Source organism: Puccinia triticina, chromosome 10A (genome assembly GCF_026914185.1).
Source record: "Puccinia triticina chromosome 10A, complete sequence".
NCBI lineage: Eukaryota > Fungi > Basidiomycota > Pucciniomycetes > Pucciniales > Pucciniaceae > Puccinia > Puccinia triticina.
Window position 1 is genome coordinate 1,009,062 of NC_070567.1, and position 139,399 is coordinate 1,148,460.

A 139,399-nucleotide genomic window follows, 5' to 3' on the forward strand; every position below is an offset into this window, starting at 1 on the left:
AGGGGTGCTTAGGTGCCTGTACTTCTGGGGCCTGCGAAGCAGGGGTGTTTGAACTATACAGTTCCCAGGAGTATTGGAGATTGCTCCAATAAAGAATAAAGGAAACAAATGACTCACTCGATGGAGGGAATCCTTGGGAAAAAACAGGGAATCGGGTCAGGTTTTCAGCGGAGAACTAGCGGGCGAACAAGTCTTGAGTAGACGGGGTCGAGGCTGGCAGTGCGATGAAGTGGTTGACGATTCTGGGGGGCCTTCACTCGCTCGAAGGCCCACCTTTTATATTGTTCTCTGTCTCCTAGGAGTCGAAGAGTCTACGACGAACTTCTTCGCTAGTCCCCAAGTCCCTCAGCCTATTGGCCGGGGCTACGCTGATGATCTCGTCTGGTTCTGCGCACGAGATCAAAGCATAGTTCTATTTCTTTTTATTTGTAAGGCACGGTTGTTAGTCAGGGGCCAAGGCTAGATTCTCCGGATCATGTTGGCCCTTGACTTGGGTGCGGCCTCATCGCTATCTTCAGGGTAGGTCTTGGGCTTTTTTATTCACAGGATGGATCAAATGTTGCACACGTTTTCTGGGATACTCGTGATCTATTGATCACGAGTCCATTATAGGAGTCTCAAATAGCCTTATCGGTCTTAATGCGTCTGCGATAACAATTGTGTGAGCTCACCATTTTCGCGAGTCCACACCGATCCTTGGTCACGCTTATAGGCTTGGTTCCCCAAGGTCATAACCCAGAGGGTTCTTAAACTATTCGGCTCTAGATCTCCTGGTATTTACCAGGAATCTAGGGCAAAGATTATTTATCCATTTCTTCTTGCGAAGTCGCAGAGCATGGTATCTTCCAAGCTTCCCGACCTCAATTCTAAGTACTAGATCAAGCACGCGCACAATTTATTATCAGAACCACGCGTGCACAATCTTGGTCCTATTTGTGGCTACCTCGTGGTTTAGCCCACTATTTTTGTAAGTTACATATCTTTTGGGGGGCTAAAGATAGATAGTCTGGTCTCTATTCTTCTTTTCTAAGGCGCCGCGCTCCTGCACCGGTGCTCTTATGTAATATTAAAATTTTTATACAATATTTATTTTTGTTTTATCTTTTACCTATGTGGTGCTACCTTGCCGCAGCTTATTTTTATTTACATTAATTTACATAAAAAGGTTAGCGGGGCTCTACTTAATATAGTAGCCTGGCTGACAACTGGCATGCCCACGCAACAAAAAAGAGTTCCTTGACCGGGATGATGTTCTTCTTGAGATAACAAAGGACATCTGGTCGAGTTGCCAGGAATTCCGCAATTATTCTGAAGTTTTCTTCATAGCGCTAGAGGGATTTTGAGTAGGCAAGTGTCTGCCAGAGAAGGGTAAATTTCTTCCAGGGATTTTCTTGCGGATTTTGGTTGAGGCAAAGAAATTCTTGCAATTTGTGGTTATATTCATGTTGATGTGCCAGGTGCACAGGTTAGCTTTAGAGTCAGGGAATACTTCATCAAGAGCCTTGCGTAGTGCAGCGTCTTGATTGGTGATGAAAACCTGAGGAATTTGCTTGGGTTTCCAAACAATTTTCCTGAGATTATTGACAGCCCATAAGTAATTTTCATCATCCTTGTAAGTCAAAAATCAGAAACCAATCAAAAATGATTGATTGGATGCTGCCTGGCCAATGACGTGCAACAAAAGTATTTTGTAGTGATTTGTCTTGTATTTTGCGTCTAAGGGTGCCATGTGATGGTTAATTTGTGCTAGGTAAATCAATCCAGGGTGAGCAAAGATGAGGTTCTGAATGGCGCCAGTTGAGTTTACTTTCACTTGCCATGCCCAGTTGTATTCCCTAAGAACACACACAAGGGCTTCAACAGGGGTCCTACCAGCCAAGTCTTCAAGTTGGATCTTCTGTAGCACATTTGTGACCGTCTTATTGGTCTCCAAAGTCTGATTGTCTAAGGTTTTTAGCTGTAGCAGTATCTGAGCTTGGTTCAGGTTTGATCTTGAGAGACGCCAAACATCCTCAACTTGCTCTGGTAGGAGTCTTCTGTGAGACGCATGGGAAAAAGGCCCCGGAGATGGATCATGGTTGTGCCTTCCTTCGCGAACTTGCAACGTCCAAGTTTTATTTTTGATCTTCTTGCTGGTTGGTATTGATCCTTTAAGCTCAAAGGGGCAGCCAACCTTTGAACTGGCAGTTTTCCGACCTGATTTATGGGCTCCCTTGCCTTGATACTTTCCAGACCAATCACAGCAAATATAGACATTCTTCCCAGTGACTGAGTGTGATTTAAAGACAGCGTACCCATGTGTCTTTGCCCAAATTTGACAGAATTGAACAAGATCTTCCATGTTCAAGAAGCAAGTTATGGGTGGCATGTCCATTGGTTCTACAGAGAGACATTTAGAATTTTAGTCAGTTTACCATTAACCACAACAATGATAAAATAAAAAATTGAAAAGAAAAATACCTCTGGTAGTATAGTCAAAGCTCTTTGGATCAGTAATCAACATTGGAAGGTCTACTTGTCCATCAACCTGGGAGGAAATATTGGCTTCAGCATGAGTGATTCAATCCTTTTGGCCAGAAGGACAAGTGGCTTCAACATGATCAATCATATCCTTTTGGCCAGAAGGACAAGTAGCTTCAACATGATTGATTGGATCCTCTTTGTTGTTGCCAAGTTTGTCAGGAATCAATGCTGGGAAGCTGGGATTCTTCTTCAGGAATTGATGCCGGGAGCTGGTCTTCTTTTTCAGGAATTAATACCAGGAGCTGGTCTTCTGAATTGATGGGAGTAGATGGGGGTGGTTGTGGGGGGAACATGGCAAGAACGTGTTGCAACTGCTTTCATACTGCAGGAGAGACCATGACACCATTGTTTGAGTCTGAGCTGATAGAATTTGGAGCTTGCTGGTCATTGTTTGTGGGGGTTGAGGTGCTTGAAGGTTGAGACATTTGGTTTGTGTTGGTTGAGCAGCTTGTGCCGTAGTCGCGGATTCAAGGAGTTGAGGATGAAAGTAGTTGAGGACTTGAGGAGGAAACTGGACTTAGATGCGTTCTGGATTGTGTAGAATTGGTGTGAAAAATGTGTACACTCCAGTATCTATTGGAGTGTGCAGGTACTGCACTCCATCTGCAAGAATGAAAATTATGGTAAATTGGAGTGAACCAGGGAAACACTCCAATAATTTTGGAGTGTATTGTGGTTTCATTCCAAAAAGTGCCAATTTTTGGAGTGGATGGGTGGACACTCCAATGAAAGCTGGAGTGAACTGGTGTTCACTCCAAAATTGGAGTGGATTTAGTAATTCTTTGGTGTGGATTAAGCCTTCCCCCAAAAAAAATAAGTAAAACTTTTGACGAGTTGTATTGCCTTTCATTCCTGTTTGATATGCTTCTACTTTATAACCAGGGAGGGCTGATGAAAAAACAACAGAAAATTCATAGAAATTGAAAAATATCTAACTACAAGGCCGCCTGCTTGGCCGCCTTGATCCAGTCTTGAGTGCATATCAAGGCCTTCACTGAGTCTTCATTGAGGCACATTCAATAGCTGTCAAGGACACATCCACCAGTAGAGAAAGCCGACTTGGAGGCTACTGATTTTGCTGGGACCATGAGTACCGCTCTGGCAATCTCTGAGAGTGATGGGAATTGTGCAGCGTTCAATTCCCACCAGTCAAGGAGATCAAACTCAGAATTGGAATTGTTGGAGAGGATGAGGTTTTGTTCCTCAAGGTAGAGATCTAACTTGGCCGCCGGTGCATTAGGTGATGTGTCAATAGCGCCAGCCATATACTGATGGAAGGCAGACAAATCCTGGTTGATGGGCTTCTTTTTTGAGGAAGGTTGGCCCTGACTGTTGGTCATGTCCGTGACAGATGATGGTGCTGGAACGTATAGGTTCCAAAGTGCAAAGACAGCCGGCCTTACTTTTCCAAAAAACTCATCAACATCTTCATATGCTGCTGCGTGTTGCTCAAGGTTGAACTGGAGAAATCACATCTTATAATGGGGTTCAAGGATGATTGCAACTGAAAGCATTTCCTTTGCTGGCTGCCAGTATTTTTTGAACTTAGCCTTCATTGGACTAATCATTTTGTTGTCATTAGCTAGATTGCTTGGATTGGCCGCTATTTCCTTGAGTTGCCTCTCAATTGCTGTCATTGCACAGTAGGCATAATTGATGGTTGGGTACTGTGTGCCACTAAAAAAAACAGTAGCTAAAACAGAAACAAGTCAGTCAAAGCCCAATAAGCAAGAAAAGAAAAGAAAGAAAAAATTGTTAAATGGTTCTAGGAAATTTTCCATGGATGCTACACCACGTGTGCAAAAAAATATTTTGAAAACCAATTTCAATGGTTTTCAAAATATTTCCAATACACTACGTGTTGGATGTCCTGAGGAACGAGTTTGACTAACCGGTTTCAGATATTTTTGAAATATTCTTGGAACTGCCTCAGGCGGTCCTGAAAATATCTCAAAAAACCTCTTGGTTGGAGAAATATTCTGCCAACCACTTCTAATGGTTTTCCAAACCAATTTGGTCCGGCCATTAGTGTCAAAAATCGTTTTGGTTGCCAAATCTGTTTGGATATCCACAATTGGTTGGCCAAATGGTTTTGATAACAATTTTGGCGGGCCAATTGGTTTGGATAACCAGAAATCGTTGGCCAAATGGTTCTAAGAACCAGTTTGGTCAGCCAATCAATTTGGACAACCAGAATGGGTTGGCCAAATGGTTTCAAGAACCATTTTGGTAGCTAGAAATATTCCTCCAACCCTCATTGGTTAGAGAGAATATTTCTGTAATCAACTATGGTTTGGGTGTTTACTGAAACCTTTTTTGTTGGCAGAATGGGTTGAAAACAGGTAGATTGTTGGATTGCCTATTTTACTAGGTGCAATGGTTTATAATGAGTACAAGGTAATAATGCAGTCCTGACGTTGTGGAAGCCGCAGATGGAACACTTAAGAGCATGGTAAACAGCAGACAGTATTGAGACGGTATCACATAAAAAAACTAGCTCTATTTCATCCATAGTGGTACCTTTTCCACCAGCTTGCGTTTGTTTGCTCATTTTTAATTGGCAAGGTCTTCAGCCAACACAAGCAACTGATTGTTGTTCCATCAATCCGAAATCCCCAGAGGTTGTCGGGGTCTCTTGCAAACAGATGACCGCTCAGCAGCCCACCCAGGAACCGGATGATGGTCCCAAAGATCTGCACCTTTGAGTCCCAGTTGAGGCTTGCAATCTGCTTGACAATCCACATCACCGCTAGTCGGAATTTCTCTTGACCACCAAGTGTTACAAATGTATCTAGGAAATCAATCAGGGTCATTGAGATTTGTTTTTTTTGGGGGGGGATGAGGGGGGGGGGGGGGGGGGGGGTGTCAGCTTTGGGTGCTGGGAGTGTTCTCTCATCTGGTCAATGTGTGCTTGCGTGCAACAGTCACTTACCGACCAGGAGAACCGGTTCTTGCTTGCTTGCAACAGTACCAACCACAAGAACCAGCAAATATCACAGAATATCCCATTCCTGTGCAACATAATGGCCACAACTATAGACAAGATCCACAGCCTGGTCAGATCTTTGTGATGCAAAAGATAGAGAGAGAGAGAGACAGGCCTACTTTGTTGTCTGATAGGCACGCAAGCCCTGTTACAATGTCTTCTGGAGCAAATCCTGAGACACAGAAGATTACCCAATCTAAAGACGACGGAAGCCTAGAGAGAAGGGGTCTTACAACAAAGAGAGACAAAGGTCTTTGAGTTTTTGAGATGGAGGCAACTGGGGAAATATTTTCAAGCCTCCGGTTGGAGAAAGCAACTGGGGGGATATTTCAAATATATATCAAATGGTATAAATGGCTGCGCAACCTGCAGTCCTTGGCCTACCACGATTGAGTTTTCAGAACTGCCTGCCCATGTCAGGACAGTTCTAAGAAATATTCCTGGGAACCGCTCTGCCTATGTTTTTGGTTTTGATGTCCTTTACACCAACCATTTTGGTTTTCAGAACCAATCCCACAACATTTGGGAAAAATTTGTGAGATTGGTTCTGAAAACCAAATCTCTTAGGACCTGTACCATAGGGCATGAAAATTGAAATTTTTCATTTTGATTTCTCCCAAAACTTTTTAGAAATAAAACTGACCTTGGCCAAAATTTAGTCCTGAGCCCAAATGTGAAAAATTTCAACAATTGGACCCTCCCCTAGTTTTCACTTTTTCTGTAGAGGGTAACAAAAGTAAGAATTTTTCCAAATTGAAGCCCATGGTACAGGCCCTTAGAGGACGGTGGTCATTCTCTCACAAAATGGTTTTGGGAACCAAATTGGTAACCAAATGGGTTCCCAAACCAAATTCAGACCAATTTGGTCCCAAAATCCACTATCCAACCAATTTGGTTCTCAAGACTACCTTGGAAACATCTAGTGCACCCGTGGTGTAATTCCTCCGATTGAAACTTGATTGGGAAGTATCCATACTTCTTGTCCAGAATTGCTAGTTCCTCAAAGGCTAACTTGCAGGGCAAGGATGCCTCAATCATCAGGTAAGCCAAGTTCCAACAAGTCAGGACATCTTTGCAGGGATGTTTCTTCTTGATTTCAATACCGACTGCAGTGAGGGCCTTTTCAAAGGCATCCATGCGGCTTGAAGATCCATGGATGTAATGAACACTACTACATAGTTGATCAACATTGGTACCAGTGAATTTGATCCCATACTTGACAACCAAATTGAAGACGTGAGCTAGGCAGCGGAAGTGGAAATACTCTGAGGTTGCAGCACCAGGAGTAGTACTGCGCTTTTCCACTTATTTCTGAAGTCTAACCATTGCTGCATTGTGGACCGCGACAAATACAAGTTTGTTGACTAGTTTCCAGTCACAAAGAATTTGGCTGAGTCAGTTGCAAATAGCGGGGCCTGAGTGTGGAGGTGGAAGCGGTTAGAAACTGACAATTAAATTCTGCAGGTCCCAATTTTTGCTGATAGTGTGCTGTCGGAACCATGTAGCCAGACAGGTCAGAGGCTGTCCATAGATTGGTTGTTAGTGCAACATGTTTGGTGTCCTTTCCAATCTTCTCAATAAGGGCTGTCTTTTGGTTGTTGAACAATTTCACACAATCATTTCACACGGTAAGACATCCTGGAATCTTGAATTGAGGTTGAATTTCTTTCAGGAAATTGATGTGGTAAACAGAAAGGTTCCTCTAGATCAAAAATAAATAAAAATAAAAACTCTTTGTTTTCTTTTCTTTACATGATATTGATCAAGAATCACAGACTATGGGGCAAGGACAGGACTCTACAGGACTAGAAGTTACACTTACAAGCTACATATACATCTAATCTCCTACTTGCAACCTCACTTTTACATACACAATCCAGCTGCAAGACAGCTACACATACCCACTTACACTGAATAGTATATACATCCAAGTTTATTAAAGACACAGATTTGCCAGAACCCTAAAAAAAAAATTCAAGGGTTCCCCCTGCAATTACACAAAATGAGAGAAAAAAAAACATGGGTTTCCCCATTGGACAAAAAAAAACCAATGCAAAATCCGCAACAATCAATATAAGAATCAAAAACTAAAAAAATGTAGCTCTCTAAATTCTCAACCTAGCCTTCCAACATCAGCAGTGCTGTGCCCACAGGCTAAACCTCCAGCCCGCGTCAAGCGCGCGGGTCAAAAAGGTTGGACGTGAAGGCCCCCGGCCTGCAGCAAAGGCTGCTGACCAGTGGGGGGCCCACTCTTTGCCCCTCAGGCTGCGCACGCGCAACAGCAGAGGGGTTGAGGACAACGGATAGCTGGAAGTGCAGCATCTCCAATTGCCTGGGGAAACAGCTACACTGCCGAGCTACCGCCTTTTAAGCTCTCCGCTCCTCACTCAGGCCAGAATTTTTGCTCCCCTCACGCAAACGCCACGCCACGGCGCAGCCCCGTAACCGCAATTAATTCCACGGCAACCGCGCCAGCTTATATTGAGAACACTATTCGGCCTCACCTGGACCCAACCCACCCCGCGGCTCTCGCAACCGTCCACATGATAACTTTGATCCCCTCACGATTGGTAGGAAGTCTCAGAAGTAGTCATTGTTTGTCCCCCTTGTTCCTGTTTAACATTGGAAACAAATCCTCCTCGACGAAAGTCTCAAGCGCAAGACTACCGGTCCTCACAGCTCCCGGTCCCAATTCAAACTATCTCGACTGGGAGTTAAGTGAATTCTGGAGGACCATCTAGCACGGCAAGTTCCCAAAGCTGGGTGCCGGGAGAGGTGACAAGAGTTGTGTAGGATATGAGTGTTTCCACACCTTCAAGCACTTCAAGCTTTTTTTGAACTGGTGTGTTTTACTGAGTTGTACATGTGTTTGTATCCCGATCCTTTCCCCATCTCAGCCATCTGTCCCGCAGACCTGTGATGGCGGGGATCCAGTACACCATCGAGGAGATCAAGGCATACATGAACAAGCATTGACATCAATTAAACTTGATTCAAGAGCCATCTTGCTACCTTTGAACCTGTATGGGGACCTTTCTCTGGAGACGACAAACATATGTTTGCGGGTGGCAGTCACCCTCAGAATTTTTTTGGTTCTTGCTTTAGCTTCACCGCTTAGAGCATCCACCACCGTCTCTGTAAACCCGCTCGGTAAGGCAGATTTACAGAGTATGTAAGGGATTTTACACCCCCGTGCCCTCTTTAGGGCTCTTTAGCTAAATGGTTGTTCGGTAAATCTTTAAGGCTCGCTAGATTTACCCACCGCTAAAGAGCCTCCGTAAGGAAGATTTTGCAGAGCCTACATAATCCTACATAGCTGCATGTGTATAACCCTTACCCCCCCCCCCCCCCCTCCGGGCCTCCACCAACAAAAAAAAACTTGGATGACCTGTCATCGATAGACCGGCATGTACATAACAACTATCAACAGGAGGACCGGCCATTGAAAGACCGGGCATCAATAGGATGCCAGGGCGTCAATACAATGACCAGTCATTGATAGACCGCTCATAACATAACGGTCATTGATACAACGACCGGTCATCAATATATTGGTCAGACCGACTGGTAATCGATAGACCGGGTATTAATAGGATGCCCGGTCATTGATAGACCGGGCATCAACACGATGACCAGTCATAACAAAACTAGGATGACCGGTCATCAATGTGACCGGTGATCAATAGGATGACCGGGCATCCGATCGGATGACCGTCATATTGTTCAATACAGGATGACCGGTCATTGATGTGACCGATACAATGACCGGTCATTGATGTGACCAATACAATGACCGGTCATTGATGTGACCAATACAATGACCGGTCATTGATGTGACCAATACGATGACCGGTCATTGCTGTGACCGATACAATGACCGGTCATCAATGCGACCGATAGGATGACCGGTCATCAATGTGACCGATAGGATGACTGGTCATCAATGTGACCGTCGATACAATGACCGGTCATTGATGCGACTGATAGGATGACTGGTCACCGATGTGACCAGTAGGATGACAGGTCATGATCAATAGGATGACCATTGTGTGTGTTGCTTAAAGAGGGGTGTACATATTTATGTATGTAGACACCAGGGTGGCGGTGGTGTCTTTATCTAAATTGGTGTTGTCTACCGAGCCGCTACCTAGCGATGAGGGTGAGTTTTTTCTTTAGCTAAGCAACCGAGCCTCGCGGGACTCGCTGGCTACCTAAAGATTTACCTAGACGGTGGTGGATGCTCTTAGCCAAACATCTTGAACAGCGACGCAGCCACCAACATAGGATCTAAACCCTGGTTACATGCCATGTAAATTTATAAGCCTATCCGCATATATCCTTCTTTGTACGCCGCACATGTCCCTTGTTGATATTAGCTTATCATCCATTCGTCCTACCCTCAGCTTTTCCTCGATGATGAACGTGATGAAATCTTTCATAGTCATTGTATTTGATTACTTCCTCATTCACATTCTCGTCATTACTGTTGGATCAACCTCGGCAGATTCCCCATCGAACCGCTCAACAAAATCCCTGAGTAGTGGCCTGCCCAGCTGTCAAACCTACGCCTTGACTAAGAGATCGATTACGGGGGTTCTGGATGCTTGCGATTCATCCCAGGCAGCCCCGCGGGCTGCTTTGCATACCACCGATGCCCGCGTGGCTAAACTGCCGGATATCCCGAAGCCTGCCAAATCGGCTGCACCCAAGGGACGGTTTGAATTCGATGGTGATTGCAAAAGTGAAGAGCTTTCGGATGAGGAAGTGATCTTCGGTTTGTCCAACAGTTTCCGTTCTCATTGGATTTCATTCATAGACAGCCTCTCAACTATCCAGAAAACTCACATTGCCATCTTCACCATTTAATCCTGCCTTGGTACATATACCTATATATAGCCAACAACCTACCCTCACCGACTCCAGTGTCCACTATCCACAAAAGCAAACCATCAGCTGATCCCACAACCTCAAGGCCGGACGGGGGAGGGTCAGTCAAAGAAACCCCGCCATTGCTTTTTCTGCAAGGTTGACGGTCACAACCTCAACAATTGCAAGAACTGTTGCCGTCTCCTGACGGAGATCGGGGAAAACTCCAAACCGTGCTCCGACAAGAAACTGCAAGGGAATGGTCCCAAACCCCCGGCCAAGGCTGGTAGGACCTCGGCAGCCACGCTAGGAGGTTCCTCTCACAAATACAATGAAGACGAGCAATCCGACTTCTGTGGGTCAGACCTCGAGGTCACGGCAGGTAACGCGGTAGCGTCTCTCTTGGTCTTGCAAGATCCTCAGTCAGGAGGAGACGCCAACATCGACTCCGGGTGTTCACTGTCTATGACCCCGGATGGCTCCTCTTTACGCAAGCTCAAGACCGATCGCACTCCCGTTTGGCTGGCAGACCACTCGGTCGTCAAAGCCACTCACAGAGGCCTTGCTCAGCTCTCTATTGAAGGGGGCAAATCAATCAAAACACTTGTGGTACCAGCACTCCACAAACCGCTTCTCTCAGTGGCCGGTCTTTGCTGCGAGGGCATGACTATTGTATTCACCAAGTCCTCCTGTGACTTCTACAACACCAAGGGAACAGTCATCGATCAGATGAATGGTTATCAACTTGATCCTCTCAGAATGGCAGATTTTTTGTAGTATGATCATTATTAGCTTTTTTCTGTATTTTAGTATTGCAAAAGGACTATTTGCTTCAACTTATTATTTTACTCTCTCATCTACCCTCAACATAATATTTGACTTTGATAAGACTTCATTCAATTGTTAATAAAATCCACAGAATTTTATACCTGATTGAATCTATTTATCCAAGTTTATTAAAGACATGAACTCACAGGATCCAAGATCAAAGTTTCAACCTACGATTTCCAATGGACCACAAAATTGCACATGCATACAAAACTGATACAGTAAAGGAAAACATAACCAAGAGGAATGCTTATTCTTCCACTGCACTAGGAATACAATCATTTCTGGTTTCTAGAAATCTCATTGCCAGGAATCAGTCTTTCCCATGTCTTTCCTTGAGCCCAAATCTTCAAAGGTCTTCATCTTCAATATTAAGTGAAGAGTCTTGTCAGACTCTCCCATTTTCCTGCCCCAGACCCTGGCAACCTGGCACATACTTTGTTTTTAATGGGCAGGGGGTGGGAGGGGGAGCTGGCCAGTGCATCCAGATTGAATTTGAACAGAGCAAGAGGGGAGGGGGGGGGGGGGGGTTGGCAATGGCCTAACTCCCCCTTATTTAAACTAAGACTGTTTCATTTCAAAGAAACCATAAAAAACAGAACTGAAAGAAAGGACAAATAATAATCAAAGTAGAACAGTAAATAAAATAATGAGAAACAAACCCAATAGCTGAGAAGTATGTCAAATCAGTACAAATGAGATTTGTGAGGACAGGGAAGTGATGTGAGGAACTGAGAGTGGATCAGATGGTTATTTATCTTGGTCAAGATAGATGACAAGTACAGAAGAAAACAGACCCTAAATATATCAGTGATCAGCAACTGATCAAAGATAGATATAAAGGAAAAAAGATCTAAGAAAGAGGACAGATTAGTTATAAAGATATTGGAAGACAAAAGAAAGGGAGATGACTAAGAAATGCTTGATGAAGAATGTTATAGCTTTTCTGTTACTTGATGAAGCCAGTGTGAGTTTTGATGAGCATGTTTCAAGTGCTGAGATGATATTGATATTATATTGTTAGCAGGTGTGTGTAAGTGAATGGACAGAAGCAGTTTGATTTGTCAGGATGAAAATCAGGGGAATTACGGACAGTGTGAGCAATACACAATCAAAGTTGAATGAGGATTGATGAGGCTAATCAGTTTTTTGTCTCACACAGCTTGATTAGAAACAAAGCAGAGATGTGCAGCTTGCGACAGTATTGAGCACAAACAGCCACAAGTTGAGCGTGAGTTTCAACCCCCCCCCCCCTGCAGCGGCGAAGTCGCCTTAGCCTCTAGTACATTCTAAAATAGTGGATTTTCACAACTGACAGGTGCAGGTGACATCATAGAAGTACTACATTAAATCCCTCATGTTCTGACCAATCATAGTTGCTCATTCAGATGTTTGTACCTTCTACACGTCATGTACATCTCCAACCAACCACATTCACTCATTCAACTTCTCCTGCAGCTAAAATACCTCATTCAGGGACTTCCTTGTAGCAAAATCCCCTCACATTTGTCTATATAAGGAGCTCTTTCCCCCTCAGTTCTCTTTTCACGGAGTTCATTACCCACCAATTACAGTCACCCCAACATTTACATTTTACAATCTTACATATACTTAACAACCTACATACATAACAAACCCTTACATTAACAATAGCAACAATTTATTCAGTGTCATAAACAATCTTATCTTAAACCAACCAATCCTATCACTTCATTAAAACTTGCCAAGCTTACCTTGGTGGGTCTTGTTATCAACGGTGGGCAGTTACTTTACTCTACAATATCTGGCAGATATTAGTAAAGTAAAGACCCCGCGTTACCCTCTGGTGTTGTTACCGCTAACAGTAACGGGCATATCTTGTGCTCTGAAGTAGCGTCACAAGCCTGGTTGTTTTTTTTTTTGCACGGCAAAGGATATCGTAGCTTGATTTTCACCCTGGATAACGCAAAATAGCTTTATCCAGGGGTGAAAAAGCCCAAAGTGGGCCCAACGGTTGGGCCCACTTTGGTATGGGGCTGCTACAACCACAATTCTGATACAAATGTTCTTTGATGTCTGTACATCAGAATTTTCACCATGAGACAGGAACTGAGCAAGCGGTTTCACTGAACGCCACCCTCTTTGTTCCACAAAGTAAACATACACCAGCTTTATTGATCCTTTTTGAGACCCTCAAACCTTCAAGTCTGATTAATCTAAATAGAATACTCACCTAAAAATGTCGCCAGCATTGCAAAACCAAGTACTTGAAGAAGAGGGATACAACACAGATCACTCTCAACAGTCCCAGCTTCGCCGTTCCAGCCGTGCCTCATCAATTGTTGCTCCACCTAACATGGTGAAACCATTTTTGTATTCTTGCATTAGAATGAACAGGCCTCCCACTCAAAAGCACCGGGCTGTTTCTTCTTTGGATTCTGGTCAATTCAATTTGCCGCAAACCAAAGGAAAGCTGAAGGGGACAAAGAAACCAATTAAGGCCGCAATATCTACCTTTGGGAAGCCATCAGGGAAGAAGAACGGATCCGGGAGTAAGCCCATCAAGAAAAAGAAGAAGTCCGGTGCCCCTGACGCCGCACCATCCCAAGTATATACTCTATTTAAATAGGCTCAATTTCAATTGGAATTGTTTTGTTTTCATGCTTCTTTCCATAACTTGTCTCTGTTACTTCTAACAGATAACGCTTGACATGTGGGATATCATAACCACAGAAATAAATAACCCGTTACCAGATATCGTAGCTTCCAGCTAAAAAAGAAGTACATCATGTGAGGATACCGTAACCACAATCCGTTACTGCTAACAACAGTGGTAACGGTCCCAAAATCGCTACTTTAACGCTACTTTAAGCGTTACTGTAGCGTTAGCTGCCCACCGTTGTTGCTATCTGATAGTATAGAAGGGAAGAGTTTGCACCTCCATTCAGCAAAAGTTTCTCAGGAACACTTTTGAGTCTTACATTGATAAAACCTTTGTGCTTGGCCATGGGAAAGGGATATTCATGTTGTATGATCATTTCAGCCATGCGCAAGCAAGATCGTTCTTGATTTTAAATCCAGACGGAGCGGCCGGGGGCAACATTTGACAATCTGAAGTTCAACCGTCCTTGTTTGGCTACAAGCAGACCTCCTTTGTCCGATATACATTTCTTTGAGTGTCAATGGAGATGGCTGGTTCCAGCGGATGAGGCACCTGTGAGCTTCAAATAACAGTAGTTGCACTTGGCGTTTTCTTTGCCATTGGAATCTACAAATTCCAATTTCAAAGAAAAGGATGTTAGTTGAATTTCACTTTTGGAAGTGAGGGGAGATTAGAGATGGTCATTGGCACCCGCTGGCGGGTACCCACCACTCTTCAGCAGGTCCTTTATGCCCTGGGAAGTGCCAGCCATCAGGCTTGGGGTGTTCAATTTTGGTAAAAAGTCAAGCATGTAGCTTTGCACCCACCATGGTTACCTGTTGGGGCAGATAGCTGTCAGAATTCTGACTTCATCTTCTGCTCACATTATCTGTCTGGCCAAGTGGCCCCTGTTTCCTGTCCGACCAAGTGGTCAAATCCTGTCATGTCCTGTTGTCAGCTGTCCAGTTAACTGTTCAGTACCCTGTTCCTGTCCCCTGTTACTGTCTCCTGTTCCTGTCCCCTGTTCCTGTCACCTGTTCTGATTTGTATGGCCAAGTGGCCATGACTTGTCTCCTATTCCCTGTCACCAGCTCATGTCACTTTTCCTGTCCCCTGTTATTGGTGTTAGGCCCCCCTTTGGATATTGCTGGGGGGCTCTCTAGTTGTTTAGTTAAAGTCTGCTCCTTGGACATGAAATAAAAATTATTGAGTCTGAGCCAGTCAACCTCATTTCCTGCTCCTTGTTCCTATCAGTTACCCCAAATAGTCCCTCCCCTGCAGTGCCTCTTCTTGTTGAGCTGAAATCTTAACAATAGCTACCTGCTAAAGAGTGGCTGGTACCCGCCAGCGGGTGCCAATGACCATCTCTAGGGGAGATTCAGGAAAGCGCAAAGAAACTGACCAATCATCTTGGAGAAGTGCACCCAAACCTCACTGGTGAGTTTTTGCTTCTTTGATTGGCTCCTGCGGGAGGGGTGGCTTTGCCGCCAGCCACAGCGCTCCCACCAGGGGGGACTTGTGTCAAGTTAGAATATTTATGGTATTCAAAATTGCATATGTCACTGTTTACATAAAATCATAAAGCCAATTTTGGCTGGGAGATGACAGCTTGCATAAAACTTAAAGTGACATCTCCCAGCAGGACCCCGGAAGGGGTCTTTCAAGCCGCCTTATGTAGGCTCCAGCCAAACTTTAAAAAAAGATACGTGTACACAAGGAGTTATTTGGATTTACCTATTCTGCCATCCCCACTTTGCTTTTAAAACCCCTGTACAGAATTAATATGGGTTTAAAGGTGTCACTACACATATTTTTGTTGATGCATTGAGCCAGGGTAGCTGTAGGTAGGGGCTGTAACGTTTGGATACATACACAAGGCGGCTTGAAAGACCCCTTCCGGGGTCCTCTCCCAGCCAAAATTGCAGTTTATGATTTTATGTAAAAAAAACCTTATGTAATTTTGAATACCACAATTATGGTGTTCAAAGTTGGTTTGCATAATTTTATGCATGCATAAATCATAAAATCATAAATATATTTTGGTGAGGAAATTTTGTATTACATAATCAGACAGTCATATCCCCTGCAAAAACAATTTTATGATTTTATGATTTATGCATGCATAAAATTATGCAAACCAACTTTGAACACCATAAATTTAGGCCCTGTTTGGAGCCAATATAATTGCGCGATATAATCTGGAATTTTGTGACATCTGATCAAGTTTTGGCGGACCTGATCAGATGTCACATAGGATGTCACGCAAAAAAACTCATATATCGCCCGGATTATATCGGCTCCAAACGGGGCCTTATTTACCAGAGCTGACACGTCACACAATTTTCTGCAAAAACAGGGTGCAATCCTTCCCCAGCCCACCCTCAGGCTCAATAATCATCAGATGTATGTCAGTGCAAGCCCCCACCCAAGACGATCTCTTGGCCAGTCATGTATCCAGTTTTGGCCAACATGACCACTACGTTGGCCACCTCACTGGGATGGCCGAGCCGGCCCAATGGGATGGTCGAAGCCAACTGTGTTCCAATATCCGCCAGCTGCAGGGTCCCGGACTCTCCTGTTCTGTTGCGTGGAGGATCACAAAATCTTGAGCAAGCTGATGATCAGAACAAACCAAGCAGAAAATGTTTCCACTCACGATGTCGGGTCTCCATGTGGGCGTGGTGGCTGGACCGCCGGGACCATCCCGGTATCCCCAATGAGCGCAGGACTGATCTACGCCCGCGCGTGGTTTATCAAGCACTGTGGTCATCAAAAAGACGATCGGGTGATGTGATGGGATTTTAGGGAGACACTGACACAGTTGACAGTGATGTTGTCGGGAGCCAGGACGCGGGCAAGATTCAAGCCCATTGAACTGTTTGTTTGTGTTAGCTCATCCTATCCAAGAAAATCATGGAAAGCTCTACCAACCACAACGCCCCTTTGCTCGCAGCATAATGGCATCCTAGAAACGACGGACTACATAGTGTCAGAGTGCTATGCATAAATGTTTGAAACGGAGGAGTGTTTACCATTGATTCCTCCACCTTTACTTGAGATGCTGCCGATCAGAACGACCCTTCCCCAGCGAGCAGTGCGCATCTTTCCGCCTGCATCATCCAGACAGCTCTTCAAGAGGATAAACGGACTAGTACAATTGACCTGGATGACGTCTTCCCAATCCTGCAGACTGATGTCCGCTACATCTCGGATCCGTCGCGCCAGGCCAGCGTTGAGCACGATGATGGAGATCGACCTGTGGCGCTCCGCGTGCGCTTGGAGAACGGAGCTGATCAGGCTCTGGGTCTCTTCTCTGTTGCTTAAGTTGGCCCGGTGGAGTGTGAACGTTTGCGCCGGATGCTTTGCACGCAGTTCCGATGCAAGCTTGGCAGCAGAATCCTATGCAGAAACCAGGATATCAGTGGTGTGAACGAAAAGCCACTGATTGCTTGTGTCGACTGAGATGTTGGATAGTCGAAGAGGAGGCTGCAGACTGACTGGGTTGGAGTGGTAGTGTAGGCCCAGATCGCATCCTTCTTGGGCCAATGCTCTTGCACATGCAGACCCGATTCCGCCACTTGATGGTAAGACATGAGTTTATAAGAGAACATCACCTTCTTGAGAGCACACATCCCACGCACCTTGCCCCCGTCACCACTCCCAGCCGACCCGAAACATCGTTATCCAAGGGGCGCACCCAAGACGCACCCGTGCCACCATCGAGCTTGGCCATCGATTCGAGCTTTCAGGAGAACCAGACACCAGGGAAAAATTGAGGTCACCTGAGGGCAGGTGATGTGAAGAAGACTCTTGTTCAGTCTCCAATCATACTCCAAAACCCATTGAGTGGGACTCCCCAATGACCACAAAGGGGCCATTGTTTTGATAGTGGAGTCTTGCCACAGTAGCTCAGGTGTCTGAACATGTTTTACTCAATGTTACCTGCCACCAGCTGTCATCACATTTTCCCTGGTGCAGAGACGGTGCAGATCACGATGAACATGTGCATATGTCACAGGATTCAGCCCAGCATGTCACACATGTACACCGTCGATCACCTGGTTTTCAAACTGTCGTATCCTTTTCTGTATTATCGTTCCTGTATTTCTTGGGTGTTTGCCTTCCAAGTTTCAGACAGGATGGGATCCATGCCCGTCTTGAGCCACACCATCGCCCCAGGACGGTCACTCAAGGTCTCAGCCACCCCCGGGATCACCAGCATCCTCAACAGCTTCCCCACTGCCGCCAACCTGACGAGCCCCCAGTTTGCCGCCAGCCGGCCGGTTCTCGCGCATGATGCCCAGTTCAACATCGTCATCCGGGGGCAGGTCTTCAAGCTGAGCTACGAGCAGATCATGTACGACGAGCCCAACCTGTTCACCACCGCCTTCCTCGACGGCTTCTCCGAGGCCGACACACGCACACTCTCCATCCCCGGCCGCTCGCCCGCCCTGTTCGCCCTCATCTACGAATACCTCTCCGGCTATGCCATCCTGCCCAACCCCGACATCGACCTCAGGAACCTCGTCTCCGACTGCGAATACTACGGCCTCCAGCGACTCAAAGACCAGCTCACCCTGCCCAAGCTCGCCGACGCCCTCTGCTCCAGACACACCCTCAGCCGGGTCGTCCGCTTCGAGGACGTCGTCACTCGCCAGGCACACGCCGCCGGATGGACGGAGAACGGCCTGGTGGATACCTCCGAAACTACCCCCAACCACATCCTCGTCTTCCTCACCAAAGTCAATTTCAGGTTCGTAAACACATCGCTCGCTTCTCGGGTTCAAGTATATGCTGATCCCTGGAAACCATCTTGGTATCTCGTCGGATCAGAGTCGATCTTACGGTCAAAGCGAATGGTGAATGGTGAGCGGATTGGTCGATCAGGTTCGGCGTTGGATCCAAGCCAACTTGAAACACAGTTTCTGAACAGTTAATGCTGATTTCAGGATATTTTTTTTTTGTCTGCGCCTTGCACCAGTGCCCAAGCCTCTTTCGGGATAGAACTGCCTTCCTATGCGTAAGCACCTAACCACAGACTGCCGGCGGCTACGCCCAGCTCCAGCATATAATGGCTGCGTTTCTCATACAATGGTTGGGGGAAAGCAGAACGAGCCTGCGATCGAAGCCGCTCAGTTTCCGGGACGAGAGTCTTTCGGACTGGACGGCTGTGATGGCGGAGGCCCTATCAGCCACGCCACTCACCCTGAACAGCGGCGAATTCGAGGGAAACTTCGGCGACTTGGTCCAGTGGGTCGGCTCCTTCATGATCCGATTCTCGGCTGGAACCGCTGCATGTATGTCTACATTCTGTGAAATTTATATATACGGCTTCTTCCCGTACTGATCTTCGGCGGTGGGTTCGCGTTGGGTAGCTGGCTCATCACTCAGCTCGGGGGCCAGCAGGTCGGCCCTTGGAGTGTACGTCCCTGTGTGTCCTCCAATCTGATTAACAAAAAAAAACACTCACAAGAATTTCCGCCTCCATTTTTCGGCTTGGAGAAACAGACAAGACCCAGAGACGACAGAAAAGCTCTCCAAAATCATGCCCGGCTTGTCGGAGAACTTGAGACTACGAGCTCTGCAAGGCCAAAACACTCTGAAATTGGTCCGTCCCAAGTTTCCCAAAAAAACGCCCGCCCCCCCCCCCCCCCCCCAAAAAAAAAAGACTTAACCTCTTTTTTCCCGCTTGTGCAAACTGACGAAGGTTTTTTTTTTGTTGGGGTGGATGGCGGTACCAAACCAGTCGACATCGTTTTGGGCGAGCGATATGTCGCTGATCATCGCGCCCCCGGACGGCTCATCTACGACCACCGACGAAAACACTCGCAACAACAACCTGGTGGCTAAAGTCCTGAACTGCAGTCTATCGACGGGCTTGTACCGCAGAAAATGTACCCGACCTCTTGTGAACATCTGATAACCTGCCCGCCGATCCATTCACGACCGTCAATGCACATTATATCATCCATCTGCCCCTATATCCGGCCCTCCGATGGCCCGCTTCTTCCTTTTCCTGTTTTTGACTTAGGCTTGGTGTTTTGTCCCTTTGGGTCTTTGTTCATTGCACTCGATTGTATACACACACGCAGAGACGGTAATGATAGCTCACGATCGGATTGCTTGAACAGGATCGTCTTGCATAACACGTATGTAGTACACATGGAACCAACAGGTTTAAATTTCTGCAATAAAAACAGGAAACATTTTTCATGTAAGACGGGTCGAGTCCCGGTTGGAAAACAGCGCCCGAACCCCGCCCGAGGCAATTGCCGGGTCGGGTCAAAATTTCAGATAAGCAACCCGAACAATTGGGAATAGGAATAGATCTGGGCATGGGTGGATGTACACACCCGGGCGAATCGGGACACGCCCCTGCGCCCACCTGACGCAGGTGTCATACATGCGCCAGGTGGGCGTTACAGGACGCCAGCGTGACCATGAGTCACGCTGGCGCCACCGTCATACACGGCTGGCCGCCCCGGGTGGCCAGCCATGCGTCACGGTTGAGCTGGCGTCAGGCTGTGCCGCGAACTGGGGTCGGCAGCCGATCGCACAGCTCATCCTGACGCCGGCTGGGACCCGCAGCGAGCGGGCGTCCGCATGTTGCCCGCCGGCCTGGTTCGCCGCTTGGGCGCCTCGAGGGGGCGTCAGGCCGGGTGGCTCGTTGGGTTGCGACCTCTGGCCGGTCAAGGGGCGGCATGATCTCCTCATAATTGCCCCTATCCGCCTGCCAACGACCACCCGTCATCGTTTCAGACGACGGCGACCTCAAATGTGCAACATGCACATACACAACACAGGGTCGTGTCACACCCCTGCCCCGCCGCCAAGAGGGCACTTGGGTCGGTTACCTCGGTTCCCCGCCTCAAGACGACACTTCAGCACATCCGCCGGTCAAACGATCACGCAAAGCCCGCTTTCAAACACGATGGTTCCCCACGACGGAGCAGGTTTGCATGATGCACTGGCCCCCGCTCTGCGTGAACTTGAGAGTTATTCAACTGATGATTGCATTGTGCCCCCCTCCTTTAGAGTTCACCTACACGGAAGGGGTTTATTACTGCAAGCTATGCAGTTTGGCGAGGGGGACAAAGAATTGGCGCCAGCATACCCGCACTCAGGCACATAAACTGAATGTGCAGCGACACGAGGCCATGACCAGGCCACAATCACCCAACCCCATCACAACCACGCCGCCCCCGCGGGCGCAGGAAGATAACTCTTGGGGGCTCGTCCTGGGGATTGGTGCCTTGAGGCTGATAATCGATCGGAGACCGCGCGGCCCTCATAGCGTCCTACACACCCGGGCGAATCGGGACAAGCCCCTGCGCCCACCTGACGCAGGAGTCATACATGCGTCAGGTGGGTGTTACAGGACGCCAGCGTGACCATGAGTCACGCTGGCGCCACCGTCATACACGGCGGGCCGCCCAAGCCTAGATGTGAAGGCCAACCTACTCGGCTTATCTCAATTGGCAAGGTAGCCTAGCATAAGCGAGAGGAGGAAGGATTATTCTCGTAGAAACTCTAATGAGAATAACCTTTAACACGATGGGATAAAGGATGTTACTTCTATGTTGATAAAATGTAAAGAACAAGAATATCGAGATAAAGAAAAGAGGAAAGAGGAACAAAGACGAAGAGAGAAACGAGAATATAACAAAACTCTCGGAACAATATTTCTAAAACAACTGAGTATTAATTCGTAAATAAAAAACTCACAATTGTTAAGCGCATGATTCATCAATCAGATGACATCATTTCTCTTGATTATCTAAACATTAGTTAATATAATTTAAAATAATAACAACCGATAAGCCAGTCGTTACACTAGAGGGCGCCAGGTCGACCGTGATATTGACAGGTGCCGCTGAGGGCGTGGGCCAGGCGCCTCCCCGGGTGGCCAGCCATGCGTCACGGTTGAGCTGGCGTCAGGCTGTGACGCGAACTGGGGTCGGCAGCGGATCGCACCGGTCATTCTGACGCCGGCTGGGACCCGCGGCGGGCGGGCGTCCGCATGTTGCCCGCCGGCCTGGTTCGCCGCTTGGGCGCCTCGAGGGGGCGTCAGGCCGGGTGGCTCTTGGGTTGCGACCTCTGGCCGGTCAAGGGGCGGCATGATGGGGGATCGGCATGATCTCCTCATATGCCCTTATGCACCTGCCACCGACCACCCGTCATCGTTTCAGATGAAGGCGACCTCAAACGTGCAACATGCACATACAACACTGGGTCGGGTCACCTGACCCGCCCCCAAGAGAGCACTTGTGTCGGTTACCTCGGTTCCCCGCCTCAAGACGACAATTCAGCACATCTGCCGTTCAAACGATCACGCAAACCCCGCTTTCGACCAAGCAAACACGATGGTTCCCCCCGACGGATCAGGTTTGCATGATGCACCGGCCCCCGCTCTGCGTGAACTTGAGAGCTACTCAAATGATGATTGCATTGTGCCCCCCTCCTTTAGAGTTCACCTACACGGAAGGTGTTTATTACTGCAAGCTATGCAGTTTGGCGAGGGGGACAAAGAATTGGCGCCAGCATACCCGCACTCAGGCACATAAACTGAATGTGCAGCGACACAAGGCCATGACCAGGCCACAATCACCAAACCCCATCGCAACCGCGCCGCCCCCGCGGGCGCAGGAAGATAACTCGGCCGCACACTTTGATCAACTTGGTGCAGTCGAGTTATTGGATCTCAACCAGCACCCCCCCGTCACAGCCCCTGGGGTCCAGGGTTTGATCGCCAGCCTCACGGCGAGCCACGCCCAAACGCGCTTGGAGGCGAACACAAATCAGACACCACTCGGCCAGGACCCGCGCGGCCGTCTTGAGGCGGACCTCTTGCTGATTGCGGCTCACAAGGGCAATCACACCCCAGATGAAGAGCCGCCAATAGTGCACACCGATAAGAGGTCCAACAAGGTTGACGCCAGCGCCTGGTTTCCGTTCAAGAGCAAGCTGGTCAGTCTCTCTCCCCCAAGGTGTATCATGGGATCACTTCTTATCATACAAACTCCGTCTCTTATCATACTAACTACCTCACAATGGGATTCAGGACCTGGTGGCTTCCCTCTTAATTGGCCATACGCGCTCAATGCTGTCAAGATCACTCTACAAACGTATCAGTGCGCTCTTAGAGGTGTGTGGACTCAAACTGCTGCAATGGGCTGCGGTCCGGGAGTCACGCAAGAGGATTCGGGATTTACTAGGGAACAAGGTTCAAACAGATGTTTTGGTTTTTGATACTCCATGCTACGCACTGAGTAGCCAAAAAATCATCAGCCAGGTATGTGATAAATCAACCTAAATTCATGATAGATTTGGTACAAATTTTTGTCTGATACAAAGTTGGCTCTTCTCAGGAATTGGCCAGGCATATGCGGAGTCAACAGATGGATTGATGATAACCAAGTTCTCCCAATCTGGCAAGTGGCTGACAGGCATGTCCCAAGATCACAGGCCTCAAATGTGCCGAGTCAAAGATAAGGATTTCTACATATTTGAGCCAGTGGAGCTGCAATCAAAACAGCTGGTAATCCCAATATTTTTCTTTACTCAAGCTGGGGTCTTACATGCTAGGTGCTGGGACGTTGCAAGGGATGGTGTGGGATTCCTCACAGTTGATAAGATTCAGACTGATACCCTCAAGATTGAGCTGCCTTTTGGCCTCCAATTTCATGACAATCGGCTGCAATCAATATCTGCTGAACAGTTTTGCCTCAACTACAAGGAGATTCAATGGACCAATGGCCGGATGTTGGTTGATGCCTGTGCTGGGGCACTGTATGGCAAGTCCTGATTGTAATTGCACCTCTTGCCCTCCCGTTTGGCGTAATCTGATCCTGCTGATTTGTACTTTACCTAGCAATCAAGTCCATCTCAAGTCAACAAGTGATACATTTACCAAACCCTTGGAGGAAGAAATCTCATAATATGATACTTCACACCGTTCCAATTGTTTTGTACTCTGATGACACATCTGGCAACGTATCCAAGCAATTCAACAAGCACTTCGTTCTACTTCACTCTTGCAGGCCTCCCCCCAAAAATCTCAAACCAGGAGTACAACTGCCATTTTTTGGCCACTTCAAACTTGGCTTCAGCTGGTGAACTCTCTGAACAACTCGTAGAGGAGATCATGTATGGTTTCAGTTTCATCTTTCTCTCTTGATGTCATTTCTGTCATGAGCTGATGTTTGGCGGGTTTCTCTCAGTCTCATGTCCACTGTGGGTTTTGAAGCTTACAATCATAGCATTTCTCAAGCTGTCTGGGTCACTTCAACAGTCTTGTGTTTTCTTGGGGACTCCCCAATGCATGCTGAAGTTACATGTACCCCAAACCCTGGGGCGGCCCTCCACCCATGCAGGATGTGTAAGTTATCAGTTAGAATGAAGAAATTCAAGCAGACCTCAACATTTGTACGGGAATTTCTGCACCGGGACAGTTTAGGCGAAGAGGTATTTATCCTACTTGGCTTGGCTTCAACATCCGCACATTGGACTGATCCTCTCTCATGTAGACCGCTGTGAGGCCACGTGTTTGGGCCCAAACTTGTAGCAGATGCCATAAATTAGTCAAGACTGCCCTTTCCAAAAGCTTCAATCAGTTCACCATAAAAGGCAAGAAGTGGGGTTTAAAGGACCCAATATCTAACCGGTTCATTTGTGACGCAAAGCGGGACCCAGCGGTCAAAGAGAAGATGAAGCAATTGGAAGCAGAAAAGTCTACGAGAATGTGTAGTCCTATCTTAAGGCTGAAAGGTAATTCTGTTTGCCTCATGTCTAATCATGCCTTTGGTTTCACTGATGCAGTGGGATCCCAATTTAGATTTTGATGGGGTACACGACACTCCAGTGGAGGTCTTACATGTGGTTTTACTGGGTGCAGTAAAATATTTAGCTCGTGATTTGGTTGCAGGCGTCTCCGACTCGGACAAGCATCAGATGATTGCTTGGCTGGAATCTTTCAACTGCACAAGTCTAAATATTTCATCATTGAAGCCCACTTATCTGATCAAGCACATCAATAGTCTGGTTGGAAGAGACTTCAAAATCATACTACAAGCCGCACCTTTTGTTTTTGCCAATTGGATGACACCAGAACAGAGGCCTATCTGGTTGGCTTTGAGTAAATTGGCAACTTTCATCTTCCAAACAAGAATCAATGACATGAAGGCCTTCCTGATTGACCTCAAGTCTCACATTCACACGTTTCTATACCACTTGACCAAATCAACTGCGCAATGGGTCAACAAACCAAAATTCCATATGCTCCTGCATCTCCCTGAGTGCATTGAACGGTTTGGCCCAGCACCCAATTTTTCGACAGAGAAATTTGAATCATTCAACGGGGTCTTACGCAAGGCATCAGTGCACTCCAATAAACTGGCGCCAGGCAGGGACATAGCCACCACTTTTGATAACCTATCATGCCTCAGGTTGGTCCTCTCAGATGGTGTAATATATAACGAAGTCACAGGAGCAACTCGAACAATTGGGCGCCTTGTGACCTCAATGTTCACATTGTATCCTTCAATTCAGAGATCTATGGGTTACGACTACAAGGCCTCACGTATACAACCTGCAAATGAATTCCCACGGCCGACCAATGCAAAGCTCAAGAAAAAAAATCTCTCCTCAATCCCCAAGTCCCTCAGGAATGCACATCCATTGGTGCCAATTGCTCAGGTTGCCCAACTCCAAGTTAACAAACACGTCCGCCTTGGGAAAGGCACTTTTGTGGTGGTGAGTGGTATTCCTGTGTCAGGTGTGTGTTGATCAGGAAAACACATCTCTCTGACATTCTGGATGATTTTTAGATAGGCGAGTCACTCAATGGCAATCTGATCTTGGGTTTGGTTGAGTCTCTGTGGTCTGTCACTCCACACCGGGACGGCCCAACATATTTTGTATCTGTGGTTGAGTTCCAGCTGGGGGGGGGTGGATGAGTATTATGAGATGAGGCAGGTACGTCGAAGTCACAGGGAGCTGTCAGTCAATGCAAATGTGGGCACCCTTCTTGCTTCTTTCTGGTATCTGTTTCCCAAGCGGCAGTTAACTGATTTGGATGATTGGTTAACTGTGTGATGCGGAGTGTAGTATATCCTTGGTTGCGTGAATGTGCAACATGATTGCCACCGAGGTGAATGTACCTTGGAAAGGACAAAGTCAATACGTATGGAACACCAAGATACCAATTGGAAGACTTGGGTTGTGAAACACTCTGATGAAGAACATTACATCTTGAATGCCGGGTCCTTACACGATCCACATCTCCATCACACCCTTTCTAATCTGCCTTTGGACCCTCCAACCCCGGCCGATTGGGTTGAAGCAATTGCAAAGGGGCTGGACATCTGGAATGATGGGGGTGACGGGGTGGAATCTGACCAAGAAGACCGGAGTGAAAGCAGCTGCTCTGAGGATGATGACGCCAAGGGGGAGACGGACGATGAAGACACGGGGAGTCAGGCAGAAACTGGTTCCACCTACAGCGGCACAGACACCGCCGATGATGTAGAGTGGAATGAGGACTCTGAGGGGTTTGATACTGACATCTCATGAAGGTCTGCAGATGCCGAGGGCGAAACTGACACCAAGGATGATGGCAATTGATATTTGTGTGATTTGTTCTATCTCACTAGCTCTTTTCGTTGTTTACTGCTTCTATCTCATCTCCCAAAAACAAGTTTTTTGTGAAACATCAGGCCATCCTAGCAGGCCTCCTTTGTAAGCATTCCTGCAAGAGCTCCTTTGAGCTCCGGCCTTAATGATTGATGTCCTTACTCATCAAGCCAGGCATGGCTTGGTCACAGCCACAAGACAAAGACATTGTAGGCGCACGATTGTGGGGCTCAGTGGCCCACACACTCTGGGATTGCAAAGGTCGGCATGGGGAGGTGCGGGCTCAGTGTGGAGCTAGACTACATACAATGGGGGGGGCATAATACGGGTTAGGAGGAGTCCTCAACGGAGGCCTCTGAAGGGGTTGAATGGACACGACCACCCGGGAGTCGGGGCCTCGCGGGTCAAGGCGGATTCAGAGGGGCTCACACTTCCGCCCGGTGGGCTGGCGGTGACCCCTCCGGGGGGCAAAGGCTTGCACCTCGGGGTCGACGTCGTAAACTCTTTGATGGGGGGATAGGGCCTGGTTGATCGGCGGCAGGCACAAGGTCCCCGGTGCACGGCAGGGAGGCGGCGGGATGGGGTCATGGGTCAGCATAAAATCACGGGCACGAGGCGGACGGGCACGAGGTGGGAGGTTGTGGTGCTCACCGTAATCACACAGGTTTCGAGATCCTGTATCACGCGAATACATATCTCGCCCGAGTTAGAAGCCGCGCGCGCGGAGGCCACAAAGTGCCAAAACCCGTGTTCGCCGGCCATAAAGGAGCCGTGGTGATTGGCCTTCTTGGCGTCCGTGATCGAGAAGGACCACGTCAAGCGGCCGAGTTGATCGCTTTTGACGGCAACGTGGTTGAGGCGGATGGTCTCGCACTCCTTGGCCAGGTGGGCAAAGACCTTCTTCTTCAGGTCCTGATACGCAAGAGCGGCCAGGTCAACAAGGAGAGGCCGGGTGGCAATGCCATGCGAATACATTTCCGAGAAAAGTTCCCCTTGGTCGCATACACCTAGGGGGACATAAAGGGTGTACTCTACAACTAAACCAACGGGGTTTGATTCCTGGTGTGTGTGGATGTGTGGAGTCATCTGAAGACATGGGGGATTCTGCGGAACTGGGCGTTTGGTCGGTTGCGTTTCGGGTTTGCACGCGGGCTCATCTTCACTACGGTCACTGGCGGTTTCATCAAGGTCGTAGGGATAGAACAATGGCATTGACATGTGTAGCCCAAATTGAACCCCGTCTGGCTCCTCTGACATACGCTCGAGGGCGGTGACAAACACATCGGTGGTCGAAACTAGAAGGTGCTGAGTCTTGCCGGCCACACCCGGCTGCGTCATTGACATTTCCCAGTTTAGGTTGTCTGGGGGCGAAGTAAGTTGTTTGTGCATCGCTTGCGCGATTTGCGGGTCCGTGCGCTCGATTCGCCCAATGGCACGTTGCTTGAATTGCGCCAAAGTCTGATTGCTGGGATGCCCATGACATCGGATCGGTGTGTCTGTGCTGGGCCCGTGGTGGTGTTTCCAATAGGTCATCTGACCGGCACGGTAGGAGCGTACGGTTTCCTTGGTGGGTCCAGGTGATTCTACCCAGATTGTCCATGTGACATTCAATTCGATGCCGCGATTGGTCGTTGTTGCGGGTGGTGATTAGCTGTCGGAGTCGTATCGTGCGTAATATCGCGAGTGGCAATCGACGGCGGGTTTCCCTCGGCGCGGATTCTCTTTGCGGAGGGCGGCGTCACATGAGTCTGCAGTTGTTGGGGCCAAGGTGATTGTGGTAAGCACACGTGCGAGAAATAGACATGGGTTCTCGGACTCACACTTGGGGGTTCGACCTGGGGATTGGTTCCTTGAGCCTGATCATCGATTGGAGACCGCGCGGCCCTCATAGCGTCCTACGTGGGGAGACCAAGGGGAAGTGCGTGATATCGAGCAAGAGCTGGACTCTGAGATCGAGCAAGAGCTGGCCCAGGGGCCCGGGGGCGTGGGGCCCGCGGGCCCGGCTGGGCAGGCTCAGCAAGGGCCCGCAGCGCTGGCCATGCCGCAGCATTAGGGCTATTGTTGCCCTAATGCTGCGGCATAGGGCAAGTGTCCCCCGCCGGGGCAACAGTGGGCCGCTACGCTAAACTACGCTATTTTAGCCCTAACGTTTAGCGTAGCGGCAAAAAGCGCTGGCCTTTTTTGGATAGCGTTAGCGCGCTGTTAGCGCCGCTACGCTGCGCTAACTTTCAGCGGCGCTAACAGCACACCAATTTTTGTTTAGTTTTAGCGCTACACTACACCCGCTACGCTGCGCTACGTTGCGCTAAGGCGCTTTTAGCGGAAAAAAGGCCTTTTTTGCCTCAAAAAGCGCTGTAGCGCAGCGTAGCAAACGCTCTTTTGCGCCCTGCGTGCTTAGCGTTAGCGCCATTGCGCGAATCTGCGCTAAAGCTACGCTAAAAGCTAAAATAGCTTTGCAACCTGTGTGCGTAGCGTTAGTGCAGATGCGCGCGATTGCGCTAACACTACGCTAAAAAATAGCGCATTTGCGCTGCGCTACGCTACACTAACAACTATGGTAGCGTAGCTGACCCACTGTTGGCCGGGGTGCCAGAAACATCCGCCTGGATCCCCCAAGATTCCCACGCCACCCAGCTCTCCAGGCCGATCCAGCCGCCATGTCCTTCGACGCAAGCACCGCCACGCCCTCAAACCGCCGCCGGCTGTCTACCCCAGACGATGAATGTAAGCACAGTCAAGCCTCTTCCTCCCCCCCACTCCCGCCACCCCCCCCCCTCCCCCTCCGTCGGCCTGTTGCCCCCTGCCATTAAACCAACCCCTTGTCCGATGCAGCCGACCAAGGCCGCCCACCGCAAAGACCACGGAACAAGGGCACCCCCGCCTCCCCCCCCCGCGTTCAACCCATTCCTGCTGTTGAACCCCACCGACCCCCAGGGAGCCCGCAAAGACCCGGGTCACCTCCCAGATGACCCAGTGATCTTGACTCCAAATCAGCAGCTATACGCCGATTTTGGGGTCCGGCCGGTCTCCGAGGAACTATTATCGCGGTATGAATTGGTGAGTTGCCCGCGGCGACCCCCCCCAACATATGACCTCCCCGCCACCCAAATCCCTCCGCCCATCTACTGTTAGCCCCCCCCCTCCCACGGGCCAACCCTTGCTGATGCAGCCGATCCAGATGCCGGAAGCGGATCGATCAGGCTTAGTATTAGCCTTGCTCACCGCTATACTCCAGCACCAAGGAGCCGCGGGCCCCAACGGACCCCCAGACCAAGCCCCGGCGCAGGCGCCCATTCCCCTGAGCCACGCTGACCGAGTCCGGATCTTTGAATATCTCCCGCTGTCAAGGTGAGTCCCTGGCCCACATGTGGGCAAGCATTTGAGGATGTCAACTCATGCTCCAGTTAAATCTCCCTTTCACAGGAGCTCATGCGGAGTGCCGCACGCGACGCAATGATGATTGCAAACGTTGACGCATACGCCGGCGATAATCGTGAACGATCGGTCTTCCGAATGGTCACTGTGAGTCCAGACCACGGTCCAGATCTCCCCGGGTCATGCCTCCCCCACTGAATCACTCTCCACCCCCCCCCCCCCCCCCCCCCTTATCCTGCTCTCCTTCCTCGGGCAGGCGGCTCTCCGGGCCCAACCCAAAGCATACATCCGGGCCGACTTTCCCCCCCAGTTTCTCCAAGAAGACCGCTTGGCCCTCAGCCACGTCCACACCGAGGTGAGGAGACAGGTGAAGAATGTACGACACCTGGTACGCAACCATGCGCTCACGGGCGTTGTCCTCGGTCATTCGCATATGGTGCTCCTGGTCATCCCCATTCTTGACGTGTATGCACGGGAGCTTTGGAAGTACTTAATGGGCGCCAGTGCGGTATTATCCGACGGCCAAGTAGACGCGGCATTGGCCCGAGCGCCTCAGCTGAAGGCCTGGTTTGCTTACATCCGGCTTGCGACCATGGCCAACCACTTCGATCTGGCCGCACGATCGATCTCGCACTGGGACCAAATTGATGGACAACTGCAAGCCAACCGCCCGCGCAGTGAGAACTGGAACAATGCGTGAGTTCCCTCCCAACCCCCCTCCCCCGCTGACCCCCCATTACGTTGCAGGTGGACGCTCCTCGTCGTCCAGAAGGACCATCTCCTATTTGGGATGTCCCCGCTTCTGGCCGCCCTGGATCGCGACAACTGCACCTGCCCCACCGTCGACGAGGTCAACATCCAGGTCGGACTGATGGCTTGATTCCCCTCCCCTTCTCATTTTTTCCCTGTCTTATTCCCCCCTTTCCCCCGGCCCCTCCCCCTTGTAAATACCCAACCAATACTTAGTGATGTTATGCATGGAATAAGAAAATGCTCTATACCACGCGTCCCCATGAGACCCCCGTCTGGCGTCCTTCGCCAGACGCCGAATGACGCCCGGCCATATTTTGCAACTGGTGGCCAAGCGGCGGAGGAGGCGATCCACGCGCCTCCTCTCCCATTCCCCGCGGGCATCACGGAGCTGGTGCATCCAGCCGCGGCCTAACAGCCCTGCCCATCGTGCATCCTGCGGTCGCTGGAGCCGGCTCAGGGGCGGACCGTTAGTCGACAGATGGTAGGGCCTCCCATCGTACCTCAAAGGGCCCTCACCGTCGTCGCCAACCAGCCAAGCCAGGCGAAGCCGTCGCCGCCTGCCAAACGTCCACCCGGGTGATTTGGTGGACGGCAGATTTCCCACGACCATGCACCACGGCCTGGTCACCGATGGCGTTGCGATGAGAGCCAACCCGGCGCCCACAAAACCCTCAACAGGCGTGCGCAGGGCCTCAGCGATCAGTCCTCATCAACGCCTTTGCCCCCGCAAGCAGGACGCCAGGCAGGGCGCCAGGCGCTAGTGGGGGCCTGGCGTTTTGAATGCAGACTCAGATACGGCGCCACCCCCCCCTGGGCGTCCCCGAGGCGCCCATCTGGTGCCGTTTGCGAGGCGCCTATGTCCGACGCCTCCCCGGCATTGCTAGTTCCACCGCCACGTGGGCGCGATTGACTTGCGGGGCCACGGTGGCGCCAGCGGGGACGATCGGGGGGCGCCCCAATCGTCCCGGTGTGTACGTGGGGAGACCAAGGGGAAGTGCGTGATATTGTCATCTGGCCCTGTAAGGGCTGACCCGGAAGGCAATTGCTGGCAATGGTCACTTGACAGGAGCACTTGACAGCTCGACCGCTGTGTGTTTGGATATTATTGTGTTTTCAACTGTCTTCAATCTCACGTTGTTCTCTGTTCAAGACGTGGGCTTGGTCTGCATCGGAGATCGGAAGGGCTGCTTTCCTCTGGTCGGCAGTCACGAATCATCTTGTTGAAATCCAAGCCGTCGCAGTCCCCAGCAATAAAAGCCCAGCACCAGCGCATCCCGCCAACGATTTCCCAAGTCTCTCTCTCTTCTCTGCATCACAGCCATCAATCCCATTTTTTCTCAACACACCAAACATAAACATTCTTCTCCAAGTATCACCAGAAATCATGATGTCCATCAAACTACTACTCCCGCTTTTCATGTTGATTGTGCTGCAAAGCCAAGCGGTCTATAGCGTGTCGCGCCCGGCAAAATGTCCTAACGCAGATCATGCGCAGGCTATATGCGCTCGTCTGATCTACGACAACGGCTCATTGGTTGGATTCCATGGTAAGCCTTTTGTTCATATGGAACCATGTTTGGCTACACGCGGCTCTTGGAGATCCGGACGGTGATGAAACTTTTGTGGGTTTTCTTCTTATTCATCGCAAAAAGGAGAACAAATCGACGACTGGTTTCATTGCGCTTACGTTGCTAAAAACCAGCAACCTCGGCCCAACATCATCAACATGTGCTGTTGTACCGATTTCAAACTTCCTGTCAGTAGTTCAATTTCCGCCAGGCATTATTTATGGCTGCCTTGGCTCTTTGCGATGTGCTTTGGAATGCAATACAGTCAAAACCGTCTAAGGGCATACCCCTTGGGAGAGGACCATTGGTATGCCCTTAGACAGACTATGCCCATCGAGAAAATACCTCTTAAGGGCATACATATGCCCTTAGAAAAACCTGTGAAAGGGCATAAATCTATGCCCTTAGACAGGTTTTTTTCTGTACATTATTTTACGATAACTGCTTATATTTTTCATGCCAATGCAACTTTCTGTGTGCTATTTACATATGAGAAGAAAGGATAAATCATATCCTGAGAGACAAGAAGAGGTAGAAAAAGAAGGGAGTAGCTTTCCTTCATGCAAGCTGAGCGAGTTCGTCTGGTAGAGCTTCAGAAGTTGACCGGGCTTTTCCTTTGATCGAGTCGGACTTGGGTGGAGGAGCCAAGTTTGGGAGAACTTCAAAGTAATCCTTTATTCCAGCCTGAGTTCCTCCAAAATGAATTTCTTTCAGTAAGTCTTGCTGGAGTTCTTCTAGGTTCGCAATAAGCTCTTTTTGCTTGGGTTCATCTTCAAGGTAAAGGATTGCTTGAGAAACACAGCGAAGCATTTCTGACTTTGAGGGTTGTTTGACGGGTGGTTCAGTCGCTGGTTCGTTGTCGTTTGAATCCTTGCTCTCTTCTCTTCTCTCCTCCTCAATGAGATTGAAGATCTCTTTGTTTGACCAGACTCTAGCTGCCTCGGTATCCTCTCCTTCGGGATTGAGGAGATGGTTAATTGACATGCGATTGACTGGTAGTACTAAACCAATCTGCTGAAGAGTATCAAGTTGTCTTTCAATCAACTTGTTCGTATCTTCCATTGTTTTGTTGACTTCTTCAACGCAATTTTCAGAAGACTGATTGGTGATCTTGGTCACCCCCCAGCAGTTCGAGATTGTAGCTTGAGAAACGTTTGCCCAGGCTTGCGTTGCCATCTTCATTGAAACTAACTGATTGACATTGAAAATGTTGCTGACACTAGTACTAGTGGTGTCCTTGAGCTTGGTGAATACACTGATTGATCACAAGATAGCCTTTTTGCGATAATGCGACTTAAGGCACTTGATTATTCCAGCATCAAGTGGCTGAACATGACTGGTAAGATTGGGTGCAAAGAATTCAACTCGGATGTTGGACACACCATCCTCTGGTACTGTATGTCCGCGGAAATTGTTGACAAGAAGCAAAATGTTTCTTTTTTTGGCTCTGAGCTTTGAGTTCCAAGTAACAAGCCAGCTTTCAAATATTTCCGAAGTCATCCAAGCATTTCCGTTTTTATAGTACTCGTAACCGTATTCACATGCTTGTTTTTTTTTAAAACAACAAGGGCTCTTGTACTTTCCAATGAATAGAATCGGTAACTTCTTGGTTCCGTTGGCGTTGCAAGTGAGAGCGAGAGTCATTTGGGTTTTATTCCCTTTCACGCCGTGGCTTTTGCTGAATGCTAAACCTGTATCAGGAGGCATCCTAGCAAAGAAGATTGTGAGTTTGGAAAAAATATCCGCAAGAAGCAACAGAAGAAGACATACGAGTAAAAAAGGCCAGTTTCATCCATGTTGAAGATATCTCTCAAATAATAATCTTTGGTTATTCCTTTCAGCCTTTCTACCTCAGATTCAACAACAGCAAGATCAGCCGACGCAGCTTTGCCGTGTTTTTGATATGACTTCAGTTGGTGACGTCGCTTGAAATATTCTAGCCAACCTCCGCTGAGCTTCAGCCAGTCTTTGCTTGGTATTCCAGCAAGGCGAGCAAAATCACGCCACTTTGATTTGATGATATTGCCGGTTATCGTCATGTTACAATGGATTGCTTGAGTCATCCATTCAGCAAGCGCTGCTTCAACATTTGGGTAAGAAAGCTGTCTTACTTTCTTTGTAGAATTGTGGGCACTCTGAGAATACTTCAGTCAAATGGATTCTTCAGATTTAAGCCACTTAGAAAGCAGTGGCTGTTTTATGCTGAGGTCAAGATATATATTTTTAAAATGTTCTGCTGTCTTTGACTGGGTTTTTCCGTTCTTGTGGTACCAGTCAAGGACTTCAATCTTCTGACTGTAGCTTGCAATTTTTACTTTTGATTGAGATTGGTTGGGTTTGGAGAATCAACAGCTTTTCTCTTGTTTGATTTCGCAGTTTTCTTGAGATCATCAGCTAGTCTTTTTCCATCGTGTTTTCCGCTCTCGTTTGACTGATTTTTTTTCGTGTCTTTTTTATCGCTCTCAATTGACAAGTTCTTCTTTCCATCTTGCTTGCTACTTTTTGGCTCAGCTGGCGGTTCAAATTCACAAATCTTCCTCATTGTTTGTATTTCTTCCAAATCAAGCTTCAAAGTTGATCCCAAAGATAAGGAATTCAGCCGCACAATCAACTGTTCTGAGTTGACGAGATTGCCATCGCCATCAAGCCACGCTTCTTCCTCATTGGTAAGACCTTGACCTTGATTGATCTTTGATATAAGTTTCGCTTGTTTTGATTTGTATTCAATTTTCATTTTCTTGTAGTGTTCTTCAAGCAAATGGATCTCAATGTCTTCGAGTTCAACTGATGCATCGTCCATGCTGGGCCGGTCAGGAGTGAGATGGAGGTAAGCCGTGTTTCCAACATTTGTGAGGTAAAGTTTTTCATTCTTGCCAAGAAGCTTATAAAAAGAAAACTTGAGTTCTTTGATTGATGGCATGGTGCTTGACTTTGATCAGAAAAATTATTTTTGACAAGCCTGGAGATGATTTTGAAAAAGGAAAACAACTGTTTTCAAGCGATGGCGCCAACAATCCTCATTAAACACTCTCATGGGAAAATTAGGCCCTATGAAGTTGAAAAAAACAAGCATTTTTTGACGGGCGGTATTGACAATCCTCAAACAGTCATGGGAAAAGTATGCCCTTTTGCGGGCTGGGTTTCCCAGATTAGGTATGCCCTATTACGTTATGCGGTATTGACTCAAATTTGGCGCGCCCCGACGCAGGGAGAAGCCTTTGGGTATGCCCTTAAGCAGTTTATGCCCTTAGGCAGGTATGCCCTTAGACGGTTTTGACTGTAAACTGATCAGCAGTGCGCTCTTCGCCTTTTACCTTGGCTGATGCTCACACAGTCAGCTTCTACAATTCAACTCGTGCCAATCGGTGTGGAAAATTACGGCGATAATTGTTTCAACGCCAAAAGTTTTTGTTAGACGCCATAGTTTGTAGTTACATCTCTTCTCATCAAGTGCCTCTCTTGCCTCGCAACGACGTGAATGGACCTTTCAGTCATTTCACTTCCCTCAACACCTCTTTGCCAAGTTCATCCTTCACCCCCCTCATGACTGTTGTCTGCCAGAGTCACTTAAACCGGCCGGCCGAAAGTTTCTCGCGGTCCGGGGAAAAAGGAACAGGGGGCAGATGTCGACTCAACTATCTTCAGGCTGGCAGTCTCTAGCCGTTGGTCACACGGCATGGAGTCAGTGACAATCGTGCGTTGCGACAGTGCCAGAGCGTGCCACAGAAACTCGTCGGCGTTCAGTGGGAATATGGACCTCAGCTTCCAAGGCAGCTGGCAGTGTACCAAATGCGCCATATGATGAGATATGAAGGCAGCTGGCAGTGTACCAAATGCGCAACATGATGAGATATGAACTTCATATCTCATCACATTGCGCATTTGGTACACTGCCAGCTGCCTTTGTATGAAGCACCAAAAAGGATATATAATCTGCTTCATCCAGCTCAATTCCCGATCGCACAACAAACAAACAAACCATAAACTATCCATTTCATAGCCTTCCATCTGGCGAGTCAAGCTCCTAGCCTCCCGTCCATAACATTTATCAAAATGCGCTCTATCCAGCATTTTTTGACCATCATGCTTATTGCAGCCATACATCTCAATGTTGCATCTGCTGTCCCGCTCGGCGACCACAAATCACTTAGCGACGAGAAGAAAGAGCTCCATCCAGAAGCCTCGGGTTTCCCCAGTGAGTAGAATTCTTCATTTGTAATTATCCGCCTGACACCGTAAACTCTCTTGTGTTCTTCATCTGACCTTTTATTTACATCAATACAGGTCACATTCATCCCAGTAATCCTTGTGGTGGCCCGCACCATTGCTAGACCAAGATCACTGGCATCAGGCCGCACAGATCGATTGTTTGATAAAATCGTTGTCCGCTCCCACCTTTCGAAGTCCCCCGTCCATGCTTGGATCTCGACATTTAGAAATGCAAATCATTTGATCCCAACAGTCTTGACTTGTGCACTCTGTCACTGTCCTATTGCTGCCTTCCTGCCAAAATCAACTGACAATGCTATCACCAATTCATGCGCTGCTTACAGATTCTTGATTCCCAAGCAAAGTGATCCTTCAGATTTGTTGCATATAGTCCGCGGTGAAAGCAAGCTATGTTGAGTCTTGACGATTGTTCCTCTCGTCAACATGCAGTGAATATGCCCCTTTCATATTCTTGATGTGAAAACCTGGTTGACGTGAGCAATACACGGGGTTTTTTAACTTGTGTCTCGGTTCGGGCAAAACATCTCTAGCCACTCGTCTGAGCTTCGGAACGGTGCGCCTATGAACCCTAGGGAAGTGTTTATGAGCCGAAGCTGAAAAATGCTAGCTGGCGATGAGCAGAGGCAAGCAACCCTTGGTTGATAGACTCCGTCACAGTCCAGCACTCAGCCCTCGCGCCCCAACGATTCCGAGATTGTACAAGTAAAGTCGATCTCATGTCGGTCAATGGAGGGATAGCTGACGAGGATCTCTCTCGGTGTCATACCAGCCGGGGCGCCGCAGGTGACTCCCCCGGCTTTGTTTTGTGCAATGATGCGTCTTCGAATTCAGTCACTGCTCCTACGCTTCCTATTGTGTCTTCAATGTCAATCGTGGCTCATCATCAACGACGTAGCTCAGATGTATTTCGGCAGAGCTTCTCCCATCTGTTCGGCTCCTCTCCAGAAATAAAACGCCCAAGCATACATTCCTCTCGTGAACTCCATCAGGCCTTCAATCCCAGCAGATCTCAGCGTTTTCGACATCCACCAATATCTCGCTACAAGTACCACCATTCGACAACATGGTGTCCACCAAACTGATTCTCCCGTTTTTCATGTCGATTGCGCTCGGCAGCCAGGCGGTCCATGTGGACTCTGAGATTGAGCGAGGGCTGGCCCAGGGGCCCTTGCTGAGGCTGCCCAGCCGGGCCCCTCGGCCCAGCGGCCCGGGGCCGTGGGGCCCGCGGGCCCGGCTGGGCAGCCTCAGCAAGGGCCCGCAGCGCTGGCCATGCCGCAGCATCAGGGCCAACGTTGCCCTAATGCTGCGGCATAGGGCAAGTGTCCCCCGCCGGGGTGCCAGAAACATGCGTTGCCAAAACTAGCAACAACAAGTCCTGTAACCAGGCCTGTAACCAGGCCGCCAAATCCATGATTAGTTGGCAAATTGTTATGTAGACGTTACCAACAATGAAAGGTAGATCATGTTAATGATCAACAATGAAATGAAGATGAGCAATGACGTTGCTTAGCCCGAGATGAGCCACATGAACATGGAGGACATTTGTCTCCTTTGCCGCTGAGTACCCAGGCAAAGGAGGCAAAGGTACCGACTTGCAAATTCGGAGGCATTATTGCCTTTCTATAAGACCATTGAGCTATCCGCTTTACCCACCCTCTCGCAAAATCACATCTTATTTCCTCCAAATCCGGCTATCTTCTTGCTTCTTGCATCTGTGCATCTGCTCCTTAATTCATAACAACTCACTTTTTGCACGCATGATTTTGACCACTCCTAATGTAACGAGCGTATCGATTCAACAATCAAGAAACCACAACATGCAACCCAAATACAACAGCTGTCTGAAAGTCTTACTGCCCACTCATCTTCGCTGCTTCTTTACCCTGAGACCAACACAAACGTTCTCAATACCCCCCAGCATTTCCCAACAACTCACCCTCAATGACTCCATCTCCGTGACCTCTGGGTTCGCCAAGAAGTCTGCTTTATGATCCTTGTGGGTAATGAAGCCTTGTGCCGCCTTTAGAGCGTTGAAACCCGCTTGTTGTAGCCGGTCGATGATGATGTCGACTTCTTCTCGTGGTAGGGACTGGACAACCGATATTCCGGGCATGTCAACTTCTCTTGACTTTGGCGCCTTCGGGCATCGTACAACAACGGACTGTTGGATACTTTCGGAGGCCCTCCTGAATGTCCACATCCACTCCGGAGAGGTTTTTTTGGCGATCATCCGCCGGTTCTCAATGAATTTGAGTAAATCAATTGTTTGCTGCAAGGCGTCGAGGGCGGAAGCAGACATATTTGTGAGGTGCCGGAGTACTTTGTTGGGGTTCAAAAGCGGTCCACTGCTGGGAACCGGAGTGGGGATTACCGGGCAGATGGGTTTCTTTGCCAATGATTGAAGAAACAAAGCAAAATCTTCGTTGTTCATCAGTGGCTTGTCAACTTCAGTGTCTTCTGCGCTTGGCTCCGGTCCATCACGCGAGGACTGAGGCTCGTTGATTCGGCGCTTCTTTGATTGTTTGGTCGTTTGCCCGCCGGTTGGAGCTGTGTTGCCCGGACCATTCGGTGGCAGCTCCCGACGGAATGATCCATCAGGGGCCCAGTCGTTGAGGTTCATGCGCGGCTGGGGAGGTGGTGATGCCTGCTCGACAAACTCGGTGGCGTTCTTGACCACAAGCAGCTTGTAGTGCTTAGCAAGGTAGAACATGTGCTTGCAGGTGCTACCGTACTGCACAAAATATTCGCACGTACAGCTTTGAATTTGTCCCAGCTCATCTTCGTCTCGTAGTATGTACTGCACCATGTAGGCTTTGGTTGCAGGGGATGTGAACGAAAAAATACAGAACTATAGAACAGTAGCCAAATAAGTCAGCGAGTGTACGCGTGTGTCTTGCTAAGCAAGCAAACCACGCGAAGAGACATACATGCATGAGTGGGAGTCTGCCTGACTTTGATGCCAAGTAGTTGCATGATTGCTGGGGTATATTCGTCCGCCTTCGCTTTCGCCATGTCTTGAAATTTGTTTGTCCGTTGGCGCTTGATCCCTTTGGCTACCTGAATGTGTGTAATGAGATAAGCGGTTTGAACTCGGTCGGCAAGAATTTGAATGACTTTGTCGATCCGGTGGCGGCTGTCTTGCACATTGAGGTAGTAAGTCTTGAGGATCTTGTGCCATGCCTCAACATAATTGTTGGTATGTATGCCCTGATGAGGTTTCTGCAAAGCAAAAATAGGCAAAGAAACTAGTCAATATCTAGCGAGATGGTACGGGCGAACAAATGGTGACTTACCGAGCAATAAGCCATAGCCCAATGGACGATGTTTGGCGCCCATTGTGTTTGAACGTACTCGACGAAAGATATACTGACAGTTAACCATTTACCGTAGAGTACCTGCAGGCCCCCTTCTGGGTCTTGCTCGTCATACATGATCTTGCGAAAATCAGCCACGGCCTCCTCCGCCTCCACCTTGTCGTTTAGGTGGAACTGTGCCTTGTTCTTGAATGCCTTGAGTACATGAAAGATGCACCAGTATAGGCTTGGTGCTTGACTGCCAAGGTCTTGGTAAACGGATCTCACGCCATTCCTGATCGCTAGGGCACAATCACTCATGAATGCGCATGGGGTGAAACCTGTGGAGTCTCGGAGCCACTTAACAACTGATTGAATTGGCTCGCTATATGACACATAAGTTACATGTGTAGACAGGTGTTAGCGGGGATGCTTGTGTGGGGAAAAACAAAGCCGGAAGCTACACTCACATGGCGGCAGAAGCGGTGAACGCCCAGCATACAGGAAGTCCCTTGCCAACGACGGGGTCTTGGATCATGAACGTGTACAGACTGAATTTGCGGCCATCTGAAAGTGATGTATTGTCGCTCGAGTTGTGTGTACTGTCCACCATGATCATGCCCTGGCTGTGTTCGAGCATTTGTTCCTTTTGCCACTGTGATTGGAATGCAAATACAAATTTGGCTGAGTCTTCTGAGATGGGGAGAAATGTATTCCAACCCTGGTCCCGCAGTTTCTGATTCCACAATGCGGTGGACTTGAACGGGTTGGGGTCGCGCCTGGCCAGTACAGCTATTCGGGTTGCAACAAGATATCGAAACCGGTCAAGCTTGAGATTTCCGGCTTCCAACTTGATCCCGCGGCCGCGCATCTGGTTGACAAAGTGAGAGAGGCAAGGCGGTGGTCAATAGGATGTGCGGAAATTGAACGGAAAATGAAATTGAGAACCTACAGCAGCAATTTCTGGGCAATTTGCCAGGGCCTATATCGCCTTCCAGCCAAGCCCTGCAAGGACACGTTTGGTGAGCCAGTTGTCCAACATCTTGGGGATTCGATTGGCAGCAATCTCCTCCTTTGAGAAAGGGTTGTGGTTGTGTTGCCAGTGCCATTCAACTCGGAGGGAGTTGCTCTGGACGTCGTGAAAGATGCTGAACTTGCTCTGGCAGCCGCATTTCCGGGATAAGGTGTGCTGCTTCCTTGAGTTGGGGACTGGGATGTGGACTCCGCCGCGCGGGCACTTGAGGTCGATCCGGAAGTGGTTCTTGATGGGACAACCCGTTCGGCCAGCTTTTGTCTTGCTTGACTTCTCTTTAGGCGATTGCTGAACACTCCAATAGACGGTTGTCTGCATTGCTGTCACAAATGCATCGGCATCGGCTCGCGTGCACCCGGGTATGGTAAATCAATGGATGGGTTGAGGAAAGGAAGGGGCAGTTGCATTGGTGATTCGAATCATGCGCAAGGAATTTGGAATCAAGGGCGCGGATGGTTGGACTGGTACCTCTTGAGAGTTTTGTCATAGCTATCATACGGCTAAAAACCGTTGATAAATTGTATCTATCGTTGGATAAAAGCCGAAAACAGGCGGAGCTGACCGGGCCAGCTCTTTTCAGTCTGAATTTTCACAAGCAGCTCAGCCCTGTCACACTCGCCACAGCCAGCTCATCCGTCTTGCTCAAAAAAATCGCAAGAGCTGACCGGGCCAGCTCTTTCACAAGAGCTGACCGGGCCAGCTCTTTCACAAGAGCTGACCGGGCCAGCTCTTTCACAAGAGCTGACCGGGCCAGCTCTTTCACAAGAGCTGACCGGGCCAGCTCTTTCACAAGAGCTGACCGGGCCAGCTCTTTCACAAGAGCTGACCGGGCCAGCTCTTTCACAAGAGCTGACCGGGCCAGCTCTTTCACAAGAGCTGACCGGGCCAGCTCTTTCACAAGAGCTGACCGGGCCAGCTCTTTCACAAGAGCTGACCGGGCCAGCTCTTTCACAAGAGCTGACCGGGCCAGCTCTTTCACAAGAGCTGACCGGGCCAGCTCTTTCACAAGAGCTGACCGGGCCAGCTCTTTCACAAGAGCTGACCGGGCCAGCTCTTTCACAAGAGCTGACCGGGCCAGCTCTTTCACAAGAGCTGACCGGGCCAGCTCTTTCACAAGAGCTGACCGGGCCAGCTCTTTCACAAGAGCTGACCGGGCCAGCTCTTTCACAAGAGCTGACCGGGCCAGCTCTTTCACAAGAGCTGACCGGGCCAGCTCTTTCACAAGAGCTGACCGGGCCAGCTCTTTCACAAGAGCTGACCGGGCCAGCTCTTTCACAAGAGCTGACCAGGCCAGCTCTTTCACAAGAGCTGACCAGGCCAGCTCTTTCACAAGAGCTGACTGGGCCAGCTCTTTCACAAGAGCTGACCGGGCCAGCTCTTTCACAAGAGCTGACCAGGCCAGCTCATTTCAGTGTGAATTTTCACAAGCAGCTCAGTGCTGTAACGCTTGCCACCCAACCAGCTCATCCATCTTTCTCAAACCATTCACAAACACCAAAGATCACAAGCTCTATTCAGCCCACCAACAAAACACGTCACAGCAGCTCACATAATTAATCAGAATGGTCACAACTCGCTCGTCAAACGACATATCCACACAACCACAGACCACACCTGGCAGTACTCGTGGAGGACAAAGCTCGGTCCATGGACAAGGACAGCCCTCAACTCGTGGACAAGGACAGCCCTCAACTCGTGGACGAGGACAGCCCTCAACTCGTGGACGAGGACAGCCCTCAACTCGTGGACGAGGACAGCCCTCAACTCGTGGACAAGGACAGACCTCAACTCGTGGTGGAGGAATAACAACCCGTGGTGGAGGGAATGCAACTCACGGAACAGGACCTTCTGATCGTGGCCAAGAAGGTTTGGATGAACGACCAAGTCCTAGTCACCCCCTGGGCACCAACCACAATCCCAAAGAGCAGAATGAGAACAAAGAAGCAATAGGTTTCACTCTGGACAATTTTCAAAATCACTTGGATCGATGGACCATCCCCTCCCTCCGGAAGGTGTTGAACAGGCGAAAGAAGAACGCAAACCGGATCCCAACTGACGTTCAGGAGGTCCTTAACTTCCAGAAGACAAATTACACTAAGATCAAGCTGATGCTTGCTTTAATTGGCCGAGTATCAGAGAAAACCATTAATAATTGGCTGTGAGTGATTTAAAACAACTGAAAAACTCATCAGACAAGATTTAAACTGACTGAAATTTATAATTCTTGCTCAGCGGAGAAGGAAAACCATCCCGCGAAGCAAGCAGCTATGGCCGATTTCTGGCGTTTAGTTTGAAAAGTGCCGAGACACCAGGTACTCTTTTTCTTTCACATTTCAATTGGAGAGGTGCATCAAAAGTCTTACATTCTGCCCTTTAGTTCCACCAAAGGGATGCTCCATAGGATGGGACGAAAGGAACAAAAAACTCGGCCAAGCATGGAAAATGCTTAATGAAGAACAACAAACAGTGTTCAGCAAGAGGGTGTTTGCTCACTTCTCTAAATTACCAATAAATTCCTACAACCATGATGAGGACAACGAGGAGAGTGATGATGAAAGTACGGGTGATGATTCCAATGAACAACGACCAGAATCCAAGGATCCTCTCAACACAGAAGAAAAGGATCTATACGAACCCCTTTATGATGAACTTGTCAACCATGAAAAAGTCTTGTTTGTTTCTGGTCAACTTGCCGATAAAGGATCAGCAACAGGGTCACAAGCCCTGAAACAAATCCTCCAATTAAACTCTCAGGTCAGTGATAGGCCCCACAAAGAACAATGCATACACATTGCTGACTATTATCACCCAGCTTTTTACCATTGCAACTGTTTACAACTTGAATGTTTATTTGTTAGCGGCAACCTGATATCCAGGAGCTGACAGTTTTTGCAAGGAACTCGGTAACGATCCCCACTGGCTTTCCGTGGCACAAAAACGATGGAAAGCCAAGGAAACATATGAAGCGTACAGCCATGGAAGGGAAGTTCAAGAAATAGTGGACGAATGCTCTGGTTCCAATCCTACAGCAGCAAAAAAACAAAAGAAGGCCGATATAATACGCTCCAATCTTTGTGCCGAATTGAATAAACTACTAGGTAAGGGTTTTTTTTTGTTTTTCCTCTTGGGAAAGGGTTCATCTTCATGTTTTTTTCCGTTAATCATTTTAATACATACATGTAATCCCGCAGCTCAAGCACTTGGACGAGAGAAGGCAAGGTTCCCCAAACAGGAAGACCCAGTGACCTCCCTCACCCGGTCCTATCCTACTGTCAAGATTTTACAAATGGAAGGGTCTCAGTTAACATCTGAAAAACTTGCAGTAGGGTTAGAGCGTATGGTATCTGAGAACCGTCAAATATGGCTGGCTGACATTCAAAATGGGGATTTTCAAATTGTCCCAAATACAAATGCTACTTCTTAGTTCATACATTGTGTCCCAGAGACAACATCTATCAATAAATTATGCCACATATTTTCAAATCACCAATGGCTCAAATATGATGTTCTTTATTTTTAGGGGCTTGATTAATCGACTCCCAATATTTTGACTTCCGACTCCCAAAATGGGTTTACGTCCTGGGGACCCCAAAATGACGTCCTCCCCGGGTCCCCAGGACCAAAAATTGACCCCGGGATTTTTTGGGAGTTGGAAGTCAAAAATACAAATATGAAAAGGGAGTCGGACATTTAATTTCTCCGCCCCTGATTTATTATTTTCATACCCCCTGCGGGGGAGTCGGAGCGCCAATTCCCCGCGCGAGGACGGGAGTCGATCCCCTAATCAGCTTTTGGGGAGTCGGTGCGACAATATTGCCACGTCAACCATCCCCAACCGCGACTCAACCCGAACCGCCCACGCACAGGTACGCACGCCGCACACGCCTCCACACGCACGCCACCCGTCCGTCGACCACTCGATCGTTCCCCGCGCACGCAGACCAGGCCGTTTTTTCGTACAGCTTGTATAGATTGTTCAATATGTCGTCCAGCCCGCTTCCCCTCACAAAAATCTCGTCTCCAGCCCCTCAAAACGATGCTCTGGACCCTGAGCTTATGAAACTCACTCAAGATATATTACTAGCTCACAAGAAAGACCTTCAAGACAAGCAAACCACCCAAAAAGACAAACAAGATCTAGATCAACAACAGGAAGATGAAACCAACAAAGAAGAAGAAGAAAATCAAGAAAAAATATATGAAGAACTGAAGGCTGATGTACTTTTAGATTCATACTTAAATCTGCTAGAAAAAAATGTCTCTGATGTAGATAGTACTCAAAGTAATAAAAAAACTAAAAATGAAGACCCAAAAAAAATTGCTGAAAAATCTGATGAAAATAATGAAGAAGGAGAATATGACTCAGAAGACAAAGAAAATCCGTGCGCTGCTGCCGCTGAATTCGTGGAAAATTTTGATCAAGATACGTTTGAGGTTAATCCGGCAAATGGGGAGCCTTTGTGGTCATTCCCAGTGCCCGCCAATGGCCAATATGAAACTCTAGACGAAATCTCCGCCGCGCTTAGGGATTTTGCCATTCGTCACGGGTACGCGGTTGGAACCAGAAGGAGTGTTAAAGGTAAAAGTAAAACCTTCAAGTGTGACAGGTGAGTTTTCCGTTTTTTTTGGCCTTTCCCCTCTCAAAATGGGATTTTCTGCCAAATTTCCATCATTTCTGTCCAACCCCCATTTTGAAAATTCCGACTGCCATTTTTATAATTCCGACTCCCAAAATTTGACATCTGACGCCCAAAATTGCAATTCCGACTCCCTTTTTTTTAAAAAATTTTCCCTGTTCCATGATGGTTTTTTGGGATTATGGCTAATAAAATCCATCATTTTTTCTCGTCATTATTAGGGGCGGCAATCCACACCAAAACAGGCGTCCAGGCGAAACTGAAGCAGCCACGGCATCAACTAGACTCATCAACTGCCCTTTCACCACCACCGCCTATTTCCAGAAGAAGACAAATACGTGGAAGCTCACCGTCAATAATCCGCTACACAATCACCTTCCGTCTGAGTATCCTGCCGCCCACACGACCAATAGAAAGCTCACGCCGTCTCTCTATGAAGAAATGAAGAATCTCGGCGACGCCGGCTTGAAACCAGCGGCTATCCTGGAAGCACTGAAGAAAACCCACCCAGATGAGAAGATTCTAGCCACTATCAGTACAATCTACGTTGCCCGCCGGAAAGCTCAGCAGCAATCGCTTCAAGGTCTCAGTCCGGTCAGTCACCTCAACAAGACGCTCAACAAGACTGATTTCACTACCTCTGCAAAAGTCGACGACAACGGCAATCTCCAGGCCTTATTCTTTTGCCATGCTCAATCAATTGAATTGCTCACAGTGTACCATCATATCCTCCTCCTCGATTGTACGTACAAGACGAACAAGTACGACATGCCGCTGCTTCACATCTCCGGTATTACTGGTGCCAACAAAACTTTCAGTGTTGCTTTTTGTTTCATGAGAGAAGAAACAACATCCTTCTACAACTGGGCGCTGGAATCAATGGTCTCAGTCTTCAATTCTCACAAAATCCCTCCCCCGGCGGTCGTCATCACGGATTGTGAAAAAGCTCTGATCAACTCTCTCTCGACCGCCTTTCCGGATGCTGATCATATGCTCTGTACTTGGCATATTCAGAAGAACCTTCTCGCCAAAGCTTCCAAACTCATCAAGGATCAAGCCCAAGAGAAGGACATGCTCCAATACTGGTCGAATTTGGTCAAAATACGCACGCAAGCTGATTTCAGATCTTCTTTCAGCCAATTTGCGTCGAAATACGGGCCCAAATTTGAAAAATATGTCACAGATACTTGGCTTCCAGTTGCCAAACATTACTCAAACGCGTGGACTAAGGATCTTGCTCACTTCGACAATCGCACGACATCTCGAATGGAATCTGCTCACGCTTTCATCAAGTCTCACCTCCTTGGCCCCCAGCACAACTTCACCGCCGTCATCAAGATCATCAGCAATGCTCTTGAGGCGCAATACCATGAAATTGCGTCAAATTTCCATCAACAGAAGATGACAACCCTGCGGTATCTCCCAAAGTTCTTCAACAAATGCCGTGGCGTCATCACAAATTATGCGCTCTGCAAGGCATACAACAATTTCGTGGACGCCAAAAAGCTTTCACCCAAGGATCAGTGCCACGGACATTACAGCAAACGGACCGGAATCCCGTGCAAGCATCAGATGGTTGAACTTTTGGAATCAAAGGATTCACTGACCCCCAATATGTTTCACGACCAATGGCACATTCAGGTGAGCAGCGGTTTTGTGTGCGGCCTTTTTGGCAATTTTCCATGCCTCTTTGCCTTTTATCTTCCGTAAAAATTGTCGTTCTTTGGGTTTTTTTTTTGGGAGTCGGAATTATTATTCCGGGAGTTGGAATTATAATTCTGGGAGTCAGAAATTTAATATTGGGAGTCGGATGCATATTAATGCGGGTCGGATGTCAAAACATGGGAGTTGGTCATTTAAATCTGATACAGCGCTGACATTTCTTTTCTTTGCCCCCCATGTCCATCCAGTCCTTGCGCCTCACCAAGAAAACCCCTGATGAAGACCTTGTTTCCGCCATAGACGACATCAAGCGCAAGCTCCTGGCCATGAATCCCGCGCAACTGGACTTTCAACTCGCCGCAATCAACCGTATCATTGAAGGCACCGGCACCGTCATTGACATCAAGCTTCCTACTGAACCTCAAAAAACGCGTGGAAGACCTAAAGGATCCACGAACAAACCCAAATCCACTCGCAGGGACCCTTCAAGCTTTGAACACGTCGAAAAGAAGCGCAAGAAAGAAGAGAAGCACGCCGAGAACGTCAAGAAGCAGAAAGTTGAAGATTCAAAGCCTGCGGAGAAGACAAAGAAGAAAACGCCAGCCAAAAAACCCCAACCGCCGACAAATAAAACCACCCTGCCCCCCGCAAAAACTGAAGAACCACCTAAGAAGAGGATCCTCCCAGCGCGCAAAGGAAAATCAGCCCCGCCCAAAAAAGTGGAAGAAGTTGAAGAAGTCGAAGAAGAAAAAGAACCGTCGGAATTTTCAGCAAAGGAGGAATCTTCAGAAAAAGACGACACCTCAGACAATGAGAAACCAGCACCAAAGAAGAAATTCCGCCCAATCAAGGCTGCCAACCAAATCCCACCCTCACCGCCCGCAGAGCCTGAAGAAAAACCCGCCCCAAAGACTAGATCACGCGCAATGAAGACCACCGTCGCCGTTTGTCCTCCGCCACCGCCGCCAGGGCCTGTCTCTTGTCCGCCACCACCCCCAGGAGCCTCCAAGAAACTGCCAGTCCCCCCTCGACCCAAAGAACCACGCCAACAGCCTGCCGCCGAACCCCCTGAAGATAATTCTTTCATTCCCTCCCTCCCCTTCATCATTCAGGATAGTGTCTCGAAGGTCTTGGACGTCGACGCAGATGGAAATTGTGGATTCCGAGCAGTGGCCTGGGCTTTGGGACGCGGACAGGACGATTACAAGCATATCCGTGACGAATTGATTGACGAAATCACCAACCGCCGCAAATGGTATGTCCAGCACCAAATCTTCCACAATATCGACGCTTTCTTGCACCGACTCAGGGCAGCACCAGGCTTTGTGGATAGGAATAAGTGGATGTCTATGCCATCGACGGGTGAAGTCATGGCCAATGCCTTCCAGCGGCCAGTTTTTTTCTTCTCCAAAAACTGGTCTCAGACTTTCCTCCCATATTTCTGCCCCCCCAACCAAAATCCCCCCATTTTCCTTGGTCTGGTCCAAGATCACTTTGTTCCCCTAGTCCTCAAAGTTCCATTCTTATTCCCTGCTCCCCAGCTTCTTCGCAAGGATTGGGTTTCCAAGGCTTCTCCTGAAGCTCTCCCTTGGGAGAAAAAATTCTCTGACTGTTTCAAATGTACTGCTGGGAGGAAGCTATTGAATCAAGCAACCCATTACTAGTTGTATTTTCTTTTATCTTTTGTTAGTTTTTCTCTTTCTTAGTCATTTATTCTTATTTTCTGCTGTCTTTCTCCCCCCCCCCTCCGAAATGATTTAAGTTGTTGGAGAATCTTATGAAGTTATAATGACATGTTTGAATCAGTGCTGTGAAATTTTGGGGCACTTGGGGGCACTACAGCATTAGCACACCTCAGGGAGACCCTGTGTACCCGCGGGGTAGTTATTTATTCATATTGTTTATAGTCGTAGTTTTCTTCCTCTGCGCGGTCCTACGCTGTTAGGAATATTTTTACGGTCTGTATTGGTAATTGTAGATATGAGGGCGGGGAATCTTTTGAGAGCCTTCCGTTTTTTTATATCTCTTCTTGATCAGAAGATATAGAGGGTTCAAGTGAGGATAAGTAGTAGGAAATCCGCCAAATCTGCCCCCCCGGCTACACAGGGTCTCCCTGAGGTGTTCTAATGCCGTGAAGATTAAAATATGCTCTAGAGAGTGTATTTATGTTGCAGAAAAATTTTGGGGGCATTTGGGTCACCGTATCTCAGGACATGGCGAATTGCGTTAGTAGGAAATCCGCCAAATCCGCCCCCGGCTACACAGGGTCTCCCTGAGGTGTGCTAATGCCGTGAAGCTTAAAATATGCTCTGGAGAGTTTATTTATGTGGCAGAAAAAATCTGGGGGTGTTTGGAGCACCATAGCTCAGGATGTGGCGGATTGCGTCAGTAGGAAATCAGCCAAATCCGCCCCGCAGCTACAAATGGTCTCCCTGAGGTGTGCCAATGCCGTGACTCTGAGTATATGTTTAAAAAAGTTTGTTTTTATGGCAGAAAAAAAAATTGGTGGCTTTTGGAGTACTGTAGCTAAGGCTTTGGCGGATTTCCTTAGTAGGAAATCCGCCAAATTAGCCCCCTGGCTATTTAAGGCTTTTCTGAGGGTTCAGACTCACTTACATCTCATCATAATTTCTAGAAAATGTATTTATATTGCTGTAAAAATATGGGCGCGTTTGGGTGCTCCAGTGGCGAGATATGAATATTTCTATGTTTTCTGGGATTTTTGGGAAATTAAATGTCCGACTCCCTTTTCATATTTGTATTTTTGACTTCCGACTCCCAAAAAATCCCGGGGTCAATTTTTGGTCCTGGGGACCCGGGGAGGACGTCATTTTGGGGTCCCCAGGACGTAAACCCATTTTGGGAGTCAGAAGTCGAAATATTGGGAGTCGATTAATCAAGCCCCTATTTTTATTTTCATTTTTATTTTTATTTTCAAGATAGCCCTGCCCATTTCAATGACGCACCAAGTCTGAAAAATAAAACCCACTCTTAGCTCAATTAGTTCAGGAGGCTGACTTCAGCCAGATAAGAACAAGGGTGAAAGTGCTGTGCTTCAAAAAGTGCAGTGCAGTGTGAAGTGCAACGGTTTTGGGGGCCACTGCGCTGCACTGCAAGTAGCGGCCCTGCCCGCTGCGCTACCACTGGAACTGCTACTTTCAGCGGTAGCACAGTGGAACCATTGCTGCACTACCGCTTTTTGAGCTGGCCGCGTAGCGCTCCCCCGCTGCCAGCCAAAAAAGTGCAGCGACCAAAGCGCAGCTGTTTTGGTGGCCACTGCCCGGTGCTGAAAGTATCAGTGGCCCCACCTACTGCAGTACCACTTTTTGGGTCGGGGAAAAGTGGGTCTTGGCTATTTTCAGTGGTAGCACAGTGAGACTGGTGCTCCGCTACCGCTTTTTGGGCTGACCACACAGAGTTTCAGCCTTGATAAGAAACATAGACCTATGTGGCCCACAATCAACATTCAATAGTCACTTCACTCACAAAAAAACTGATAGATCAAAGCAAGAGAAAACACAGGGAGATCGAGTCAAAAGCTAGAAAAAAATTGGGAGTCAAAGTAAACAGCTAGAAGATGAGCTACATCTAGTGATGACCGGCTAAACATGTTTGTTTGAGAGAAAAAATAAGCAGCTCTAAGAAAGAAAATATTGTGAAAAATATTGATCAGTGTGAAGTACCAGGAGACAAAAATGGCATGAGATTCTGATGACCCCCAACATAGAGAAAATTTTGTGGCTTCTTCAGATTGGATGGCCGTTGGAATATTTCACCACTTGCAGTGTCCCTTGAGGTTTTTGCAGTTCGTTCGTTGATCTGCATTGAAATCCCAACTTGCATTTCTGTGCTACGCATTGTGGCTGGTAATGTACAATGTCTGTACTCGTTCGCTCGCCAGACCATCTTTACAATGCCGTTGCATCGGGATAAGTCCAGACCGCATTGTTGGTCTGGAAAGACAAATGAACCTTGAGTGTAACAAGGATCTAGGGGCAAAGTACTAAGATGCCAATTTTCCTTCAAGACGGGAAGAAAAAGGCCAAATGCAAACTCGGAGATATCCTTGTTGTCTTTGTGTGGCTGGTTGCAGAATCCATCAACGGTGAATGTGAGATTGGGTGCGCAGTCATCTTCATTCAATGGCGTATCAAATTCGAGTGAGGCAACTGATGGAATGGAGTTCTGAACCATTAATTCTCGGTTTTCCTCAAATACCACGTTGGCCAATCGACGAAGCATTTGGCCAAGGATTGAACAAGGTGTGGCCGATGATCTCATCACACGGTCGTAAGTTTCAGGATTTTTCTTTATGGCTTGCCTGTTCCGGTATCGTCCTATTAGTTCGTAAGCTTCCATGCATTTCCTCCACCCTATGGCCCACATGCGGCCAAACCAGGAGCGGGAATCAGAGCCAACCACATTGATGAATTCAGTGGTTGCTTTAAGGAAAGATGTGACCAGATTTATTTCTGCAATTTCTTTGGGTGTCAACTCGTTGATCGGGGTGAATTCAATCACTGCGATGATTTTCGATTTTTCCCTCCGGTCTGTAAGAATGACTTTCCCATGATGAAAGTAGTGGAATTGGGCAGCAATCTCCATAGCTTGGACGAGTTCTTCTGGAGTAGGTTTTTGGTCAGGATCATCGCCAAGCATGTGGGGATACAGCTCTATTGGTTTGAATGGCCGCTTGGACCAAATAATTCTATTCTTGTTGGGGTTGTTGGCAGCCTCCATCTCGTTTGGATTTTCGGCAGCCTCCACTGGAAGAGGATCTGGAAGATTCGCCATATTGATTCCCGTTTCGACAAGAGAAGCCTCCACAGGGAGTGGAACCAGATGGTTGGATGTATTGATGGGGCCCATATCAACAAGATTAGCGTCCACTTGGAGTACGTCCGGATGGTTGGTCGTATTGTTTGGAGCAGTGTTGATAATGTCAGCCCGATGGCTGGCCAAAGCTGGAATGTGATTTTCTCTCACAGCCTCCACTTGAGGAGGGCCCGGACCGATGATCGAAGTTGGATTACTGGTTGAATTGGGTTGGCCAACAGATGTTGGAGGAGCTGAGGTTGGAGATGGAGTACCCATCGGGCGAGGATGTGGTGGAGGATTTTGACTTCCAGCGGTACTATCTATAGTCAAAACATATTCCGAAAATCGATCGTTGATTTGATTCCTTCGCCGGTTGTTGATCCTTCTCTGATTGATGTAACCATTGTTACCATCCATCATCTCCTGTTGCGAAAAAGGTCCTCCTATCACAATCTAATGGAGATGATTTCTGGTAACTGGTTCGAGAGGTGCTCCGACCCTGGCGTGTTTGGTGTATTGAATTGATTGCAATGCCAGAAGGTATATGGCAGTTCCGCTGGAGATACCCAAAAAAAACTGTTTAGTCGTGTGTCTTGTTTGCTTACCAAGTTAGTCGCACATATGTAACTCACCTTTTCGGCTATTGGCAAGCGTGATCGAGTATGTATCTGCAAGGCTGGTGCGGTCGGCGTTTGTAATTGCTTGCGATGTCCAAATTTAAATGGCAGTGGAGCTGGAGATACCTAACTGGTTAGTCGCATGTCCTGTTTGCTGACCAAGTTAGTTGAACGCATGTAACTCACCTTTTCCGCTATTGGCAAGCGCCAACAAGTATGTATCTGCGAGGCTGGGGCAGTCGGCGTTCGCAATCGCTTGTGATGTCCGAATTTAAATGGCAGTCGGCGTTTGGAATCGCTTGCGATGTCCGAATTTAAATGGCAGTGGAGCTGGAGATACCTAACTGGTTAGTCCCATGTCCGTTTTGCTTACCAAGTTAGTCACACACATGTCACTCAACTTTTCAGCTATTTTCAAGCACCAACGATTATCTGCAAGGCAACGACTATCAGAGCCAACAAGTATCTCCGAGCCAATGAGTGTCTGCAAGCCAACGAGTATCTGCGAGGCTGGGGTGATGGTGTAGTGAATCGCGAGTGTTGTCGGACGATATGTGGCAGTGCAGCTGGAGATACAAAAAACAAACTGGTTAGTCGCATGTCCAGTTTGCTTAAAAAGTTAGTCGCATGTTTCAGCTATTGTCAAGCACCAACGAGTATCTGCGAGGCAACAAATATCAGAGCCAACAAGTATCTCCGAGCCAATTCTCCGAGCCAATCAGTTTCTGCAAGCCAACGAGTATCTGCGAGGCTGGGGTGATGGTGTAGTGAATCGCGAGTGTTGTCAGACAATATGTGGCAGTGCAGCTGGAGATACAAAAAACAAACTGGTTAGTCACATGTCCAGTTTGCTTAAAAAGTTAGTCGCATGTCCAATTTGCTTACCAAATGAGCCTCTCACTGTTCAGTGGAAGATCCTGGCACATGTGCTGTTGTCAAGCGCCAAGGCGTATCTGCGAGTTTCAACCACTTAAGGGGGTTTCCAGAGGTCGTATGGGGGGCTTTGGAGTTAGGGTAAACCAATCAACGAGTCAGACTGGTTTCAAGCATGTAACACAGCGGGCAATTGGTTTTCGCGCGCAGCCCGCCGCGACACCCAAGCCAAGAGGACCCCTGTTACTTGGGTGTCGCTGCGGGCGACATCTGATTGCCTGCTGTGTAAACATTTTCAGCAACGATGGGAATGCTTGGAAAGCTGGTGCATTTTTTTCCACAATGTTAAATATTTTTCCTCCACCAAAGAAACAAATTAAAAGCAGTTTTAATTTAAGGCCCTCCAATTTAAGAACATAAAAATGTGACACACTTCAGGTTTTTGGCCCTTTTTTGCAGATAAAAATTGACAGTCCCTGCAGATAACATTTTATGTTTTCAAGAACTTATATGATGGTATGTTCAAATTTTGAGATGTCTTGTTAATTTGCAACTGATACTCCAATTGAACAGGACACCTCAAGCATTCATTATTTTGGGTTTTTTGCTCTGACTTGGGAAAGCTTGCTGGGGTCCTGACTCTTGAGAACTGCATTCCATGAATAGGAAATCCCCCAGAAAAAAAAATTCTGTCCAATATGCCATCCAAGAAACAAAATAATTCATTTCTATTCTTGATTGAATCATTAATTATATCATACAGTCCTGTGGTACTTCAAATATTATGCAAATTTCTGCCAGGAGCTGTGTTTTAGCTTTTTTTGAAGTGGACCATGTGTGAAACTTGGTAGATTGTATCAATTAATGATTGGCAGAATAAAGTTTGCAATTTTGAACCACATTCTCTGAAAGTTTGATTTAAATTTTTGATTCATCCCAGGGATGACTATGGAAACTGATGGAATAATTTAAGGAGTAAGATATTACTTGGCTGATTTCCAAACCAGTGAGTAAAAGCTGTATGTGAGCCTACAGGTATTTTACTTCATTTCTGTAAACTGACCCCTCATGACATACCACCTGATCATTTGGTCATGAAAATGACTCACTTCTATCAATGGAATTCAGTCAAGCACATCCTTGATCAAAAGTGGATGCACATCATCCACTTGAATAAACTGGTTGGCCACCATCCAATGTTTTACTGCTTGAACATTCAAATTCTCCATACAGAAGTGTATCCAGTTTCCTGTAACCAACTGCTTCATGGGCATCTTTAAACTTCTCAAAAGTTCAGACTTGCCCCACACACTTGCACTGCACAAATGAACCTAAATTGATTCCTAAATAATAAGATGAATTGAGTTGGAGCAAATGTGGCCCCAATTATAAACACTATTTTGAGATATTTTTGAAAAGTTTTTGAACTTGTCCAAAAAAGAAATTGTACTTTTTTTTGAAATCTTTGTAAGTTCAAAAATACTGCAGATGCACTCAAATACACCCAGGTGTGTTTGAACCATTTTTGGGAAAAAAAATGTTTTCACTTTGTTTTCATTTTGTTTTCAAATACTTTTCAGTTCATTTTCAAAAATATCTCAAAGAAATGTTTATAATTGGGGCCTGTGTCATTTATCTATGCATGATTTGATGATGGTTTTTGAAAACATATAGACTGTGGACATAGCTTTCATCCACAAGTTACAAATAACTGTCCAGATTCATCAAAAATTATTCTAATCTATGTGTGGTATAATATATTTTGTGAAAACATGTACGTACACAGGACATTATTTTTCACTCAAGTAAACAGCCAAAAACCAAATCAACTTGAGCCATGTTGATGGGATATGAAGGAATTATGATGTGTAATTTTTTTCATGGAAATTCTATCAGAAGCATGAGTAAGCTTGTTTTAGCATTACAGTGTACAACCCAATTTGGCTGTGGTATACATTAGCCAAAACGCGCAAACCAACCGCACTCCACACTCAAACCTTTTCGTGGAATACTCAAAGAAAACATCAACAATCCAATCTTCGCAACAACTCTCTTCTCAAAAATTGCTTGCAGGCCCTACTCATGTACGTTATCAGAACCGATTTTTATCTTTGACTGCAAACAGTGACATATGGGGACCTTCATTCATTCTTGTTAGATACTTCGGCATGAGAGGATTTGAGGGTGAGGGTGGGAAGCAACAGCGTAGGTCTAAAAAGCCCCGAACTGCCCAAGGTCTTGCTTTCCTCGAGGAGGTTGAGCGGGGATCACAGGAATTTGTGGGCAGCTTGCAGACACAATCAACCCCACACGACCAAAACACACAAACAGCGACACCCAATCAACAAGAAAGAGACGAATACCATCCAAGCTATGAAGAAAATCCAGAGACAGAACCATTTCTGATTGATCACCGTGTTCAACAGTTGCAAGAATATCTTGAAAGCAAGGATTACACGCTAAAAAAAATATTGGAGGAGAAGCATTGGGCTGAGGTATACGACGAAATGTTTTCTCAGTTCTACGAGTGTGCGGCCCGAACATCAGATTGGGGAGATCTACTCAAGTGGAATAAAGACTGGAAGCCCGAATGTCAATGTCAAGAAACTCGAATGCGACCGGTAGTTCTTGTGGATCTCCTCAGTTGAGTCATTGTTTACGAATCTATGAATAGTATCAAACTGACTGAGTCCAATCAATTATATATTCAAGCTCGTACGCAGGACCAAATTGTATTCTGTGGTTGCCAACCCGACCAAGTACGACTTATCCAAATGGGATACATTGGTGGTTCTCCAAAGTTCCCTCGAACCGCTTTTTCCATCCGTCTTCTGCGTTTTCATCACATCCTATGGAAGAGAAGTGCGGTCGCAATGTCACCATTTTCTAAATCTATCGATGAGTTTCTGGACGCGCACAACCCACTCATCCTGGTTCCAAATTCTCCAGATGGATCTGATGAATCCTACCAAGTAAGCATTCGATAGAACTTGAAAAAGGAACCCTTTTCTAATTGATAATTCCTTCCAACAGACTCGTGAATGGCGACGAACATTGTCTTCTGCTGTCGATGCATTCCGTGAAATGCTTAGACGAGAACAGGTCATTGTGGAACTGATGATGGATATGAAACCACTTGATAAGTTGGCTGCCATTTGTCCAAAGTGTTTTGGTCCTTATGTGCCTGGGAAGCGGGAAGATGAGCCTCATCATGTGGTGTGCATGGATGGTAATTTCCAACATCGTAGACACCTGAAAGCCAGTGTTGAAATTCCCAACAGTATAAAAACCCCTTCCTTGTTTGTTGTCCCTAAAGAACTTACGAGCATGGAGAGAGAAATGAATGGTGACATGCAAGAGGTCCCTGACAACAATGTTTTGGTGCGATCAAATCCAGAATTCGATTATATCTCACAACTCTCCATTAATACAGAAATCTTGTTGATTTATGTCCAGGACCGATGCACTCAACAGCACACCGCAGTAGATGATGTCCGGACCCTTGGAAAGAGTGTGACAAGACTGGTCTTTTCGGGATGGCATGTCGTCATGATCAGATATTACAGCTGATTAATATTGTCCAGAGTGGGGAGAAGTGAGTGGTTCTTGTCTTGATCCTTGTTTGATGTCAACACGAACTGAAGTGATATGAATTTTTCTCGTAAGGGCATGTTTTCCAATGACAATGATAAAAAAGCTCATTGAAGATACAAAGGATGGTGAAGGGTATACCAAAAAGCTGGGGTTTTTGTATGACATCGGATGTAACATAGAAAAAGGCATCATTAGAGTTGGTATTTCTTGTGCTTCTTTCTTGATCATTATTTTTTACTCACACAGATCATTTTTGCCTGAAAGCGCAATCAATTCCCTGAGCACCAAGAAGCCAATCTTCTGAAGTTTGGCACAAGTGTATTTCATGCATATGTGCACCAATGGTCATGCCAACTCCGCTATAACCCAAGATTAAATGATGGGTGGGGTATGTCTGATGGGGAAGGAATGGAAAGATTCTGGGCTTTCTTATCACCACTGATCCGACAGCTGAGGTATTCGACATGCAACCACCGACTTGTTGGACTGGATATACAATCTACCCATCATAATGATGTAGGGAGAACTTATTCAGGTGGAAATTGTTCCAATTAAATTAAAGTGTGTTGCATACAGAGCTAACGTCATATTTGCCACTTTTCCAGTCACATTACTTTTTGAACGAGGCCAGCAGATCGAAGAAGAGAGGATCAAGTCAAATTCCCTCCTGATGAATCTCAACCACGAGTTTGGCTTTACACTGGACTACTTCAAAAGCCAATGGGATCGCCAACAAGAGGTTCAACTCCTAGCAATGCAAAATGAAAGCGAAAAGGAGACATTAAAGCGGGTAGAAGAGCTTGTTGAATTGGAGGATAAGCTCCAAGAAACCAAGTAAGAAGGTATTTTTGATTTGTAAACATTTCACCACTCAAATTTATGTTGTGTTTTACCTAGTTCTGAAATACAAGAAATTCGGCAGACAAGAAGGAGGAATAGGACACCCACTCAAATGAGGCTACTAGAACAGTCTGCGGAAACCATAAACTTCTTGGAAAGTGAAATTGACAATCTCATTGAGGAACTTGGCTCGGATAACTTTCGTAACTTGCCAGGGGCATCCGGTGCGTGATCTTGCACACACCAGAAGACATTAGAATAAGAATACTGATTGTGTATTTGTTGATTATAAGATGCTGAATCAAAAGCTTTAATAAAGCTCAGAGTTAGCAAATCCAAACTTTACGAGGCCAAGGTTGGAGTCCTTGAAATGCAGAAGAAGTGGGATCGTGGAGGTTCAGGTATGAGACTTATATTTCCATGTCACATTGCTGTTCTGACTTGTATTTTGATTGGGATAAAACAGGTACACGGGTACAAGCACGATACAAGAAACAGATGAACAGCAAGGTTAAACTCTTAAAGAACAAGTGGTCTGCCTATCATAATTGGGCTCAGTATTTCAACTCCGAATTCAATCCTCAAACCCCTTTGGCAACACCAACATTAGAAGAGGTTAAATCCTTTGGTATGGAGGATCAGTTTTGGAACTTGGGTCCACTTAGCCACCCCGATGAGCCTTGGGCAGTTGATCCAAATGTACAGATAGGCATTGAGGCCTACCTTTCCTTAACAAACTGTACGGACGAACTGCACCGCATTGCCAGAGAGGCGAGGCAGATGGTGAAGTGGGGTATTCAGCAAGCTGAGGTGTTGGAAAACATTTATGTATCATTGGATAATGGTAAGGTTGAACTGGTGATAATTCATTTGGTGAAGACATTCTAACTTTTGTTTTTTCGTGAAGAAACACAAGGAATGGACATGTTTACGCCTATTCAACAAAGGCTTGATAAAATTTCTGCTGACCATCACATTCCGAAGACAGTCCTGCAATCTGGCAAAACGTCACTGCCGCTTATGGATGTCTTGGAACTCAAAGTGCAGTCAGCTTTTGACCTGGAGCAAAAAATACGTGGAAATTCGGCCAGATCCTGATGAGGGTATACTCGAACAATGGCAGTTGCATATTTCCAAATCACGGGAAATGTGGGAAAAATTGGTAGCTGGGGAGGGAATAATTGTGGAGTTTGAAAACCAGGCTGACCACGATGAAGAGGCAATTCTTGACCGAGAGGTGCTGCATTATGTAGATGTAAACCCTGATTTATATGATATGCACAATAACAACAATCCAGATGGAATTTGAGCAATGTTTTCTTCCAAATTTTGACATATTCATTCCCTGTTTCAATTCATAAATAGTATACAGCCACTGCTCCGCTTCTCACATCAGTTTTGGAACTTAGAATACAATCTCTTTTCCACCTCTTTGCTTCGATGGATATGATTTGTTTCTATCAAATAAAAAATTGAATTGCATGATAACTATTGGTGTCTCACAATTACATAGTGGAAGTCATACAGAATCTATTTACACCTTCTTGTTGCCTGTGGCGGTGAAGGACTGGGGGTTCACTCGGAAAAACCAGGGAAAACAACAGTCTAGAAGATACAGACGAACAAACTAAACCAACTCCTTCACTCCAACCCTTCCCCATTGCGTGCCGCATTCTTCAGGATTATCTTCGACCGGCGCGTCTCTTCTGCGCTGTACGTGCGGATGTACAGTTTGTAGCAGGCGGAGTTCCAGCACCCCAAACGGCGAATGTCACTAGCCGACATCCCTAGGGCAAACTGGAGGGAGGCTCCGCCGACTCGGAAACTGTGTCCTAAAACGAGATTGTGGCCCCCCGCTGTCACCGCCTGTTGGATCCGTGAGACTACGTCGCGCCTCGTCAGGTGAACCCGTCTACCATCCACTTGGTAGCCGAAAAGAGATGTTCCGGTCGTCCCGAGCTCGGCCAGCCGCCTCTTGACCGCTTTGACCGGACAACGGATGCCGCGTTGTGGAGATAACACAATCAGCTGGGGGGTTCCCGGAGATGCCGTCTTTGCGGACCGGATCGTCAAAGTCACAATCTCGCCTAAGGTTGAGCCGCCAGAGAAAGCCACGTCTGAGGACAATAGGGAGGTACTGTAGGGCAAAGGGCCGGATTTTTTATCGTACGTGAGTTCGGCCAAGCGAGCCAGGCCCCAGAAGGCAACGATGGCTAGGTCAGCCACGGCCCTGTCGAAATCATCTCCTCCGAAGCGCAGATTCGCAATGGTGACTAGCTGCCATAACATAACAGCGGGTTTTGGGGTCTTGTGAGCTACGGACGCGTCGATACGGGTGCAGGATTTGAGCATCAGGTCAATCCTGTCTTTGTTCTTTGTGGGAAAACGGGCCGAGTGAAACGTGTGCCACGCCTTTAATCCGCACATGTATTTCTTGATCGTCAGCGAATCGATCTTGTCGCCATTGGACGAGTACGCGTTGCGACCGTCCCACACGCAGAATCGCTCCAGGGCGGAGGAGGTGACCGGCAGAGAGGTAATTGGTTCCCCGGTTCGTAAACAGAAGGCCATGAATTTCTTGATGGAGCAATTGTAGCCCTTCAGGGTGGATAGTTTCCAACCGCCTATCAGCACGAGATCTGCCAGGGACGGAGGTCTCTCGACCTTGCCGTTCATGAAGAAGTCTTTAAAATTGGAGAGGAAGGCAGGCGGTTCTATAGCGGATACATCCATTGCTGCGAGAAGAGGGATGTGGGGCGTAAAACGACAAAGGCACAGATTCAGCGGAGATGAAGGACGGAAGAGGACTCGACAAAACAACTAGGAGCTGAAGCAAAAAGGTGGCTTTGGGGGGGCACATAGAAGACCAACTCGCACTTGCCGTGTAGCTTGACCCATTCAAAGAAGTGGAAGCGTTTGCAGACGTGGTGATTGATGACCGCTGCAAAGGCGGCGCTGACCTTGGCGGGGCTTGAGTAAATATAGAAGAAGAGGTGAGTGCTTGGTGATGACGGGCTTGGAAGGAGGTACTGACTGAGAGATGGGTGTGAAGGTGAAGTTGTCAGGGGAGCGGCAGAGGCTCTCAAGGTGGTCACAAAGTTGTCAGGGGAGCGGGAGAGGCTCTCAAGGCGGTTGCACAGAGCGGGGGGTGCCGAACTTGGCATGGAGTGTGAAAAAAGAAACAGAGGTCAGTGTTTGGGGATGCCGGACTTGTTGGAGAGGGGGCAAACATGAGGTTGTTAAGGGACCAGGGGAGCCTCTCAAGGTGGAGGAAGTCAACGTAGCTTGGGACAAAGTCAAGAATGCCACCGAGTCTCTCCTTGACAATGCTGGATGGCTGGAGAGGGAAGAAGGGGAGACGGTGGTTGTGTTCCTGGGCCGGCTATGTTGATGGTACGTAAGAGAACAAGGGCTTGACGAGTCCAATCGAACGACTAGGGGTTCATTCCAACGGCGACGAGTCCCGACCGATGACGAACGAGTCCAATCCAGGCAACGAGTCCCGACCGACAACAAACGAGTCCAATCCAACAACTAGGGGTCCATTCCAATGGCGACGAGTCCCGACCGACGACGAACGGGTCCATTCCAATGGCAACGACTTCGAGTCCAATTTCGACGACAAGGGGTCTATCCTGATGACGACAAGTCCAATCCAATGCCAAGGGGTGATCAAAGAGTCGCATCGGAAGGAACATTGATAATGAGACCAAGAGTTGATTGTTTGAGACCACCAACGCCAGAGAGATAAAGGTTGTGATGGAAGAGACACGGATTGAGTCTCAAAAAATGGATCAATTTGATTGCCGTGATATTTTCGATGATGACAGTGAGATGAGTTGCTTGATGGGTGGGTTTTTAAGTGGAATCAAGGATGTGGTGAGCTGTTAGGGAGAAAAATGATACATTCTAAGCCTGTTGTTAGTTCTTGACTGGTTTGAGGATATGTATTGACCAGAGTAATCGCAAAAGTAGGGTCCAAACCAGTTCTGTTGGAGATATTGTCATTTATTTAGGAGTGAACGGGTTCCAATCAGCAATCAAAAAATGTATATCACAGAACTTGCAAAAAGTTCAAGAATCTTACTATTATGTATGTGGAGCCGCCTGAGGCCGATGCAGTGGATATGGAAGAGTCAGAGGTGGAGATTGCAGCCGCGCTGGAAAAATTGACTTGGCGGGCAGCCAACACAACAAGTCTGCAGTCTACTTTGAAAGAGAGAGTCGTAGAGTGAGATTTGCTGGAAGCCATGGACACTTATCGGGTGAACTTGATTTTAGGGAGCTAGTTTAGCTTGGTGGTGGCGGTGAGCTGGATGAGCTGGGGGATGGAGCTGAGGGAGCTGGTTTAGTTTGGTGGTGGCGGTGAGCTGGATGAGCTGGGGGATGGAGCTGAGGGAGCTGGTTTGGCTCAGTGGTGGTGGTGAGCTGGATGAGCTGGGGGATGGAGCTGAGGGAGCTGGTTTGGCTCGGTGGTGGCAGTGAGCTGGATGAGCTGAGGGAGCTGGTTCATTTGTGTGTGGCTGCCTGAGAATTCCCCCTGCCTGCATGCATTGGAGCTCCGGCAGAGCTGGCCTTTGCAAAGGGCTGGCGCGGCCAGCTCCCTTGGTTTTCGGCTTTTAGCCGAAGATGAGGGCAAATTTTCAATGGCCACAAGCCGAGGAATTATGCTGTCACAGGTGCCTCTTGAGTAAAAGGAAGGGGGACAATGTCGTAAATGTCGCTGACAATTGGGTATAGTTCTGTGCTGGATTCATCGGCTGGTCGCTTCATTTGAGGTTCTTGAAAGAAAGCACTTGAGGGCTAGGAAATAGACTGTTGGAGGATGGGGGACAGGATGGGCTGGATGGATGCGGCAAATTGGAGGGGAGTCGGGCTGATTGGGAAGGGTTGGCGAGATGGGGGGGACGAGTTCACCCCTGTCGGTACCCTACGTACTACTGTGTAGTCTATGGGACCACGTTGCCGAGGCTAGCGGACAGGTGTTTTCGGCCTCTCGCGCGCCCTCGCTACATCTCACTCCCCCTCCTGCTATTTGTACATGTAAAGACCTTCATGTACTTACATATCACTTGTTACCAATACCATACATGCTGTGCAGCAGTGCCGCAGCCATCGCAGCAACCACATTTGTTGTGGAATGGGTACGCTGCTATAATCTATTGACATGTCCCACCCGGCCGGCCAACGGCGACACCACTTCACTCCGTTCATCCCAGCATCGACTCTCCATCCGCTTCCTCAAAGATGTCCTACAACCTCAACACCCCATCTGGTACATATAACAATAGTAACTACGACCAGTCACACGGTTATGGCCAGTCCCCTTCCCATTCATCCGGTTATCAATCCTCACCCCATCAATCCACGCCTTCTGGTTTTCCCACCGGCTTTCACCCTCACTTGCAGCATCAGTCTCCACTCCACTCACGTTCACATCATCCCCCCACCTCTGGTTCCCAGCAATCACTCCTTTACGCTCGACATCAACAAGGTCCACAGCTCAATCGTATGGATCCTAACTTTACGCCTCACATCCCCCAATCGTCTGAGCTTTTTGATCAGCTTGCTTCACCTTCTGAGTACCACTCCTCCAATCATGCACATCAGCGTCACGACCACTTGCCCCACTACAACAGCTCCCCATTAAACCCATCTGATGCTCGTACTCCTTCAACCTACTATTCTCCATCTGTGCGTCTATCCAGCACTCCTCATATTGCTAGCCCCTTGTCTTCCCAAGTCAATATCGCTAAGCCTAGAGCCAAGCGAGCCCCCCGTGTTGCTTCATCCAGCACCAGTAGCACACCATCTTCGGCCACTCATCCAGCCTTACCAGCCCGTAGTACTACCCGTCAAGACCAACCTGCATCTACTGCTCCCCTTGCTTCCCTCAACCAAACCAGATCGCGCAAGCGGAAAAAGATTCAAGAGAGCGATCAGCCAGCTCCCCAACCTCGTTCACATGAGGAGCTGATGAATCTAACTGAAGCGCAGCTGGCCATTGATGCCAAGAAATACTCAAAGAAGGCAATGTCCGACGCCGATAGAGCCTTTTTTGCTGAATTCTATCACAAGCAGCGAAAGGAGCTCTGTGTCCAAGCAATTGAGCGAGGTGTTTCACTTCCCATGGTAGATGCCTATCTGTACGAGTTTTTCCAATTTGATCCCTTCATTTACCAACCAGCTTATTGATATATTCACTTGGATTGCAGTGGTAAACGGATGCCGGTGAAGAAGCCAAACCGATTTAACCACTTCATGAGAACAAAGCGGGCAAGAGCTGTTTTCCGTGGCGGTAAGTTTTTCCCTTCATTTTTCATAACTACATGTATGAATTGATCATCTATCCTTCCTTGATTCTTGTTTCAGCACGAAAGGGTGTGAAGAACAAGAACAGTATGAACGATGCGTCACTATTGTGGAACAAGCTAACCCCTGAGGCGCAAGCTGCCTATCAAAATGGTGTACCAGATGACGATTACAAGACAGACGATGATGAAACACCTGTCGACAATGGGACTCGCAAGTCGATGTCATTCAAGAGGGCCTCTGAACAAGTCCAGAGCTTTCTGGATGATTGGTTTTGCAAGGCAAGTGGTTTTTTGATTGCTTATTGATTGTCAATCCTTGCACAATTGTTGATTGCTTTACTTGCATTATTGGCAGGCTGTTCACATCGCCAAAACAGCAAACTGTGAGATGATAATGTTTGCAGTCTCTCGTCACCTAGCAGCACACAGCTTCCAATTTGGCAAGGCCACCCATGGCGCCTCAAAATTCCTTGCCTCGGCAGCCGAACTTGATGGCACTAAGCACTTCCCAGCTCAGATGCAGGCTTATCTAACTGGTTATGAAGTGGCTGATATTGCCCAGTTGTCAAAACCCAAAAAACGTCAGTGAGGTCTCTCTTTACCTTTCCTTCTTCTGCTTGTTGATTCCCTTGTCTGACTTCTGCTCGTTGATTCTCTCGTCTGACTCAGGTAAACCAAAGTCAGGTGATTGGCCAGTTTCTGCGGCCGTCCGCATGTCAAGCTTTGTGGGTACGTGAGCATGGATTGGGTCTGGTAGTATGCCCACAAACTAATTCGTCTCTCCTGTTGCAGCTGAAAAGACTGAAGGAGTCATTAAGCAATGGCCCTGGACCAAGACCGATTGGAAACTTGCCAAAAGGCAGTATAAACTTGTGCTTCTCCCCGGAGCAAAGACTAAGCTTCAGTGGCTCAAGACGCCCAGTCGTCTCATGCATGTTGATTCCGACACTATCATACATCTTGATCTTGACAAAAACCTCATTGATGTTGTCTATGACCCTGATATACCTGATTACGTTGACGAACACGAGTTCTATGGTACAACCTCCTCTTCCTCTCAACACTCCCCCTCCCCTTGCCCTTCCTAGTAGTCACTGATTTCTGACTGAGTTCAATCCTACTACCATCCTGACTTCCATCACAGTTGTTCTGCATGCTGTCACTACTCTCGTTGAATTTGTTTTATTCTCTTGACTTTGTACTTGTCACTCTCAGTGTCCTCCGAATGTGATTTCTCTTTCAATGCTATTCAATCATGCGTATGTCAATGATCAATCAAGATGTCTGCCTCTTCTATGTGTCACATCACTTAACCACAACTTGTTGCGGACCACCGCCAACTCCACCCGTGCCACCAGTTCAGATAGTCTGCAATTGGTGCATGACTCGCTGCACAGGAAGCTTGAGGATGCTCAATCAAGACAACTCTTTTCATCCCTCTCCAAACGAAGAGCATGCCAAGGCAGCCCAGACAAGCCCCACTTCTCAGAACTAATGCATAATGCAATAGCCTTCAAAACAAAATCCTGTTTGTGTGTGGAAAGCTTTTTGACCTGAATGGCAATATACACATCTTATTTAAATCAAGGCAGGTTGTGAGAGGAACTAAGTTTCATTGAGCAGATCACGAGACATTTAGAAAACAAGTAAAAGGACCGAAGCTATTTAGTGTCATTTGAAAAGCAGATAATGAGGAAAACTGGAAAACATTCATTTCTCGGCAATTGAGTGGAAATGAATATTGTTAGCAAAGTGCATAAGCAGGAAAACAGGCATTTCTGGATGAAGACATGAGTGGTCTGGACAATGAAATGAGTGGAAATGATAATTGTTAGTAATGTGTATAAGAAGGAAAACATGAAACTGTTACGAACCAATTAGGTGAGCAGAGAAGCTATTTTTTATCATTATTTGAAAGGAATTCCACATCCCCGAAATGCATGTCGGTCTTTTCTTCAAATTCTCCATGTGTAACTCTATCGGATACTTTTGTTACCTTTGCTGCAATCTGCATTGACATGCTAGTTTGCATGAAGTCTCCATTCCCAGGGTCTAAGGGTGGGAGAGTTCCATGTAGATATTCTCGTTGTCGAAAAGTGGCTTGACACATAACATCAGGTTGAAATTTGAAACTTGCATTCCGGAAAAATAAATGGGCCGTCGGTGACATCGTACCCAGACTTGAATGCGAGTTTCCCAGTTTTTTGGCAGGTTGGAAGAGAGAGGAGGAAGGCAAACGGGAGAGATGGTTCATCCTTATCGTCAACATGTGGAAGGTTGGAGAAGCCGTTTGCCGTGAAGGTTAAGTTGGAAGAGAAAAAAGAATCAGGTGTTGATTCGTTCTGACCAGGGAAAGCAGAATCACAAAATGCTGGAATGTTGTGCTCGATCATGAAATCTTGGTTGTGTTGAAGAGCCACATTGGCGAATGGATGAAAAAGTGACCAAAGGATCTGGCCCGCTCTCTTTGAATTGTGGATATGCTGAGCGTATTCTTCAGGGTTGTCATCGATGGCCTTCTGACAACGGTGGGCCGCTACGCTACACTACGCTACAGGGACACTTAGCGTTAGCGTAGCGGCAAAAAGCGCCCGCTCATTTTGAGTAGCGTTAGCGCGCTGTTAGCGCCGCTACGCTGCGCTACGTTTCAGCGGCGCTAACAGCGCGCCAATTGTATGTTAGTGTTAGCGCGCCGCTACAGTCACTACGCTACGCTACGCTGCGCTACAGCGCTTTTAGCGGAAAAAAAGGCCTTTTTTTCAGCTGAAAGCACTGTGGCGTACCGTAGCCCGCGCTCTTTTGCGCCCTGCGTGTGTAGCGTTAGCGCAATTGCGCGCATCTGCGCTAACGCTACGCTAACAGCTAAATTAGCTGCGCACCCTTTGCGCGTAGCGTTAGCGCAGAAAGGCGCAATTCCGCTAACGCTACGCTAAAAGTTAGCGGAATTCCGCTACGCTACGCCACGCTAACGCTACGGTTAGTGTAGCTGGCCCACTGTTGCTTCTGATTGCGATAGATCCCCAAAATCTCCAGTGCCGCCATTGCCTTTCTCCACCCAATAGCCCACATTATGCCGCCACAAGAACGGCCAGGCGAGTTTACTGCGTTGACGAATTTTTTGGCCATATGGAGAAACAAACACAAGAAGTTCAATTCATCCCTTCTAGATTAGTGAAGTGGATATCGGCTATGAGCTGGTCGTTTTTAGTGCCGTCGAATACACGGATGTGTCCGTAATGGTAAAGTGTAAAGGATGGGTCGTTGACATAGTCGTAGGCGAAATTGATTTCTGCTGCAGTTGGCTTTTGCTTGTAAATCGTTTTCTTTGATGGTTCCGGTCCTTTACCGCACTCGTATAGATATCTGGCAAGCTGCCTATCTTCCTTCATTTGAACATATTCGGAAGTGATTTCGGGGAAAAGGTCGCATGGTTCCGGAAATCGAGTTGTTTTACAAAGCGTTCCGTTGATCACGTTTGTAGTGAGTGTGCTGCTTATACCATGCTGCTTCCTTTTGGTACGTCTCCCCGGCCTCTGCTGTTGGGACCTTCTATGCTGATAAGCCTTCATGGAACTTTACGTCCACCGGAAAGATTTGCCATAGTATAGTACGTCAATTCAATCACATGTTTAGTATAGCCCAAGAGTGCAGATCAAGCATTAAAAAAGACCCAGCAAGAGCGGTCAGGGAGGTATCATAAGGAAACAGCGTGGAATGAGGATTAGCAAAAGCATAAAATTGAGGTCTTTGCTAACTGAGCATAGGATTGGAGGACATACGAAGTTTTTTTCCTTATCCGTTTCTTCTTAGCAGGAATGTTCCGAACAGATGATTTCCCAGCTACTGGGTGCCGGTTTATCAGGGGCTCATCGTCGGAATCAACCAGGGTGGCCTGCGTAGGTTCCAGCGGTAGGGGTTGCGCTGTGCGCCGTTTAATCAGGGGCTCATTGTCGGAATCAACCAGGGTGGCCTGCGTAGGTTCCAGCGGTAGGGGTTGCGCTGTGCGCCGTTTAATCAGGGGCTCATCGTCGGAATCAACCAGGGTGGCCTGCGTGGGTTCCAGCGGTAGGGGTTGCGCTGTGCGCCGTTTAATCAGGGGCTCATCATCTGAGTCAGAGTGTGGAACCGAGGTAGCCTTCATTCGTTCTTCTGGAGGTTGGGGGTGCACAGGGTGCCGGTTAATCAGGGGCTCGTTATCAGAGTCGGACAGGAGGCTGAGTGCAGATAGGCTTGAATCCAACTCTGAGAGGCTGGATTCACTTGGGGTTGCAGGCATTGTTCTCAATCTGATTTTCTTCTTGACTAGCTCGACGGATGGCCTTAATCAGCATCATTCTGTTTTGATTGGGGAGCGAAGCAATTGAGATGCGATTAAACAGTACCATGAGCGAGCAATCTATCCCGTGAGCGATCGATTCCGCAAGCAATAAGTACTGTGAGCGATCGATCCTGTGAGCAAGCAATACCCTGTGCAACCCTGTGAGCAATCAAACAGGCTTGTGAGCGATCGATCCCATGAGCTATTGAGATGAGAAACGATTAAGCAGTACCGTGGGATTTGTGAGCGATCGATCCTGTGAGCAAGCAATACCCTGTGCAATCAACCCTGTGATCAATCAAAGAGGCTTGTGAGCGATCGATCCCATGACCTATCGCCACAGTCAGCAATTGAGATGAGAAAAGCGATCAGTACCGTTATCTATCCTGTGACGATCGATTGCGCAACTGATTGATACCGTGATCAGAATATCCAGCAGGAGGTTAAAGGAATTGGCTCCTTAATCAGTTTGTAGAGCGAGTTTGAATTTATCGAGTTAGTTTGATTTGTTCAGCGATATGTATGTAGGGAGGTGTGTAGGCTTGAGCCGAGTCCCTCGATATGAGTCGGGGGAGCTTCCCCCCGCGCCTCCGATTGAGGGACTCAGCAAGCCGAGATGCTTGGAGAATTCAAAGACTTGTCACATAAATATGTATTGGCCAAAAATACTACTGAATGTCACCTTGAAAGAACACATAGTTCCAAGAGTCTCTGTTCTACAAACTACAGCTTTTTTCCACAGTGGGTCTAACAGGGGGCAGGGGAGGGAATTTTGGAAAACAATTCTGGCTGCACTAAGTGTTGGTCAAAGCAAATGAGGTCCTCAACCAACTGCTGGCTAAACACAAAGATTGGTATCAATATATCATGTCTTCCCAAAAACAAGGCCTGCTAGTCACTTGAACCCATTTGCTCTATCTCATTAAATTCTTGTAAGACATGGGATGTAGAATAGTAAAGTTGGCCATTCAAAATTGAACAATGTTCTCTTGTGGGATCAGAAATATTGATGGTCACTTTTTTGATGGCATAATTGTACCAATAACATTGTAAGATATATGTGTGTTTTCTAAACCATTATATGCACACATTGTCACATAAATATCTTTTGATGTTGTTGATCAAGTTAGGCCATTCAAAATTGAACAATGCTCTTTTGTGGGATAAAAAATATGATGGATCAATTTTGAATGACCTACTTTGACCAGTTATATATATCTGTGTTTGCTAAAGTATTATATGCACATATGCACATACACACACTGATTTTTTGATGTTGCACATATGTTTTGATGTTGCACACATGTTTTGATGTTGGTAATCAAATCAAGTCATTCCAAACCAATCAATCCCTTTTCTTGAATCAATGAAAGATATTTTTTGGATAAGAAATGAATGGTTGATTATTGTGGGCCTAATTTGACCCACAATATCAAAAGATATATATTTTTTTGCTCAACTGTTACATGTCAGATACATATCTGTGTTGATACAATTGGGAAATTCAAATTCCATATTTAACAATATTGTTTTGTGGGATAAGAAAGATGATTGCTCACTTCGACCTTATTTTCCCAACAACATCAAAAAATATACATGTGTGTTGTTACCCATTAGGAGCTTGATTAGTTTACTCATCAAAATTAAAATTCTGACTCCCAAATGAAGTAGAAATTGGGAAGATTTGTTTCTGATTTCTTTCCCCAGTCCCCTGAAGCAAAAATTGGTCTGGGGATTTTATGGGAGTTGTCAGTTGAATTTTGAAAAGAAATTTGGGATTTGGAGCTCCAGTTTCACAAATGCCTTGGCCCTCCATGACTGTTCATAGTGCCTCTGGGACTTTTACTCCGGGACTGTTAACAGTGCCTCCGGGACTGTTAATTGTGCATCCAAGACTGTTAACAGTGCATCTGGGACTGTTAATTGTGCATCCAGGACTGTTAACAGTGCATCCGGGACTGTTAACAGTGCATCCGGGACTGTTAACAGTGCCTCCGGGACTGTTAGCAGTGCCTCCGGGACTGTTAGCAGTGCCTCCGGGACTGTTAGCAGTGCCTCCGGGACTGTTAACAGTGCCTCCTTAACAGTCCCGGAGGCCCTGTTTAACAGTCCTGGAGCCTGGAGGCACTGTTAACAGTCCCGGAGGCACTGCTAACAGTCCCGGAGGCACTGCTAACAGTCCCGGAGGCACTGTTAACAGTCCCGGAGGCACTGCTAACAGTCCCGGAGGCACTGTTAACAGTCCCGGAGGCACTGCTAACAGTCCCGGAGGCACTGTTAACAGTCCCAGAGGCACTGCTAACAGTCCCGGAGGCACTGTTAACAGTCCCGGAGGCACTGCTAACAGTCCCGGAGGCACTGTTAACAGTCCCAGAGGCACTGCTAACAGTCCCAGAGGCACTGCTAACAGTCCCGGAGGCACTGTTAACAGTCCCAGAGGCACTGCTAACAGTCCCGGAGGCACTGTTAACAGTCCCGGAGGCACTGTTAACAGTCCCGGAGGCACTGTTAACAGTCCCGGAGGCACTGTTAACAGTCCCAGAGGCACTGTTAACAGTCCCAGAGGCACTGTTAACAGTCCCAGAGGCACTGTTAACAGTCCCAGAGGCACTGTTAACAGTCCCAGAGGCACTGTTAACAGTCCCAGAGGCACTGTTAACAGTCCCAGAGGCACTGTTAACAGTCCCAGAGGCACTGTTAACAGTCCCAGAGGCACTGTTAACAGTCCCAGAGGCACTGTTAACAGTCCCAGAGGCACTGTTAACAGTCCCAGAGGCACTGTTAACAGTCCCAGAGGCACTGTTAACAGTCCCAGAGGCACTGTTAACAGTCCCAGAGGCACTATTGGGATGTAAAAAATAAGTCCTCTCAATGTCTGCTACTTTTGGGAATCTGTGGTAAATTAATCAAGCCCCTATATAATCTGTGTGATTTCCAGAAAGTCAAAAGAAATATGTGTGCACCACATCCTGCATAATCAGGAGAGCTTGGTGTGGAAATGCAAACTGTTCTGCAACTTCAAGAAAAAAAGAAACAATTGCAAAGAAATGATGGCACTCAAAATCAACATTTTAAGCAAGCAAACAACCTTTGTTAGATGTTCATTCATTTTCAGATTACTTCATTTAAAACATGTGATGTGAAAAAAATCTGTTTAAGTAGAATCCTGGCCCATGTGTATGCCATGCTCTTGCTCCAGATCAGCACGCATTGTCTTGGCAAGGATGCCCTCCATGTCAGCTAGGTAGTTATCCTCAAGATTATCTTCCCCTTCCACATAGTCTTCCCCTTCCGCATCTTCATCGCCATCCACATCAATGTCTCCACGATCTAAGGGTTGGTGTGTGTTTAGATTGTTTACATAGAATAAGACATTGGTTCGGTTCTGTTGCGGTCCGCCAGCCGGTTGTTGCGGGTTGGATACTTGGCCACCTGCAAGTAATTGAACGTGGGTTTCGTCAAGGTCGCCAGGAATTTGCGAAAGACACCCTTGCGCCATTGTGGATTTAATTTGTTCAATCTGAGTGTTCCAATCCGATACAAGAATCTGGTCGCCTGTTTGGGTTTGAGTACCCTCAAAGACACCTATGATATTACAATTCCAGTCTAACTGCAAATTGCAGATCTGAATTAAGCTTTGATGAATCATGACTTTGATTGACTTGATCTTAGATACCGTTGATTGACTAGAAAGATGTCGGTGGTTGAAAAAGGGTTGCAAACAGGTCGGAATTTCTGCTTGCAAGTTCTGAGCAAACCAAAACAGGTGTATCAAAATGGTAATGTGAAGATTATGCTGATTAATTGCCCATCGCATTGCTCTTCTCACCTCCCATCCAAGCCGCCTTTTCTCCTCTTTAGCTCGCTGATAAGAAGCCAGGTGCCGTATCCCTTGCTGGGTAAGTGGGTCCACTGCCCACGGTTCATTGGCGTTGGTGAAGAGCCCATCGTTCCAGAACGTATCGTCTGGTTGTAAGCCAAGTAGTTCGCCATACTCAATAGTGGGTGGGACTGGTCGATTGGGGTTGGTTGTTTGAAAGGCAGCTACATGGCTGTTGTAGCTTTCAAGCACTGTGCGAAGTTTTCCAGCCCGTTTGCGGAGAGCATCTTGCAGCTTTTGCTGTCCACGCGTCCCTAAGAGTGGATATTGAGAAATGAAAGTTGTCAGCTGGGCAAAGAGAGAAGTGTTGCGCTTCTGAGTCATCACAGACCTAGTGTTGAACTTTCACCTGCCCGGCAAACTCGCAGCAAGGGCTGCTTCTCTTCCACAAGAGCCAAGAATGACTTGCGGAGTTCGGTTTTTAGATACCAGATTTTCTTCATTTCATCGCGTTGTTCAGCTAGTGTCAATTGGGAACATCAGTCACGAATAAATTTTCAAGGAAGATAAAAATTTAACCTACCCAACAAGTCATCAGCTACGCCAGCGGTACCTACAACAGATCTCTGTTCCTCAAGCAACCTCAGTACTCTGACAAGTGTGTTGGTTTGGACAAGTACTTGCTCCGGGGTCATCCGGAGAGTGTTCCTGTTATGATAAGTTGAATTTTATCAGAATATGGACTTGGGGATGTCTGAACAGGAAAACATACCAAGCAAGGTTGAGTTCCTCTTCAAGGCAGAGCAGACGGCCAAGTTCAACTTCATGTCGCTCCGTTGTGTCAGTGTTGAGGTGGTAAGATTTTTCCAGCTGCCACTGTTCTTCGAGGAATTGGTTGGTATAGTTTTGCCCAGGGGTATGTTGGTTTGGTGTTGCATGGAGCTTTGCAAGTGCGGCCAAAGCTGCGTCAGCAACATCCTTTGAGTGATGTAACTTTTTTGATAGCCAGTAAGCTACAGTGTGCCAAACAATTAGCAGGATTAGCTGTTTGAATACAAAATACATTCCACATGGTAGAAAAAATATCTTGCCTGCCATCTCGTTCAAAAGAATAGAGTAATATTCTGCTCGAGACTGCAGGGAAGTAAGGCGATGTAATCGAGTAGAAACACGGGGAGTGGAAATGAGGGGGGAGTGGAAAGACCACATCCTTTCAAGGCCCTCGCCATCAGAGAGGCCCCACCAGCTATTGAGGCGTGGGTTGTATTTTACCTGGCATGACCATTCATGCACATAGGCATGAAATACGGATGTGCCAAAAGTCAGGTCACCTATCCAATCACTCATCAATTCCCTCTTTTGTAGCGGGGGGATCCAAACATCCATTGATTGATCAATATATTTGTAAAGCAACAGCTTTTATGAATGAATGTGACGAGCTCTTACCTTCCGAATGTGGGCCTCCAAATGACAGCCAAGGTCATATAGAATTCCAAGGCGACTTTGTGGAAACTCCGCCAGTAGGTGTTGAATAATAGAAATTGGGTAGTAAAGCCTTGATGAAATGCAGTGTTAATATGTTGCACAAATTCTTTTTGATACGTTGCACATATTTCTTTTGAGTGTGTGTTATGGCTTAACTGACTTTTCTCCGGTTTTATAGATGTTGACAAAGACTAAGGGAATGTCGTGATGGCACGTGCTTGCAAAAAGACCGTTGTCATCACACTTTTCCCATGTAGTTTCATTTCGTGTATCGTTGGCTGCTTTGTGAGAGTCTGAGCATGGCGGCTGAGTAGCAGTGGAATCATAAATATCAAAAAACAATTCATTCATTCAGCTGGGAGTGATGGATGAATCATGATGACTAGCAATTAATGCGGTGAGCTTACATCAATCCCGGCAGCTGCTGAGTTAGTCGCAGTGAACAATACAGCATCGGCAGCTATCTGTGAAGGCCTGATGAAACTGTCTGGGTATTGATGTTCGGCAGGATTGTCCTTGCTGGCATAGGCATAGTGGCGCTGTTGGAAATTGCCATCCAAGGCCACGATCATGTCCGGTTCATGAGGGTGTGCCTTTATTTCACCCTCTTTTGGTCCAAAACAGCGAGGACACTTGCTTGCCCAGCGGTCGGATGCGGAGCTATTCAAACCATCGTCCTGGACTGTTTTTTGGATCAAACTGATTCGAGCATATAGATCAACACTGTAAGAGAAGGGTATTTGAAGGTCTCGTTTTTTGTTCTTGAGGCCGCGGGCGTATAAGGGGGACTTGCTTCGACTATTGAGAAAGTTGGAAAGTGCCTTCACAAACGATGAAGCTGATAGGACAGCTGACTCCCAAAGCATGTGATGAAATTGAATGATTCGGATTGAAAATGCAGTACAAGGCTTTTTTGGCGAGCTTGCAACGTATCCGTAGTAAACCAGCCAAACAACATCTGGAATGCATTTGCAAAAAGGTACATAAGCGGCACTTCAGCCTACACCAAAACTGATGTAAGTATGAGGGTATGTATGTCACTAAAATCTTTACTTGTTTGCTCACTGGTGATGTCAATAAGATCAAGCTTTCGAGTATTGGTTGCTGCACAACTGCAAGTGCCGGGGGGTAAGTCGTAGCTATTAGGAAGGGTGGTCCAGTTGTGGTAAGTTTCCTGGCATTCGGTGAAAGCCGCGGCTGTTTTCTCCTCGATTTCACTCCATTGTTGACTAATCCGTTCACAATCTTCTGCATAACGACGACTTCGGAAATATGCCGCGTGGGCAGCGCTCGGAAGTATCTCTGGATTCTTGTCAATTTCGTGGTCTGCGTAGCTTCCAATCTGCGGCTCGAAGAGGGTATCTTGGTTCTCGAGAGGCCTTTCGTCTGGTTGCTGGGCTGTTGGTCTATCTATAAATCCAAGTTGTTGAGCAACAGAAACCTCCGTGAGGTACGCCTCTCGCTCCACTCGCTCTAAGGAGGACTCCCTGCTGCGTCGCCTTCGGGCACGGCGTCTTCGTGAGGTCCCTGTATGATCCACAGTGTTGGAGTAGGATGTGGGGTCGTTGCGCCGCCGGCGGGCCATATTAGATATGTTGTTCGTGGTTGACGTACACTCAGTTTGAGATTAATCCGGCGGAGGTGAATTTTTGAGGTGGGTCGGATGGAATGGAGCCGTAGCGGAGGGTGTATCGGTTGATTTTTGAGGGGTGTTCACAGATGGTGAGGGAGGCGTGACTTGTTGGATTTTTATGACACCAAGGACCGGTGTCAGGGTCCTGGCTCCGGCTTGGATGCGTGATAGGGGCAGATGGGCGGATTATTGATCCGAGCCGGCGGATACTGGCTGCGAGGCTGCTCCGCAGGTCCTCTAGGCCAAGTGGCATGTTTACATATACAAATGGCAGGAGGGGGAGTGAGATGTAGCGAGGGCGCGCGAGAGGCCGAAAACACCTGTCCGCTAGCCTCGGCAACGCGGTCCCATAGACTACACAGTAGTACGTAGGGTACCGACAGGGGTGGACGAGTTAGATGAGTTTGGAGAGTGACGGAAGCAATCGGTGGATGTGTGGAATGAAAGATAAGGTTGGTGAGATAGGTTGGAAAGATAAGATGCCCGCCGGGAACCAAGCACAAAGCGGTAGCTTGTGAGAACACAATGATTAAATTATAGCGGAGGAGAAAGCAAGCAGCGCGGTGGGATAGGGTATGTATGATAACGTTTGGCAAATGAGAGGACCAGAAGGTGGAAAAGGGAGAGACTAGCTCAGAAACAAGTGAATCTTGATAAGCAATCAAGGTTAGAAGTCGCAATACAAGCTCAGAAGTAGATAAAAGGGCCTGCCAGCTAAATATAGTGCAAGGGTGAAAGTATAGTGCAAGGGTGAAAGTATAGTGCGAGGGTGAAAGTATAGTGCAAGGGTGAAAGTATACTGATGGATGCACACAAATGGCAATGGTGGAGGAGGTTATTTATATAAACTCTGAAATCATTTGGCTTGACCAGGTTCTCCTCGGCAAAATTGAACTTCAGAGTTTTTTGCTCTCTGGTGAGGACAACCTGGCACGCTTTGGCCGGGTTTGTGGGAGTTCCGGCAGTACTACCAAGGGTAGCTGATGAGCCTCGGAGATGCATCATACGCTTTAGGAGTTAATTTTTTGTAGCAGATACATAAGATTTACCATTACTCTACGTACTTTTGTCTAGTTTTGTCTGGAGTTATTGTTGTTACTTTTGCCAACCGCAGAAACATCCGCCTGGATCCACCAAGATTCCCACGCCCCCCAGCTCTCCTGGCCAATCCAGCCATCCCATCCCTTGCCATGTCCTTCGACGCAAGCACCACCACGCCCTCAAACCGCCGCCGGCTTGCTACCCCAGATGATGAATGTAAGCACAGTCCATGATCCATGAGCCTCTTCCTCCTGCCACCCCCCCTCCCCCTCCGTCAGCCTGTTTCCCCCCGCCGTATTAAACCAAGCCCTTTTCCAATGCAGCTGACCAAGGCCGCCCACCGCAAAGACAACGGAATGAGGGCACCCCTGCGTGGCATTCAACCCATTCCTGCTCTTGAACCCCACCAACCCTGAGGGAGCCCGCAAAGACCCCAATGGGCTCCCAGATGACCCACTGATCTTGACTCCAACTCAGCAGCTATACACTGATTTTGGGGTCCGGCCGGTTGCCAAGGATCTATTATTGCGGTATGGACAGAGACCAGACCCGCAGGGGGAGGTCGCCTAGGTCCAAGCACGCAAAGGAGGGCGCCCAGGCCAGGCCGGGGGAGTCGAGGCTAGATTATGAGCAATTAGGTTTGAGACGGGGCTCATGCGCCAGTCACAGCAACCTTCATAATCTAGCTCCTTGAGACTCGCCTGTCCCCGCACGAAGACTCCTCCCAAGCTCTCTCCATCATCTCTCTGAAACTCATCGGCTCTGCACCGGCAGTTTCCTTTTCAAAATTTTTTTAAAATCATACTACTTTCGATTCCTCTCAGCTATCACATTCGAATTTGTCAGTTACCGGGAGAAAGAAGGACATGGTTGAAGACATGGTTAAGCAAACAAACAAGAGGAACAACAAGACACCTGAGGCCGCGACAGCAGGACCGATTGCCGGCGCATCTGAAATGTCTGCGATACCTACCGATGAAGAGAGACGCGAGCCGTCCATCATAATACAGGAGAAATTGAGTCGTTAGTTCTCCTAGTGAATATTCATGCAACCTAAGTAGATGGTTAGCGCTTACATCCGTTTTGATTCTACCGCATTCGTCACGCGATTTAAGGAGAAGCACTCGGGAAAGAGACCGCCAAGAAAGATACTGTGTTGTCCCATGACACAGACAGTGAAGATAGCTTCAAAGGTTAGCCACTCTCAAAGTTGCTGAGATGGTCTATCAGATGCATAATCAATCGTAAATTGCTCGATATGATGTTGATATAATATTGGATCATAATTTGCTTGATGAATCGTAATTTGCTTGATTGCATCTAGAAATCCCTAACCCATTAAAAGACGGTCAAGATCAAGACACGGCGTCCAGATACAAAGCCATCTTATTGAACTTGCCATTGATCGTTGAACCAGGAGCGGTGACCGTTACGGAGCCTCCTAAGGAAACCAAGGTTGCTGGGAGTACTGGGACGCTGTTAGAAATTTCCAAGACTGTCAATGCATCAGGTTCAATCTCCAATAAATCTGTTCAACACAAAACCAATCGTCAAGAGGTCTGGGACAGAGCATCAGAGGCCTTCGCGAGGGGCAATAAGAAATCGACGGACTTCTTTTTAAGGCTCTATGGGAAGATGGGTGACGCAACATCTCTGTTGGCACCGGACAAGCCGGACATCCTTAGATCCTCTTCAAGCGACGCGATAAACCCAGCTGTTAACGTGGCTAAAAGGCCGGCGGATAAAACGACCATAGTGTTCATCAAGGGGTCCCTGCCTAACCATTTTGATGTAGGGTTTACTCCGTACTTCGACAAAAACATCAGAGAATTCAGAGGTCCGATTCCGTTGACCATTTTTGACAAGAACTGGCAACGCGATGCAATTCATTATCTAAGTTTATTAAAGACAGACAAACACAAAAACAAACATCAAGGGTTTCCCCTTAACAATTTACAAAAAAAAAATACAAATAATTTCCACAGTCCACAAACTGCCCAATACCCAATCCCTTCTAGAGAGACTGCAAGTATTGTGCCGATGACCCCCAGCGCGCCGCATTTAAGGCAATTGCAAAGGGGGGTCACCAATCTTAAACCTCAAACTGCGCACGTGCGACAGCGGAGGGGTTGAGTCACCCACTGGCTGGAAGTGCAGCACAGCGAGATGACTGGCGATTAACATTCCCCAAGGCCCCCTTTTTATACGCCATCTGTCAGCACCCGCCGTACAACCACTATACTCACCCAAACACCCACATGGTCGTCGCTCTCCCAACCGTAACCAATGTAACCTCCAGTAAGCCACCGACCTCAGTTTCCATGGCAACTCTAAACCCACGCTTTTGAATCTGCATACCCACTCACTGCCACAGGCCCTCCAACAGACCCCTGACACCCAATCCCTTTGCCCTACCAGTACCAGAACGCCACAATTTTTTTCGACTGCCTAGGTTCATCTTTTGCGTGTGGATATTGACCCTCTCCTGATACTCAAACTTGGTCGCTCCAGCACACTGTACTCCAACGCTCGCCCAGGCAAGTCCAGCCACGCCACCCAACTTCTTACCTCTGCAACCATGGCTCACCAACCACTAAGTGTTTACCCCCTCGCTGCCCCTAACTACAGTTGAAAACGCATGACCACTTGGCCCCGGCGGCCCTTTCTCCGGTCCGAACCAACTATGCCTCGACTGACAGCCTAACCCAAACAACGGGTTCTCCTCCATCAAGCACACTCCTTTTATTCGGCTTGGCTAGGCTTAATCTCGTTCAAACTACAATTCAAAACGCATGACCACTTGGCCCTGGCGGACCTTTATCCGGTCCGAACCAACTCCGCCTTGACTGACAACCTCAACCAAACAACGGTTTCTCCTCCATCACGCACACTCCCCTTATTCGGCCCGGCTAGGCTTAATCTCACCCGCTAATACTAATCCAGTTGTTCAAGGTGAGCCAGCCAGTCTAACTACACTCTACATCAACGCCAGGCAGTTTAACTCTCCTCGCCGCGTTGGTAGGTACTAAGTCGTGAAGACCCTGACCGCAAGTTCATCTCAACACGGCTGCCCGGCATCTTGTTTCAATCAACTCGACTGCGCCTGGCCAACTCTACCCAGACCTGACACATTTTTGCCCAAACCGGTCTGATCCCATAGCTTTCTGCCTTGCCCAGTCTCTCATCCATCAATTTGTCTTGCTACCGTCCCCTGTCCAACTCCTCAGCCACCATCCCCTTTGCATAAATGCACCTGTCACCAAGTCATAAACTCACCACAATCCATTCACACTACCGCACATCTCAGCACACACTTCACCCCAATTAGATACAGCCAATCTTCGAATTTCATCGCCTCTCGCAAATCAGCCAACTATCCTACCTGCCACTCTTTGCTTATCCCAACCCCAGGCAACCAATATGTCTTCTTCCCGAGTCCCCAACCACCCGGTCACCTACTCCAGTCACTTTGAGCCTCCAACAGATGTAAGTGTTTAACCGCGACACACTTTCCTCCTTTCCCACTACCCTGCACACATTAAAGCTAACTTTGTGCTTCAGTCAACCTTTGATACAGTCCGAGCCAACCAATACGGATTCGTCAAAACCCCGAGCTTCATCCAATGCGGCGGTGTAACCGATGAGAAGTCCGAGAATTTCGAAGTTCAATTGGTGACAAACACCGCGCTTACCAACGTTCTGGAATCCGAGTTCATCTACGCAGTTAGCGGTAAGATGATTGCCACCAATGATGGGTGCCCCCCCACCTTGTCTTATAATCATGATATAGTTACTCGCGTCTGCGCGACTGGCCCCAACCAACCAGATTTTACCAATAAAACATTTATCTCAAGCCTTGGCCTCATAACACATAGACAGGAGGTCGCCCCCGACGCCGCCGACACAGGTGTTAGTCTTCAAGTGATAGTCGCTCACTCCGACTGGGATGCCAAAGTGAGTTCGCTGCTTGTCCATCATATAATACTTAACTGACCCTTCATCGCGGTCCAGAATCGCGGCCACAAAAAGTTCGACGTGAAATATATTGTTCCAGGTACGAAAAATCTTATCAAGACGCATTCGTTATACGCTGTTGGTCGCGAGGTTAAGATCATCGGCCGCCTGATCGACTTCGACATGGAGACTAACATGGCTGTAGTTCTCGTGAGGTTTCCTGTCGGCCTAACCTATCCAAATTTGTCCTGACTTTTGCTCATCGATCGTAGGTTAACCACGTGAGTGTAACCAACGGCCACCAGCTTGGCAAAATTAAACCTGCCGACGCGGTCGCCGGCAACAATGGCTCAGGGGAGATAAAGAAGAAGCTGTGAGTCTTGTTGGGCCGTATCTGATGAACACCGCGCTGACGTAAACCCTACAGCACAAAATTCTCACCTAAATCTCATGGCAAGAATACCTGCAGCGCGACACCTGAAACCCCAAGTGGCTCAAGGGCAAGCCCTATAACCCCAAGCTTCTCCGCAAGGAAGCCAGCCCCGGCGGCTAAACTTCCCCCTAACTTGACCCCGACCAAAGGCAAGCAAAAAGCGCAAGACGTTTCGGACAACAAAGAAGAGGCCATGTTTGACAAAGAAGAAGCTGATGCGAGCGAGCCGGAACCCGAACCCGCTCCTGCTGCGCCTGAGTCCTCGAAGCGTGGAAGGCCACAAAAGTCCATCCTTCAAGAGGCGGCCAAGCGTATGAAGAAATTTTAACGCTAAATGATCTCCGACCTCCGCGCCCGATCTTCCCGCGTTCAGGCCAACTTATTTGCACGACGCGACCTATCATTCCACGTCGTTCATCTTCTTGGGGCTCCAACAGGATCATACCTCTTAATCAGGTCGTCAATCGATGCACCTGAAAGCCTTAGTAACCTTAGCCCATCTGTAATCTCCCCTTCCTCGTCTCAATTCAGGAGACACAACACGCGCCGAATGCTCTACTTCTCCCGTCATTTCTTCCCGCAATACAAATTGAGCAAAACATGTATCCCGTCTCCCTCTATGCTTGTCCATGTATATAGATAAACTAGGCCGCATATCAATGAGAAAAACCATTCGCCCGTCCACTCGACCAAAACAAAGATTTGCGATTAGCTGTATGCCAATCTTTGCGGCAGCCATTTCACATCAGCATCCCAACATGGAAAATTTTATTGTGGATACTATTGCCCATTCTTGTATTAGTAGCTCACGTTGCCTGAAATATTACCTCACAGGCGTCTTCACCAATGAGCAGAAGAGGACGTAAACTCTCAGGTTACTTTATGATTATATCCTCAACACTAGCGGCAAGATGAGCAAATTTACTGCAGCTGGCATATCGCCGTCAACAGTCATGCGTAAGACTCCCATTCGTATATGACCTGGTGACACAACATATGATAGCAACAGGTTCAACTTGAATATAATCTCGACATTAATAATTGCACAGGGAATAAAATGACTCTAGCTGGGCCGGTCTATGACATATCACACATGAGTCATGAGGATGTAGCGCGAGACACAACACCTGGTGACACCCGACAGGGTTCAAGTCTTAGGCTGTCGACGGCCTTACCCCTGATCAGCTAAGTCAAGGCCTTGGCCGCTCCGACCGCATTCCAGACTTTCTAGATTCCTCGTAGTCTCAACTCAACCGTGACCTGCCCTCGCCCAGAAGTTTCCAATCTCCTCCGCCGCAAATCAAATCGAACAACGTAGACAATCGGCCGCCCCAGGTTTTAATCGATTAAGCTGCCACGTGCGTACAAATCACGGCCAACGGTTAGTCCATTGTCAATCCCTTATCAGCTGACTCAATCAATGGTTGAATATCCGATTGACTAAACAATCAATCTCCAGGACGGCACGACTCTAGGATTCGCTTCTTGCTCCAAACGTTGGTCTCGTCAGACCCGGTACAATGATTGAGACTAAAGGAAAAGTGCGCAACAGCACGCACCCTACCTACAAGGCTTCACTCCGGAATTGCTCGTCGTACAGTGTTCCTCATAGCTGCGGACCTTGCGATGTCAAATGCAGTAAGTGTCAGGCGCTTCATTACAAGGACGAAGCCACCCTCGGAGAACGCGTGAAGGCCAAGCCCTCATTCTCGACCTGCTGCCAGAAGGATAAAGTAACTCTGCCTTCAGCTGACAGGTCCGCGCGCGAATATCCAACCTTCATGAAACTCCTGCTCACCGCAAAAGACAGACGTGGGTTGTCCTGATTCCGGGAATTGAATGTCAACTGACCAATTGTTTTTTCTCTAGGCTTGAAGAACTATCAGAGCTTGCTTAGGATGTATAACAACGCGCTGGCATTTACCTCACTCAGCGCAAACGTCGACCACTCTGTTCAAGGCCCGTTCGGTATAAATGTCTTCAAAATTTCAGGCGCGCTTACACACAGAATTTCAAGCATTGAGCCTGCACCAGGATCCGCGGCTGGCTTCGCGCAAATCTATGTCGTTGGGGATAAGGGGCTTGGCGAAGCGGAATATCGAGCTGAAAAGGCAAAGGGCAAAGCGGGCGACTCCGGCAAAGCGGCAAGTATGGAGCCCGGCCTGATTCTCAAATTATTGCAGTATCTGAACGGACACAACCCTTACGCGAAAGTCTTCCGCTCCGCTAAGGATATTCTCGAGGCGAGAAACGCAAGGACATTGAAATTGCAAGGCGTCCCAAAGCCGGGGAGCAACCCAAAGCGGTACAATTGCCCGACTGCAAACGAGGTCGCCATTGTTGTCCAGGGCGCCGGCAATATCATCAAGCCCCGCCAAATACTCCTCCATCGCCGCGACAATGGGCTTGAATGCATTTCGGACATGCACTCATCTTATTTCCCAATGAGGTACCCACTTTTCTTCCCCTTCGGCGAGCAACAGTGGGATAATTTATTCTGTGCCTCGACTGAAAGAGGTGAGCATGAGTTCTTAACTCTTAGCCTAACATTCACTAACATTCATCTCGAGTTATGACAGTCAAGGGGAGGAAGGTTGGTCCTCTTGAATGGTTCGCGTTCATGTTGTTCAAGCGAAATGCAAAGTTTTCAGCCATACTTGCTGGTAGATCTTTGCTTCAAGAGATCCTGGTCGACATGTGCGTCTGCGTTGAGCGCCAGCGGCTCAAATTCATCACAAGCAATCAGGACAAACTCAAGGTCGGGACCTACAACCGACTACTCAAGTCCTTAGAAAATCAGTCGAATATCACCGGTCGCTGCGTGATTCTCCCAGCGACGTTCATAGGCAGCCCGAGGGGCATGGAGCAATTGTACCACAATGCCATGGCGATCACTCGTAAATATGGTCCGCCTTCGCTCTTCATCACCATGACGGCAAACCCAAAATGGCCCGAAGTTCTCCAGGAAATACCTGCAGGAGACAACCCGGTCGACCACCCGACAATTGTGACGCGGGTGTTTTACCTCAAAATGTGCTGATCAAGATGGGTCGTCTCGGCGAGGTTGTCGCGTACGTATTTACAGTCGAGTTTCAAAAGCGCGGCTTGCCGCACTTGCATCTAATGTTGACATTACATGAACGAGATCGGCCCGCGACTCCGGAGTCCATCGACGAAATCGTTTCAGCTGAAATACCCAACCCGGTTGGCTCACCCATACTACACGCCCTTGTTTATGAATTCATGCTCCACGGGCCCTGTCACAATCGGCCATGTTGGAACGGGAAATCGTGTAAGATCGGCTTCCCTAAGCCTTTCAGCGAGCGGACAATCAACATTGACGGCACTTACCCGGTATACTTGCGGCGGGACTCGGGTCGTACGTTCAGCAAACATACGACGACATTTGACAACGGTTTGGTTGTTCCCTATTCGCCATACCTTACCCGCGCATTCTGCTGCCACATAAATGTCGAGGTCCCCGCGAGTTCATCCGCGATCAAATATCTCTATAAATACATCACGAAGGGCCACGACAGGTTAGCTATGTCTCTGGCCGGGGACGGCGAAGTCCAGTCCTACATAGATGGTCGATACATCAGCCCTCCTGAAGGTGGGCTGCTTCACTCACAACAAGCAAAATACTTGAGGCTGACGCTGTTTTTGCTTACAGCGTGTTGGAGGTTATTCAAATACCCACTATCGGGCCGATCACCTGCTGTTACTTGGCTCAACATTCACGATAAGAACGAGCAGGTGGTTTACTTCGACGGCAAAGAAGGCCTGGAGGGCCAGATCAACAGCGGCAAGGCTACTCAAACCAGCTTGACGCAATTCCTTAAACTCAACGAAGACGACGCGGTAGGCGCCGATGGGCGGAGAGCCAGAACTCTCTTCTACAAGGAGGTACCCGCTTACTTTTCATGGAATAAGGCGAAGAAAGAATGGATCCCGCGTAAGACTCGTGTTGACGTTGTCGGCCGGCTATTCTCGGTGTCTTATCTGGCTGGGGAAAAGTATTACATGCGTGTGTTGCTACTCCACCGCAAAGGAATGAATTCGCATGAAGATATGAGGACCGTCGATGGCACCGTCTTTGACAATTACCGATTGGCATGCAATCAACTAGGCCTCTTGGTGAACAATTTCCTATATGAAAAAGCTTTACAAGAAGCGTCTTGTGTCCAGTCGGGGTACCAATTGACAATGTATTTTGCTATGATGTGCGTACATTCGCCGCCGGCCAACCCGAAAGTCCTGTTTAAAAAGCACTACATGAATTTCACGGACGATTGTTGCCGGATCGATATGTCAAAACAATACTCACGGCAATTGGACGACCACAAGTGCCGAGTATTGGCCCTTTTCCAATTGAAAGGTTTGGTGGAGGGCATGGGGTCCTCTCTTGACGCTTGCGGCTTGAAGGCAACCATGAAGCAACAGCGTTTGCTTGCCACAATTCGAGCCGAGGAACGCGGGGAGGAAGACCCTGCCGTCTTGATGACAAGGTTAAAGGCGAACAGAGAATCGTTCAACTTGGGCCAGTCTCAATTTTACGCCGCTGTTGATGATGTCATGAAGAGGCGAGTACCCAAGTGTTTCTACCTCGACGGTCCGGGTGGGACCGGCAAAACATTTCTACTCAACACCCTGATTGATAAAGCAAATATTAGCTCGATTGATATCATTGTTGTCGCTTTTTCTGGAGTCGCCGCTTTATTGCTTACCAGTGGGCAGACGGCGCACTTGGCTTTCAAGATACCAATTGACTTCAAGAAGACGCGGAGTGTCCGATTGAGTCGGGTACTATACTGGCAGATAAAATTCGACAAACACGCATGATTATTTGGGACGAGATTGTCATGATCCACAAAAATGCGATTGACGCGGTAAATAAGACTCTAAAACGACTTTGCGACTCGGATGCTCCTTTTGGCGCGAAGGTTGTAATCTTCTCCGGTGACTTCCGCCAAATCTTACCGGTCGTCAAATATAACGAGTTCCCATCCCCTCAGCACGCAACAATCAAATCTTCTGCCGTTTGGCAATCCATTACTTCTTTCCACCTGACTGAAAATATGCGGCTCGCCAGGGCCCTATCGGGCCCGTGTGAGTCGAGGTCTAAGAATATTGTTTTTGGTAAGGCCCTCTTGGCGCTGGGTCAAGGCGATAATCAAGTTAAAGATTTTAGCTTAATCGAATTGAAAGGAATGAATGTGATGTCATTCCCGACTCAAGACAAAATGCGAGCCAAGCTGGTATCCTTTGTCTACAACGATCTGAATGCGACTTGTAATTCAAATAACGACATTGCAGTGCGTTACTTGAACGAGAGATGCATACTAGCGCCGCTAAACCGCGACGTAAGAAAGCTCAACGCCGAAATATTAGGAATGTTGACAGGTCGATCCATCATGATCAAGTCTCTAGATACGCCCGATCCCAACTCTTTCGGCTCACTCCCTGAGGAATGCCTTAATAAAATTTCAATTTCCGGTTTTCCCAAACATGAAATCAAAATAAAAGTCGGAATGCCGTTGGTTGTAATTCGGAATATGGCTATTGAAAAGGGATTGTGCAACGGCTCAAGGATAGTTCTTGATGACGTCAGCTACGCCTATATTATAGGCAGACTTATGTCCGGGCCATTTGCCGGGAACGTGGTCACCTTGCCGCGGACAAAGCTGCACAGCAAAGGAAGTGGCCGGTCTGGGCTATCCTTCTTCAGATACCAATTTCCTGTGGCCCCAGCTTATGCAATGTCCGTCAATAAGAGTCAAGGCCAGACATTGAGAAGGGTAGGTGTTTACCTCAAAACGGATGTTTTTTCGCATGGACAACTTTACGTCGCACTATCACGAGTCTCGAACGTTGATGACTTATTGGTTGTCAAGCCAGTCAATTGGTCTGGCATCATTAATGTTGTACACAAATCAATATTTGACTTCGGAGTGGTAAGTACCTGATTAGGGACATCATCCACACCAGAGATACATTCAAGTGGCTTACTTCGCTAGTGGGTAGGGAATTATTTAATCGACTACGAAAAGGCTCTCAACCGAAACAAAGGGCGGCGTTGTACAAGCTGCGTCTTTCTTCGGACAAGCGTTATTCCCCGGGTCTCCTTTGTCTTTGGGTCACACGGTATAAGTGGGCACGTCAGACCGGTTGCTGAAGTACTTTGCATGCATCCCGCAATTTACCAAACTTAGTTTTTTAGTAGTAAAGGGCCAAGTATTGTTCCATTTTATTGTTGCATGGGATATAAACGAGTGTCACGACCTCAACTGCAGCTTGTATTCTCAATTTTTTTTTCCCACGTTGTGTAATCTCGACTCAATGAAATTTAATTCTTAGCAAACATTTGATTGTTATGTCTTAAGCCTTTTGACAAATTGACGCGCAACATCTATGTCGAGTACGCGGAGAACTATATACAAGAGTTTTCGCGGGATGCGGGAAACGAATCGTAAGGCGAGTCAGAAATGTAAAGGCTATTACTGTTGTCCTTCAGGCTGATCCTCTTCTGACCTCGTCGTGGCTTAGGATCTAATGAAAACAATAAGTACTACTCAGAGTTATGTTCTCGGCGGGCGAAGCAAGGGATCTGGTACCACACCCCGACTCTCATCATCTCGTCGTCAGTTTGAAGCCGTGTCAGGTAACCCCGAAAAATTAGTTCGACGCCAGGCATGAATCCGCCCCCCAAGTCTGGTGGAGCATCCGAGTAGTGCATTACTACCCTGACGTTGAGACCTACGGGTGAGTTCTAAAATTGGATTGTTAGGCCGTGCACAATTGGGCATGCGTGGAGATTACTAACCTCGTATGAGATATTAACCACAACCTTGTGTTGAACGATTGTAGCCTTCGCCTCGTCGCACAACTCTATTACTTCCTTGACTCGTCCGCGGCCATAGACAATCATCCTGTTCACAGGGTAGTTGCAGATTACCGGGAAACGCACACAAGCTAGCAACGGATTTATCTGCCATGTTAAGCCACAATAGTGGTCTTCATCAACGTTGCCTTTGATAATATAGGTCTCGCCCGCGGCTAAGTTATGGCCAAACTCCTCGAGACATGGAGAAATCAGCTTGATGGTGACCTTGTCCCGACCGCGGCGAGCCCCAACGTAAGTAGAACGTATTGTTGAAGGCGTTTCTATGTCAACCACGTAGTGCTTTTGGGCATATTCTTCGTGAGGCTGGCCATTGTGCTAACATAATGACTGTTAGCTAGGTTCTACTGATCCATCGTTTAATGCTTACCACGTGGGTAAGTTTTAGTGCGCCTTCAAACCCAAGATCGTGGTTAGACATATTATCCGCAGTCCGGACAAAGCAATTTGCGGCGATTTGTGATCTCGTCATCTTCGGGTCAGACTTAGACGTGGTATGGCCGAGTTGATGTTTATATTCGTGGCTAGGTATGAGATTGGCTGGAGGCTAAGAGTCGTGGCGGAAAGTTAGGTATACTCATGTGATGGTTTACCTGGTATTTGAGGAATATGTACGCTTGGGCTGATGAGGTTTTGGTTGTGCGCAAATATAACATTTTGGCCAGCACGACAACTGAGCCTTGTTGTCTGGTTTAGCCAGGGCTGTTCTTGTATAAGTCTTTTGGCCGTAGCAAGACGTTAACTCCGAATGAACCATAATACCAAGGTGAGCGCCGGGGTCTTCGGATTTGACTGGGTGGGTAATCGCTAACTCCTGGCCCAATTTGTCTTTCGCCTTTGGGCGGAGTTATTCTCAGGCGACCACCGGCCTTGTCATCGGTAGACGGGCTGCCAGAGTTATGGTCTCTTCGAATTTAACCATAGACCGCAGGAGGAGCAGTGTGGATGCCTATTATATTATGCCGTGACGCTGTGACTTATTTACTGTTGAATCCTCTTGCCTGCTGGCCCAAGCTAATCCTTGGGGCCAGACTAAGGCGATGTGGTATATCATGACTCAGGCTAGGGCGAATGGAGATTGAGGTTGGGTCGTCTGGTGACAGGGTTTATTAGGTCGACTTGGCCGCTGATGACACATGCTTCAGGCTATACACGAGTCATATGAAAGGGGTCACCTGATGCGAGGCAGAGCCTGGTGCCCGAGGCCTGAATTTCAAATGGAGCCCGTCGGGCTGGCGGTTAGCAGCCTTTGCGCGATTGTAGGTCTTTTTGAGTACCTTCACAAATTGGCTGGTAATGCCATGATGGAGTTTTCCGTGCCTAATGCCAATGGATTTAATCGTGAAACGCAATTGACTTTCATTGTCGTTTTCAAAATCTACGTGTCCGAGCTCAAGTGAGAGTTATTTACTGGACAGATTAAGATTTAAACTAGGGGTTAATGGATGGTCGGGCTGGGGCAATCAGACTTGGCTGCCGCGGCCTTGTCAGGATCCGTGGCGTCTTGTAACTACGTGTGCTAAGTGGTGCGTAGGGAGACCTGCGGCATCGCCTACGCGCTGGCGCTAAGCGTTATACCAGAACCTGGTTGTAGCAAGTCAGTGCCAGAAGATTGGTAACAGTCGCAATCTCAGTGAGACCACTTGTTTGGCGGTGTCGTCAATAGCCAATTTTCGCGAATATATAAAGGTGAGACGTGTCGCCTTTTATTTCGTGCTGATCAGCAATCTAGACTTATCGATAGAATCATTAGTTATCTATCCATCAAAATCATCGGGCAGGAAGAACGCCTAACGCCGAGCTATCAACCAGGTACGATGCAGAGCAACCGCGCACTTAAGTCAACAAGAAGCTTGCTGGACGGGCCGGACCGCCTGAATTTTTGAGGCAAAATATTTGTTGAGGAAGACGTAAGCGGAATTGGCTGACCAATATGTGGATGTAGCTGATACTCTCTCCAGATTTCAGAGGGGATTGTTGATTGGGATGTTGTCGAGAATAATCTCCTCTGGACGTCTTTGAGGTCAAAAACGCCAGGGGCTATGCCATTTTTTTCCGTCAATTTAAGCGCAAGCGTTTTCGGGGGCACAAACATAGCGTCTCGGCGGAATTACTGGATGAAGGGCTCAATAATTGGATTCAGTACTGATGGAGCGATTGAACTCGCATTCAGATCGGCAACTGCTCTCCCAACACTCGAGACGACCTGTCACTCAGAAGTTAATCACTTGCTCGTCAATGCCCTTGGTACAATAGTAGGTGTGTCAGTGGCTACTGGGGATGGCTCGGGCCTGGGGCCGGAGTACTCAATCAAAGTGGTTCACGAGGTATGAGTTAGCACTGTCGACATTGGTCTAACATCTGCTGACGCAAATATGAAGGTAAACTTTAAACAGGTCACGGTGGACTTCGTCGTTACACCGACGCTGCCCACGACGATCAGTGTGAATTCAGGTATTGTAGGGTGCCGGGCGTGGTTCTCTGGCTTATTGGTTGGGGCGGATGTTAGATCCGGTCAGCCTATCGTTAAGGTGAGGAACTTCCCTCATCTGTGCGTGTGTTTTGTGTGGAGATTGACATTAAAATTTGCTGGAGGTGGTCTTGGGCCGTATCTCGAAAGGACTTGATGCAGGTTATTGATGTGTGTTGTGATCCGGCCGTAGTGGGATTGTGGCACGTCGTATTGTTGCTGGTTTTGGTAAATGTTGGGCGGCGATAGTAACGTGGCGGGAATCTAAACTGACCGCCCGGAGAGATTAGGATGGATGGGTGCTGATATTTGGCTGGGTCTTACGCGCAATTGTTATTCTCAATTCATGTTAGCTTTCAGATTGTGTTACGGAAATGATTCTTGGTGGGCCATATTGTTTCATCATGGGCCACTCTGTTGTGTGTCAATCCCTTGCTCTTGCGGTGGTCTGGCTGGCATGCTTACACCGTGCCGCGGCTGAGATGGTGATAAATTTTCTGATGCTTAAAGTGGAACAGGAGGCAAATGAAAGGGTCTGGGGGGGTGGTGAGGCGCGGGGGGGGTTGGACATGGGAGTGTGCGTCAATTTCACTTAATTAAGGCTAAGCTGGGGGATATCAAGCGCAGGAGGTTTGTCCGGCATGGAGTCATAATCTCCGGGCCATTCTTGCCTTGGGCTCTTCCTTGGCCGCTGCAGCGGCGCAGCCGCCTTAGCCTCTAGTTACACTAATAGAAGATCTAGAGGTGACAAAAAAGATGGAAATTACATTGGTTTCGAGTATCCGAATGAATGGACGCAAACCTTCAGCAAGTGGACGACCAATCATCGTAACTTCTACATAACCTTTAAGGATATGTATGGCTACACAGAGTTCGCCAACTGGATCTTGTTACATAAGGAGAACGTGGATAAGATTGTCGGCGAAGAAGGATTCATGACGGCCTTCAGATATGATATGATTGTTCGCCAGAACGTGTTTTCCTATCAAGTCACGACTAAATCAGGCGAGATCTCAGCGGTTGATATTTCGATTTTTAGAGAAGAAGTTAAGCGTGAAGCGTGGAGAATCACTTTAACGCTGGGCGAAAACAAAGAGACCGATAACCCTTATGCTATTGGTGGCAAGAAATTTGGTTACAATCCAAATACGGGCATGCAGCGCGTGAAAGCGAAAAAAGCGGTTGATGATCAAGCAAAACCGGAGTCTAGTTCAGGACAAGGCAGAGGGGGCTATCGAGGAAGAGGCAATAGATGGGGGCAAGAGAGGCGAAATTCAGATTACGGTGGCTATCGCGACTACGGTAATGAGGAGTCGTACAACAAGCGACAAAGGGATCAAGGGTACTCCGACAATCAGTATCAAAGAGGCACCAATTACGGAGGTTATCAAGGTGGTCACAATAGAGATCGTGGTGGATATAGAGACCAGGGTCCCTCAAGAAGCTTCAAGAAGAAAGGTGTCTCTTCTTCAGCTAAAGATAAAGAAACTTAGTGGGCTTTCTTTCCCTGTTTCTCTTACGTGGAGGTCTACTTGTCTCTGTGTAGACGGTTCAACTCCTGTTGTTTTCTTTCTTTTTGAAGCAATGTTATGGTGAACAAGTAACATAGGGTCCTAACTACTATGTTTTTTCACTTTGTCTTTTTTGGTCTATCAATGTTCTTTCCTATGAACTTGCATCCGTGGAATTTTAGCTCATCACGTACGCAATCCTTGGCATGCGCCCCAGGAGCCAGTGCCATTTGTGTATCACAATTGCCAAGCGTAGCGGTCTTGCCAACAATGGTCAAGTGTGAGATGGATTTACAGGAATGGGAGATTGCATTGAGGGAAAACCAGTTGCTCCCAGAATATGAAGACGTGTTACAAGGTTTTGCTTCCGGTTTCAATCAAGGTATACCGGATCATGATTTAGGGGTACTAGATTGCTTCACACCCGATAATCACGCATCTTCCGAGAAAGCGAGACCCAAGATTGAGGAGTCAATTGCTAAAGAATTGAAAGCCAAACAAATGTTCGGCCCCTTCACTAGAGAACAAATGATCAGCGCTTTTGGTTTTTTCAGATCTAACCCTTTAGGAGCAGTAGTTAACAGCGATGGAGCAATTCGTCCAATTAACGACTTGTCTTACCCCAGAAACAACCCACTAGTTCCTTCCGTAAACTCCTTCGTGGATAAGGCGGTTTTTGAAACGACGTGGGATGACTTCAACCGTGTGTCAAAAATTTTCGCAGAAGAGTCTTGTCCGCTACAGTTGGCGCTATTCGATTGGGAAAAAGCTTACCGGCAAATTCCTACAAAGATACGGCAATGGAAATACTTGACGGTGAAGGATTTTGATGGGAACTTTCTAGTTGACACACGGATCACTTTTGGCGGGGTAGCAGGATGCGGATCCTTCGGTCGACCAGCGGACGCTTGGAAAAACGTGATGAGGAATCATTTTGAGCTAGTAACGATCTTTCGTTGGGTAGATGACAATTTGTTTGTCAAGGTTCATGGCGGCGCCGTGACGATGGAAGAAGTGGTTGAAAAATCTTCCAAGCTAGGTGTCCTAACAAATAAAACTAAATATTCACCGTTTAGCGATGAGCAAAAATTCATTGGCTTTGTTTGGAATGGGGTGGAAAAGACGGTACGCCTACCGGATGGGAAGATCAAGAAACGCCTAGACCAGATTGAACCATACTTAGCAAAGGGCGGTCAATTCAACTACAATGACGTCGAGGTTTTGGTTGGGCAACTTAATCATGTGTCGAACATCCTACCCCATTTGCGATGCCACCTGAACTCTCTGTACAGGTGGCTCATGTCTTGGCAATACAGGAGAGCGCTACGCGATACACCACCGGACGTCCGTGCCGATTTAGAACTGTGGAAGTCAACTTTAGAAAATTTCGAGCACACGAGGATAATTAATTATGGGCCTCCTCTCGATATTGGGTGGGTAGGCGATGCTTCGACATCCTTTGGGATTGGTGTATTGGTAGGGAAGCACTGGGCGCAATTCAAACTTCACAACCCTGGTGACGGTGTGACTCGGATATCGTATCTAGAAACGGTCGCGATTCGCCTGGGACTCCTGATGGTCCTGAAGCTACGCAACCAGCGGGGTAAATCTTTGGTGGTATGGACCGATAATACAACAACTGAATACGAAATCAATGTTAAGAAATCGCGAGACATACCCTCAAATGGGGAGTGGATCATGATTCAGCAAATCCTAATTAAGGAAGGGGTGGAGCTGGTAGCAAGGAGGGTGACATCCAAAGACAATAAAGCGGATGCCTTGTCGCAGGGGGTGCGGTCTGGCCAGGCGGTGAAACATCAGCTGATTGTTCCTATTCTGGATGACCTGAAACATTTGTTATTGCAGATAATCTTTGTGATCTAATTGTCTCTGCCGTCTTGCCCCTATCAACATGTGTTCCCTCCCTTGTTTATGCTTATTCACGATGAAGACAGCTTCATTCATTTCAACGGACCTCACTTCCTTGGGTCACACCCTTCAAAAGCCCTCAAAATCGGATATCCTGGTACTACAAGGCTGGGAAGCAAGTACCCTGCGCGGTTTGGAAGTTCCTCTCCTTCATAAGGAAAACAGCATCGAGCACTTTGAACTTCCGGCTACTACAACAGGCGTGCACCGATTCTGGAGGTGGCTACCACTTCGCTCATTAAATCTGCTTGGGGACACTGGGAAAACGCCTTTACGGTTTAAAACTTAGCACCTTTATCACGACGCCGGGTACCCACCGGCTTGCGAAATGAAAACGTAACTGCTTTGGAGAGTTTGGCGAAGCGCAATGCCCTCTACGCTACACAGAAGATAACGAAAGCACCCAAACAGAACTCTTGCGGCTTTAGGATCTTTAGACTTACGGAAGTAATCGCGTGTTTGATTGCTCTGCTTGTTCTTGAGAACCAATCTGGTGTTCCGGGAGGATTGAGGGTCGAAGTTTGGGGGTTCGGCAGGCTCAGGCTTCTCCCTGAGTTATGGGCATAGCCCGAACCCCTTCTCAACTTCAACTTCGGCCAAGGGAAGCCATTCCCACTCTTTCCTCTTTGCTTCAGGAGGAGGGTCGTCGAGTTGGGTTACTACCCACCTAGGGGCTCCTTCCTAACAGGTCGCGAAGCCCCGTAGGTAGTGAGACCTAGTACACTCGAGACTCTCCACCGAGACCCGGACACCGGCCCCAGTGAAAACCTACCGACAGGAAGGGACCACTGAGGCCTACGGGAAGACCATTGGCTGCTGCGGCTGCGGCAAAGGTCATCCCGGAAACGTGTGCAGAGACAGACGAGTGGAGACGGCTTGGATGAATTGACCTCCCCGCCGCCCTTCTACTGTTAGCCCCCCCCTCCCACCGGCCAACCCTTGCTGACGCAGCTGATCCCGAGGGGCTGATTGGTCAGATGCCGGAAGGGGACCAATCAGGCTTAGTATTAGCCTTGCTCACCGCTATACTCCAGCACTGAGGAACCGCGGGCCCCAACGGACCCCCAGACCAAGCCCCGGCGCAGGCGCCCATTCCCCTGAGCCACGCTGACCGAGTCCGGATCTTTGAATATCTCCCCGCTGTCAAGGTGAGTCCCTGGCCCACATGTGGGCAAGCATTTGAGGATGTAAACTCATGCTCAAGTAAATTCCGCTCACGGGCATTGTCCTCGGTCATTCGCATACGGTGCTCCCGGTCATCCCCACCCTCAACGTGTATGCACGGGAGCTTTGGAAGTACTTAATGGGGGCCAGTGCGCAACTATCTGACGGCCAAGTAGACGCGGCTCTGGCCCGAGCGCCTCAACTGAAGGCCTGCTTTGCGTACATCCACCTGGCCACCATGGCCAACCACTTTGATCTGGCCGCACGATCCATATTGCACTGGGAACAGATCAATGGGCAACTCCAAGCCAACCGCCCCCGCAGTGAAGACTGGAACAATGCGTCAGTTGCCCCTCCACCCCCCTTGTCCCCCATCCCTCAAACCTCTGCTGATCTTTGGGTGCCATGCAGGTGGACCCTCCTTGTGGTCCAGAAGGACCATCTCCTATTTGGGATGTCCCCACTTCTGGTCAACCTGGATTGCAACAACTGCACCTGCCCCACCGACGACGAGGTCAACATCCAGGTCAGACTGATGGCTTGATTCCTCTCCCCGTCTTATTCCCCCCTTTCCCTCGGCCCCTCCCCCTTGTAAATACCCATAAATATAGTTAGTAAAGTTATGGATGGAATAAGAAAACCCGCTTTACCACACATCCCCATGAGACCCCCGTCTGGCGTCCTTCGCCAGACGCCAAATCACGCCCGGCCTCATTTTGCACCTGGTGGCCAAGCGGCCAAGGAGGCGATCCACGCGCCTCCTCTCCCATTCCCCGCAGGTATCACAGAGCTGGTGCATCCAGCCGCGGCCTAACAGCCCTGCCCATCGTCCATCCTGCGGTCGCCGGAGGCGGCTCAGGGGTGGACCATTAGTCGAAAGATGGTAGGGCCTCCTGTGAGAATGACAAGACTTAAGGTTTGATTGCAACTCAAGTTAGTTCATGGTTAAAGTCAACATGAAAACAGGAAAGAAAAGAAAGAGAACAAGGTGTGCTTATGTACCTTAAGGGCAGGGGTAAGGCAACGGCTACAAGCGATGTAAAGGACACGCAGGAAGTGGGGAGACAAGGATGAAGTAAGGAGAATAAAGGGCCGTAAAGCTAAGGATGAAAGTAGGAGCCGAGAATGGCGATGGCGCGGAACGAGGTCGTCGCGCTAACGCTGATGATAACGAGCAAGAGAGAATACAAGTTGATGGAAAGTAGGTTGAGGAGAAGGTGAATGGAATGGGGTGGTTATGAGTCGAGTGAACAGGTGAAGCAGGCTGAGGATGAGAACGACTGAAGAGAAACAGGATAGAGTGCGTTCTGTCAGCGCTCCTTTTATGTGAGTCTTGTGGCCTAGCAGGTGAAGTCGCTGCAGCCACGTACCTAGCTTGGTTGTAGTTACAACAAGCCCGTCCAAGTAAACAGGGACGTTGTCACGGCGGTTTGGTCTCAACCGGTTCGGACAGGGCTCGCAGTCATGTGCTCGTGATCTGATTGATACGGTAATGATGGCTGGGTCAGCTGTTTGTTTCTATTGCTCTGACAGTGTCGGTTTGGATTCAACGACCTGGTTTAGCTTTTTGGGAAAAAGGGACTTACTACCGGTGGCTTGCGTCGTGGAGCGGCTGTGGCTGTTGTCTGGGACAAGGGAAGCAAGGCTGGCCTTACCCGCACTGGGCTGAGGAGAACCCGTGTCTGTTTCGGGCGGGCCTGAGCCCGATATCTGACACCTCCCACCGTACCTTAAAGGGCCCTCACCGTTGTTGCCAACCAGCCAAGCCAGGCGGAGCCGTTGCCGCCTGCCAAACGTCCACCCGGGTGATTTGGTGGACGGCAGATTTTCCACGCCTATGCACCACGGCCTTGTCCCTGATGGCGTTGGGATGAGAGCCCACCAGGCGCCCACAAAACCCTCAACAGGCGTGCGCAGGGCATCAGCGATCAGTCCTCATCACTGACATTGCCCCCGCAAGCAGGACGCCAGGCAGGGCGCCTGGCGCTCGCGGGGGCCTGGCGTTTTGAATGCAGACGCAGATACGGCACCCCGCCCAGGGCGTCCGCGAGGCGCCCATCTCGGGCCGTTTGCAAGGCGCCTATGTCCAACGCCTGGCCGGCATTGCATTTTACAGCGCCACTTAGGCGCGATCGACTTGCGGGGCCACGGTGGCGCCAGCGGCGATGATCGGGGGGCGCCCCAATCGTCCCGGTGTGTACAAAAGTGACATCTGTGTATCAAGATAATCAGTTGGAAAGAAGAGAAACTAAGTCGCAGTAGAAACAGTTGATCAATAAGGAATCATTCAGGTCAACAGGATTTTGGGATATGAGAGAGAGAGCATCAGATATCCAACAGACCTAACCCACTTGTATGGGCCAGGGCCAGAGCTGAACATCAGCTGTGGTTGTGTCACATTGAGTGCTTTGATGCAGTCATGTGAGCCCTAGACTGCTTCACACCACTTGCCATCATATGGCTCTTTTGTTTCCTGGTGGAATGTGTCCAGGTCTGGATCTGGAAGGCCTTTCAGATCACTGGGAAGTCCTCCAGTGTTTCTTCTGGCACGTGTTCCAGTCTTTTTATTTATTTCTGTGAAATGTGCATGGCTTTATGCCGGCCATCTGGGTGGTTTTTATCAGTGCTGCCCTGGTCTGACTTTGATCAGCTGATTCATCACTCGGTACAGGTGCTACACCATTCTATTTTTTCAAAAAAATAAAACAAAACATGGTTGGAATGGCGGTGATTTCTTTCAACATGGTAATGTTTGGCTTTACAGAAGTTGCATTGCTTTCAGACCCTACCACAGACACCAGTTTTTGTAAAATTCCAATCACAAATTGGAATGGTGTGCCAGTGGTGATAGGGTGATCATCTTCACAATGGGCAACAAATGCTGCACGTGTGAATTTCATGTTTTAGAAGAAAATAAATTGAAAGCAAAATCGAAAATCAGGATTTGTGGCAAATTCTGTATGCGGACCAGTGGATCACCAGTGAGCTTATGTGATCTTAACTAAACTTACCGATGTTTTGGGGAGTGTTTAAAGATTTTCCCGCCAGTCAAAGGGCTCCTCGACTGTTCTACCATCAGCCCTCATCCACTCCACCCTCCCACTTCCCGTCTGCTTCGCTTATTCGTGACTTCTCATAAGCGGATCCGGACGGTCCAAGCCCACTCAAGCTGTGCCCTACCGAAACCAGTAAACAACAGTGCGTATTTCCTATGGCGTGAATCCGACCAGGGCTGAGTGCTTTTCCAACGGCCGGCCGTTCAGGTTGACTTACCGATATCTTTAGCGAGCGAGCCAAGCCATGCGGTAAGTCCTCCCAGACCTCCGCCGCCTTCGGTCCACCGAGCTCTCATCAACCACCATCCCTTCTCAGTGAAATCATCTCCATCCATGTCGGCCAGGCGGGTGTCCAGATCGGCAATGCCTGCTGGGAGCTCTACACCATCGAGCATGGTGAGCTGGCCCGACCGACCCCTGCGTGCTATCCATACTCATCATGTCCCCTATCATCTCAGGCTTGACTCCCGATGGCCGAATCCTCGACGAATCTGCTGCCAAGCGGGAAGAGGTCCGTCCCATCCTACATACACAGCACATCCTTTTTTTTGGCTGACTCGATCATTTTTGTTTGTAGGGCTTCAGTACTTTCTTCTCTGAAACCGGCAGCGGGAAATATGTCCCTCGCAGCATATACGTCGACTTGGAACCGAATGTAATCGATGAGGCGAGTCCTTTGCTCTCTCTCTCTCTCTCAGATGACATAGGCTCACTCATGTTGTCCGATCCATAGGTTCGCACTGGAACCTACCGCTCACTCTTCCACCCCGAGACTATGGTCTCCGGCAAAGAAGACGCAGCAAACAATTGTCTGTCCAAACAACTACTTTGAAATGTCCAATCTTACACTGACTCATGAAATCCTTGTCGGGGTTTTTTGGACAGATGCTCGTGGACACTACACCGTCGGTAAAGAGCAAGCAAGTCACTATTCACAAGATATACATAGTATGCTCAGATGCTAACTGCAATTTTTTGGTTTGCAGATCGATGTGGTGATGGACCGTGTGCGAAAGTTGGCCGACAACTGCTCTGGTCTCCAAGGCTTTTTCGTCTTCCACTCCTTCGGTGGAGGCACCGGTTCAGGATTCGGAGCCTTGCTACTCGAGCGTCTCAGCGGCGATTACGGCAAGAAGGCGAAGCTGGAATTCACGGTCTATCCGGCGCCGAAGATGTCGAACTCTGTTGTCGAGCCCTACAACTCGATCCTCACGACTCATACCACTTTAGAACATGTCGATTGCTCGTTCATGGTCGACAACGAAGCCATCTACGACATCTGTCGGAAGAACCTCGGCGTCCAATCGCCTGGTTATACCAACCTCAACCGACTGATCTCTCAGGTTGTTTCATCGGTCACGGCCTCCTTGCGATTCGATGGAAGCTTGAACGTCGACTTGAACGAGTTCCAGACCAACCTGGTGCCCTTCCCGCGGATCCATTTCCCCTTGGCATCCTATGCGCCCATCATCAGTCGAGAGAAAGCGGTGCACGAGAGCAACAGTGTAGCGGAGATGACGATGACGTGTTTTGAGCCGAACAACCAGATGGTCAAGTGTGACCCCCGCCAAGGCAAATACATGTCCTGCGCCCTACTCTACCGCGGCGATGTCGTGCCCCGAGACGCTAATGCAGCCGTGACGACGATCAAAACTAAACGGACTATCCAATTCGTCGACTGGTGTCCTACCGGATTCAAGCTCGGCATCTGCAACGAGCCTCCAGCGAGCGTTCCCGGCGGCGATACGGCTGCCGCTAGCCGCAGTCTTTGCATGCTTAGTAACACCACGGCCATTGCAGCTGCTTGGAGCCGACTGGACCACAAGTTCGACCTGCTTTACAGCAAGCGCGCCTTTGTTCATTGGTAAACACACCTCTGGCTTTCATTTCTCTCCTTTCATGGTATTATCTCGACTGATCATCTGGTTGTCGTGTGGCTTGGCAGGTATGTCGGCGAGGGAATGGAGGAGGGCGAATTCTCGGAAGCCAGAGAAGATTTGGCAGCCTTGGAGAAAGATTACGAGGAGGTGAGTAGTGCACTACATTTGAGCCTTCGCCAAATATTCGTATTGTCTTCTGATATTGACTCTACTTGCTTGGATGGTATTGTTTCTTAGGTTGGAATCGATAGTGCTGATGTTGAAGAAGAAGAGGGAGTGGAATACTAAAGAGATGTCCGATGTATACCTCATTCCCTCGCGCCCTGGCACGACATGCTGACTGCGTGATCGGCCGGCGCTACTCAAAGAAACAGGTTAATGGGAATGGGGATTGTTGTACTAAATCCTTATTGTCACTTGATCCTTGAATATACTTGCCGTGCAGCCGTGTCCATCCGCCGCCTGTACTCTTTCTTCTTGTATACGTTCTAGTCTATTGACTCTTTAGATGTTTATTCTTGCTGTTTGCAGTCAACTTGTGTGGTATGACCGGCACGTCTTTCTACGACACGTCTTTGTTTTTTCACGACCGCGGATAGGTGCCAACTGAACAACTTTACCCCATGAAACCCTTTTCCTTGGCCTCAAAAAAAGGGGAGCGTCTAAGCACAGTGTCCGGAGCAAGATGACAAGTTACTCAACTCCTGCCACACAAAGGGCTTCTTGAACCCCTTTTGTCGCTATGCTTGCCTTCCCAGATGTATTTGGGGCCTTGAAGTTACATTTATTATCATCCCTCAAATTTATGTTAACTGTGCCTGATTCACAGAAGAGTTGCATTTATGGTGTTGCAAGCCCGTCTGGGCACTCACCAAAGTTTGGCCGAAAAAAGGCCAAGCGCGCGTGGCCGACCCTAAAGCCCGCTTGGCCGATCCTCAAGCCCGCCTGGCACACTCCCAACCCCCGCTTGGCACATCGCAAAGCGGGGTTCGGCACAAAGCCCCGCTGGGCCGATTTCAAGCGAGGGTGCCACGCACGCCAAACGCTGTGCCGGCCATCAAGGAGAGAAGTTTCCCTCCTCGATGGTCGGTCTACAAACTGGTCATCGAGAAGGGAAGACTCCCTTCTTGATGATCGATTCAAGTATTGACCACCGCGAAGGGAGTCTTTCCTCCCCAATGACCAGCCTACAGACCGGCCATCGAGAAGGAAAAGCTCCCTTGTTGATGTCCAATGTGCGATGTCGAGAAGGGAGAACATTTCCCCTCCTCGAGGGCACATCGTTCTTGCCTTTCGAGGCAGAGACAAGGGCGGGCGTCTGATGACCGGCGTGTTGCATGCCAAGTCACAGATCCCATCGGCCCAGAGGTTGATCTCGGCCAAGCGGGACTTGGCTGTGTGCCAAGCTCTGCCCGGACTTAGGCTTCGTTTGGCCGTCACCAAAAATATTGAAGCGTGATTTGAAATCATGCAGATTATTTTCGGGGGGACAGGGGATATTACGATATCCCCTGTCCCTGTTTGGCAGCCCACCGAGCATCATGAACTTGACGACTGGAGTTGACGCTCAATTATTCCCCCTGCCAAAAGGGATATTTTGCTCTGACCCCAAAATTTCACTGCAATAATCCCTCCCTCCGGCCTTGAACCAGTCTTCAACTCGATGGCACCCAGACGCAAGAAACCTCCCTCGTCGAAGCCTCCCCCCCAATCAACCAAGTCTTCAATCCCGACTCCGCTTCCTGACCCAAGCGAGCTGATTAATGCTCAGTACCTGACTTTCTGCTGGCGTTCATCTTGGAAGCGAGGCGAGATCCGGGTGTTGTCAAGGGTTGCGGAGCTCGGTGGGGGCATTGTGGCATATGGGCTCGAGAGGAGCACTGGACCGGACTTGATTTTGAGGGGCGCACCAAACAGACAGGATGGTCTCGAAATATGACGGGGGCTGTCCCAAACGGCCATGGAAAATAATCAAAGCCTGGTAATAATCCCAATAAGGTTCATAAACCTTACTTGGGATTATTACGCAGCAGCTTATTGCTACATATGACGCTAGGCCCTGCCAAACGGGGCCTTAGTCAGTCCTTCCTTCTGAGTTGGCAGGCTGGCGCCCCTCGCGCGAAGCGCGAGCCTCCTAAGGAGGGACTTGGGAGTAAGCGGGGAAATTTGGCGTGAGCACTGAGGACCGCCTCAACCCATTTGGCTGGTGTCAAACTTCAACACCACACCACCATAGCATCCTGTGAGCCAAATGGGCCACCCAGGTGCCAAATTGAAGCCCTGCATCTGGCCTTCAAACCTACATAGGCCATATATTTTTATCTTGAACGGTCTTGAAGCTACAAAGCTTTTAAAATCATGCTTCCAAGATTCTGGCAATGATTGTACACTTCTGTATCTTTAGTAAGTGCATGGAAGCAGTATTTTCTGCTTGTAATTAAATGAAAATGCATATTTTTGAACAAGTTCAATTCTCAATTCATGATCAATGCATAATATTTATATTGATATGCTTGATGTACAGAAGTTGGAAAAAAACCTTGATTTGTTGGACCAAGCTCAGCAGTGATTTTGCAAGGATGCCCAGCGGCCAGCTGGGGGGATAAAAAGCTGATTTGTGGATGGCTGCCTGCGCAAGAAGCAAGCCTACAAGGCCGCACCACTCATTTCCCTATTGGGCAAAAAATGGGTGTGAGACCCAACCCCCGGAGGCACTTGGCCAAGAGGGAGTTGGGTATGTGCCCAGACGCGCTTGCAACACCATATGGTGTTCAAAGTTGGTTTGCATAATTTTATGCATGCATAAATCATAAAATCATAAAATCTTTTTTGCAGGGGATATGACTGTCTGATTATGTAATACAAAATTTCCTCACCAAAATATTTTTATGATTTTATGATTTATGCATGCATAAAATTATGCAAACCAACTTTGAACACCATAATTAGCATGATCAGAAAAAAAACGTGTGTAGGTTATGTTGTGAGAACTCCTTTGGGATGGGTTGGCAGTCCTTGAGGGGGAAATGAAAACATGAGATTCTTGCTGACTAAATACTACTGATGCAGGTCTATACTACACAGAATTCTGACAAAAAATTATTTATTCTTGTGGTGTGATTTATGATGGAGAAAACTTGTATGTAATAGTCCCTACCAGACCCAGATCAGTTTTTATCAAGTACAGGATGGTTATACAACCTCTATATGGTAAGATGATTGAAGAATATAATCAAGTGAATCTCCTTTTTTGAAATTTATGGTTTTAGCTGAGCAGAGTGATGATAGCGTGTGATGTGATGTGCCGTTGTAGTGGAAGAAAGTGGTACCATCACAAAAGTGTCCGCACCACTCCTGTGCAAGATTATCCCAGAGAAAGTTGGGTGATTCAGAGAACTCCTCTCCACAGCTCTGCCAACGTTTTAGGGCTCCGAGCAGGGTAAATAATGTAAAGCAAGTATAATAATAAAGCTTTGCAAAAGGAAACTGTAAAATAAAGCTCCACCAATGGTGAAAGGCTGCGCTGCGCTAAAAAAGACGCCCCTTTTAGCGCAGCGCAGCGGGTACCTGCTACATGCCCCTCCCAAAAAGCTGTAGCACTGCGCTACAGCTAAATTTAGCTCAGTGGCGCTTTTTCTCCTGGGGAAAAAGTGCAAGCGCAGCGCAAAAAGCCGCGCTTTGGCTACAATATAGCGCAGCGCAGCGCAAAAGCGCTTTATTTGCGCTATCTGAGTGCTACATGCGCTTTTACACTACAAAAGTGTAGCCCCACTGCGCTACAGGTTGCTCCCAGGGGCTACAGGCGACCTTCCTTGTATAGATGGATGGATATTCATACATTATACATACCCCTTGGTCACCCACGGCCGCTCATCTACACCCACCATCTCCGCCGGTCGGCGGTACCACTTCCTTGCTTGCTCACCCCTTGTTTTCTTGCTCTCAGCTCCACCTCCCCCATTTCTGTCCTCACCAATCTGTTGCTTGCAATATGACCAACACAAGCCCCAAAGATGATGAAGCACCATCCACTCCTCCGGTTATGGGCTCATTGGCCAGAGAATATCTTGCCTGTCCTGCAAGCTCTGCTTCCATCAAGCAAACATTTTCAGGAGCTGCCAACATTTGCTCCTCAGGTTGTTCCAGTCTGGCAAGCTGAACTATTGAGCATTGCATCAGCAGCCACATGTGGCTGCAGGACAAGGTTAGGATGGAAGGGGATTTTTCAAACTGTCAGAAGATCATTGATGCAGCTCATGAGAACCCAAAATTCAAAGTTGCACAAAAGAAGAACAATAATGAGGCTGCTAAATTAAAAAAGTTGTAATTTCATTTCATTACTACTCATACTCTCTACTCTTGCTTAAAATAAAAAATATCAAAGAGAAAAAAAATGTCTTTTTGTTCTTTTATTTTTCCACTTAGCAGCAAAAATAAATAAATAAAAGCTACTTTCTCTCCCCCCACAAAATAAGAGCTATAAAATAGTGTAGCGCACTTTTTATAGCGTTAGCGCAGCACTTTTGCACTGTAATATGGCTAAAAATAGCCGCTAAAAATAGCCGCTAAAAATTTGAAAAGCTACACACTTGGGCCAAAAAGCGCAAGCGTAGCCAAAATAAGCTACAAAATAGCGCAGCAAAGCCGTGAAAAAAAGCGCTTCTCTGCACTACATGTAGCCAAAGCCTCTCACCACGTAAAGAACATAACTTCACCACAAACTCCGCAAAAACACAAGAAAACAGCCGTAAAGCAAGCACAACCGTAACACATATAAAGCAAATCCGCAACGTACACAAATTAAAAGGAAGCACAACAGTCCAAAAAGTAAAAAGAAAGCACAAAAGTCCGCAAAGTAAAGTAAAAGCCACAATATGAGACAGAATCCTCCCTCCCCCAGGGTGGTTTTTGTTGGAATTCTGGTGTGCTCTAGTTGCACCGCATCACCACATTGCTTTTCTACCACCCGCTGTAAGACTCAAAAGTGGTTGTGAAACCATTCTGCTGAATGGTGAAGGGGATGATGGAGGTGCAAAACTCTGCCCTTCTGCTATCAGATAAAAAGACCCACCAAGGTAAGCTTGGCAAGTTTTAATCAAGTGATAGGTTTGGTCTGGTTCCTGTTGGAATTTCACTTGTCACTGCTCTCCTTTTTTCCTTTTCTCATATCAAAAACATGTCCCCTCCTTTATGCATGTATTTTTTTCCTTATTCATTGTGTCCTCTAAAGCGCGCCCACAACTTGAGCACATTGTATGTAGTCTATTTAAACACAACAGACTACTCAGGAATTCATCATCAGTCCTGACCAAAGCTGTTCCTCAAGTTGGCACTTTAGCCCCACCTCGATCTCCCTACTTAGGCACTTAAGCCCCTGAGAGTGAGTAATCCGGTCCTTTTCGGACTTATTGTCTGCTATTGGCTAAGCCGACTTTTTCCCTTTCCGCTCCGCCTCGCTCGCCTCCAGTCTTAATTCCTTCACGATTAACAGTTGAAGGCGACTACCAACTTCTCAACCCCCCTCATTCTCTCCATACTCAAATCTCAACATGACTTCCGAAACCCTTATTTGAGAATCCAAGATCCTCTCGACCAACAAAAACTATACTCTCTGGCTCATCCCAATCAAAGCCCAACTCCACAAAATGCAAGTCCTCAACATTGTCACCGGTCTTGTCAGCGCCCCCAATCCCAAAAAAGACAAGGACAATTCCAAACTTTTCATCAAGTTGAACAGAGATGCTTATGCGGAGATCGTTTCGTTCCTAATTCAAGAAGTACTTGCATATGTCAGCGCATCCCTTCCACTCACCGACAATTTCAATGGAATCAAACTTTGGCAGCTTTTCAAAGCCAAGTTCGCCGGCGACGAACTCACTGCAATGACCACAGCCCTCAAGAAATTCATGGCTATTGAATACAATTCGTTCTTGACCTTCCTACCTCTAGTTCGAGCCGCCAATCAAAAAATCACTCTCTTGTCTCTCGCCCTTGACAATCAAGTAAAGACCATATTGATGCTCAAAAAACTTCCACAAGAGTTCCATTCATTCAAAACCAACATATCGATGAATTTTGAATCCAGTCCGTTGGAACAAGTCCTCAAGAAACTCAAAGACTTTGCAGCTCAAAACCAGTTGAACAATGTAAAGAAATTGACCCCGCTTCACACTCTCTACAGGCAATTTTCCAAGCCCGAAATAACCAGTCCTCACTGCAAAAGAGGCTTCCAAGCCTGTTCGTTCTGCCACAAAAGCAGTCACTTGGAATCCAATTGTTTCCAGAAGAATCCGGACAAGAAACACGTCAAGACATCCACTCATCCACTCCGTCCTCCTCAAGCAAACCTCACTTGGCTCATCTTATGCAGTACACCAAAGAAGACAAAGAAACCTATGAGTATCTGTTACAAAAATACCCCGGTCTTCATCTGTGATTCATCAAGTCCAGCGGTATCAAGTTTGGGGGCGTGTTGGAATTTCACTTGTCACCACTCTCCTTTTTTCCTTTTCTCATATCACCAACATGTCCCCTCCTTTATGCATGTATTTTTTTCCTTATTCATTGTGTCCTCTAAAGCGCGCCCACAACTTGAGCACATTGTATGTATTCTATTTAAACACAACAGACTACTCAGGAATTCATCATCAGTCCTGACCAAAGCTGTTCCTCAAGTTGGCACTTTAGTCCCACCTTGAGTCTCCCTACTTAGGCACTTAAGCCCCTGAGAGTGAGTAATCCGGTCCTTTTCGGACGTATTGTCTGCTATTGGCTAAGCCGACTTTTTCCCTTTCCGCTCCGCCTCGCTTGCCTCCGGTCTTAATTCCTTCAGTTCCAGATGAGGTTGTTCAATGACTGGTATGTATGTGAGAGTTTAGAGTGAGTTCAGTGGTTATTTTCAAATATAAGGGTTGTAGTGATGTATGGTGGTGATGGTAATAGAGAATGTCAACCGGTACCCGGCACCCGGCACCCGTGGGCGGGTACTGCCCGCACCCGCCGGGCGGTGCCGTTGTGGTGATTTATATAGGCAAGCGCGGTAGAATGTCCACGGGGGATAGCGCAGGCGGGGAATGCACAAAGCCGCTCAGGCAGAGTGAATTCCGGTGACATAAGCACTGAGGATGAGGTCAGGAAAGCACGCTAGGAAAGCTTGCGGAAAGTCACGCGCGGATTGGAATGCACGGATTGCCGATTGCGGATTGCAGATTTCGGATCGGGTATTTGGATCGGAGCGGAAAAGACAGGGCTGGACTGCGGCGGGACTACACACGTGGACTGGTAGCAGTGGCGCGTCAGCGGGTGAGCCATGACAGCCAGAGCGGGTTCCACCAGCGGGTGGAACCGGGGTGAAGGCGGTGGCGAGAGAACGACTGACAGGGGCTAGACAGAGGACGGTGGGAGGACAAGCGTTGGAGAGTGACGAGCGGGATAGCGGGCGGAGCTGGAGGACTAGTGCGGGAAAGTGTCAGGTGTGCGGGATCGGGTGGGAACGGTGACATGCGTGGAGGGAAGGACGGGGGTGGCTCAGGGTTTTCTCCTCTCTTTTTCATCATCCTACTATCATCATCCTATCATATTTATTACGGATTTCACTCATCATTGTACTTACAACTACGGACGTACAAGAGTTATTGGAGATTATCTGTGTTCTTATTCTGATTGGAGAGTTACTGCGGATTCTTGCGTTTACAAAGTGCAGAGCTTCATTCACTTGCAGATTATTACGCTATAGATCAGGCTTGGTAGAGGAGCGCTGAAGGCTAGCAGAAAGTAGCAGTGCGAAGCCGAGTCACGGACAATCACACAGCCCCGAAATCAATATTCTTGAGGAAGGCGGTCAGCGGACATTCTTCACCAGCTAACCAGCTTTCTTTCTCACAAGTGGGGGTCTGGCCGGGAACCCAACTTTGTGTCGTTATTGGATACTCGGGAACTAGAATTGCGCGGAAACGTTGAATGAACCCTTCGGAAGGCGAATTCTTTACTCCAGGTGACAAAGAATCTCAGATTGGATCAGGCGGCTCGGACAGCGGAGACACAGTAATTGCGGAAAACAGAGAAGGTTCTTCTTCAAGACCAGCCAAAAGACAATCGTGGTTGGGATCAGCGGGAGGACCGAGACTAGGACAGATATCTTTTTCGTCGGCGCGGAGTCAGTTTTCACCTAATCAGTCAATTGCAGCAAGGAGGCAACAGTTGTACCAGCGGAGCACCCTGAACGATTGACCAGCGGTGCCAGCGGGAGGAACAACAAGTGGAACTTATGGAGTTCGACCAGAGGAGACAGAAGACGAGACCATGGAGGAAGCGCTAGGTGGACAACGACCTGCGGCTCCTGCGCCAAGCGGAGAAAAGATACGGCCCAGGGATTATCCGCACCTTAAGTTTTCAGAGGCGGAGGTGGAGCGTTTTATCGACCGGTTCAAAAGAGCGGCTCTGCAAGAAGGTCTGACGGATGCGGATAAAGCGTACCAGGTGGTCAACTTCTTTCCGGAAGGCGAGGACTTGCGGGAAGTGGAGGACATGAAGGGGTTCCAGAGTAAGGATTGGACCAAGCTCAAGGAGGAGATACTTGAGAGGTGGGAAGATCGTGGACCCAGGTATTGGGAGAGTGACTTGGAGAAAGTGGCTTTGGAGCGTGCGGAAAAGGGCGGTGTGCAGACAAGAGCGGAGTATGTGTCCTACATTACTAGTTTCGACCAGGTTCTGCGGTATCTGGAGCGGAACGAGATTGTGACGGCCAATATGGGTACGGCAAAGCGGATTTTCTTGAAGGGATTTGACCGGACCTTCACTGAGAAGGTGCTTTGGGGACTTAACGAGCAAGGATTGATGGTCAAACCACGACTAGGTGGGCCAAAACTGCTGCCCAGCATGAAGGAGCTGCACTCCGCTGTCAAGGCGGAACTCAAAGTGTTGGAGCTCATGAACAACAGCCAAGGAGATGCAGTTGTGAGGGCGTAACCGGCTCCGCAGGCGCCGGTGACAGTCAAAGACGTGAGTGACCTGGCGGATACGCTGAAAGAATTGAAGTTGTTCATGCAGAGAGCGGCGCACAAGCAACCAAAGGAACAACAGGTGGCCGTGGCACCAGCAGCCGCTCCCGTGGGTCCTCCAACGGACGGTGCTCCGCAGGCTGGCGGGATGCCGCTGTGGAGGCGAGGACCTCCGGTGTGTGACTACTGCAAGGAAACTGGCCATATGTGGAATCAGTGCGAGTACTTCGAAACGGATTGGGCTGCGGGAAAAGTTTCCTTGTGGGGGCGCGCTTTCTTTTGGCCGGATCGTACGCCAGTGGATGGACCGGTTCTGAGGGACGTGGTGCGGGCCGGGCAACCTTCGGCAAAAGGAAAAGAGGTGGAAGGGAAAGTGAATATTGGGATGATCAAGGGCATGGTGTGGAAGCCGCCGGCAGTGGCCAGCAGTGTGAAGTGCATGCAAACGGGGGAAGTCTTCTTAGGGGAGCGTTTGGAGAAGATGGATTTGGATCCCGTTTCCGCTCCTAAAGCCAGACCGGAGCCGGTCAAGCAGCTTCCGGTAGCTCCGGTGGCGAGGGGCAACAAGAAAAAGGCGGCAGAATTTGCATGGCGAGCAATGGGCGCGGAAACCACGGTAGCCCTTACCTCGAGGGAGCTGGCGGCAATTTCCCCGGTGATGGCGGTATGGACTCCTGTCGGGTCTGAGCCGTGGCAGTTGGTTGAGGGGATGGTGCTTGAGTGCTGCCCTTGTCGGTGGTCCTGCGAAAAGTATCGGGGAAAAATCGAACAAGGTGATAGCGGTTGGGGGGGGATTTGTTGAGAGGGAACGAGGGGGTTGGAATACCCTCGGCGGTTTGGTAGGATGGAAAAAGCTCAGAACAGAAGGGACTCGGAAGAAAGCCGGTGCGGTCGTCGGAATCTCGGGTAGTGATCAAAAAGGAATAAACTCAGGAAGCTCGGGTACTCAAACTCAGAGGTAGATGCGGGGCTGGATCGACACGATCCGGATCAATAAGCTCAGAAAACGTGATGATATCTTGTTCCTTATGGGGGAGGCCAGAATACCATGCCGATCCTTCCTCCAAGTTCGGCTGAACTTGGATTCAGGCCGCGACATGCCGCGCGACGAGCCCTCGTGCCCGCCGCGCCCATACAACTAAGATGAGCAGAGAAAGAGGAAAAGAACAACCAAAGAGAAAACAACCTCCACACCAAAGCCAAAAAGACAAACAAACAAAGCAAAATCTGAAAAGAAACAAAGAACCAACCCTCCTCCAACTCATCCTCTCCAACGCGCGCAAAGAAGAAACAATAATAAAAAAAAAGAACCAAGAAAAGAAAACAATCAATGGAAGAATCAAAACAAATCAAACCAACCAAAGAGAAGGAAAAAAGGGAGAAAGGGCAAAGGGAAAGAAAGGAAAGAGAGGGAAGGGGGGGGAAGAAATGATAACAGAAGAATTGAGGGTCTTGAGGCCTTTATCCGGGTGTCTTGATCCTGTGTACGCGCCAGAACACCACAGCGGAAGAGATGATCAGCGTGTTGAAAGAGGCATCACGTGAAAGGAAGCCAGCGGCAACGGCTGTCACCACTAACGCGGAAACGGCGGAGGTTAAGTGTGCGGAGTTTGGACACTCGCTGGATTCAATTCCTGTTCTATCATCTACAGCCGTGTCCTGCCCACTGGGATACATGAGTATGAGGGTAGGAAACGTCACGAAATGGGCTATGATTGACACGGGGTCCATGATCAACATTCTCCCGGCGGATTTGGCGTTGGAGGCTAACTTGGTGCTGCGGAAGACTCACATAAAAATCCGCACGATGGGTGGGTTTACTTGTGAAGTGGACGGGGTAGCGGAGGCGGAGACCGTGGAGGTGGCGAGAGTGGTCAAGAAGTTATTGTTCTTGGTGACTAGGTCTCACGAGATCATCCTTGGTTGACCAGCGCTCTTTGCCTTTTGAGCGCAGCTGCGTTTCTGTCCCGCAAGGCAAGAGGAAGTGATGCGGGTGGAAGGGACTCACGGGAAGCAGTACAAGACAACCATCTGCCAGCCTCAAAGTGGAGATTGGGTGATGGGGCACTGCATCACTGTGCGGAGCCTCCTGCGGAGGATTTTTAGTTGTTGGCCGAGCTATCCGGGCGGAGGAAGCTTTGACTCAGCCTGGACGGTTGACATTTAAGAAGCAGGAGGGTATTGGCGAAGGGATGGCGAGGCAGTTCAACACCAAAGTGAGCTTTCCATCGTGTGCATCTCTGAGTGTGGAGGGATCAAAGCACTACCACAGCGCCACTGTGGTGAGCCGTTACTCTGCGACAGGGACGAGTGACAAGCGGAAAGCGGGAATGGACGAGAGCGGAAAAAATGGTGCGGAAATCGGGAGCTGCGCGGCGGAGGCAAGCAGTGTACAAGTAAGTCCTCCCAAGTATGCACTTCCGAGTTGGCTTTCTACGAAACCCTACCACTGTGCCACGGTCGTGAGCAAAATGAGACGTCCGCGCAGGGGTTTGATTGTGGCTAGGACGATTGGCGGCGACGGCGAGGCAATAATGGGCCAAGTCAACGGTGGGAGGTATAAACCGGTGGCGAAGAAGGTGCGGCCGCGGAATGTGGCGATGCCGCAGGAGCTCAACCCGCCATTAAGGGAGATCAAGTGGAGCCGGGATCCGCTCAAGACACCTCTGCATTGGGTTCCGCCAAGGTTCGAGCCGACGAAGCGGATTACGGCGGAACAGATGGCCAGTCTCAACTTTGGGCCACCGGAATGGCTCCACGAAGAGGAGTTCCACTTATTGGCAGAAGCCATCACGTTGCGGGGGAAGGCGTTGTCATTCAGACCGGAAGATCGGGGCTTACTCAAGCGGAGTATTGGGGATCCTTATCAAATACCCACGGTTCCGCATGAGCTATGGCAGATACGGCCCATTCCTATACCAGCGGCAATTCGAGGAGAGATGACAGAGCTGGTGCGGGAACGGTTGCGGACGGGGTTGTATGAGCAATCATGCTCCAGCTATTCTAGCCCAATCTTTGCGGTAATTAAGCAGGACAAGAAGAGTCTGTGGATCGTGCACGACTTGCAATGGCTTAATTCAGTCACTATACGGGACGCTGGGTTGCCGCCACGCATAGAGGAGTTCATTGACACTATGGCGGGGCGGGTTTGCTATGGTCTGGTGGACGTAATGGGCGGATATGACCAGCGGGAATTGCATACGGAATCAAGGCCGCTGACGGCGTTTGAGACACAATTGGGGCGCTTGCAGCTTACTCGGCTTCCGCAGGGGGCTACAAATTTGGTGGCGGTGTATCAGGCGCAGATGTCCTGGATCCTTCAGGATGAGTTACCTCATACGGCGCAGATATTTATCGACAATGCGGCCGTAAAAGGACCAAGGAGTGACTACGGCGGAGCAACTTTGGCGGGGAATCCTAATATTTGTTGGTTTATCTGGGAATACGCGGTGGCTCTGGAGCGGGTTTTGTTTTGGATCAAGGAAGCGGGCCTTACGGTTTTAGGAAAGAAGTTTGCGGTTTGTGTACCGGCGCTGGAGGTCCTAGGGCACAAGGTGTCTAAAGACGGACGGCGGGTTGCGGAACCTAAGCAGAACAAGATACTGGATTGGCCGAAACCACGCACGGCGTCTCATATCCTGCAGTTCCTCGGGTTATGTAGTTTTGTGCGCATGTTTATCAAGAGGTTTGCGGAAATTGCGAGTTCGATGCGGAGATTGACACGCAAGAATGTGGAGTGGAACTGGACCCAAGAGTGTGATGAGGCGTTCGCAATGCTGAAGGACATAGTAGGCCAAAAGATCTTATTAAAGGAACTCGACTACAATAACGGCGGAATTCGTTTGGCAGTGGACTCAAGTGAGTTTGGTGCGGGCGGAGTACTCACCCAGGAAGAGGACGGGAAGGATTGGCCCGTGCTGTATAAATTGGTGACGTTTACAGATGTGGAGTCGCGATATTCTCAGCCGAAGTTGGAGCTGTGCGGAGTGGCAAAAATCGTGCAGAGATTGCAACACATACTGTGGGGCGTCTATTTCAAATTACTGGTCAATGCGGATGATCAATTGTCCGTCGTTGCCTAATGCCCCTATGACGCGGTGGGTGGCATTCTTGCAGCTGTTTTCTTTCAAAGTGGTGCACGTGTCGGGCAAGGCGTTCACGTTGCCGGACGCGCTTTCCCGCATTCCCCTGGGTGACAATGAGGATCAATTTGCGTTGGCGGAACAGCTGGACGTGGAGCGGCGGATTCTTGATGTGCGAATGGCAAAGGATGCGGCCGTGAAGGGGGGCGGAGGCTTGCCGGTGACTCAGACGCCGAGGTACGAGTACTTGGTGGTGTTCCTGACGACTCTTTGCTATCCTGCGGGAATTGGGCTGTCAGTTCAGCGCTGGATCAAGCGTAAAGCGGCGAACTTCTTTGTGCATGAGGGTCAACTATGGCGTCGGAGCGCACCGGTGCACTTGGTGGTAGTGACACAGCACATCGATCAGGAAGCTGTCCTGCGGAGTTTGCACAAGGAGCTGGGTCATTGAGGCAAAGCGGAAACTAGACGGCGGGTGCAGTCGCGGTTTTGGTGGCCGGGTGTTACAAGGAGTGTGCGGCAATGGGTGCGGAGTTGCAAGCAATACCAGAGGCGTGGTCAGCATCTGCCTAAAGAAATCGGGAAGCCTACGGAAACGGACACGCTATTCAGTAGGATATCCATGGATGCGGTGCACATTAAGGCAGGGAAATTCAAGTACCTGATCGTAGCGCGAGATGATCTTTCCGGTTGGGTGGAGGCGCGACCTCTGGTTAATCTTACGGCGGCGAAAGTCAAGCAGTTTTTGGAAGAGGACTGGTTTGCGCGGTTCGGGAGTGTGCGACTTATCACGGTGGACGGCGGTGCGGAATTTCGTGGCGGCTTGCGGAAATTGGTGGAATCGTGTGGCGCTAAGTTTGGTAAAGTGACGGAGTACTACCCAGAAGGTGCGGGAATGGTTGAGCGTGGCCATCAGCCAATCAAGAGCGCTCTGGTGAAATTGTGTGGCGAGGACGGTAAGAAGTGGCAACAGTATCTGCCCGCTGTTTTGTTCGCAGATCGGATTTCCACTAAGCGGACGAGGGGGTATTTGCCGTACGAGATGTTGTTTGGGTGTCAGCCGGTCTTGCCGGTAGATATAGAGATGTTCACGTATCTGGCGGTAGACTGGTGGAAAGTTAAATCGGCGGACGACTTGCTTTTGGCGCAATCGGAGCAGCTGTTGCGGCGGGATTCAGTTATCGCAAAGGCGGCGACGCACCTTAAGGAGAGTCGTGCTGAGGCGGTCCAGTATTGGGACCGTTGGTGTTCTCATTGCTTGCGGGATTCTCTCCGCAAGGGGGAATTGGTTCTCCTTTACAATTGTAGCCTTGAGTCTCAGTGGGGTAAGCTGTTTGCTAACCGATGGAATGGTCCTTATTGCATTGTGTCGCAATTTCCTGGGGGAAGTTACGAGCTGGAGGAACTGGACAGGACGCTTCTGAAGCGGCGGGTGGCGGCGACGCATGTCCAGCGGTTTTATGCACGGGGTTCTACGGATTTCGACCAGACCGCGGAATCTGATGACTCTGAGGAGGAGGTTTGGGTCCCTGAGGAAGTCTTGTCTTCAGCAAGCTCAGATGGTGAGGAGGGCACGGATGCGGCATCTAGCAATGAGGATTCTGGTTTGGAAGCGGTGTCGGAAGAGGACGGTGCGGATCAGGCACCTCCGCCATTGCAACGGAGTCGGCGTTTGCGGACCGCGGTAAAAAGGCTGGGGCGGGGAAAGCCGTGGCAGGTAAAAGCCACAAGTGATCATTGGTGAGGGGGTGCGCTATCTGGTCTACAGCCAGGTTACATAGCTACCCCAGAATGTTTGTTATCTTATAAAGTTCGGTTTCAGCTTTGTTATACGTTTCACTGGCTTGTTGTCTATCTGTATTTCTAGGTGCGGGGTACGGGGATTTTTGTGCGGAAAAATCCTTCTGGGGCGGACCAGGTACCTTGCGGAATTTTTTTCTCGTGGATTGCGGAATTTTTCTCTCGTGGATTGCGGAATTTTTCTCTCGTGGATTGCGGTTTCTTTCTGGGTTGTGTTACGGTAAAAGGGTGGTGGATATAAAAAAAAAAAAAAAAAAAAAAAAGAGAAGGATAAAAATGGAAAACGTAGTGCGGGGACTAAAGTGGTTCTCATTCTGGGGCGGTCCAGGCACTTATAATAATATTTTTCGGGATGGCAGACCTTTTTGCTCACTTCTCAGTAGTTTTCTCTCTCTAAGTGGAAATGATCCGGGTGCGGAGCTCAGGATGCGCGTGTATTTCAAGCATTGTTTCCGCAGGACAGGACTATATACAAGGGGGGAGACAACAACAGAGAAGGAGAAGAGGAAGCGGAAAAAGGGAAGCTAGGGAAGTCGGGAGTCAGAGGAGCGGCGGGTACGCTCCGTACAAATGTGCTCCGCAGGGATAGGAGCGTCATAGTCCGCGGTGGTTGGTTGTGCGGGGTGCGGTTCGTTCCGTAGCGCGCCCTACATGTTCTGTCAAGCTCGGAGAGTACGTTTGTCGGCGGGAACAACAATGGCTAGCTCAAGTCGTTCGACGAGCTGGTTGATGCCAACGAGGAAGAATGCGTACCTACGGCGGCGTTCTGCGGGCGTTATTGCGGAGATGTGAAGCAGGGCGCAGTACATATCGCGGAAGGCGCCTACGAAGTCAAGTACGGCGGCGGCGGGGAACACGGCTTGCTCCCATAGGGGGTTGTCGGGGAAGGTGTTGCGTAGATCGCAGGAGATTTCCGCGAGTTGGCGATTTAACAACCCAGCTTCGGTGTCCGCGGCAGGCTCGGCAGGCGGCGGTAGATGGGTAGGTACCGACGAGGCTCGAGGGCGTGGAGTCGGAGAGTCACAAGACGCGGCTCAAACTGAAGCGGCTGGCGGGGCAAGGAGTCGAGGTGCCTTTGGAGTGGTATCGGCCGGCGGAGAAGGCGGGTCCGTGGACTCCAACGTGTGGATCAAGGCGGCGCGGGTGGTTCTGGCTTGCGGGGTCTCGGCGTGCGGAACGGACTGCGGGGAACTGGGCGGTGAGCCGGAAGGGGTATGGGACGGGTCTTCAGGTGCCATCTTGGTGTCCTTTGCTGGGGTGGCTGGAGCGGAAAAAAAATGGTTAGCGGGGACGCAACAAGCAGAAGCGGAAAGATTACCTACCGGGAGCCTGGGGAAACAAGGGCTCTGGAGAAAGGACGATCGGAGTTGGGTCACACGGATGAGCGGAAAAACGGGCTGCGAGATCTAGAGCCGGCGGACCGGCTGGACATGGACGCATGAGGACCAATCCGTAGAATCCGCCGAGGGGCGCTTTGAACCAGTAGTGGGAGAAGGCCTGGAAGCCAATGAAGGTCCAGTGGCAGGGGTCGATGCGGGTTCTTGAGGACGTTTGAGACGCTTGTCGACTAAAGGTCTGTTGACGCCGTTGTACGACTCAAAAGTGTTCCTGAGAACCTTTTGCTGAATGGAGAAGGGGATGATGGAGGTGCAAACTCTGCCCTTCTATACTACCAGAAAACAAGACCCACCAAGGTAAGCTTGGCAAGTTTTAATGAAGTGATAGGGTTGGTTGGTTCAAGATGAGCTTGTTGATGACACTGAATAATTTGTTGATATTGTTATTGTAAGGGTTGTTATGTATGTAGGTTGTTAAATGTATGTAAGGTTGTTTATGTAAATGTTGGGTTGACTGTAATTGGTGAGTAATGAACTCCGGAAAAGACCACTGAGGGGGGGAAGAGAGCTCCTTATATAGACAAATGTGAGGGAATTTAGCTACAAGGAGGCCATGTATGAGGGATTTTAGCTGCAGGGAAACTGAATGAGTGACTATGATTGGTCAGAACATGAGGGATTTAATGTGGTACTTCTATGATGTCACCTGCAGCTGTCAGTTGTGAAGATCCACTAATTTAGAATGCATGTACATACTATGCAGTGTAGATGAGTATGTGTAGCTGTCCAGCAGCTAGGTTGTGTATGTAAACGTGAGGTTGTAATAGGAGGTGAGGTGTATATGTAGCTTGGAATGTAACTTCTAGTCCTGTCAAGTCCCGTCCTTGCGCCATAGTCCATGATTCCTGATGAATACTATGTAAATAAAAGAAAACAGAGAATTTTTTTATTTTTGATGTAGTGGAACCTTTCCATCTACCACATCCTCCCCCAACTTATTGTCTGTCCCCAGACAATTTTGCTGTGAAAAGTGTGGTAACTTGCAAATTGAGAGGTTTGAAACCCGAAGAGTTGTCCTTGAGTCTCTGCGGCGCGTGTCCTGAGAGGCTGAGTGAGGGGTAAATTGAACTCAAACCAGTGGGTTTTGTTATTTTTGGTTTTATTGGAGGGGTTAAATTTATTTGATGTCTGGGAGTCGAGGTGCTGCGCGCAGCCCGCAGTTGCGCAGCAGTCGACGTCGTGTGTCCATGGCGTCCGCAGTGGTTGTGCTAGTATTCTAGAGCGCGCTGGTCCTGCGCTGCGATTTGCGCAGCTCTCTGCTTCCTAGTCGCGCGCGCTGATCCGAACCGGACTCGACTCGATTGTTTCCCCGACCGGCCCCACTCCTACAATATAAATATGCCAGTCAACACTACATCTCTTTCGCCGCCTAGGTCTCAGTCTTCCGAGTTCTTCGATCGGATTTGCAGATTGGTCGCCATCGCACGTAAGTTCCTTCTTTCTTCTTTTTCTCTTTTTTTTTTTTTTTTTTTTATGTTTGACAGCTGACTCTCCATTTCTCTTCTCTTTCTAGTGTGATGACGAAATGGGGGAGCCAACGATCATTCCTCGTACAATTCTCAAGCCACCGTGGTCCACCACTTGCATGTAAACCTGGATCCTGCCACCGCATTGGTCAGGATCCTGGAGCTGATGAGTTAGCCTTGTTTGGTGTTCCGGAGATCGGTGAGTCAAGTCTTCTGGTTGGTCAGAACCGGACGCAACCTCTTTTCCTTGAGAATTCACGTCCTGACTCTCGTGCCGAAGTTACAAGCCCTTTTTATTCTTGTGTAGCTGCTTCCTTTACTTTAAAAGGTGGACCAATCACCGCCTGTTTTCTCCTCATTCATCGTAGTCCCAAGTTTTATCCTACTCATAGCTTCATCATGACCCGTCGTACCCATCGAAATCGCCCAACCAATCGTCCCTCCATCCGCTACGCTTTGCGTTCGCGCCCTTCCAACGTTGCTTCCCCGTTTTTAGTGCGCCTTCCTAGTTATGTTATATATATGTACTTAGATTCGATACTTATTCTTTTTTCCTTCTCTAGACGACCAGCCCGAATGGAGGAGCCTCTCGAGAGAGCTCCTTTACCCCAATCCTGAATGCTTCGCCAGCCGTCCCATCTGAGGTTTCCGGGTTTAATTCCCCAACAACCCCGCTTCGTCCCTGTACTCCTCCCGGTTTGGGAGGCCCGCATCTTCAATCCCCAATGTATCAGGCTTACCCTGAGTCTGAACTCGATCGATCCCCGGCCTATCGAACTCAGCATTCCTCTCCTGTCCGTCCTCAGTTATCGCCTGGGTCCAGGCCCTTTGTGGTCAGTAGTCCTGCACTGAACCGTTTGAATGAGGTATGTTTTCCTTGTGGATCGTTCTCTTGTATGCTGCCACTGATGAAACCTTCGATGTTGCTTATTCCACAGATGCTCCAGTCCAACCGAGCTATCATCCCGGGATTCTGGTCGCCTCCGGCTGCTCCTCGGCCTCGTGACCTGGACACTCCAAGTACCACAGCTAGTCTCCTTTCCATATCCAGCCCGGCTGCTCCAGCTTCCTCGCCTGTTACCAAGTCTTCAGCTTCCAATGCCACCAGTGTTGATGAGTCCCGATCTCGTCGTTCTTCTATCAGTGCACCTTTCTCGGCTAGCGGTCGAGCTCATATCTACCCAAACGCGAATCTTGAGCGTGTTGCTTCACCCAATCCACCCGGCCTTTATGACCCAGATGAATACCACCGTCTTGACGACCGTCAAATCGGAAATCTTCTTTCTGCCAATATCGACCCTCGCCAATTTGATGTCTACGCCACCGGCCCTGCTGAACTCAACCAGATGTACCAGTGCTTCATGAACGCCTTTGTTCATTACTGCAACCTTTGCCCGGCTTCCAATCCGTTCCAACACATGGAACGCGTCCGCCTCTTCAAGTTTGTCACCCGTCGATACCTGCAACTCGACCACCGCCTTCGAGTCCGAACCCATCCTACTGATCGCTCCTCCTGGTAAGTGTTTCGTTCCTACTTCTTCTTTTTTTTTCATTATTACTGATTGCCTTTCTTTCCTGTTCTTTGATGTTGTTTCAGAATCCGACCAAGTCTTTCTTTGCTTCTGTGAGCTCAATTTTTCTTCTTCATTTTCCTCTTTTACTGTTTGCTGATATATTTTCCTTAGTTTTTGTTTTCTTGTTCGTTCCCTCGGCTGTGCTGATGGTGTGATGGACTTGGCTGTCCTTGAGCGACGCCTATTCGGGGGTTTGAAATCATAAAACCACAAAAAAAATCGCTAGATAACTTCTAAATCCGAAAAAAAATCGAAAAAATCGCCTAAATCTAAAAAAAACTGATTTTTTTTGTTCTTTTATCTTGTTATACTTATGTTTTAGTTTGTTTTATTTATCTTTTTAGTCTTGATGCCAATCTATCCTCCTCCCCTCCCCCAACTTATTCGGTTGTCCTCAGCCGTCGCGAACTTGTGAGAAAAACCCGTCCATCGTGATGAGCGGTCTTGAAGAAAAATGTGACGTTCCCAGACTGAATGTTTTAAGTGAGTGTACCCTCCTGGGGTTTTGAAAAAATATGCATATCCCAAAATTAAGAATGGGGAAGGTAAGTAGTAGAGGAAAAGAAGTGACTAATAAAAAAATGAATGCAAGTCTTCCTCCCCCAACTTAAAAATTTTGCTGGCTAATCTGAATCAGAAGAGTGACCACTGGAGAACTCTTCTCCTTCCTCATCCTCTGACTCCTGCTCTTCTGATGAACCTGATTGATTGGGATCCTTGTCGATTTCGATTTCAGAAAGCTCCCTTCCCCTAGGATAAAACCGTTTGATATGGGAAGCTGCATAGGCCCTCTTGAGTTCCGTCCCGTCTAGTTCTTCCAATATGTAAGCTCCTTTTGGTAGTTGTTTCTTGATCCTAAAAGGTCCATTCCAGCGGTGCGCAAAAAGTTTCCCCCACTGGTCCTCCAGGCTTTTGTTGTAAACCAAAACCATTTCACCAGGATCCAAGGATCTCCTAAGCCTAGCCGCCATCCGCCGATCCCAATATCTGACTGATGATTCCCTGGCTCTTAGCAATTTTTCATAAGCTATTCCCAGAATCTCTTCCCGTCGCTCCAGTTGCTTGGTCTGGGCTTCCAGGAGTTCCTCCGTCGTATGTGTTGGAATTTTGCCATTTCCTCTTACTTACACCTCTAAAACATTGTTTCATGTCATTCTCAAAAGCATTGCCAGTATCCTTGTTAGTACAGATTTTATCACACCAAGTAGTCATTGAACCGTGTGTAGTAGATAATATCTTGTCATACTTGTTATCACGCATAGTCTCAGAGATAGTATAAATGAAACTTGTCTTGATCAAACTTTTTCATTATTCTATTGTCTTCCAACCACTTGTTGGCCGCTTGTTTTTAGTCTATTTAAAGCCAGCCTACAACAAGAAATTACACTCATCGGTTCTCCTCATTCTTTCTCCGCGCCCCGCTGAGCCACATCCGGTGAGAGAGTCATCCTCACTGCCCAAATTCTTGAGTTTTTATCAATACTCATCTTAGCCCTTTTATTTCTCGTGCCTGAAAGTTCTAAATTCTAACAGTATGAATTTCGGTCCAATCAATCCCAAGAAAAGTGTCCATCTCAATATCCACGGGTAGCACTGCTTTTTGGCCAAATACTAGCTCGTATGGTGAGTATCCAGTTGTTCGCTTGGTGGAGATTCTGTCTGCAAAAAGAACTAATGGTAGATATTCTCGCCATTTACCACCAGATTCTCCGCACATCTTGATCAGGGTGTCCTTAATGGGTCGATGGCCTCTTTCAATCATGCCATTAGCCTCAGGGTAGTAGGGTGTAGGTGGTTTGAAAGTAGCTCCAATCTTTTCTACTGCCTTTATAAACTCGTTCTTGAATTCTGGTCCATTGTCTGCCGTGACCGTCTTGATTACGCCGTACCGATAGACCCATTCTTCAAGGAGAAATTTTCCAATGGTTGCGGCTGTCAGTTTCACCAGAGGAGCCGCTTTGACCCATCCGGATAAATCATCCCGCACCACTAGTAAGTACTTATATTGTCCAGCCTTGATATGACAGACATCCAAAGCTACGCGCCCAAATAAGCTGCTCTCTCCTGTCGGGTGCCGTATTTCTTGTGGAACTAGTGGGTTCCTCTTTTGACAAGGTTCGCAGCTCTGTACCCATAACTTGACTTTTTTCTTCAAACTAGGCCACCAGAATCTACACACTAATCGCTGATATGTCTCTTCAAGACCACGATGCCCAAGGTCTTCATGTACCATTCGTAAAATTTTGCATTGGTAGGATGTCTTGGAGATGACTAGTTGTGACATTGGTGAGTGCCTGCGCATGAGTCGTCCTTCTTGGATAAAATAGTTTGCTGATTTTCGCTTGAGTTTCTGGAATTCGTCTGGGTTCATAGAGTGAGGTTTACGAAGCGTCCTGAGATATTCCTTCAAGTCTGTCCAGAATCCCGGGGCTTCCCATTCAAAGACCTCTGTGGTGGTGGACGTCCCATTAAATTGTGAGCAGACTTTGATTACAGGTTCATCTTCATCAAAATCCTCTGTGTCGTTATAGAATTCTTCTTCTTCGTCACTTATCGGTCGTCTAGAAAGTGCATCCGGCATTGTGAAAGTTTTTCCTGGCTTGTGGGCCATCTCAAACGAAAAGAGTTGGATGAATGCTACCCATCGTGTCATGGGTGCATTTGGGAGCGAAGGTGAGTTGATCATCTGAATTAGGGACTGTGCGTCTACCTGGAGTTCAAAGTGTTGGCCCCATAGAAGTGTCTGTAATTTCTTCAAAATTCGCGCCACACCGCAGAGTTCCAATTTTGCCTGCGAATATCTCAACTCAACCGGCAAAAACACTATTGATTCGTATAATACTGGTTGGTTTAGTCCTGTTTCAAGCTCCTGCATGTTGTGAAAGTACTGCTCCAGCCGCAATGAAACTGGAATCTACAGCCAGTACGATCAGCCCTGCGTCCGGAGAGTAGTCGAGATTCTTGAGGGTGATGTCTTCTCCAATTATCTTTTTCAACTGGTTGAAGGAATTGTCACAGCTTTCGTCCCAGAGCCATTCTATGTCTTTTCGAGTTAACTTTTGAAGGGGAGCCGCAATTTCAGACAAATTTTTTACAAAAATCCTGACGTAAGTTACTATTCCCATGAAGCCTTGGAGTTCCGTAATGTTGTTGGGAGTTGGCCATGTTGTTATTTTGTTCTTTTTCTGATCCGATACCCTCCGACCTTCTTTACAGACCACGTGACCCACAATATCCAAAGCAGGTACACAGCATGCAAACTTCTTTCCTGAAATAGTGAGTCCTGCTTCTTCTATTCGAAATAATATTTGCTCCAGTGTTTGAGCGTATTCCCAGATAAAACGGCGTATTCCTGAATTTTCTTCCAGGACTTTGTCATTGTATGTGGTGCCTGGTCCTTTAATACCCCCATCGTCGATAAACACTCCTGCGTGTTTTGGTATTTCGTCCTGAAGGATCCACATCATTTGTGCTTGATATACTGCTACCGAGTTGGTGGCGCCTTGTGGAAGTCTCGTGAGTTGAAATCTGCCCAAAGGAGTATCAAAGGTGGTAAGGGGTCTGGATTCTGGAGCTAATTCTCTTTCGTTGTAACCACCCATAATATCCCCCAATCCATAACAGGCACGACCGGCGAACGATTCAACAAATTCTTTGGTTGCGGGTGGTAACCCTGCATCTTTAATGGTAACCTTATTCATTTCTTGCAGGTCGTGAACTATCCTTAACTTTCCCTCATGCTTGAGTACGCAAAACACCGGACTGGAATAACTTGATGTCAATTGTTCATAGAGTTTATTCCATACCCGTTTGCGTACTTGCTCCACATATTCGTCTTTAATGGCGGCTGGGATCGGAATGGGTTTCTTCTGCCACGGCACGTGGTCGATTACTGGTATGACATAAGGTAAACCATACGAGTGCTTCAAGAGTCCTCTTTCTTCTGGCGTGAAGGCGACCGCTTTTTCCCGGATCACAATCAGGTGCTTAAAAAGTTTCAACTCTTCTTCCCAAAGCCACCCTTCTGGCCCAAAGTTAACTACCTTTAATCGTTCTTCAGTGATCCTGGAGGTAGGGGTGAAGTCTGGAGGGTTTGGCGTGAGTGGTGTTTTATATGGATCCCGTGAAAGTGGAGGTCGCTGAAGTGGAGGATTTAATGTTTGCGGAATTGGTTGGTTGATTGGTCAAACCTTCTTGGCAACTGGTTTATATTTTGTCATACACCATAGGTTTCCGTCTTTCCAGCTTTGGCACAGTCTGTCTTGAAATGTTGACCCTAATCCATTAGAGAGTAAAGATTTGATAGGCTGTTGCAAGTCGTTGTCTGTTTGCAATATTCTCGTGGTGTTGACGGAAGGAGATAATCCAAGACCCCTAGGTTTATTGAAAGGGCCCGAATCTGGTTTTGTAGGTGAGTCCTTCTTTATGTTACAGATTTTTAATAGCTTAAGGAAAATGATAAGAATGTTCTTTTTAAGCGAAAAAAATTTAAAGAGGTATATTTTTATTTGTTTTGATGTTTTCCCGAAGTGTTTTAAGAGGAATGATTTGAGCCAGTCGATGAAATCCGGCGTCCGAGATATAACCCGCTTGACTAGCTGAAGCGAGTTACTCCCTAGCTGGATGCCGGTAGTTATAAAAAATGCTGACTAGGTGCCTTTTTGAACATTCGATATTCTTCGCTCTGGACATGTTCTGATGCAGGAACCGATTTCATGCTATTGGTGCTGAGGTCCTTCCGATTATCCCATCCTCGACCTTGCCCGGTTCGAGCCAATGGTACTGAAATTCGCCGGCCCTTGGTTCCTGCAAACGTGAGAGTCTCCCCCGTTTCGTGGTATTCCAAGGTGCAATCGTAGTCGAAAAGGAAAGGCCGTCCTAAAATGCAATCTTGAGCTTTTGGTGATATAAAGAGGTGAGCGGGCCCAGAAAATCAGCCAATCTGTATTGGGCAATTTTCGACTACGCCAGTTATGTCGCATCTGGCCCCACCAACACCTTGCATGGGTATGTTTACTATCACAGATTCTAGCTCCAAATCTTCGGCTACTGATCGGGGTATGACATTGACCATAGAACCGGAATCCACCATAAAGTCAACTTTTTCCCCGCCGATTTGCGCTGTTATGTATCCTAGGGCGCAACTGTAGTAGCATGGGTCAGACGGACCTTCTTCCTCTGGTAGGGTGGTCATTGGCGCCGCTACTTTAGCTTCTTTAGTTGCAATGTAGGTGGTTGAGGTATTCTTCCCCGAAAGACGTCCCTGCAACTTTGCTATGATCTGTTCTGTGTAAGAAGGTGATATTGCAGTGAGTTGCACAAAAGTTGTAGGAATCTTAACATTGTCCAAGTCATGTATTAGAGCTTCCTCTGGGGATTCCTTCGTGCTGATAGTCGGTATTCGTTCCCTACTCCAGACTTTCTCAGACGTCCTCCTAGGTAGTTCTTTTGGAGCAGGAGCTTCCTCCCCGTCTTCTTGGTCAATATCCATAGTATCCTTCTCTGGTTCTTGAATCCTAACGCTTCGACGTCCCTTCTGTCCTTCAGATCTTGTAATAGCATGGTTCTTCATAAAGTTATCTGCTCCTAACAACGGTGGGTCCCAATCTATGGTTTGCGCCGAAGACTTCATAAGCGGAGTATTCCCGTTCCCATTTCTTCGAGATTCTGCCAAACTTCTGATGGCATCCTGCATTTGAGGATTTGCTGATGAGGTGGCAACTACCGAGTGAATTGGCCTTGAAGGTATCCATGTTATGTGTTCCCCATTGGGTAAGAACCAATCTTTCCCCACTCGTTTCACCAATCCTTGTTCCTTGTCTTTCAGAAATTCTGGGCATCTTGCCGTAGCGTGCCCTTCTCTTTTGCAGTAATAACAGACCATGGTTTTGTATAATGGTGTTGATGGTCGTGGCCCTTCTTGAGAAAATTCTTGTCTATCTGTGGCACCTTGTTGGTTGTATGTTGTTGGTAAGATACTCTGCATTTTCTGTTTCATTGCTGCAAATTCTTGCTGCATGTCTTGAATCCGTTGTTCCACTATCTTATCGTTTGGTGTTTCCTTTAACATCTGATCTCGTTGCTTCCCATCTCCTTTCTTTATGTCCAAGTCTTTCTGCATTGTACGGTTTGCTTCCGAGAAATTTGAGAGATTCGTGTATCCCTCGTCAACTCGCACTTCCGTTTCTGCCGCTATCAGTAAATTGTCCCATTTAGGAGCCTTGTTACTTCCATCCTTGGCTTTTGGTAGTTGATCCTTGGTGACTAGTGTACGTTTGATGCTTCGTTGACTCTCAATTGAAAAGGCGCTTAAGAATAATATTCCGGCGTCGTCGTTCTTGTTGATATGTTCGTTTTTTACCAGATAGGAGAGTACTAGCGTGAACTTTGATACATATAGCTTATAGTCCCGATAATTTGTGATACCCTCCTTTGCTTGTTGTTTTGCTACTTTCACAAGGTCGTCGATTGTATACATGATCATATTATCCAGGTCGCCCCATGCTTTCACCATTTCTGCTCGGAGTTTTGTCCAATCGTAAGCGTCGTATCCGTCCATTTCCTCAAGTTGACATTTTAACTCCTCCTTTCGTATAAATCTCAGGATCTGAGCCGCTTTATCGTGATCGGTGGCCCCGTATGCATTCGCTGTTCTTTCAAATCTGTTAAGGAACTTCATGAACTGAGTTCCTTCATAGTAAAGTCCCGAGTCCTTGATAATGACCGGCCTTGGTGGGTAGGCAGCCTTGTAATATGCTGACCCAGTTTGTTGATCTGGTTTTCGTGGTTCTGGTTGTAAAGGTTGTTGTTGTCCAGCCTGAGCCTGATTTCTTTTTGGTTGAAACTGAGGCTGGAACATTGGTTCTTGTCTGTTTTCCGTGTTGTGTATTCCATACCCAGATGGTTGTTGTTGTCGAGGTGTGGATTGTCTCGGTGGTATATTTTGATGTTGTGGGGTTTCATCTGAATCTGATACGTCTTCTTCCATTTGGGTCCGGAACTGATTTTCTGGTCCTTTCCCTTTGTCCTTTCGAGGTGGTGGCGGTGGATTCTGGGTATCCTGGTTCCAAAGCGTTCCTGAAGTTCTGGCTAGTGGTCTGTTCCTGAACGGGGTCAAGGGTGCGAATCCATCTTCCAAATCTGGTATATTGAATGTTAAACTCATGTTGTTTTGTGTTGATTCCTAGTTTTTATAATATGTCGATCCTTGGCTAACTGTTACTGTGCTCTGAAAAAGAAACAATAATATCTCTGGTCTCTGGTCTCTTTACCAGGGCAATTTGGGGGTTCTCTTCTCAATACTTCAAAAAAAAAAATAACTTTTACCGTAATGGGAGTATTCTTCAAACAGTATCCTAATTATCCGAATCCTTAGGTACTACACACCGTCGTTCAGTATATAATTGGCTGTTTCCTTCGAGTTGGATCCAGAGTTTTCTTCTAACAGTATCTGATTATCCGGATCCTTTGGTACGACACACCGTCTTCCAGTATATAATCAGCCGCTTCCTTCGAAAAAACTCCTTTCAGATCCGGTGGTTACACTTTCTCTTCAGAGGTTTGTAATCGGTCCCGTAGATGGTTCCTAAAATTGAACTAGTCGTCCAACAGAATAACTGAATATGCCGTTGAGTATTCTAGATTTGTTGATAAATTTGATTCCTTTTTCCGTCCAAAGTTGAAATCCTTCGACGAATGCTTCTGGTTTCGATTGAAATTGGTTATACGTTTGTCGATCCACAAGATTATCCTATCACGTTGGGGACTCCCTTGTACAACTCAAAAGTGTTCCTGAGAACCTTTTACTGAATGGAGAAGGGGATGATGGAGGTGCAAACTCTGCCCTTCTATACTACCAGAAAACAAGACCCACCAAGGTAAGCTTGGCAAGTTTTAATGAAGTGATAGGGTTGGTTGGTTCAAGATGAGCTTGTTGATGACACTGAATAATTTGTTGATATTGTTATTGTAAGGGTTGTTATGTATGTAGGTTGTTAAATGTATGTAAGGTTGTTTATGTAAATGTTGGGTTGACTGTAATTGGTGAGTAATGAACTCCGGAAAAGACCACTGAGGGGGGGAAGAGAGCTCCTTATATAGAAAAATGTGAGGGAATTTAGCTACAAGGAGGCCATGTATGAGGGATTTTAGCTGCAGGGAAACTGAATGAGTGACTATGATTGGTCAGAACATGAGGGATTTAATGTGGTACTTCTATGATGTCACCTGCAGCTGTCAGTTGTGAAGATCCACTAATTTAGAATGCATGTACATACTATGCAGTGTAGATGAGTATGTGTAGCTGTCCAGCAGCTAGGTTGTGTATGTAAACGTGAGGTTGTAATAGGAGGTGAGGTGTATATGTAGCTTGGAATGTAACTTCTAGTCCTGTCAAGTCCCGTCCTTGCGCCATAGTCCATGATTCCTGATGAATACTATGTAAATAAAAGAAAACAGAGAATTTTTTTATTTTTGATGTAGTGGAACCTTTCCATCTACCACACCGTGTTTACGGGCCCACGCCTGGGCTTGTTGGACATATTCTTTGGCGCTTGAGCAGTCGGCACAATTGGGCGGTGGCGTCATAAGGTCTTCACCGTGTGCGGAGGGCGACTTGGTGCGGGAACTGACCGAGATAACAGACGGGGAACGTTCCGCACGAGAGCTTCGGGATCCAGAAGGCGTTGGACGGTTTTGCGATTCGCGGTTTCTGCGGGAGCTGTCGGATTTGGGAGTGAAGGCGGAGCAGCGGCGTTTTGAATCTTTACAGTTGTTACACGCACGACCAGCGCGGGAGTAGACGCAGGGTAGTCCGAGTCGGATCCAGCGATTGCAAGCTACCATACTGAACGGGAGGAGATGTGTGGGAAAGGAGGATGAGGTTGTATGGGTATGTGTGACAAGTGTGGGAGCGGGCGAATGGGTGGGAAGATCCTGGGGGCAGGACTTCAAAACTGGGGCGGATGTGGTGATTTATATAGGCGAGCGCAGTAGAATGTCCATGGGGGATAGCGCGGGCGGGGAATGCACGAAGCCGCTCAGGCAGAGTGCATTCCGGTGACATAAGCACTGAGGATGAGGTCAGGAAAGCACACTAGGAAAGCTTACGGAAAGTCACGCGCGGATTGGAATGCACGGATCGCCAATTGCGGATTGCGGATTTCGGATCGGGTATTTGGATCGGAGCGGAAAAGACAGGGCTGGACTGCGGCGGGACTACACACGTGGACTGGTAGCAGCGGCGCGTCAGCGGGTGAGCCATGACAGCCAGAGCGGGTGGAACCGGGGTGAAGGCGGTGGCGAGAGAACGACTGACAGGGGCTAGACAGAGGACGGTGGGAGGACAAGCGTTGGAGAGTGACGAGCGGGATAGCAGGCGAAGCTGGAGGACTAGTGCGGGAAAGTGTCAGGTGTGCGGGATTGGGTGGGAACGGTGACATGCGTGGAGGGAAGGACGGGGGTGGCTCAGGGTTTTCTCCTCTCTTTTTCATCATCCTACTATCATCATCCTATCATATTTATTACGGATTTCACTCATCATTGTACTTACAACTACGGACGTACAAGAGTTATTGGAGATTATCTGTGTTCTTATTCTGATTGGAGAGTTACTGCGGATTCTTGCGTTTACAAAGTGCGGAGCTTCATTCACTTGCGGATTATTACGCTATAGATCAGGCTTGGTAGAGGAGCGCTGAAGGCTAGCGGAAAGTAGAAGTGCGGAGCCGAGTTACCAACAATCACACAGCCAGGACATCAATATTCTTGAGGAAGGCAGTCAGCGGAAATTCTTCACCAGCTAACCAGCTTTCTTTCTCACACCGGGAGCCCGTTTTTTTGGAAAAAGAGGTGCGGCACCCGGGTACCGCCCCCAAGTACCGCTTTCCCCCGCCGGGTTAATTGGGTAACCCCCGCCCCCCCGGCCCTTGGCCCTCTCTGAGCTTCCCTCAATGACTGACAATAGACCGGTCATCAAGGACGGTCCCTGGTGCAATCATCAAGGGGAGTTGTCACTCCCCTCAATGACAAGTGTGTGCTGGTTGTTGGGGGAGCACCCTCAATGACCATGACCAACCTGTTTGATGACCGGAACAGGTTGGTAATTGCTTTTCTAGTCATTGAAAGGTCCTCCCCTCAATGACCAACCTGTTGCGGTCATTGAGGGTGATGACGCGTCCATTCTGGTCATCAAGGAAACCTCTTGGTGACCTTTTTGATGAAAAAAGCTGGCGGGTACCGCTGGTACCCGCCAGGCGGTGCCGGTGTGAGAATAAAAGCTGGTTAGTCGGTGGAAAAGTCCGCTGACCGCCTTCTTCAAGAATATTAGTGTCTGGGCTGTGTGATTGTCGGTAACTCGGCTCCGCACTGCTACTTTCCGCTAGCCTCCAGCGCTCCTCTACTGAGCCTGATCTATAGCGTAATAATCCGCAAGTGAATAAAGCTCTGCACTTAGTAAGCACCAAATCCGCAAGTAACTCTTCAATTAAAGATAAGATCACGAAATAAGTCCTAATAACTCTAGTACTTCCGTAGTTGTAAGTAAAAAATGATGAGTAATCCCCCCAAAAATAATGATAGGATAATAGGATAAGGTGAGAAAAGAGAAAAATCCATGAGTCCCCCTTTTCCCATCCTTCCCTCCACGCAAATTGCCGTTCCCACCCAATCCCGCACGTCTGACACTTTCCCGCACTAGTCCTCCAGCTCCGCCCGCTATTCCGCACGTCACTTTCCCAGACTCTGCTCCTCTCCAATGCTTGATCTCCCGCCGTCCTCTGTCACTACCAAGATGGATGAATTTGCGATGTTGTATATTGATCAATTTTTTTTTATTTTTCTTGATACCTTTGTCTGTGTTCCATGTCTCCTTAATACTCTTCTATAATCTCTCTCCTTCCCCCTGTATTTGCTTCAAGCCACAGGAATCTTTTTTTTTGTCTGATAACATTCATAAATTTCTACATACACCATTCAATTCTTCAAGAAAAAAAGACATTGCAAGTTTTAGGATTAATCCAGAGTGGCTGAGAGGGATCAATTTTTTTCTTCTTTTTTTTTTACTTCAACAATTGATGTTATCAGAAGTCTCCAAATCTACTACTTTTCAAAAAAGGAAAAACATTGACCGCTGACCCCCTCATGATACCATCCTGCACACATTGTTAATTTGGTTGGTTGGACTTCCTGAATATATTGCACATCATACTTGAAGTGCTACATGCATAGATGGCCTTTTTGAAATTAGTTTACCATGGTTTAGCATATTTTTGTCAGGTTCTTTTTTTTATCTACTTTTGTTGTCAACCACAGATTAATGAGGAGTGTTTCCACATAAAATTTCATTGGACAATTGTTCTGCGTAGAAAAACCAGAAATATTGTGTTTGGGGTCACATCCATTATGCAGCAGCTACAGTCTGATCAGTTCCCAAATATCACTACTTTGGTAGTTTCTTGGTGCTTCTGCCACTATATCTCATCCCAGCGTGGGAATACTTCTGCCATATGGTTAAAAAAATATTGAGAGGCCCCCAAAGATTCATTATGTATCTTTAATGACCACAAAACCCCCAAATGTAGAAGCTACAGTCTGATCAGTTCCCAAATATCACTACTTTGGTAGTTTCTTGGTGTTTCTGCCACTATATCTCATCCCAGCGTGGGAATCCTTCTGCCATATGGTTACCAAAATGTTTGAAGGCCCCCAAAGATTCATCATGTACCTTTAATGACCACAAAACCCCCAAATGTAGAAGCTACAGTCTGATCAGTTTGCAAATATCACTACTTTGGTAGTTTCTTGCTGTTTCTGCCACTATATCTCATCCCAGCATGGGAATCATTCTGCCATTTGGTTACCAAAATGTTTAGAAGCCCCCAAAGTTTCATTATGTACCTATACTGACCACAAAACCTCCAAATGTAGCAGCTAAAGTCTGATCAGTTCCCAAATATCACTACTTTGGTAGTTTCTTGGTGTTTCTGCAACTATAGCTCATCCCAGAGTGGGAATCCCTCTGCCATATGGTTACCACAATTTCTAGAGGCCCCCAAAGATTCATGATTTACCTTTAATGACCAAAACCCCCCAAATGTAGGAGCTACAGTCTGATCAGCAAGACTGAAAAGCTGCGCTACGCTGCAAAAAGCGGCAATTTTAGCGCAGCGCAGCGGGCGCCGCTAACCCCCCAGCCCAAAAAGCTGAAGCAGTAGCGTCCCCGCGCTGCGCTACCGCTTTCTGCAGCAAAACACCGCTATTTCCTTGGATGACATAGTGTAAGTGCAGCCAAAAAAGCGGCGCTTTCGCTGCGGGAAAGCGCAGCGATAGCGGTGTGCGCTTTCAACCGCTACTGGGGCGCTTTTGCGCGCTGCACCGCTTTTTAGCTGATACTTCTTCCGCACTTTTGGCGCTGCGCAGTTAATTCAGCTCAAAAAGCAAGCGCGATTATCTTGCTTGCGCAGCTATCTCAGCAACGGTGGAGCGCACCTTCTCAGCTGCCGCCGATGTTTGTTCATCAGGGCGGGCCGGACTTGCAATATGATCAATTGAACGTGCTATCAGCAGCCACTTGTGGTTACGCGGCGGGGTCAAGTTGGGTGGGGTTTTTGAAGATTGTCAGGCTGTTCTGGATGCTGCCAAAAAAAACCTCAAGTTATCTTCTCCGTCCAACATCAAGAAGACTAAACAGCCAAAAAGATCAACCAAGACTCGGGGGGTATAGGTCACTTTTTTAGTTTCTGTTTCTTTTTGAGTATATTTTCTCTCTATCGCGGCAAACATGCAGTAATATTAGCTATGCTGCACTAATAAGGCGTGAAAAGCGGGAACCCAGATTATAAAAGCGCAAATCCCGCTTTTCTAGCAAAGTGCCGCTGCGCTGCGCTACCACGCAGCGGTTTTGCGCTTCTGAGGCGCTTTTGTGGTCCGCTAAAAAAAGAGGAATTTTCCCTCTGTTTTCAAAAAGCTGAAGCGTTAGCGGAAAATCACTATAAAAAAGTGCAGCGCAGCAAGCCCATTTCCGCTGCGCTTTGCGCTGTGCTGCACTACTTTTAGTGCAGCGGTTTCAGCCTTGTGATCAGTTCCCAAATATCACTACTTTGGTAGTTTCTTGGTGTTTCTGCCACTATATCTCATCCCAGCGTGGGAATACTTCTGCCATATGGTTAAAAAAATGTTTACAGGCCCCCAAAGTTTCATTATGTACCTTGACTGACCACAAAACCTCCAAATGTAGCAGCTACAGTCTGATCAGTTCCCAAATATCACTACTTTGGTAGTTTCTTGGTGTTTCTGCCACTATATCTCATCGCAGCATGGAAATTCTTCTGCCATATGGTTACCAAAATATTTAGAGGCCCCGAAAGATTCATCATGTACCTTTTATGACCACAAAACCCCCAAATTCTTCATTGACTGTTGAGCCGCCTCGAGTCCCGCCCTGAGTTCTTCTTTCACCTCCTCAAACACTCTCAGTCTTGCGTCTACTGAAGGGAGGCACTGATTGGATGGTGAGATCCCGCCGATTGTCAGATCAAACCCATAGTTAGCTTTAAACGGCGACATGCCGGTTGCCGCGTGGTCCCTGTTATTGTAGGTGAATTCCGCCATTGCTAGCAACGGTTCCCAGTTGTCCTGGGAGTAATTGACAAAGTGTTGTAAAAATTGCTTGACTGCCTTGTTGACAATTTCGGATTGTCCGTCCGTCCTGGGGTGGTATGCTGTCAATGGGCAGAGACGGATACCTAAGTACTTAGCCAACTCCTTGGTGATTTGAGAAATAAATATACTGCCCCTGTCAGACACTATGGATTTGGGCGTTCCATGCAGCTTCCACACGTGCCGCATCATCAAGTCTGCCAGTCCTTTGGCTTTCATTGTTTTGCGGCAAGGGATTAGGTGTGCCATCTTGGTAAACCGGTCCACAACCGTCAATATACTGTTGCAATTGTTGGATTTGGGGAGATTGGTAATCAAGTCATAGGAGATATCCGTCCACGGGCCTGCTGGTATGGGAAGGGGTTTGAGTGTGCCCAACAGTTTCTGAGTTGACGGCTTCACCCTCTGGCACAATCCACATCCGTCCACGTAACGGTTAATGAACCGTTTCATTGGCGGCCACGTGAAACTCCGTTGTATGAGGCCTAATGTTTTGGCTCTACCCGGGTGGCTTGCAGCGCAACAATCATGTCGACTTTGCGTGATGGCTGCTTTTAGAGTGTTGTCCTTTGGCACCTCAATCCGTCCCTGATTGTAAACAACCCCTTCCGCCACTGAGTACGGATTTGTCCCTCGACCGGCCTCCGACATCAGGGATTGCAGTCAAGAGTCCAACAGTGTGGCCTTGCGAATCAAGTTGATCAACTCCTCATCGTTGAGGATAGATCTTGAAACCCCCTGCTCCGCGTCTTCCACGCCTAATATTTCCACCTCAAACTAGTGCATTGCATTGTCCAAGTCAACAGATTCATCCATGAAGAAATTGTCCACGTCAAGCGACCATTCCTCGAATTCTGCTACTTCTGCAAACGTTTCCGGAGTTATGTTTTCCGGTCTGAGTAACTGGCCGAATGTGAGCCTGAGTCTCTATAGTGACAGCAGGACACAAGAAATGGGGGACAACAGTTTGATTTCTTGGGATAAAGAAAATACAACTGTAAGAGAAAAAGAGAAAGAGAGAGAAAGAAACCAAGCAGGATAAGATAGAAGAGAAGTACTAGGTTATTCTAGTGGGAATGCACGTCCACTGGCAATGCTACTCTTCAGAAGAGTGCTGCTAATCTGTGCTAGAAGTGCTACAGCTTCCTCTCAGGAGGGTATCTGGATTAGATAAGTTTAATCCAGCCACAGTTTTTTAGACTTCTCTCTGGACAGTCAAGGTTCTTAATGGGAAACCTGAGGGACAGCCCTGCAACCTAGATTTTGAGGCAAAGGCCAAGTGATTATAAGGGACAGCCCTGTGATCAAGATAGAGGCAAAGGCCTGTAGAATTGAAGGGACAGCCCTGTGATCAAGATAGAGGCAAAGGCCTGTAGAATTGGAGGGACAGCCCTGTGATCAAGGAGGAGGCAAAGCAAGAAGAAAAGGCAGATCAAGCAAGACACAGAGTTGTACCTCTGAGATAATCAAGGTTCAGTGAAAGAGGTTACTTACTGTCAATATCCTAGGCGCCTGTGACGGTAGGTATACTGGGAGTAGAGTAGGCTCTTTGGTGGTGATCCTGGGGTTATCTGGGTGGTGGTTCTGGTGTGCTGAAGTCTGTAGATCCGCCTCAGGCAAGGGGGATCCTGACTACGAAAATTTTCACAGTTTGCTTATGTAATTTACATATGTACATGTGGTTTGGCGCGCCTGGTAGCGCTGACACGTCACAACTGCGCAAGGGCGCCATAACTCAGTAACTCAGGGAAGGAGTATAGTTACAAGGAATTTATAAGTTGTAACTAGGGTTAAAATTGCATGAGGAAACAGAATATGAAGTCAAAACAAGGTTATCTCTTAAGATGAAAAAGATATAAAGTAATTTATATGTAACAAAGGTAGAACAGGCAGCTTTTAGGTCAGCTGTGATGACTCTAAGGCTGACACCGAAAGTGAGCTTATCGTCCCCCGTGGGCGCCAAGTCTGGTCTGCGCGACAGTGCGTCTGGCTTATTGGAATGACGTCCTGGCCTAAAGATGATCTCAAAGTTGAAGCACCCAAGTGTCTCCGCCCACCGTGCCTGGCATCTTGTTAACTTTTTTGTTGTCATGAAGGCTTCCAAATTACAATGGTCAATATAAACAATAGCTTTTAGACGGTTGGGGTTTCCCTCAAGGTACTGACACCATTCTTTGAAGGCCGCGACAATAGCAAGCAGCTCCTTGTTGAAGATTTTGTAATTGCGCTCGGCTTGAATCAGGGATCTGGACAGGAATGCCACCGGATGAAGCTTGCCGTCCTCCTTGCTTATTTGCGACAACACCGCGCCCAGCGCGAAATCTGAGCAATCACATTCTAGCAGGAATGGTTGGTAAGGGTCGGCAATCTTGAGGACCGGTGCTGTGGTAAACGCATTCTTCAATGACTTGAAAGCCCGCTGGCAATGGTTGTCCCACACGAATTGTGTCAAGGCCTTGGTGAGGTTGTGAAGGGGTCTTGTTGTCCGCGAGAACTGTTGAATGAACCTCCTATAAAAGTTTGCAAACCCGATGAACCGCTGGACTTCTGTGACATTGGTGGGTGTTGGCCAATCGGTCACCGCACGGACTTTTGTAGGATCCATGCGTACCCAATTCCGGGAGATTAACAGACCAAGGTATTCCACTTCCTTTCTTGAGAACTTGCATTTTTCAGGCTTTAACCACAATTGGTGTTTGCTCAATGTCTCAAGTACACTAATGACCGCTTCTTCGTGATCATGCCCCGGCGTTGTATATATCATAATGTCATCCAAATAAGCTGCCGTATCCTTCCCAATTCGGCCAAGTAAGATGTCCTGGATAAAGAATTGAAAGAATCCGGGCGCTCCTGTGGGCCCAAACGGCATGGTCAACGGTGCAAACTGTCCAGCTCAACAGATAAACGCGAGTTTGTCCTTGTCTCCTTCGGCTACCCGCAAATTACCGTATGTGTTATGCAAGTCCAACTTGGTGAAAGTGTCCGCATTGAGCAGACTGTCCACAAGATCCATGGTGAGTGGTAATGGGTATTTATTCTTCTTGGTGACGGCGTTCAACTTCCGATAGTCAAAGCATGACCTAAGATTACCGTCTTTCTTGCCAGTGAATAGTACCGGGGCTGCCCACGGCGACGTGGTCCTTTGTATAGTCCCGTTCTCCAGTCCCTCACAGATCATCTTGTCAAGCGCTTCATTTTCCGCCGGCGACAAGGGGATGATACGCCCCGCCTGTGGTGTGGCGCCAGGTATTAGGTTCACTCTGAAGTCATACTTCCGGCGTGGCGGGAGCCGTTGTGCCCCTGATTTCTTGAACATGTCTAAATACCAATGGTACTGTCGCAGGACTAGATCCTCCACCGGCCGGGTCACAGGCGCATTCTTCATGTTCTCTGCCGCTAGTCTGGCCGAAGTAGACCAAGACGTCTTAGCCGTCGAGATGAGCGCCTCCGCCGCCCCCTGCTCCTGTATTGCAAGTTTTGGAAATTGTATCTGCTTGCCAGTTGCTCTTACATAGGGTGTATTGGAAAAACAGGGCGGAAAAATGGTATGGGACTCACATTGCGGGGGTGTTGTTCCGCTTGAAGCGCGCACCCCCTTGTCATATAACCTCGCTTGCCTCACCCTGGGCTCCTCCCCGTCCTGTGATGGTTTTTTTGGCATAGACAAAACCGCCTCAGCGGCTGTGATATGATCCTCAGATGGAACCCCCTCATTCGAGGGGATGTGACGGTCAGGTGGCTGAATGGATGACTTGGGGATTGGTTTGGCCTTAGGTTTGGTGACCATTGTTGGTGTATTGGGGTGCCTGCTTTCTAAGGAGTGTACCCGCTTGCCAGATGGTCTTATGACATGCTTGGTAGAATATAATAAAGATGACTCACATTGCGGGGGCGTCATTGCACATAAAACGTGCGCCCCCTTGTCAATGTTCCTCACTGGCCTCACCCCGGGCTCCTCCCCGTCCTGTGAGGTTTTTTTTTGACACGACAACACCTCAGCGGTGGCAATGTTTGAAGATTTTATCCCAAAGCGACGGGTTTGCCAGTCTATTAGATTACCATGTTGGCGGATCCACGACATCCCCAGAATGCCGTCGTAGGCGTCCTTGAGTGTTGCAACTACAAAGCTGTGTGGGGCCGGGTCTGAGTCCAAAATCAATTCAACTTCCTGAGACGCATGGCTCTTAGACCCGTCAAACCCGGATATAGTTCTTTTGTATTGGGACTCCCTCAACTGGAGTCCTTCTTGCACCGCAAATGAGAGGCTCAGGACGTCATGGGTCGCCCCAGAGTCAATTAGGAATGTAGCAATTTTGGTTGTGGCTGGGGAAAAATTGAGTTGATTAAATGATACTGAGACAAACAATTGGGGGTCGATTGGATTGATGGATGTCATTGTACATGTTCCTAATCTAACTACAATATTTCCCTCCACACTTGGGGGAGGCACAACCTTCACTCCCGAGCGTCGCCATTTTTTGATTGATCTGCACACCCACCCTCGCCGCTCGGCCCTGGTCCCACGGTCAAACGGCAAACTTCTTCTTCCAATTCGGCAATCCTGACTGCCGCTCCCGACGCCTTCCCTTTTCCTTTTGCCTTCTTCTCTGGGCAATCCCGAACCACGTGGCCCTTTCCGCCGCAGTAGAAACAAAGACCAGCCCGCATCATCTCAGCTTTCTCCTTTCCTGATAGCTGGCCCCGTACCGCCGAAAGATCCATGGCGTTGGGGTTGGGCTGTGCTACGTCTGTCGGAGTGAGGTCAGCGCCGTTGATTTCATTATTGATGTTTAGCACCAGGTTGCTGAGGTCGGTGATTTCCTTGAATTTGATCCAAGCAAGGACCAAAGCCAGTCAAATATCTTTCTTAAGGCCTTGTTGGTACTGGCTTACCAACGTCCGCATCTCCCAGCCCGCATCGGCTGCATGTTGATTGAACTGAAACGTATAATGGGCGACCGACTTTGTTTGCTTCAGCTGCCGCAACGTCTTCTCGGCCCGGGATCTCTTCTTGGTGTCGTAGTACATCATTTGGAATGCGGTAGAGAACAACTTGTAGGCGACCGCCTGCCCGGCGAATAATTTGGTCGTGAACGGTTGCGCCCATGCGCTCGCCTGGCCCGTAAGGTACGAGATCAAGAAGATCACCTTGCTTTGATCGTCCGGAAACATCTGCGGGTTGGAAATGATATAGAGGCCAATTTGGGTCACACAGACCTTGGCCTTTGCCCCTTTGGTTCCATCATATTTATCCAGCAATCCAATCTTGGGGCCTTTCGCCACGACGTCGCCCGGAGGCTGCTGTTGACCTGGCTGCTGGGGTGGGAGAATGGGGACAACAGCCGGGGCAACCATTCGGGCTCAAATTGATTCTAGGTTGGCCTCGGCCCTTTGACGGTGGGTTCTTTCTTCCTGAATCAAGGCGGATAGTTCCTCGACCCGCTGACAAAGGTTATTCATGTCCTCGGCCATCAGTCTTGGAATTTTGGGTCCGCGCTGTTCTGGGTTTCAGTGTTGGTTCGCTTTTGGTTTTGGATCTGCGCTGTTCTGGATTTCAATGTTGGTTTGGTTCTGGTTGGTTTCTGGTCGTCCCTTGTCCCCGATAGGATGATCTGGCAATATGTTATGACTGGTTCTGGGGGGGGGGGGGGGGGGGGGAGGAGGGGTTCTTGGTTCTGGTGCGGGTCTTGACTAGCTAATTGGTAAATTGCTAGATGGGGAAAGCATGTGGCTCTTCCCCCTCCGGTCTCTTAGTTCTATAGACCGTGACATGTAAATACAATATGTAACATGTCTTGGGACAAGTCATGGCCCGCGTGTGGGCTCATAACAGCAATATGATTGGCCTGCTGTTCCATGTGTTGTATTAGCACCGCCTTTTGCTCATTGAACAGCCTTATACAATCACTTTGGACTGCCTTTTGTCCAGGCATCATAAATTGGGGCTGAGCCTCCTTCATGAATTGGATGAAACCCTTGTGTTCAGTCATGGCAAAAGGATATTTTTGTTGAATTATCATTTCAGCCAACCATTCTTGTGTCTTTTCTTGGTTAAATATCCAGACAATACGTCCGCTAGTGGTGCCATTTGACAAGGGGAAGTTGAACAGGCCTTTCTTTGGTGAAAAAATGCATCCTTTCTCAGCTATGCATTTCTGTGAATGTCTTTGGAGGTGGTTAGTTCCAGCGGAAGAGTTGCCCGTGAGTTTTACATTGCAATAATTGCACCGCGCTTTTTCCTTGCCGTCAGATTCTAGAAATTAATGTTCATCAGATGTGAATGGACGGTCTTGACTGACTAGAGAGAGAAGCTGACCAAAGAGCTTTGTGAAGTGGTCCCAAACCTCACTGGTGAGTTTTCTCTTCTTTGATTGAGATTCATCTTGATCTTGTGATTTGCTGGCGTTTTCAGTGTTTGCTTCTGGATCCCAAACCCCTGTATTATTGGTGACAGGCCTGTTTGTAGTATCTTGCAAATCAGATTGAGGAATCATGGCGATATCAATTTGCTTGGCATCAGAAGCTGCCATGTCGACCGAAGGGTGGCCGGCCGCCAAATGATGTTTGTGAATTGGGAATCTGGGATTGTTGACTTTGATGGTGACCAGTTCTGCCCGGCCAGTTGGTAGTTAGCGCCTCCTTGGAGAGGCTTACATGTAAAGCCGGGGTTGTGGCCTGATCAGAAGACTGGGCTTTTTGTGTTATTTTGTTGTGTTTTGGTTTCAAGATCCTGTAGCACCTACAACTGAGTACCCCAACAAAGAATCAAA

The 139,399-nt window shown here is 48.1% G+C and overlaps 24 protein-coding genes across 24 annotated transcripts; 12 read left to right on the plus strand and 12 right to left on the minus strand.

Moving 5' to 3' along the window:
* Positions 1 to 9,865: 9,865 nt before the first annotated feature.
* On the plus strand, positions 9,866 to 10,375 carry PtA15_10A114 (uncharacterized protein; the record flags this gene model as incomplete). The annotated part of the gene is made up of 2 exons (XM_053160258.1): positions 9,866 to 10,283; positions 10,326 to 10,375. The coding sequence occupies 2 exons, from the start codon at positions 9,866 to 9,868 to the stop codon at positions 10,373 to 10,375; spliced, it is 468 nt and encodes a 155-aa protein (XP_053024250.1).
* Positions 10,376 to 16,231: 5,856 nt separating this feature from the next.
* PtA15_10A115 (uncharacterized protein) lies at positions 16,232 to 17,556 on the minus strand (the record flags this gene model as incomplete). Its single annotated transcript, XM_053160259.1, has 7 exons — positions 16,232 to 16,403; positions 16,480 to 16,556; positions 16,641 to 16,698; positions 16,755 to 16,788; positions 16,856 to 17,222; positions 17,322 to 17,400; positions 17,465 to 17,556. 7 exons carry the CDS (start codon positions 17,554 to 17,556, stop codon positions 16,232 to 16,234), a joined length of 879 nt encoding a protein of 292 aa, XP_053024251.1.
* A 406-nt stretch (positions 17,557 to 17,962) lies between these two features.
* On the plus strand, positions 17,963 to 19,743 carry PtA15_10A116 (uncharacterized protein; the record flags this gene model as incomplete). Its single annotated transcript, XM_053160260.1, has 7 exons — positions 17,963 to 18,576; positions 18,657 to 18,689; positions 18,805 to 18,843; positions 18,933 to 19,120; positions 19,199 to 19,244; positions 19,332 to 19,431; positions 19,570 to 19,743. 7 exons carry the CDS (start codon positions 17,963 to 17,965, stop codon positions 19,741 to 19,743), a joined length of 1,194 nt encoding a protein of 397 aa, XP_053024252.1.
* A 2,294-nt stretch (positions 19,744 to 22,037) lies between these two features.
* PtA15_10A117 (uncharacterized protein) lies at positions 22,038 to 23,230 on the plus strand (the record flags this gene model as incomplete). The annotated part of the gene is made up of 4 exons (XM_053160261.1): positions 22,038 to 22,208; positions 22,563 to 22,790; positions 22,885 to 23,115; positions 23,192 to 23,230. 4 exons carry the CDS (start codon positions 22,038 to 22,040, stop codon positions 23,228 to 23,230), a joined length of 669 nt encoding a protein of 222 aa, XP_053024253.1.
* Positions 23,231 to 26,006: 2,776 nt separating this feature from the next.
* On the plus strand, positions 26,007 to 26,444 carry PtA15_10A118 (uncharacterized protein; the record flags this gene model as incomplete). Its single annotated transcript, XM_053160262.1, has 2 exons — positions 26,007 to 26,345; positions 26,412 to 26,444. The coding sequence occupies 2 exons, from the start codon at positions 26,007 to 26,009 to the stop codon at positions 26,442 to 26,444; spliced, it is 372 nt and encodes a 123-aa protein (XP_053024254.1).
* Positions 26,445 to 26,868: 424 nt separating this feature from the next.
* PtA15_10A119 (uncharacterized protein) lies at positions 26,869 to 27,986 on the minus strand (the record flags this gene model as incomplete). The annotated part of the gene is made up of 2 exons (XM_053160263.1): positions 26,869 to 26,976; positions 27,105 to 27,986. The coding sequence occupies 2 exons, from the start codon at positions 27,984 to 27,986 to the stop codon at positions 26,869 to 26,871; spliced, it is 990 nt and encodes a 329-aa protein (XP_053024255.1).
* A 74-nt stretch (positions 27,987 to 28,060) lies between these two features.
* PtA15_10A120 (uncharacterized protein) lies at positions 28,061 to 28,503 on the minus strand (the record flags this gene model as incomplete). The annotated part of the gene is made up of 3 exons (XM_053160265.1): positions 28,061 to 28,201; positions 28,274 to 28,348; positions 28,399 to 28,503. The coding sequence occupies 3 exons, from the start codon at positions 28,501 to 28,503 to the stop codon at positions 28,061 to 28,063; spliced, it is 321 nt and encodes a 106-aa protein (XP_053024256.1).
* Positions 28,504 to 29,279: 776 nt separating this feature from the next.
* On the plus strand, positions 29,280 to 30,708 carry PtA15_10A121 (uncharacterized protein; the record flags this gene model as incomplete). Its single annotated transcript, XM_053160266.1, has 5 exons — positions 29,280 to 29,510; positions 29,623 to 29,769; positions 29,877 to 29,975; positions 30,085 to 30,293; positions 30,576 to 30,708. 5 exons carry the CDS (start codon positions 29,280 to 29,282, stop codon positions 30,706 to 30,708), a joined length of 819 nt encoding a protein of 272 aa, XP_053024257.1.
* Positions 30,709 to 36,232: 5,524 nt separating this feature from the next.
* Positions 36,233 to 36,480, plus strand: PtA15_10A122 (uncharacterized protein; the record flags this gene model as incomplete). Its single annotated transcript, XM_053160267.1, has 2 exons — positions 36,233 to 36,344; positions 36,434 to 36,480. 2 exons carry the CDS (start codon positions 36,233 to 36,235, stop codon positions 36,478 to 36,480), a joined length of 159 nt encoding a protein of 52 aa, XP_053024258.1.
* Positions 36,481 to 37,418: 938 nt separating this feature from the next.
* PtA15_10A123 (uncharacterized protein) lies at positions 37,419 to 39,391 on the minus strand (the record flags this gene model as incomplete). The annotated part of the gene is made up of 4 exons (XM_053160268.1): positions 37,419 to 37,676; positions 38,316 to 39,047; positions 39,183 to 39,227; positions 39,332 to 39,391. 4 exons carry the CDS (start codon positions 39,389 to 39,391, stop codon positions 37,419 to 37,421), a joined length of 1,095 nt encoding a protein of 364 aa, XP_053024259.1.
* Positions 39,392 to 40,464: 1,073 nt separating this feature from the next.
* On the minus strand, positions 40,465 to 41,023 carry PtA15_10A124 (uncharacterized protein; the record flags this gene model as incomplete). Its single annotated transcript, XM_053160269.1, has 3 exons — positions 40,465 to 40,543; positions 40,625 to 40,677; positions 40,787 to 41,023. The coding sequence occupies 3 exons, from the start codon at positions 41,021 to 41,023 to the stop codon at positions 40,465 to 40,467; spliced, it is 369 nt and encodes a 122-aa protein (XP_053024260.1).
* Positions 41,024 to 42,267: 1,244 nt separating this feature from the next.
* Positions 42,268 to 42,867, plus strand: PtA15_10A125 (uncharacterized protein; the record flags this gene model as incomplete). Its single annotated transcript, XM_053160270.1, has 1 exon — positions 42,268 to 42,867. One exon carries the CDS (start codon positions 42,268 to 42,270, stop codon positions 42,865 to 42,867), a length of 600 nt encoding a protein of 199 aa, XP_053024261.1.
* Positions 42,868 to 50,673: 7,806 nt separating this feature from the next.
* On the minus strand, positions 50,674 to 52,242 carry PtA15_10A126 (uncharacterized protein; the record flags this gene model as incomplete). Its single annotated transcript, XM_053160271.1, has 1 exon — positions 50,674 to 52,242. The coding sequence occupies one exon, from the start codon at positions 52,240 to 52,242 to the stop codon at positions 50,674 to 50,676; it is 1,569 nt and encodes a 522-aa protein (XP_053024262.1).
* Positions 52,243 to 60,526: 8,284 nt separating this feature from the next.
* Positions 60,527 to 61,432, minus strand: PtA15_10A127 (uncharacterized protein; the record flags this gene model as incomplete). The annotated part of the gene is made up of 3 exons (XM_053160272.1): positions 60,527 to 60,902; positions 60,977 to 61,128; positions 61,265 to 61,432. The coding sequence occupies 3 exons, from the start codon at positions 61,430 to 61,432 to the stop codon at positions 60,527 to 60,529; spliced, it is 696 nt and encodes a 231-aa protein (XP_053024263.1).
* A 1,561-nt stretch (positions 61,433 to 62,993) lies between these two features.
* On the plus strand, positions 62,994 to 63,941 carry PtA15_10A128 (uncharacterized protein; the record flags this gene model as incomplete). The annotated part of the gene is made up of 1 exon (XM_053160273.1): positions 62,994 to 63,941. One exon carries the CDS (start codon positions 62,994 to 62,996, stop codon positions 63,939 to 63,941), a length of 948 nt encoding a protein of 315 aa, XP_053024264.1.
* A 134-nt stretch (positions 63,942 to 64,075) lies between these two features.
* On the plus strand, positions 64,076 to 64,366 carry PtA15_10A129 (uncharacterized protein; the record flags this gene model as incomplete). Its single annotated transcript, XM_053160274.1, has 1 exon — positions 64,076 to 64,366. The coding sequence occupies one exon, from the start codon at positions 64,076 to 64,078 to the stop codon at positions 64,364 to 64,366; it is 291 nt and encodes a 96-aa protein (XP_053024265.1).
* An 82-nt stretch (positions 64,367 to 64,448) lies between these two features.
* Positions 64,449 to 65,148, plus strand: PtA15_10A130 (uncharacterized protein; the record flags this gene model as incomplete). Its single annotated transcript, XM_053160276.1, has 3 exons — positions 64,449 to 64,641; positions 64,730 to 64,789; positions 64,853 to 65,148. The coding sequence occupies 3 exons, from the start codon at positions 64,449 to 64,451 to the stop codon at positions 65,146 to 65,148; spliced, it is 549 nt and encodes a 182-aa protein (XP_053024266.1).
* A 2,061-nt stretch (positions 65,149 to 67,209) lies between these two features.
* Positions 67,210 to 67,449, minus strand: PtA15_10A131 (uncharacterized protein; the record flags this gene model as incomplete). Its single annotated transcript, XM_053160277.1, has 1 exon — positions 67,210 to 67,449. One exon carries the CDS (start codon positions 67,447 to 67,449, stop codon positions 67,210 to 67,212), a length of 240 nt encoding a protein of 79 aa, XP_053024267.1.
* A 332-nt stretch (positions 67,450 to 67,781) lies between these two features.
* PtA15_10A132 (uncharacterized protein) lies at positions 67,782 to 68,336 on the minus strand (the record flags this gene model as incomplete). Its single annotated transcript, XM_053160278.1, has 1 exon — positions 67,782 to 68,336. One exon carries the CDS (start codon positions 68,334 to 68,336, stop codon positions 67,782 to 67,784), a length of 555 nt encoding a protein of 184 aa, XP_053024268.1.
* A 3,399-nt stretch (positions 68,337 to 71,735) lies between these two features.
* Positions 71,736 to 75,268, minus strand: PtA15_10A133 (uncharacterized protein; the record flags this gene model as incomplete). Its single annotated transcript, XM_053160279.1, has 7 exons — positions 71,736 to 71,963; positions 72,427 to 72,512; positions 72,590 to 72,718; positions 72,782 to 72,906; positions 72,971 to 73,140; positions 74,091 to 74,365; positions 74,749 to 75,268. The coding sequence occupies 7 exons, from the start codon at positions 75,266 to 75,268 to the stop codon at positions 71,736 to 71,738; spliced, it is 1,533 nt and encodes a 510-aa protein (XP_053024269.1).
* Positions 75,269 to 75,299: 31 nt separating this feature from the next.
* On the minus strand, positions 75,300 to 75,569 carry PtA15_10A134 (uncharacterized protein; the record flags this gene model as incomplete). Its single annotated transcript, XM_053160280.1, has 1 exon — positions 75,300 to 75,569. The coding sequence occupies one exon, from the start codon at positions 75,567 to 75,569 to the stop codon at positions 75,300 to 75,302; it is 270 nt and encodes an 89-aa protein (XP_053024270.1).
* A 937-nt stretch (positions 75,570 to 76,506) lies between these two features.
* Positions 76,507 to 79,289, plus strand: PtA15_10A135 (uncharacterized protein; the record flags this gene model as incomplete). Its single annotated transcript, XM_053160281.1, has 2 exons — positions 76,507 to 76,573; positions 79,117 to 79,289. The coding sequence occupies 2 exons, from the start codon at positions 76,507 to 76,509 to the stop codon at positions 79,287 to 79,289; spliced, it is 240 nt and encodes a 79-aa protein (XP_053024271.1).
* A 7,965-nt stretch (positions 79,290 to 87,254) lies between these two features.
* Positions 87,255 to 88,301, minus strand: PtA15_10A136 (uncharacterized protein; the record flags this gene model as incomplete). Its single annotated transcript, XM_053160282.1, has 5 exons — positions 87,255 to 87,293; positions 87,364 to 87,513; positions 87,568 to 87,963; positions 88,016 to 88,192; positions 88,239 to 88,301. The coding sequence occupies 5 exons, from the start codon at positions 88,299 to 88,301 to the stop codon at positions 87,255 to 87,257; spliced, it is 825 nt and encodes a 274-aa protein (XP_053024272.1).
* Positions 88,302 to 98,019: 9,718 nt separating this feature from the next.
* PtA15_10A137 (uncharacterized protein) lies at positions 98,020 to 99,943 on the plus strand (the record flags this gene model as incomplete). Its single annotated transcript, XM_053160283.1, has 9 exons — positions 98,020 to 98,024; positions 98,092 to 98,171; positions 98,234 to 98,286; positions 98,353 to 98,442; positions 98,509 to 98,584; positions 98,661 to 98,695; positions 98,762 to 99,639; positions 99,721 to 99,802; positions 99,893 to 99,943. The coding sequence occupies 9 exons, from the start codon at positions 98,020 to 98,022 to the stop codon at positions 99,941 to 99,943; spliced, it is 1,350 nt and encodes a 449-aa protein (XP_053024273.1).
* Positions 99,944 to 139,399: the final 39,456 nt, after the last annotated feature.